The sequence below is a fragment of the Larus michahellis genome, chromosome 2 (assembly GCF_964199755.1).
Source record: "Larus michahellis chromosome 2, bLarMic1.1, whole genome shotgun sequence".
Lineage (NCBI taxonomy): Eukaryota > Metazoa > Chordata > Aves > Charadriiformes > Laridae > Larus > Larus michahellis.
The window spans coordinates 156327284-156443372 of record NC_133897.1 but is presented as its reverse complement, the minus strand read 5'-3'; the positions used below and the strand labels follow the sequence as shown (position 1 = coordinate 156443372).

At 47.3% G+C, this 116089-nt stretch overlaps 1 protein-coding gene across 6 annotated transcripts; it reads right to left on the bottom strand.

Annotated features, from left to right (window-relative positions):
* Nucleotides 1–15989: 15989 nt before the first annotated feature.
* Nucleotides 15990–92553, bottom strand: ZHX2 (zinc fingers and homeoboxes 2). Of its 6 annotated transcripts, XM_074577756.1 has the most exons (6): nt 92037–92158; nt 67710–67804; nt 59448–59519; nt 58246–58359; nt 22580–25271; nt 15990–17288 (listed from the first exon to the last, which is right to left on the bottom strand). In XM_074577756.1, exon 5 carries the CDS (start codon nt 25080–25082, stop codon nt 22584–22586), a length of 2499 nt encoding a protein of 832 aa, XP_074433857.1. In that variant the 5' UTR covers nt 25083–25271; nt 58246–58359; nt 59448–59519; nt 67710–67804; nt 92037–92158; the 3' UTR covers nt 15990–17288; nt 22580–22583. The 6 variants fall into 6 exon arrangements, with proteins under 6 accessions (XP_074433857.1, XP_074433852.1, XP_074433853.1 ...); XM_074577751.1 differs by lacking the exon at nt 58246–58359 and having other exon boundaries at nt 92037–92173; XM_074577752.1 differs by lacking the exon at nt 67710–67804 and having other exon boundaries at nt 92037–92173.
* Between the last annotated feature and the right edge of the window lie 23536 nt (nt 92554–116089).

Below are 116089 nucleotides of genomic sequence, written 5' to 3'. Positions count from 1 at the left end.
TACTTGCCGTAGTATGGCAGAGTGCTACTTTTGGTGAAGATGTTCTTAGCATTGCCATCGCCTGTGGTAGTAAATGGCTTTTCTTGTTTTGTGTGTGCCTAGATTCTTATTTTGCCATGGATGATAGTAACTGTGACTTGAAATTCAGAGTTGAGTCTGTTGTCATGATTTTATTAATTTAGGTTAAATATGTGTTCTGCATATCTGCATATTAAGCAGAAGTACTTACATCTAAAAGGTGATGATGTGCTGTTTTCTGTGATTGAAAAGATGAAAAGACTTCAGCTGCTTGTGTTTTTCAAGCGCACTTTTTTGGTGATGAAAGGAGTTCTGTTCGCAGCAGTGGCTCACCCTTTTATCATCTGAAACGTGATCTAGGAGGAGTGATTACACCACTTGTGAGCAGAAGTTGCATGAAAGGAGCTGTAACTGTGGGGTGCTGGCAAGGCCTCTGCAGAATCCTGTTGATGTTGAGGGGGGGGGGGGGAAGTGATGATTAAATCTTAATTCTGGTGCCTGAAGGTAGTTTAGATTTTAGTTTTGTTCCCCCACACCCTTCCCACAACCCCCAAAGGGCAAAGTCCTTGCAAAATGCCATTAGAGCTCAGATCAGCTCTTAAGGCCAAATTTCTCTGGACTGGTAACCAGCCATAAGTCTCCCGCGACGGAGATCATGGCAACTGGAGGCAATGTTTAAAATCAAAATGACCACAAGCAGTCTTCTTGCATCTGAATGTTTACATTTATTTCTTAAAAGGGATGTGTGTATTTAGTCCCTGGACTGGCCATGGATTAACGGACAGCAGGTGGATCCCTGTATTAATGGTTTCATTGACTTACTGTAACCGGAGATGTGGGGATACTGCCTGCACCGACCCTTGGGCTTGCCAAACTGCTTGGTAAATCTCTTCACACTTCTTTGCTGTAATATTTCCTGTTGTTTTCAAGAGTATTGGTTAGCTGTAGTTAACCCAAACAGACCCCTCAGCCTGTTTAAAAATCGTTAACACCCTCAGGTACTCTGCTACGGCACATTTAGTCATACGGTTTAGTTTTAGGTATTCCTGCAAGGAGCAGGGAGTTGGACTCGATGATCCGTATTGGGTCCCTTCCAGCTTGAGATACTCTATGATACTCCAACTGGAAAGGCTTTTCGTAGCACTTGCCTTCATTAAGACTTACTTTTCTGGCACCGCTCAGTGCTGGTGCTGTAAAAACTCTGGCAGGCAATCGGGTCAAAAGCTCATTTCACAATCATAAGAGGGGAGAAGATTAAGACGTCTTCCCGTTGCCCATCCCTCCCCGTGCAGAGGGGCTTTTCCTCCTGGATTAGGCTGAAGGGGCTCTTGTCTTCTTGCGGTCCATATAGAGCCCCTCCTGCGTAGTGCTGCTCCTATACACAGGAGAAGGTCTCACATCAGTGCAACCAAAGCTGTTCAGGTTGCCTGATGCTCAGCAGGGGTGTGTGCCAGGCTGTGAGGAGTGGATACTGCGACAGAGGAATGCGACTCAGGTTCTGTCATTGCTGCCTTTTTTTTTTTTTCTTTAAATGAAAATACTGTATGTGTATGGTGTTGGTGGACGCGTGAGGTAGAGAAGCCTAAGGTACTGATTTTTGGAATAAAAAAATATTTTAAATTGGTCAGGAAGGCATCTAATGATGCTGATAAATTGGTTTTTAACTGGGATCAAGAATGGGGAAAAAGGATTCTATTCATTGTCTGATCAAAGAATGGTTTTCAAAGTGCTTTTTCCCCAATGTGGGCTCACAACCGGCAATTTCTGCTCAGGGTGCAAAGAAAAGCAACTCCTGCCTCTGTCCTCATCTACTGAGTCCTTGACCCCACAGTGGGGCCTGGGGGCAAGATGAGACGCTATTTAGTATTTGTACTTGCAACTGGACTCAGCGGATAAACCTTTCACCAGAAGGAAGCCTTGAGCCTGTAACGCTGCTTTACCTGTCTTTTTAAACAGTTATTTGTTCATTCTGAACTACCTGTGCTTGTTGCTCTTTGGAATTTAAGCAATTGCAAAAAACCAAAAACGCAATGTGTGTGCCTTGGGCATTGGCCTTGTTCGTTTTAGGGGCTCGGGCGAAGGAGTTAACTTGTAACTGATGTTAAAGTTTCAGTATTTTTGCTCAGGAGCTTTTACATACAGATTCATAGAATCATAGGATTGTTCGGGTTGGAAGGGACCTTAAAGATCATCTAGTTCCAACCCCCCTGCCATGGGCAGGGACACCTCCCACTAGACCAGGCTGCTCAAAGCCCCATCCAGCCTGGCCTTGAACACTTCCAGGGATGGGGCATCCACAGCTTCTCTGGGCAACCTGTTCCAGTGTCTCACCACCCTCATGGTCAAGAACTTCTTCCTAACGTCCAATCTGAATTGACCCATCTCTACTTTTAATCCATTCCCTCTAGTCCTACGTCCTAAAAAGTCCCTCACCAGCTTTCTTGTAGGCCCCCTTAAGATACTGGTAGGCCACTATAAGGTCTCCTTGGAGCCTTCTTTTCTCCAGACTGAACAACCCCAACTCTCTTAGTCTGTCCTCATAGGAGAGGTGCTCCAGCCCTCTGATCATCCTCGTGGCCCTTCTCTGGACATGTTCCAGCACGTCCATATCTTTCTTGCAGTAGGGGCTCCAGAACTGGACGCAGTACTCCAGGTGGGGTCTCACGAGAGTGGAGTAGAGGGGGAGAGTCACCTCCCTCGACCTGCTGGCCATGCCTCTGATGCAGCCTAGGATATGATTGGCTTTCTGGGCTGCTAGTGCACACTGACGGCTCATGTTGAGCCTCTCGTCTACCAGCACCCCCAAGTCCTTTTCTTCAGGGCTGCTCTCAAGCCAGTCACTGCCCAGCCTATATCGGTGCTTGGGATTGCCCCGACCCAGATGGAGGACCTTGCACTTGGTCTTGTTGAACTTCATGAGGTTGGCATGGGCCCACCTCTCCAGCCTGTCAAGGTCCCTCTGGATGGTATCTCTTCCTTCCAGCCTGTCAGCCTCCCCACACAGCTTGGTGTTGTCGGCAAACTTGCTGAGGGTGCACTCTATGCCACTGTCCATGTCGCTGACGAAGATGTTAAACAAGACCGGTCCTAGTACTGATCCTTGAGGGACTCCACTCATCACTGGCCTCCACTTGGACATGGACCTATTGACAGCCACTCTTTGGGTGCAGCCGTCAAGCCAGTTCTTTATCCACTGAATTGTCAGTCCCTCAAAGCCATATTTTATCAGCTTGGAGACCAGGATGTCATGCGGGACAGTGTCAAAGGCTTTGCTCAGGTCCAGGTAAATGATATCAGCTGCTCTCCCCTTGTCTATTGATGTTGTGACCTTCTCATAGAAGGCTACCAGGTTTGTTTTCATTTTCTTGGAAGCTGATTCAAAGCCCAGATGATAGAAGGTTTGGGTTTTTTAATGTATGAACGCGTAGGAAAGTTAGTCTTGTCCTGTTCTCTGCTCTGTCTCACCCTTCTTCCCCGAGGTATGTAATTTAAGATAAAAATCCAATTAATGTTAAAAAAGTACAGTAAAGATTCTGGGGCAACATTAAGAAACTTGAACATCCCAAAGCTTTACGCAACGGATGGCATAAAGAGCTTTTATTGGTCTTTCATCCCTTGTGTTGTGTAAATTCAGAAAACAGATTAAATCATGCAGGAATTCATATTCTTAGAAGATCCTGGACAAGATCTACAAGCAGGAGCACAAGAATTTTGGAAGAGTTCAAAATTTTGCTGAAATTCAATTAAAGAAGCACTTTGTATCATGTGGTACGGCTATATTTACTTTTTTTTTTTTTACTATCCTGCAGCTCTGCATTCTTCAAATGGAAGCACAGTCTTCACTTGTTCGTGGGGAAACGCATGTTCCTCTCTAGGTGTATTAAGGTCTGGTTTGGCTTTAGTAGTCCGAGGTGCATGTAGCCAGGGGCTCCCCAGGGGGACCAACACACCTAAACACACACAAAAATAATAAAGCTGTGGGAAGCGAGTTGAGAGGAAGGAGAGGAGTGTCAGGGGTGACCTGGCAGTCAACTTTCTCAATTTGACTTTCCTCGGTTGGTTGTGTTGGGCTGCTGGGGTTGCACAACCCAGAAGGGAGTGGGAGAGACAAGGACGAAGAAGTGGCCGGGCTGTTTCAGGGCGGCCCTGGTTGGGCACTCCTTGGGCATGGCCTTTCCCAGAGAGTTTCAGGGAAGTCTCCTGGGACCTAAACTGCTGCTCCTGAAGGGTGGGGAAGGGAAAGGCAGCCCCTAACATGAAAATAAAGGGGGAAAACCCCGGTGTGTGCGGAGGGAAGGTTCCTAGCTGGAGAGCAGAGCTGCATGTGGTTGCAGCGTGTGCTGGTTTCACTGGAATTGTATCGGAAAGAAACTGCGTGTGTGGTGGAAGCAGATTTCGTAATGTGAGAATATTTCATTTGGATGACATTGATGAGGATGAAGCGCTTCAGGTTTTCTTTTCCAGAATGACTTTTCAGGTAGGTTAGAAGATACAATGGGTTTATTCGAAGATACAATGAACTTCTAGAGCTCAAGTCAACCCTTGTAAGCTGAAATCGGAGCCTACTGTTTTGACTGGGGAAAAACACTTCTGCAGCCGTTATTTCCAGAAGTGATGTGGTCGTGGCTTGTCATTGCAATAAGCCAAAAAAATCATAGATTTGTGGCTCTTGCCTGAGACAGGGCTTGCATGTTGGAAAAAGGTCTAACTTGGATCATTGCGATCAAGCTTCTGTCTCCTTTTCTTTGTGAGCAGGGCGTACCTGGGGAGGTTTAAAAACTTACAGCTTCTGGGTGGAGGGTTTCTGCGTTCCTGGTGAAAGCTTCCTAGCATGCCTGCTGCTCCCATTGGGGTAGTTTTTTATTTTTCCTGTATATTTTGGTTAGAGCAGTATTATTTCATTTAAATCTCCCTTCCCTCTTTTTGATCTGAAACTGCACACAAGGAATTAGGTCCAAATTTAAGGTTTCGCAATAGCACGGGAGGAAGAAGGAGGATATTCATTCTCAGCTCTACTGCGTCGTACCTGCCCCCGCTGCCTGTGTTCTGCAGAGGCAGGGAAGACGTACAGGAATCGTCAGATGCACCTGCAAAATGTAAATCCTCCTCACTTTAGAGAGCCTGAGCAGGCTGTAACAGGGACTCCTCATCCGTTGCCTGCCATGACAGCCGTCGTATATAAAGATCTCCAAACCGTTTTCAGAAATTGAGTCTTGATACTTAAAATCATGTCCCCAGTAGCAATATTGGTTTTATAGCAATTTCTAGTCTTTTCTTGCCTCCTCTGTTGGCTGTCATGCAGACAGTAAATTACCAATATATCACTTTTTTTCTTTTTTCTCCCCTGTAGGTGATAACCAGTTTAATACCTCTTCCCTTGCTTACATCCATCTCTCTTCTCCAGGTATCAGCTACTTGTTCTCCCAGATGGTTTGATGAATGTAACTAGTTAAACTCAGAGTAATTCTCCTCAAATGCCGTACATGCTTTTGGAGCCTGCTGCAGCTATTTCAGAAGAAGAGCTTTTGTGCTTGCAGTCTTACCTATTTTTTTTTTCCAGCTGTGTTAACTGTCTAATGAATTCTTCAAACCTTCTTGTTTCTGTTCCTCATAGTCATCCCGTGAAGAGGTGTGTAGGCTGTTTTGGGAGCAGAGGGGAGGGTGAGGGGCCACGGCAATGGCGTGTCATTGCAGATGTACCAGTCTTCCCAAGCAGAGGGGATGCTGTCGTTAACCGGTGAGCTCCATCTGCTTCTGGACTGTCTGGTGCTGGAAGGTCTCAGCAGGCTGTGGAGTCCTTGGGCGGGCTTTGCCTTTGGGTGGAAGGATTGCCTTCACAAGAGATGGATTTTGGGGGTTCATGGAGCCACCCATTAAGGAACTGCTTTTCTCCTCTCTAACAATGTGTTTATCCCTCTCTTGCACCACCTACTTTGTCCTCTTCAAATAATGGCTTCTTTTGTATAATACGTTTTTTAAAAAAAGAAGAAAAAGAGCAACTGATACCAGTTGATGCCATTTCACCTTCCTGGGCAAGGTGACAGTAGCATCGAAGGGAAAAAATCCCCTATCAGCGGTGGACATGGTGTGGTGATATTGCACTTGAAGGTCTAGTAAATCTCTAAGAACTGTATCAAGTCTAATTTCGTGACAGCAGACAGATAACAACAGGCCCTACAGCTGCATGATTTGGTTGAGTAGGTAAGTGGATAGGGGGATGTTTTAGCTGGATGCAATCCCTCTGCTGAAGGATCTCCGATAGCTCTGTAGCCGCTATTAGAGCGCAGCTCACTGGGACCAAATAATTACTGTATAATTTAATGCCAATGCAAACAACATAAGCTAATGCCTTCGTCCCCCTGTAGAAATGCTTTGTCCTCTAAATCTGCTCTTTCCAGTTCCTCAAAGTCATCCTGCATCTTAAATGAGATGAGGAACTTCCTCGGCTGGCTCTGGTGGAGTGGCTTGCTCCACAGAGCTGCTCTCTGAAGCCGAAAGCAATGCAATCCCGGGGAAATCCTGCTGAGTAAGGAGAGTTTCTGTTAATGTGTAATCGAGTCGTGATAAGACCAGCTAATAAAGATAAGGTTCTCAACAAGTGGCACAGGATGATGAGCAAGGAAATGGAGCATGGAAAACTCTGTGAGAAATCATGACCCCCGGCTGCATTGTTCAAAGAAAAAAAAAACAGGCTGAAGAGGGTGCATGGGCATGTTACAGGACGGGAGGGAGAGCAGGAGGAATCCAGGGAAAAGAGCAGCAGGAAAGCGATTGTACCTCTGTGACCAGGAAGGCGGCACCTTGACCCCGGGGGAGGCTGACTAAGAATAGTTCAGTCTCGATGTCCCCATGGCCGACAGGACAGAGGGAATTAAATCCCACTCGTATGGGTCAGTTTGGCTTTGGAGCAGGGGGATGGGCTTGTTCCTGCTCGCTCTCTGGGGGGGGCTTCGGTGGAACGTGAGGTGCCGGGCAGTGGAGGAGCTCGGGAGGAGCACCCTGCACAGGACAGCCCACCCCACCTCTGTTTTTGGTGATCTTTAACTCAGTGTTACAGCCACCTCCAAGGTCACTCACGCTGTATATGCTGCTATTTATTTTTTGTTTTGACCCAAACTACATTCCCTAGGTCCCTTCCAACCTAGGCGATTCTATGACTCTGCATTTATCTGTGGGCAAACCAGTAGGGCCAGCGCTCCCTATTCACTCGCTATCTGCTCTGTAAAGCTTTAATCTTTTTCCCTTTCGGAGGAGTATCTTAAACTTGCCAGCTGTGCTTTACTTTATAAAGCATAGAATCATAGAATCATTTAGGTTGGAAAAGACCCTTGGGATCATCAAGTCCAACCATCATCTCCACTCTACAAAGTTCTCCCCTACACCATATCCACTAACACCACATCTAAACAACTCTTAAACACATCCAGGGATGGTGACTCCACCACCTCCCTGGGCAGCCTATCCCAGTGTCTGACCACTCTTTCTGTGAAAAATTTTTTCCTAATGTCCAGCCTAAACCTACCCTGTTGCAGCTTGAAGCCATTCCTTCTTGTTCTATCGCTAATTACCTGTGAGAAGAGACCAGCACCAACCTCTCTACGATGTCCTTTCAAGTAGTTGTAGAGAGTGATGAGGTCTCCCCTCAGCCTCCTCTTCCTCAAACTAAACAGTCCCAGCTCCTTCAATCGCTCCTCATAAGACTTATTCTGCAGGCCCTTCACCAGCTTCGTTGCCCTCCTCTGCACTCGCTCCAGCACCTCGATATCTCTCTCGTATTGGGGTGCCCAGAGCTGGACACAAGACTCAAGGTGTGGCCTCACCAGTGCTGAGTACAGGGGGACAATCACCTCCCTCCTTCTGCTGGTCACACTATTTCTAATACAAGCCAGGATGGCATTGGCTTTCTTGGCCACCTGGGCACACTGCTGGCTCATGTTCAGCCGCTTGTCCATTAGAACCCCCAGGTCCTTTTCTGCCAGGCAGCCCTCCAGCCACACTTCCCCAAGCCTGGAGCGATGCATGGGGTTGTTGTGGCCCAAGTGCAGGACGTGGCACTTGGCCTTGTTGAAGCTCATTCCGTTAGCGTTGGCCCATCGGTACAATCTATCCAAGTCTCTCTGTAGAGCCTCCCTATCCTCATGCAGGGCTTATTTACCCTTGGATGTTCCCTGCTGGGCAGGGTGCAATGGTAAACTCTGTTGCTGTTATGGTTTGAGGAACCCACAGCAATTTATTGTCATTCAGACAATCATTCTAATCACCCCAATGATCCCTCCCCATCTGGGAAGGGGAATCGGGGAAAAAACAAGGAAAGCTGAGGGCTGAAATATAAACAGACCTAATAGAATAAGACTAGATAGTTAACATTAATAACACTAAAGAACCAGTATCGATCTCGATACAAAATATACAAGGATTATAGTGGGACAATTCTCTCAGCAGGGAGCTGTACACTCGCCGCAGGGACAGCCAATGTGGGATGCTGTGAGTGCTGCGGCTCCAGGGGGAAGGGAAGGGCTCAGGGCTCCGGCAGCGGGGCAGGGAGTTCTCAGGATGGCAGCCATTGTAGAAGAGAGAGAACTTCTCAGCAAACTTTCTAATTTACATTGAATGTGACGCTCATGGTATGAAATAACCCTGTTGGCCAGTTTGGGGGTGCCCGGGTCTCGCTCCTCCTCATCCCCGCACCCGGCAAGGCTTGAAAGCACCGAGACCTTGAAACACACATACCCTAGCTGGCAATAAAGTGAATATTTTCACAAATTCAGACACTAGTGTCTTCTAAAAGTGCAGTTTTCCCAGCCATTAGAAGAGAAATGAGTCCTGTATCACTCAAACCAGGACAGTTGCCCAAGTGAGGGCAATTCTGCGGACTTGCATTTATTTCTGGCTGTGCCACTGTGTGTCAGGCTTCAGCTTTGCCTTGTGTTTGCCAGCAAAGAGCCGGGGTCCGGTACTGCAACCCCAGGAAAGAGCTGGGGAACACGGGGTGGCAGGGGGAAAAGACTGGAAGAAAGAAGTATATTGGTGCCCTGACCTGCAAGCCCTCTTTCTGAACAGCAGCAGCAACAGATAGGATGCAGCCATAATTTTTTTTTTCCTCCACCCCCTTATATCCGTCTTCCCACCCGAATGGTGATGGTTTTAAGAAGCTGGTAGTCTGGACTGCGTTTGAAGCATCGATCTAGTGTTGACCAAGCATAAGTGTCAATTAAGAAATTGCTCTCTGCACATGCTAATTCAGGAAGAACGTAATTCCAAAGAAATGCTGATCTTTCTTGTCCCTGAGTTTGTTTCTTGGCTTGCTTAGGTGCTGGTGGCTGTGGTTCAGGAGCAGCAAATTAAAATCAGTTACGTGAGGCGTGGGAAGTTGGGCAGTTCTAGCTCATGTCAAGAAATGGCTGGTAAAAGCCTGATGAGCTCTGAGTAGCTCTTACATTTAATCCTATGCTTGTTACATTAAAAAAAAATAAAAATGCGGTGACTATGAATTAAGAACGTCACTGTGTAGGATGCTGAGGAGACATTGATTTTGGCTCTCCCAGCAGAGAACTGGGATGAGGTTCCCTGAGCGTTGCCGAAAGCATCTGTTACAACAGGCCCGCAGGAGCTTTCATGTCAAAACTGCCCTGTGCCCGCCTCCCTCAGCTCTTTTGCAACTGTTTAGGCAAAGCAGCAGCTTTTGTCAAAACGTGGGGGTTAGGAGGAGAGCCGGGAGTTATGACTCTGGCAGGCTGAGGCTGCAGGTGGCCACGCACGGTGGCTCTGGGAGAGCTGGGAATCGCTCTTTTTCAGAGAGGGTGTCCATGCTACAGTGAAAATTTAAACACCGTGTGATTTTTTTGGTTGCTTGTTGAAGGTCAGGGCAGCAGCATCTGCAGCTACCCCGAATTGGTGGGTGGTGCTTTTACTGCGTGAAACCATTTCTCTCCTGCCAAGGGCCACCTGGAAGTTATTTGTGAGCAGAGGAGGAAAGCTTCAGCGACCTGTAAGGCTGCAGGTCCCCAGTCACTTGCATATAAAAAAAATAATCTCCTTCTAAACGAATAAGGGGGAGGTGAGAGACCGAAGAAAACAATTCAGCCCCCTGAAAGGCCAAACACATCATCAGTAAGCCCGTTCCGAGGCACGACATGCTGCTGCCTGGGTGAGGACAACGCGCTGAAGACATCCTTCAGTGCCACCACCCCGCCGGCCTGCTCGCTCCGAGGGGCGTACTTCCTCTTTGTTCGGATGCTGAAATGCCCTTGAAAGCAAAATCCCCCGGGGAGGGAGGTGGTTTGGAGATAAATTTGCGTTTGGCAAACCCCCGTCCATGCTGCGGGGCCATGAGGTGCCGCGGGGCCTGCAGCCGCTGCTCCGGGACGGTGCTTAATGCAATTCCACCATGGCCTTTCCTGGCCAGCGGCTGATGCTCGCTCCAGTCTCCTTCCCTCTGCTCCTCACTCCAGTCTCCTTCCCTTGGACAGCATAAAACCAGTGTCTGTGAGTCCGAAAAGAGAGCGGCGCTGCCCAGGCTCGAGCATAGGCCAAGTATGAAGAAAACCAAACAAAACCTCAGCAGCCTCCTGTGATTTAAACGGGCAAAACTCCTGTGCCGGAGGACAAAACCGTGCTCTTCGGATAAGCGCTTATCGTTCTCGAAGCTGGCACAGCAGACCTGAGCAGCCCATGCTTCAAAAAGCAAAGTAATTAATTCTCCTTGCTCCCAGCCGCAGCAGTCTCCGTTGCGCAATGCTGCATCACAACTGGGCATGGAGAAACTTTCTTTCCAATCAAAAGAAGTATTCTGTTTTTTTTTTTTTTTCTCTGTCACAGCAGGGTTGGTCTTCCTTTAAATATTACTGAAGACAATGTCTGCCTTGCCTTTCCATGACCTTCAGCGTGTGGCTTCGTGTTAAAATTTCCATCCCCCCCACATTCAAATGCTGGCATTAAAAAGAAAAAAAAAAAAGAAGAAGAAGAAAAAAAAAAAGATTAAAATTCCTTTTGTTTAAATCCCTACCAGGGAGCCTTAGAGCCTGCTGCCCTTCAGAGGCGGGGATGGGGCTTGGCTCGTGCTCCTGGCTCTGGGCTCTTCACCTGGGCTTTGTGGGCTTCCTGGAGAGCAGGTCAAACCCACAGACCCTCCCCACCCCAACCCAGGTCCTCTTTGCCCATTGTTTGCCCTGGTGGGAGCTGAATCTGGGCTGGAGGACAGATCTGGAGCTGTGCTTCCCAGCCTGGGGTTCTTCTGCTCGCCCACTGTATAATGGTGCCAAAACCACTGGCATCCTATTTCTGTCGCAGCTGCTCCAGATGTGTCCCCTCGCACTCAGCGTGGGCAGTGCCTACCTCTCTGTCTCCAAATGTGTCACAAGTAATAATTAATAACGATATCTGTTGATTAAATTTAGTGCTAATTTGAATTCCAGGAGCCTCCCTGGCTTTTCAGGGCCAGGTCCCCTGCTCAGCATCCTCGGGGGACACACATGGCCCTGCAGGTGAGGCACAGATGGGGCTCAACGACTGAGGCTACGGCCAACACAGATGAAGCCAAATGTTCCAAAGTGCCTTGGGAGAACCTGGAGCAGTGTTGAAGGCAACAGAGGAGCCAAACAAGCTTGAATCTGTGGGAAACCCTGGCTGCAACGAAGAGGTTTAGCGGCGGGGGGGATGAGACGTGGCGCTGCTGTTGAATGGGCGCATTGGGAGCGCGGCGAGGCAGGAGCAGAGTCACGTATTTCCACCTCGATGGGGAACTGCGTTGTCCTTTGTCAGCATTAGCCGACGGCACCAGCGCCGGGACGAGAGGGGCTGCGGGGTTAGAGGGTGACAAAAAAAGCAAAACCCAGATTCAAGCATTTAGGTACAGATGTCTTTTAAATGCTAACATGGGGCAAAATGCCTTTCGGTATTAGTGACCTTGTGTGGGTGGCTCGGGGAGGCTGAAGAGGTGGAACGGTTCCGTTGTTCTCAGACTGAGGAGACAGCAATGCTCTTAATACCCAGAGGGATTTAATCGCGCATGCATGCTAACGTGTTATAAAGCACCCCGGGGCACGCCGTCAGCTCCTGCTTTAAAGGGAGGAGAAATCCCCCCTTGGTGGGGGCCGGCAGGTCACTGGAAATGAGAGATGGAGGAAAGATGTTCAGGGAGAGACTTAACGGTGGAGGGAATTAAGGCAGGAAGCTGACAGCTTCGCCTGGAAAGCTGTGCTGGGGAAGATGGATGTCCCCGTGGGATTTGCGGGATGGGGGTCCGTGAGGAGCCCCAGTCCCGGCCCACTCCTTTCTGCCCTTGTGTCTTTGCCTCTTGGAAAGGGAAAGGCTTTGGGTGAAAGAATAAGAAATGCCAACGAAACGGCAATGATTTGATGATACAAATATAAACCGAAGCTTCCTGGCTGAGAAGTCAAGACAAGGCCAAGCTGAACTCCAGCTCTTGCCTTTAGCACATTTATTCTGCGGTCTTCTGAATAACTACATACATCTCTCTGTTTCTCTGTCCATAAACTCGGGTTAATGGCATTATTCCTTTAGCTATCTCATAGATGTGTGGCAAAACCAATGATTTTTTAGATGAAGATTGCTGCACATTAAGTTTTACATGATATATTGCACTGGGATGATTAGACTTTTAAGAAAGAGGAGAAAAAAAAGAGCAAGGAGAGGGTGAGTTTGTGTCTGAAGAAGCTTCATAGATGTCCCATTTACTGTGCCTGAGCCAATTTGCTGGCTGTGTGCTTTTCACAGTATGCTTAAGCTATGATAATTAGATGATTAGGTAATTAGAACTACCATTTTGGAGCATCATGTCTGATGGAATTAAGAAAACAATGGAAAACCCCTGCTTTTGCTTTACTGCTCAAGACGTGTGCGGTGTGATTAGGTCTGACAATTACCCGGTCACTGGGCTCTTACCTCCGTCCTCGCCAGAGCTTGCAATAATCTGATTGGGATATGGTTCAACTGCATAACGCTCGGGTTTTATGCTGCTTTTTCATACCTTCGCCACGTACCTCACATTCTCTTGCTCTCACTACATCCCCTTTTCCTGCTGTACAATGAATATTTTCAGAATTATGCTCAAGAGCCACAGGCCCCATTCATAACCGCTTTCCATTAGTTACTGATCATATGAACGCAGCAGTCCTCCCTTTTGCTGATCTAAATGGTCTCAGGTCTCCCTTTTTTTCTCAGGAGATGATTTAAAAAGTTCTTTTCCATCACTGGTGTGCTCTTTCCTTGCCATCAAGATGCCAAACGGACTTCCTACAATGTTGCCTTATGTATCTTCGAAATTAATTCTTAATAAGCTTTTAGGATGTGTTTTTTTTTGCTACCTATCAATATCTGAAGGCTACAGGAAGATGACAGGGAAACTTTCAGTGCTTAAATTTCTGCTAATCGTGAATATAATGCATAAATGTTATTTATCTTGGTTGCTGGTTTACCTAGATTTTAAGTTATCACCACCTAATCATCATTATGCTCATAATCACTCAGATTTCTTGCATAACCCAGCGCCTCCCCCAGCCTGTGATGGTCTGTGTGGTGGTGTGACTCCCCTTCTTCCAAGAGTGATCCCTCTGCAGCGATGTGGCTGAAAAGCAAAGAACTTTTCTTAAAAAAAAAAAAGAAAAAAAAAGCGCTCTTTGCTTTTCAGCTTTTTTTCTTAAAAAAAAAAAAAAGAGAAAAAAAGGATTTATGAAAAATGAAACATTTGGACTACAGAGAGGTTTGTACACGCTGAAGTTTCTGCTGCCAAACTTCCCAAGGCCAGGCTGGATGGGGCTTTGAGCAGCCTGGTCTAGTGAGAGGTGTCCCTGCCCATGGCAGAGTGTTGGAACTAGATGATCTTTGAAGGTCCCTTCCAACCCAAACCATTCCGTGATGCTGCTATTCTCTGCTGGCCAAGCGGTCTCTCACCATGATCACATTTAATAAAGCTTTTGTCTGACAGGTCCTAAATTGTACCTGTGTTACTCCGTGCTCGGAGTCCCCGGCTCTCTGACTGCAGTAAGGAGCTAAGGGCAGCTCATTTACCGAGAGCAGCCTTCCAGCGTCGTATGGACCAGGCAGAAGTGAACTGTGTATATAATGAAAACCCATCCTCTTGTCAGCATACAAGCAGCCTAAATCACGAAAGCAGAGGTCACCTAATTCAAGTTGTTCCTGGCTTCTGTGATGGGTATTTTTATTTCTACAAACCACACTAAAAAAAAAGTGTTGCGCAAGTGCAAAAATTTCATTTTTTAAATTTTTTTTTTTGTGTGTGTTAACTAGATTTCTTCTGATTAGGACATTTCAAGAGACTTGGGTTAAAACACATTGTGAGATGTCAATCAGAGCCTGAGGGCCAAGGACTGCTGGTGCCGGGGGTCCTGCCCGGGAGGGGTTGTCCCAAGCCATCTCCTCACCGTGGGGCTTTGCCCAGCCATGCACCGCGGTGCAAACGCCAGGCTCCTGCCCCGGGAGGCAAGGAATTGCGGTGTCGGCAGCCTGTTCTCGTCCGTCTGCAACCAAACCCCATGGCCAGGGCCGTCCCGAATGGCCGCCGTGAACAAACAATGTCCTGATTGTGCCTCCCCGCTTGCGCTCTCTGAGAAACGCAGTCACTGCGTCGGTATTAATTAAAAACAAAGCCTGCTTGCAATGCCCAGTTTGTGAACCCGGTCCAGCAGCCACACTGAAGCAATCTTTGTGGGGACCTGGGTTGATTTAAGCCAAAAAACCAAGGGGCCACCGGATCGGCTTTCCCTGATGAAAGCTGGTGCCTGAAGGTTCTGTATCACACCACAACCTGCCTGCACAACTCTGCCTGGTGCTGCCGGGGCCGGCAAAGGCCGTGCCGGTCTTTTCCCAGTTTGTTTGTTTGCTGCGGGAGAGCTTCAGCTTCTTTATCTGCGTGATGACAGACTCCAGGGCCGCTGCTATTGTTTTATTTGAATTGCAGAGATGTTAAAAGTGCCCCAGTCCCGGCCCTTAATCCCGCCGTGTCTGGGGCTGCACCAACACAGAAAACCCAGGTGGGTCTTGTTCTTCCGAAACCTCCTGCTGAGCTCCCTGGGAGCGCTGCTGGTGAAGCAAAGTAGGTCAGGGCTCCAGACACACAGCCGTGTGCGCACAGCAGACAGGGGAGACGCAAACTGGAATATTAAGCCGCCAAGTGGCTGTTAAAAACTGTGCACAAGGGCAATTAAAATATTAGCATCCTTTCATGTAAGCAAAGCAGACAGAAGTGGCAATTAGTTTCAGTTACAACTCGGGAGTCCTGGGGGAGCCTCCTCGGAGGCATTTTCCTTTTGGCCACCTGACGCTTGCATCCATCGGTTTGACAACCCACGTGGGGGGTACAGACGCAACTGTGCGGTCACCCGGAGGAGCGCGATGCACAGCACCACGTGCGATGGGACACGAGCACACACCCTGTCCGGCTGCCGTCGCCCACGGAGGAGCCGAGGTTGCTCCCCAGCGCTTGCCCTTGGCCCCTGACACGCAAACGCAGCGAGCGCGAGTGCTGCCCCATCCATTCACGCCTCTTCATCGATGAACCAGACAGCTTCATTGTGAGCAAAGTCACCAAGCGCTCGCCGCCGCCCACTGCAGACCTCCCTCCACACTTAGACGTTGTGCTGATGATTAACAAAAATAATTCCATAGGGGTGAGTCATGGGGATGGTTTCATTCATTCGTTCGTTAGGTTGTGACTGCAACTGAAGTAAAGGCGCCTCCCAAATCCCCGGTCCCAGGTGGTATCCGACCTCCTCGCGCAGGGAAGAGCCATTCAACACCAGGGGAATAAACATCAGTAGTTCACCCAGTTCACCTTAATCTGGTTAGTGTTTGCCAAGCCGATTACTGCAAAACCAGCTAAAACCCTAATCGTGGCTCTAAAGACACTGAGCTCTTGTGCAGCAAGGAGAGCTGGTGGGGGCTGAGGTTGGGTTTTAAAGGGAATAAAATAATAATAAAAAAAGAGATGAGAAAAAGGTTACCAAAATGTTTAGCCTTTGTTTTATTTAGTTACAACAAATGAGCAACAAGTTAGAAAAGTTGGATTTATTCAAACTCCCTAGCATTGTATTTGTGCAGCGTACTGAAAGGTGGGTAAGTTTTCCGAACCCAGCTCGTCAGAGGAACGCACCGGACGGCTCTTGCACCTGCTCGTCTACGTACCCACGCTCCGCTCTCCCTCCTCCTCCTCCTCACACGTGCACGGACAGACACCCCCACACAAATCCAAATTAGCAGTATTTGAAAAAAAGTGCACTCGGGAACCTAAGATTGATCTGAAAATTTAGTGGCAAGGGTTAATCAGAAATTTCTGTTGTGCACTACAACATCTAAAGCTGGAGGGCAGACTGTCGATTACGGTGTCCATCGTTGTACCAGCTGAAGAAACACAAACAAGTTCGGATTATGAAGCATTTTAATTTCCTCTCTACAACCCCTCTGGGGGTTGTACTGCATGTTTAAACAAAAAGTGCTAAAAAAAATACCCAACAAAAAAAAAAAAAGGCGTTCTAGCCAGATCTTCAGAGACCCACGGCCGGGGCTGACTTGTGAAAAGTGAAGAACAGGAGCTGGAGAAGACTCGCTTTGTAGGAGCACGGAAAAGCAGAGATTTAAATACTTCAACCAGTAGCAGGTGGCCATAAAACAAAACAAAAAAGTCAAAACAACAAGAAAAAACCCCAACAAACCCCAACCACTCCAGAACGACCCTCCCCGACCCCATAACTCATTTAAGTGGGCTGAAATGTAAACCGGGATGGGGACCTGGGCTCAGGTGTTGATCTGCACCAACAAGACTCCAAAAGATTACAAATCTCTCTTAAAACGCATCAGAAAAAATTCTCCTCTCCCTCCCCTCCCCCAAACCAACCCCCAAATTTTGCAATGGCATTATATGCAAGAATAACTTGCACCTATTAAAAAGTTAACAAAATTTCCACGTTGTACAAATCTGTTCCAGTAGAGGAAGAGCCTGGGCAGGAAAGTGGGTGGGAGAGAAGCTAAGGAGAAACCTATGTACAAGGACCCTTTTTTCTTCCTTCCTTTCTTCCTTCCTTCTTTTTCTTTTTTAATGCAGTAGTAGGACTTTGGCACTATAAACGATCCCATGATGATGCTCCACAAGAGTATTTCTCGCTGTGCCTCCGCAAGTGCGGTTGGAGACTTGGAGTCGCAACACGCTATCTCACCCCAGGCAGGAAAATAGTTTTCTTCTATTTTCAGACAGCATTTCTCCTTCGACGTCAGGACAGTGCAGCTGAGGAGTACCCCTGGAAAAAAAATTATAAAAGCAGCATATGATTTTTGAAGGCACTGCGAACAACTATTTGAGCCGCCAACTAACACAGTGTCCAGCTTATACCCTTGCACACACGGCAGCACTGTATTTTGTATTAGCCATACCCTGAAGCCTATCCCTATCGCAGCCCGACGCTGCGGTAGGGTGCCGGATTTTTGTTGTATGTAACACCCAGCCAACAACCCCCTGTAGATTTCTACCAGGGACATACAGCCCAACTTCACTCTCCTGATCCCTCATCACTATACACCTCAGGCAGACCCTCCGGCTGGCTCAAAGATGATGTGCACACGGGTTAGGGACAGAGGACATTAAAGGCAAGAAGACTTCAGGTCTTTCTTCTCCTGTAAATCCTCTCATTAAACACTTTTTTGGCATGATTTAAAAAAATAACTACACAAACTACAAGAGAATGGAAAAAAATTTGCATGTGCCTGTGCTCTGCAGAGCAGCTCCCTGACTACGCTACGACTCCTGCACCTACATAAAGGCTGCACCATGGACCAGTGATTAGAAAATAACCCCAAAAAACCCCAACCTTCAAATACTCACCCACCTACGCATATCCCCAGTTCCCAGCACAGAGCAAGGGCTCTAAGATAAGATTATGTTCAATGTGTTTTTCCCCACTGAAGTGTAAACATGCAAGCACCTACTCAGGCTGGAGCTGCACACAGCAGCACGAGGTGGCTTTCCCATACCCTCCTCCTCACCCATCCTGCACCAGTGCTTATCGAAAACCTGAGCTAACCGTTATTTCACACCTTTTATGAATGTTGCTACCAGGTCTGTTATTTCCCACAAAAGCAGCGAGCTCTGTCTGGCATCTGCAATGCAGAAACCAATACGGTCCAGGCCACTAAAATGGCATGGGCTTGCACCAACTCCAAAGGCAAAAGTCCTCCTCGTCCTTGTGACCTTTCCTCAGACAACCCCCTGCTCCTCCTAATTCACTGGAAAATTTTAATTGCTGCGTCGTGTAGGAGGACTTCCCCCTCCGAAGTCCTTCATTGCGTTACAGCTTGGGTCTGCGACACACCTCACTGGTTTCAGGGGAAATGGCAACTCCTCCGTACTTCGGCCTCACTCCCTTAAATGCTTTAGGCTGACCCAAGTTCTACAAAAACCACTGGTCAATCCAACACTGACTTCAGGATGGCGCCTTGGAGCCCAACACCAGTAATGGGCTCTATAGCTAAGCTTTATGGATGAAACCCTAACCACACGAAAAATAAGAATTTGGAGAGAAAGGGAAGGAAACACCAGTACTGTTCACGTTTACCGGTTTCCAACACCGAGGAATGCAGTGGGCCACCAGCAACTGAGTGTTCTCAGCTCCCGGAGTGGTGCAAGAGGGGTTGGAGGCACCAAGAGGACCCTGACCACCTCTGATGCCCAGTACGATGCATACAGCAGAAGTAAGGGGTGACTTCCTTTGGACTCTTTTTTTTTTCCTGGTGTGCAACTCCCAGACATGGTTTTCCTTTGACACATCTCCACACAGCAGTGGTCACAGCCATCAAGAGCCAGGGCATGCATCTTCTGAGGTGTCTACCTACCTTGCTCCCACTATAAGCCATAGACTTTGTGCCTACATCTTGCAGGGCTTGGGCTTAAAATGGAGTTCATGAAATAACTCTAAAAAAGAGAGTTTATGGCAGTGAAGGTGGTGGTGGTGAGAAAAAAAAGTATGCTTCTGAGAAAAAAACAAAAGCTCTGGGCTGAGGAAATACTGATCTTGGGAAAACCCCACGGGGAGACAATGCTGTGAAGAAAGCCAACGGCAGCTGCCAACCACTCTGGCACACTCTGGTCCCGCTCTCATGGCTGAGCTGCAATTTGCTGTATTTAATTTAGGACCAGTTTCTGTTTGTCAGGCTTGCGCAAATGGGGACAACAGACCTAATTTTGACCCGTGCTGTTGGAAGGCGGGAATATCGCTATTGACGGAAAAGGAACTAAAGCACTCTCTTGACAGAGCAGTTGGGTCTCACTGCAAGAGGGACGTGAGGCTTCATTACGCAGCATCTGGAGCACTTCCAGTGATGGCTTTTGTGCACCCTACAGCGCCCACTCAACATCTTGAAGGCCCCAGTACCCTATGGGGACAGGCCTCCCAGCCTCACTGTTCAGAGCCTTTTCTTAGCCCAGGGATGGTACTTCAGGGCCTGGCGTGAATCCTGCTCTCAACCACAGCCAGGCACTCATGAAGCTCCCGCTAGCTGCAGCAGCAGAACCTGCCGAACACAGATCAGTTTTGAAAAACTCGATTCTCTAAGGCATAAGGTCTGTCTAAACTGCAGCACAAATACTCCCTAATAGTTTCAGAAACTCCTAAAGCTAAACACTGGAGCAGAGAGTGACCAAGATGGTCTTGGAGTGACCAAGATGGTCAGGTTTTAAAGAAGCCACACACAAATTCAACCAGCAACAGGGGCATGGAGACTGATCACTGAAAAATGTCCACTTTAAACTACGCATATCAAGCTGAGAAAACAGCAACACCACGAATATCAAACGAGCGCGTTTCTACCCGATGTAGGGTTCAGCAGTGAAAGTTTCACATAATGACTGTGGCTGTGTGAGAGTCAAGAGTAGAAGTCCCTTGTCAGCTCTTCAGTCTACCTCTTGCGTGCAGCCAGGACAGTGGCACGACCCCTCTACGGTACCGAGGGGTATGACGTTAGGAAAAATCAGACTTTTATATGACAACAGGCAGAAACCAGCTCTCCATCAGGTCTTACACAGTCTTTGCTTTTGAGCCATACTCTGGATCTTACCTAAGATAATACCTTGTTAATTTAACACCAAACTTTTAGTTAAAAATTGTAAGAGATAGGCTTCCCAAAGATAAGAGCAAAAGCTTATCCTGAAGGAAAAAGGAGCCAGCAGCTGGGAGTTTTCCACGGGTCCCATCAGTGTGGGGTATGAAGCTTCCAACGCCTGTAACAATGCCTCCACGCGGGCACCGGAGAGCAGGCACTTCCATTTCTGGGCTGAGACGTACAGGGAGAATAAAGGAAAATGAAAAAGACTTTGGGCTTTTGTCAAGTCCTCAGGCCAGCATGCTGAGATGTGGGCAAAGAGCAGAGGACGAAATGGTTCTCTGATCTCACTGCATGGTCTTCGCAGCAGAAGCCCTGTTCCAGTGCACCTCTTCTCAGTAAGTGTTTTACCACCAGCCACCAGAAAGGTCCTCATCAAAAAGATAACCCAGGGGAAATTTAAGTGAGATCAAAGTTCTTATTAAAATTCTTCTCTGATAACACTTGAGCACCTCCACAGCCCTGGAGCTTTATGGTCAGCATCTGTGCCAGCGCACAAAGGCGGGAGGTTCACCCCAACGTACCTTACGCTGCTCGCAAGCACAAAAATGCAGGCACCAAACCTACGCTGCTGGAAGAGGGTTGTTGCAGAGCTCGTGTTCATGGTGCAAGAGGTTTGTAAGAAATAGTGGTTTCAGGCAATGTCGCCCCCTCTCCTGCCCTCCTCCCCATTCCCTCTCCTAGCCCCTGGTCTGCTCCCTCTCCTCAGTATGAACGTTGATAGCCGGAAGGGGGAAATGATCTGGAATAACAATCCTGAAAAAAAAAAAAAAAATAATCCCACAACGCATTTATTCATCGCATATTTGATTTTAAAAGGAAGATCAGATCCTGGCTCTCCTTTCTTATGTGGCTGCACAGCACTGGCACCCCAGCGTGCCTTTGGCTGATGTTCCCGTGTCCTTCCTCCTTTAATCGCTGCCCTTGCCACACAGGTAACAGAGCCTGCTCCTCACATCCCTACATCCCTAATTACCAACTTCCGCAGGCGTAACGCGGGACAGTGCCTTGCATTGCAGTCTGGAGCTTTAAGATGCTTTGCGACACAGATGCCATGATAACATTTCTCAAAATTAGCCGACACAATTCGTAGTTCAAAATAAAACCACTGCAGGGTTTCCCTTTTCAACTCACGAGAAAATGTCCAGGAGCCTTCTGGACAAGTTTTGCACAAGGAGAAAGTGGAGGGCCCTAGGCTCGCCAGCAGGGCTTGCTAAGAAAAACCGCACCTCTGCCACAAAGAGTAGTTCAATTCAAGTACTGCCAGCTGCAATAGTAAGTCTTCAGTGCAAGCGTGGAGGGACTTTCTGGCTTTTGTATTTCCTTTTTTTATTTTTATTTTGAATATTTTTTATATATATGTTTAAAGAAACGCCGAAGTATATTATACCTATTAGATATCGGAAAACTACTAACTCTTTCTAGAATAGGTGTTCTCCCACTCTGGTTGTTAATGCAAGGGGCTGAGCTTTCTGTGGGATAAGTTCTAGCTTAAGGAGACTCCAGTTTGGAAGAGACAGACTGGGTTTTCACACAGCACAAAATGTTACAGGCTCCAGTGAACTCAAGAAATGCAAGTCAAGGAACGCTGACGGTGCTTGCTCCAGATTTATACCCGTGCAACTGTAATGAGAAACAGGCTTCGGCTCTCCACGTAAGGTCCTTTCTCACTGTGAAAGATTGTATAAAACCACCTTAGATAAAGGCCCTGCAGCTTGCTTTTAAATTCAAGATCCTGTGAAGAAGAGCTGCGAAAACACCCACACAGCTTAGTCTGGGGCATTTCCTAAGCCTCTAGAGTGAGCAAGCGGAACAAAGGGAGGTTGGAGACCGTTCTCACCTGCAAGAGGAAGAGAGCACATTTGCATGAGCCACTTCAGTCCCCACAACATTTTTTTTGCTTGCCGTTGCATAAAGAAGCATCTTTGTCCTGGGCCCTTCCCCCAGTGACCTTTTATTCTGAGCAGGGCAGGATGCTGCAAAGGAAGGACCCGAGGTGCAAAACCAGGCACAGCCTCTATTCCCGGGAGATAAATGACCTGTTAGCAAGGGGGGTATTAGCAACTCGTGTTACTTACTATTTCTTTGCGTGGCTCAGCTGGTGTGTTTTACATCGAGTGCTGCAGAGGTTACATAGGTCATTTAAAGGCAGAAAGTTTAATCACTTATTGCCAAAAAAAAAAAAAAAAATCTCCCTTATCCAGGACTTGACCCGCAAGCAGACAAGAAACAAGGCAAACGGCACTAACCCCTCCCCTACCATGCAGTTGCTTTAATTTACAAGCAGGATGGGTCTCCCTTTTGTTCAGGCATCCAGCAGGCACAAGGATCCGTCACGGATGGTCTCCAGGGATTTATACTGAAGAGGGGCTACAGGATGCTGGAAGCACACCCAGACAGAGGCAGGCTCAGAAAAACAGGGCACCATCAGCATTACCTGTCTATACGTGGGAATTGTCTCCAGATATACTTTCAGAGTCAAAGTCCGCCAGCTCTGCCTGGCCTTCAGGTGCCGTTTGGCTCCAGCTGTCTGTACAGTCCGATGCAGCGTCATCCTCGCCCACCGTCACCTCCACCCAGTTGACCTCCGCCGGCTCCTCGTTCTCCTCACTGCCGTGGCCGTCGTGGCTGTTGCACTCCAACCTGTCCGTACCCTCCGCTTGATTCCCCAACAAAGAGTCTTTCAATGGTTCGCAGTCTCTTTTTGCTCTCACCACCGGTTTCCCCCCGTTCTCTTCATTCAGTTTTTTATGCTCCTGGTAATGCTGCCGAGACACCTCATTACCATTCTTTGGATTCTCATTGTGTTTTGATCCCTTTTTCTGGCTTTGCTCGTTATGACCATCAACAACATACTGCTGCTGGTACTGGTCAATCCATTTAAGTGACCCCGATCTTAGTGAAGACCGGTTTTCCTTGAACCAGCGAACTATTTCAGTTCTTGTGAGCCCAGTCTGAGAAGCTAACTGGTCATACTCCTGGGGCGTTGGCCACTGGGTCCTTGCAAATGTGCTTTTCAGTAGATGAATCTGCTCTTGGGTTTTCTTAAACGTGGTGGAGGACCCAGATAAAGCACCGGGGAGCTGAGAGCTACTCAGCAGTTCTGCCTGGCTTATTGCACCATTGGGAGTTCCTTGTTCTTTAATTTTTCTGTATGATCCCATTGAGTCCAACACGGCTTGCTCCATGCTGTCCCTTATCTTTCTCCGCTCAGAGAACCATGAATCTATTTCCCTCCTACTCAGCTTAGTCTCCACTCGAAGTCTGTCCAATTCTCCTTGGGTAGGAAAGGAGCATCTTAGGAAACTCTCCTCAAGGGCCCTAAGCTGCTCTTGGGTTTTCTCTTTGAATCTCTGGGGAGTAAAATCTGTGTATGGGTGAAACGAACGTCCGTGTCGACCAGCTGAAGGTGCTATTTGATCTTTCCCTAAAGCATCCCCAGGGATGTGCACAATGCCCCTTTGACTTCTGTACCTGTGGTCACTGAACCACTTCTTGATCTCGCTCCTGGAGAGACCCGTTGTCTCGATCAGCCGGTAGACTTCTGCATCATCAGGAAACTGGCTTGCCATGAAACTGGCCTTCAGCTCTGCTATCTGCTCCTTCGTCTTTTTTCGCTCACTGGCTGGTGTCAGTGGTACAGCAGTCAACTTGGCAGGGATCTCAGGCACCTGAACTACATGAGGACGCTTGGCCTCTGGAGCATTTGATAAGGTCTGTATTGTCCTCTTTTGCCCCTGGTTTGGGGCAACAGCAAGCGTAATTGGTGAACAGGAAACGGTTGAACCATTTGACACTGGAGTCAAAACCAGACCAGTCTGGCCCAGTATCTGACAAGGCAATGCTGTCTGGATGATGGGCTGGGGCATTTTTGCAGTTGTCAAAGGAGCTGGCAGGACGGTGATGGTCTGGGGAACTGCCTGGATAGTACCGTTGAACATCTTTTTCCTTGCCTCCTCCACTTCTTCAGGAGACCAACTTATACCGTGCTTCAAACGTTGTGTAGCAAACCAGATTCGGATTTGTTCTTCTGGATGTTTTGATGCTGCTGTCAACCACGACAACTCTGCTTGCGTTGGATAAGGAAATTTATTGAAGGAGTTGATCATGGTTGCATTAGTGTCCAGTGCAGAGTTGTATTTGGTACTGTTCAGAGGTACTGGGACCTTGGGGACAAGATTAATATTTGGTGGCAGCTGTACAGAGGGCATAACATGGGCTAACACATCATGGAGAAGGTCTCCATTTATACAAGCAATAGCTTCAGTGGCTTCAGTTATGATGCGGGGTAGTGCGCCATCCACGTGGTTTTCCGTAACTCCCTCTTCTGGCTTTTTGGGACCCTTCCTGGTTTCCCCTTTAGGCTTTCCCAGTTTCATCATTGGTGTTTTACTCGCACTAATTCCCCCATGAAGTGAATCATCACACTCTGCATTTTCTAGCCCACCGCTGGTGACAGTGGCATCGTTAGCAGTGGTCTCAATGGACTGCTCTAAAACAGTCTGATTATTGCGTTTAATTAATTTCAGTTTAAAGTTAGTCTCTCCCGGGTGGTATTTTGTGTTGTGGTCAGATAAAGAATCGTATTTTTTGGTTGTGAAGTTGCATTCAGCACAGACATACAGGGGGTTAAGAATGACATTTGGATGCTGAGTGTCAACATGCTCTGTAAATTCATTTAAGTTTTGTGTTGAGTAAGGGCAGTATTTGCACTCGTAACCACCCTGGGGTTTCTTAGACTGGTTTTCAGCTGCGGGCTTTGCCTCAACCACTTCGCAGTCTTTGACTGAGCTTTCTGAAGGCCGATTTTTTTTAGAGTCCTGCTGTGGTGTGCCAGCCCCCTTCTCTTTAGGAGCCTCTACGGCCTCAGCGCCTTCCTGCTCCATGACTTCAGAAGTTCGTACCATACAGGGAGTCGTTGACTTTCTTTTGCTAGCCATGGCAGCTGCTGGCAGCGGGCTGTTGTCCCAAACGATGACTTTTTTTAGACAGGGTGAGCAATCAACTCGACAAATCTTGCAAGCAGCTCCAACCTTCCTTGATTATTTTACTCTGTTCTGTTTAATGAAGAATTTCCAGCCCGGCTATGACCATCAGCTCCGCCAGCAGACCTGTCAGCTGCATGACACCTGTGAGACAAAGCACGCATCGTTAGGCACTGATCTATGAAACACAGATTTAGCAGAAAGCGACAGCTCAAGATATGTGCATTTAAAAGGCCGGTTTGGACAATGCTGAACTCTTCCTCCTCTCCGTCATCAACTCGAAGAGTAAAAATCTCCTCACAAAGAACAAAAGCAGTGGATAATTCGCAGTGAAGTGTGCCACAGGTAGACAATGGCTTTGAAATAAATAAAAGGAAGAGACAGGGGATTTTAATCTCCGCTAGACTCAATGCATTTAGCTGGAAAAGAAAGAAGATACTGCTATAAATACTGCATCTTTTTATAGAAGCTGCAGTTTCTATTAATTATTATTTTGAAGCCTGCAGATTTGAAATTGAGTGCGATTTATATTAAACTTAATTACTTCCCACTGTCACTTACCTTGTAAATATGTCTACTAAATGATTGTGGTTACTAATGATGGGTGATTTCTAAATAAAGCTATAGGGCTTGCCTAGGTTGTAAAAGTAAAGGCAGAAAGAAGAGTTAATATAAATCAATGTTTTCAAAGGTCTGTGTCTTGAGAGGTGGGTTCAAAGAAACTGCAGCAGATCTATGGAGGCCTATCAAGTCATTTCTGGAACAGAAGTTTCCTTAAAACACCATTTTTCACTCAATATTGACAGAGGTAGCCAGCAAAGGTCACAGAAGCCCTTAGATACCCTTTAAACAGGGTCCCTTCCCAAGACCCTGCGGATATTCTCATCAAGCGCTGATTTGTGCACTTCACTCCCTACAGAATTTAAAAAAAGCCATTTTTAAGCACGATTCATATGTCAAAGTGGTTTTGGAAGTTCCCAAATGCAAGAATTCTGCAAAACATATTTTTAAAAGGATCTGAGGTCAACATCAGTCAGAGCAACCACAAAGAAACACGACACCAGCTGTTTTAGGATCTACCCACACTCATCAGGAGTGGGTGGAGGGAAGGAGGGAAATTTAGTTGTCAAAACAGTTTCACTAATTGAAAATAAAACAATTAAAAAAATCGCTTTCCTATTTGACAAGATGCCTTTTCTAATCAATCCTTGACTCCAGTTTGTAACTCCTCCTGATCAGATGGGCTCTGGATTTGTAGTACTTCCAGTCCTCATGGAAAACTCATCTTTTACAATCAAGGAGTCCTTGGGATGGGGTGGGGGAGGCACTGGACTCCACAAACTGGAGGAGGATGGAAAGTGGAGATTTGCAGAGTGGGTAAGACCTGCATTGACTTTGTAGAAGCATATTAAATGGAGAATCTGAACTAGAGATCTAATGAAAGATGTGCCGTGGCAGTGGGGATGGACTACATGATCTTTAAAGGTTCCTTCCAACCCAAACCATTCTGTGATTCTACGATCTCATGTCTAACCAAAGGCAGATATTCTCATTGTGAAGCCTGTAAATAGTAAGATGCCTCCAGTGCCCATGAAGATCAAACGAGATAAAAATCCCACTGCAGTTACATCTGGACAGATCCAACATCAGCAGACAGTTTATAACCACCTCAGTGCTGTCCCTGAACCTGCTCCTCTCCCTTGCGCATTGGCACGAGAACCAGGAATAGTTGCTCCAAAAGTAGACGCTAACTTCTCAGTTCTGTTTGCCGCTGATGTATACTTTGCAGGTCTCTAGAGAATATTTCTGCTACTCTGCCCATCACAGATCATACCACTCCTGTACATATGGAAACTCAAAATGACATACTGCCAGAGGAAGCAGCTCCAGCTGCGTGTAAGAGCAGGGATGGCAGCTTCCAGCTCTATGTACTTTAAACCCAGCACAAAGCAATTCTCCATACACGAAGCGCTTCATATGCAAATTCTCCATGAAGCACCTTTCCAGATAAGGCAGTTGCGAAACACAAGCTGTGAAACACTAAACACGCACCAGAGAAAAGACGCTGCGCAGAGACACTAGTTGTTGTATTGCAGATGCCCCAGAATAACGACACGGTGCTCTGCGTTCCCAGCCACCGCTGCCTCTGAACCTCCCAGCCCTGACAGATCGGGGGTGCTCCTGCACACTCGCTCCACTTCAGTGAAGCACTGGACCATCTGGTTGACTTTCACCGGTGCACTTAAGCTCTGGATGCTTCCCTGGGAAACGGAGCATCTTTGCTCAGCCACATGAAACAGGGATGGGCTGCCCGCAGGCTTACGGCTCTGCCTCGGTCAGGATGACACAGTGCCGTTTCCCTCTAACCTGGGATCACCAATGTTGTCACCGTCACTCCCCAAAGTATTAGTACCTCTGAGCCAACCTCTTCTCTTCTGTTTCCTTTTTTCCTTCTCCCTTTTAGTAATAAACAAGCAGATGAACCATGGAAGAAGTGATGCCTGGTCTTCTACAGATTTGTGCCGACTGATCTTTAAACTGGATTACACTGAATAGTCTCTATTATTTCCACATATTCCTTCAAAATTCCTTTCTACTTCCCCTCACAATCATCCTCCCACAGAGTATTTTGGCTGTGATCTGTGGCTTGCTGCATCCCACTGCAGGCTGGATCAGAAGCTAGAGACAAACATGCAACTATCCGAACGTCCATCTTCCTGGCCACCCATTTTTAATGATGCTTCCAAAAAATTAGTTACCTTTGATGCTTCTTCCCTCGTATGCAATTTGGCTGAAACAGGCCAAAAAGTGAGACAAGGGGGCAGAATGGCCTCTGTAAGCCCGACTGCTGCCGGAAACAGGGTGAAGGTGATCAGGTCACCTCACTTTGCCCTGCAGATCCCACCGTGCTCGTGATGTTGACTTTCATAGATGAGGGAAGGGAGGCACAAGGCAGTGCCCTGGGATGGTGGCGGAGATGAGGATGGAGCCACAGCTCCTGGGATGCTCCTCCGCGACTCGCTCTCCCTCACAGGCCTCACAGCTGCACCTAATGGTCTCCTCCTTTTCTGATGTATGACCTTCTGCAAAATTCATGTGGCAACATCAGCAAAAGGAAGAAAATTCAAAAGACATCAAAGACAGAGCAAGGCTTATTTATATTTCACTGAATATCCCACCCCCACAAAGGAAGAAAGAGGTAAGAACAAAAAGATAAAGGAATGTAACGGAAGAGAGAGTGGAGAATGAGAAACATCTAGGTTACAACTTTGAATCAATCAAAGGTTTCTTAAAAGTCAGACTAAATGTTTTGAATTCTCCACTCTCTGGAAGCTCAGCAAGCTGCCTTGAGTTGCTGTGCTGAGCTCCCGTCTCTCATGAAAACGTGAGGATTTGCCCCAAGCAAGGATGCTCTGATATGGAGGAAGGGCCAAGGTCCCTCCAAAACATATATAAATGGGTGGACGGATGAAAAATTCCGTCTGCTACAGTTTCACTAGAAAATTGTAGAGATTGTTGCTTCTCTTCTATTCCACAGAGTGGTTTTCTGCATGTCCAATTGCTGGTTTGCTACTCTACACTTCGAATAGTTTTTCTGCCACTTGAGAATCACTATTCGCCACAGAAATCAAGCCCAAGTCAAACGCTTCTTTTTGGAGGTCAGTAACAAAACCAATGAGTTTCCATCTAAGATGTGCAGTTTGGGGGGCTCACGACCAGCCAGAGACTGTCTCTGTCCCTTCAACCTGCATCCTGAAAGAGGGGAGGGGAACGAGGCCAAACACCTGCATGAGCGAGGTGGGACCTCCAAGGCATGGCCCCTCCAGGACCTCACTAAGGATGTCATTTGGGATAAATCAACTCACAGTTGCTAAGGAGGACAGACCCCTGCCACGGCACATCTCCGGGAGCTGCATCACATACGTTTACAGGGGCTGCCACGTCTCATCCGAGGACATCAGAGGAAACACCAGGAGCATCTCACAGCTTTCAAACACGAGCTGCTTGCCAGAACATCAAAGCCACAGCGGACAGCTTTAAATACACGGTGTTGCTCCTGACAAAGCTGCTAAATGACCATGCTTTAGCTCCTCCAACTTAGAGGGAAGAGAAGACACCCCTCAGCAACAGTCAGGGCTCAGTAACCAGCGCATCAGGATGGGAACACAAGCCACGCTTCATCCATCACCTGCCCAGGGCATATGTGTCACTTCGAGGAACAAAATTCACATCCAGCACTTGAGGAATGGGGCTGCACCAGGGACAGGACAACCTCTATCCCTGAAGCTGGTCTGGCTGACTCTTTGTGCTTCATTACGGATGGGACCCTGAAGGGACCCCGACCTCCTTTTTGGGCTGCTGCCGTGGTGGGGTGGCCATAGGTATGGGGTGCAGGGGTGCTGCTGGTGGCTGCCCCATGAGCAGTCCCCAGGTACGGGGAGGGAAGGCAGCCCTCACCCCTCCAGCTCACCTGGCCCATCTCCCGCTTGTCTTCCATGCTGTAGGAGGTTGGGGAAAAAAAAAAAGCCACCTAATTTTTTTCTTTTTTTTTTTTTTTCTTTTTTTTTTAAACAAGTAAACACACAAAGCGGCAAAAGGCAAACAGGTAAAAAACAAAAGCGCTCGGCTCTGAGCAGGCAGCTGCCATTGTGAACGAGGTCCAAACCAAACCACAAAAGGCCCGTGTGCAGGAACAAGAGCTTTCGATTTCCTTTGCTTCAGCAAAGCCATCTGGGACCAGAGCACACAAGAAGCAACATATTCTTTTAAACATGTCACTCCAAAAGCGTGTCACAGCAGTTACAAGAGAGGCCCTAGTCTGGTTTTGTTTAATTTCTGAAATTTGTTTCATTTGTTTAATTAATGAAGTAACTCAGTCACACTCCTCTGATCTTTCAAACCCCTGTTAAAATGGCTCTGGAGCATCCAACGTGAGAATGACTTTGGCGACTCTGTGCACAATTGAGGAAGTGCCACATTTCCCACCCGGTCACCTGGCCCAGAGCAGGGAAACTGCGGAGAACCGCACAGGGAAAACAAACCATGCTTTTAGGCCTGGCTGGCAGTGGAAAACGTTTGCCTGTGTAGCAATGCCACCTTCCAGCAGCAAAAGATAACTGTACAGCGCAAGCAAAGGGATGGGAAAAGGAAATCAAAAACACTGAAGTCTTTTCACACTCTCCTGTCTTTTCCCTTGTGCACATAGCTAGTTTTATACCCCCTCCTCAAAAAATCCAAATATTTGGGAAGAGACTGAACTCCTCTTCTGCAGTGGTGTTCCCACACCGGCTCCTGTGAGGTGGTGGTAGAGTGGGAATTTTCCATGGCAGCTGGGACAGCCCAATCGCACAAAGCATTAGCCAAAACGCTGTGAGCCGTGGCTGGGGAAGTGGTAGGGCAGTGGAGAGACAGGACGAGATGCTGTCTGTCTTCTCTCGTACCCTAAAAATATAAGTCTTAAAAAGGCTGTCCAAAGACAACCAAATTAGAAGGGACATCAAATTAAAAAGCAGGGAAAACCTTAACTTTAGCAGAAAGGGAGAAGCGTATCAGAAATATCAGCACTTTGTGCTGCATTTTGCTTCCAGCCAAGGGCTGGAAGAAAGTAATACAACAGATGCTGAAACAGGTTGAACCCCCCATCCAGTGCAAATGGATCTTTACTTTTCACAGGTATACCTTGCTTTTTTTTTTTTTTATTAAAAAAACCCAACAAACTCAACCAAAAAACCACAAATGAAAACACTTCAGTGAAGCTTGTGTGATTTGCCAATAAAATCTTTTCTTATTTTTCATCTCACTGCATTGGTTTCCTCTGCTCTGTGCTAGCAGAGAGTTCCCAGCACCTGGCCTCATTCGAAAATGAACAGCGGGAAAACCACCACCGTGAGGATACCTGCAAATAAGCGGGAAGCTTCAGGGGCTTCATTTGCAAGGGCCAGCTGATGTTTAAAGAGGGTAGGAGCATTTTATTGCTTTACTGCTTAGGAGCTTGTTCCCCATGGACAGCATCCTCTCTGCTACATAGGACAATCAACAGTAAATCATGCCCTTGTAATTTAACATGCTCCCCGCCAAAAAAAAAACCCAAACCCCACAAAACACCAAAAGCAAAACCCCCTCCCTCATGTTTGAACATGATGTTTAATATCGCAAAGGTACAAACTTCTCCTTCCAGCTTTCCCATGCCTCGTCCCCAGCTGGGGGATGCAGTAGGAATAAACAGAGGAGGTGCGCAGCGTCAACCACAGCTCATTAGCAAGGACTTGTCGGACACAAGTCTTTCAGTCCCTGGGTTTTTTTTGGGATACTATCCTACTTTGTCATGCAGTAAATGGATCTCAGCGAACCTCAACACGGATGCCATGCTCTGCCCTCAGATACCAGCCAGGCCCTGCTGCCCACCGCCTTGCAAACACCACAGGCTGCTTTTAAAGCAGAGACACCACCTGCACCACTTTTTTCCTGAGCTGAAGAATTTGCCACCCTTTCCAGGACGTGTGACCAGCCACACCGCAATGGACCTTCGTGGGTCTGCTCATTTCTGACTAGCTTCAATGATAGTCCTCTCCCTCTTGTAACCTTCCAAGCTTGCGGGTCCCTGGCTCCCCCAGGATTCAAAAGCACATGTCCCTGTGAGCATCTCTGCTTTTAACACTTGACTCCAACCTGCGTGGCTGCCCAGAAGTCATGCCCATAGAGTTTAGAGCAGAGCAGAAACTAATTGATAGTCCTTGACAGCATCATAACCCTCCCAAGACCAGCTACTCTTCCCCCACGAAGGCTGTGGCAATGCCAACCATGCAGCACAGGGCAGAGCTATCATCCTGCTCCATATCAGAGATACTGAACTCTCATTCATTAATGTTGTGGTAAAGTTATTCTCCTACAAATCCAAGGATGAGAGGTGAGATGCACATTTCATGGTGCTAAAGAGGAACATGCCTAGGGTGATGTTCTTCCTTCCTCACAACTGTTTTTAGCAGGCAGCTGCTACAGTAATATCAAAAAGCACATCAGCTAGCACAGCAAAAAAAATGCTGTTGCTCTCCAGTGTGATAAAACACTTAAAAACATTGCTTAATTATATGCAGGAGAATAAGCAGAAGCAAACCAGGGAAAATAATTCCTGCATGATGGATCAGGACCGTAATGATTCGCAAAAGAAAACCACAGAAAGGCAGGCAGGTTTTGTGAACTAGAGCAGAGCTTTTAAAAAAGCAAGTCAGAGCAGCCTAGAGCTCCGACACTTCTGCAGTTCTCTGTAAGCTGAATTAACCAGGGGAGGTATACAGACTGTTACAGCAATAATTTTTGCAGACATGCGAAAAGATAAATTTGAAAGTGCTATACATTTTCAATTCGCTTATGTCGGTGTAGACATTTCTAATTAGAAAAAAAAATCACCATTTAGATGTTTGTAGCAGGGCGCTGTGGCAATGAATTTTTGTCTACAGAAAAGCAGCAATTGATAATTTTTCTGTCTTTTAAGGACGAGAGGCCGACACCTTTCAAAGGCGATCAGCAAACCAAACTGCCTCCATGACTCCCGACTTCCCCAGCAATGCGTCCTGTGAAACTGGATATCAACACGTCTGTTAACGAGGGCGGAAGCAAACCCAGCGCATATCCCGTCTCTGCCTCACACCCCTACAGCACCGTCATTGAGAGACTCTGTAAAAATACACAGATAAAACAAAAGTGAGGGGTTTTGGTGGAGATGGGCTGAGGGTTGGATAAAACAGGATTTCAAAAGGCACCAGCAGTAGTAGAAAACCCTGGAGAACTGTGTGCCTGAGCCAATCCACATGAAAGCTGCCTCTTTACATTAACAGCTCAGCTGCGATGTGACCACTGTATAGACATAAAGAAACTTATTCTGGAAAACATAGATATTCTAGAAAAAAAAACCACACCTCTGTAGGTTTTACCAGAATAGATTGTGTCAGGCAGTACCGTGCAACAGGCATATTTCAGAGTACACTGCTCACAGGCTATTCCTTTGAACTAAAATGTTCTCATTCACGCTGCTGCAAAGCCAAAGAGATGGGGAAAATGGTGGGGTTTCCGTGCTGCACGTTGTACAAACACAAGTGGCCAACCCCTTCCCAGAAAAGGGGAAGTTGAACATCGTGTGCTGTGAATTTTCTATTTTAAAGTACTAATCTGCAATTGCTAGCTTATTCCCCCTCCCCCCTTCCTTTTTTAAATGCATGCTTAAGTTTAGTTGCTAAAATATGGATTAGGCCTGATTTTGCCTTTTTTTTTTTCTCTCTGGAAAATAACAGAATTATCTACCCAGGATGAAAAGCATCACCCCATGGACTAGTTCATGCCCTGAGCCAATATTTATACTGTAGCAATGGTCACTTGTCCCACCCAAGACAGTGGCCCACCCAAGACAGGGTCCCTCTCCAGGAGGGCATGCACCCAAGTTGACAGGGTAAGCAATGAGCAGGAAGGAGAGCACCATCACAATGGGATGCGGACAAAATCCAGGTTTTCTTGCTTCCCAGCCACTGCTTTCTTCTCTGGAAAAAGGGCTGGCAACCCATAGCTTACACACTAAACAGGGTGCGTGGACAACTGCAATCGGCCCAAAAGGACTGCAGCTCCCATTGGTTTCTGAAGTTGGCGCAGTTTGGGAAAAGCTTTTTTCCTTGTAGTGTGGGCTTCTGCCAAAGGTACCTGCTTTGGTGTCCTGCTGAACACCCGATTTAGCTGGTGCCCTCCACCAGAGTCGCAGATGCTCAGGGGCAGAAAGAGACCCAAAGTCCCAGTGGCACCTATGGCTATGCCCACTCAAAACTCAAAGTGGTGTGCTCCTGGGGCCTCGCTCTTTCCTTTGGGAAGGAAAAATATAAACTGACCTCTTCCAAGCAAGGAGATGTATGAACCACCCATACAAGATACAGCCGGGTACACCAGCAGATGTTCTCAACACCCGCAGGGGGGCTGAACCTCTGTCCAACGCCCTCCATCAATGGCTTCCAGGGGCAGCAAGCTCCAAAGATTAGTCACGTACCCTGTCAAAATGATCTCCTTTAATCAGTGGTGTGTTTACTTCTAGGGTGGGTACTTGCATGTTCATAAGAGAGAAATAAAGACCAACAGATTTCTTAAGAGAGGAATAGAAACACTATAAAAACATTCATTCTAATTAGTTTAATTACTTGTCTGTGCAGCTCACTGAATCCTCATCATTGGACTGGATTAAAGTCACTGGATTTAACTAATTCTTCATATTGAGTTTTCATCCTGCACCATGTGATGGGAGGACAAGAGACTCACAGACACAAACCACAAATTATCTGTAGACACTATCTTCAGCTATGTGGGTAAAACCTGGATGTTTCCACCTTTGATTTTACGCAGGGAAAAAAATAGTTTATTCTGTTTGAATGTTCAGCTTCTTTTCTTGCTTTTAAAGAGTGATTTTTTTTTTTTTCTGGGAAAGGTGGAGGTGTTAAAATAAGTATTTTTTTGTCTGATGAACTTTTAGTAATCATTTCCCATTTGTTAAGATCAAGCATCGTAACGGGAACATCTGGCCCCCTTTCTCCTTCGTGTCATCATTCCATGACACCACCACCTAGACAGGGTACAGCTGTATACATTTCCTATGTTACTACCTATTTTTTATACTATTACATATACTCTCTATTCAGATTTATTGTTATTATAGGGACACTATCAGTTAAATGCCTCCAAAGCAGAAAGAAGATGGGCTATGACAGAAATAAGACGTTTGATTTCTTTATGTGCTTACAAAACTTAAGCAACAGTACAGAAGTTTTCTTGCTTCGGTACTTCTTACACCTCTTGTCTCCCTTGGCAAACTTTTCTGCTCTGGGAACCACAGCACCCTGCCTTTAGTCAGCTGAGGGTCTTTTTTTTTTTTTCCCCTCAAGTAAAATTATCAAAGCACTCACAAACACTTTTGTGGGTGAACTGTAAAGGGGAAAACAAAATAAAAATCACATGCACATTCTGGGAGTCCCTCTTGCATGGCTGCAGGGTAGAAATAAACTCTACATTTCTCAGAAGCAGCTTTCACTTCTCAAGAAGTAGGCCCCAAAACTCCGCATCTCTTGGCTCAGGCAGCACGTGGCCCACATCACAGCACGAAACAGAGAGAAAAGCGCCCAGAGGACCTGATGGAGGGGAAGAAGCGAAGGCTGAGGCCAGGAGGCGATTTGGTGACCGCTTCTCAGATGGGTTTAGATTTGAGGGAAAGAGAAAGGAGAAGAAATCAATGTCATTAGGATGTCAGGTCTGAACGAGATAAGGAATACGTGCAGACGTATGGGGATGCCTGGCCATCACTTTTTGTCTGAGATGGGGAGCATCCCTTGCATCAGCCTCATCCAACACAACAGCAGCACTGAAGGAGTCTACGGAGTTCCCAAAAGAGACGAAGGAGTTCAATAATTAACACAAAACATTAGTAACCTGTGTGTGTCTATAGCTGTACACCTCCCCCTTTGACTCATTCACGACGAGTTAGAAAAACGCAGATGGTTTGTGATTTATAAAGCTGATGAGTCACTGTACCACTTTCCTTCCCCCCCCCAAGGGCTTCTCTGTGTATCTCCACATTCCCCGATAAGGAGTACAGATGAGAGGATAAAACACTACAAGCAGACTAGCGTAACGTCTCCCACCCACAGGATGGTTTTAACCGTGCCCCCCAAACACTGCTGTTCTTCTCTCCTGCCCCCGTTTCCCTCTCCACTCGTCTGTGCTCCAGTGAACACAAAGGCTATCGCTTCAAGTCATCCAGACTGACACTGCTTACACAGTCTGAACCTTTGCACCACCAGGAAAAGCTTCAGTACACAATAATTTCCCCTTTTAAAACATTAGATCTGACTTATAACTGCAACACCTAAGAATATTCACTTCCTGAACGGAAAGTCTTGAGCCATGGTGCCAGATGCTATTGAAGGAAGCCGAAAAGCAGCGTCTGGGGTACAAAAATGCATCTTAGAGCCCACCACGCTGAATACCTGCACAGCGATGCAACGGAAACATAAACCTCATTTCCAGAAGCAGGAATTTCAACACACCTCCTTCGAAACCAAACCACCCCTGTAAACTGCCAGATGGGTTTTCACAGGACCTGAACACACACCTCCAAACTCAACCAGAGGATAGCAAACAAATCTGATGTCCAAGGCACTTCAGGACAGCTCCAATTTTAAGCACATGAACAGTCAGCCGTTGGCCTAACTCACACGCTTCAATACCCTGATGAACCAAGGAGGCAAACCTCAGGCGTCCCACAACAAAATGCCATGTTTCTGTCTGGGGGTGCAAACAGACCTCCATGCACGTACTGCTGCCGGCTTGGGGGAGCACGCTGCAGACATCCAGGCTGCCTGTGCCCATTGCCAGGTCAGGTCTCCTGCTCACTAGCCAAATTCAGATGAATGACCTTAAACTGCTGGCAGATGATGCACATTGTTTCCTAACCTGGATGCCTATTTAGGAGACTTCTATGATACAGATGAACGCCTGTATTGCTGGGAAAATACATCCCTTCCTCAAACCTGACACAATTTCTTCCCAACCATAGCTGGTGCCCACTCTCCAAACCAAGACAGAGACAAAAAGCAGGTGTCTAAGGTCACCAGGCCACATCTCCGCTGTGCCAGCATGCAGCAAAGGTGGCTGTTGCTGGTTAAGAGGAATGAGGTGCTTGGAAGAGTACGTACCCATGCAGTGCTTCGCATCAGTCTGACCTCCTCCTCTCCCTCTGGCCCTGGTGACGAGCAGATTTGGTTCTGCTGAGGGCCTTTGCAAGTATCTTGGTGTAAATAACATTCACTCTCACCTTGTCACGTTTTACATTAAATTTTGTTGTGCTCTACTTGCTTAAATTAAAGACTGTTTCAAAAGTAGCTTTGTATCAGACCATGAAAAACATACTTCAACATTTGGAGGCTTTTTGTCTCTAAAACCAGTGATGTGACTTCCACCGACTATGTAAACCAGGTAACTTTTCTAAGTCCTTTCCCCTCATGGAAGAGTCTGCCTTAGATAGTTAATGACCTATGGTGATCAGAGGATCCTGCTGGCCCGGTATTCGGACGTTTTACAGCTATTAAGACACCTATCCTCACAGCAGGCCTGTGAATTAAGGCACTTGCGATTATTCCCATTGCTCAGACGGGCAATTAAGACACGAAGAGAGCGTGGCTGAGGCTTCATTAAATGGACAAGCCAATTTACAGCTTGCTGCCACCAAAGGGATGGGGTAGCCACAGTGCAAAAATCATGCCTTACCCAAGGTCTTCAGCAGGGCTGGAAACAGCATCCAGGTTTTCTGTGCTACAGGCTACTGCTCCATCCTCCAGTAAATTCAGGTTATTCTCCTAGCTCACAGGTTGAAAAATATTTAAAAGCCCCTGCAAAAGGAGCTGGTACACTTTGATTAGGTCCCAGCAAACAAGCACCAAAGTCGCGAAACCACCACAACTCTCACTCACCAGCAGGCTCATGGCAGGAAGCAAAAGTTTGAAGATCAAAGGTCTGAACTATCTGCCTTCCCTCAGAAATCGCTCATCAGGCCAGGTGCATGTACACAACAGAGAAGCCCGTCTGCTCCTGATGATGCCAAACCTCCCTCTGCCCTTACACACGCTAAAAGTTACTTTCCTCCGCAGCTGCAGCAAACGCATTGCTAGCAAAGCCGCGCCAATTCCTCCTGGTCTTCTTTGCCTCAGTGCTACAGTTCAAGAACTCTCTGCTTTCCATTTTTTTTGGCCTAAATTCTGGAAAAAATGTAGTACTGTAAAGAGCATTTTCATGTGATGAAGACCTTCTCATAACAACCTTATCTCATCCAAAGTCTGTGGGCACCATCAATATACTTGTTCTTTTCTTTCTTCCTGGCTCTGGAAGAGTTGACCCTCACCTCTCAGTCAAGGGCATATTTTTTCCTGTTGCTGGTAATAGAAACTGAGTGTTCCTAGCATGCATCACATTGCCCCTTCATCAGTTCCTTGGTCAGCTCTGAGGTCAAATACTGAAAAAGTGACCCCCTGAAAGATGCTTAGCTACTCTGTTTTCCATCACATGCTGTGTCTGCTGAAGTTGTTTTATTACATCTGCTGTACTTCATCTCCTGCAATTCCCACTTAGATCACCTCTGCACATCATTTCCCCCTTACTGGCTTCAAATTTTATCTCAGCACTTTGTTTCCGAAGTGTGTTTAATTATCTATCCTTTTCCTAGTAAGCGCCTAGACCTCATACCCATGCGAACCACCCTGTTTATTACAATCCTGTAGACTGTGTGACAGAGGACCTATGTTCAGCAGAAGAGGCAAAGAGACAACAAATAGCAAGGCCAGCAAGATCCTTCAAAACACCTGCATGCTTTCCCTTCACTGCAGGTCACAAAACACTTTCCCCAGCATACTGGGCATTCAAGGCATCTAATGTAAGACCAAAGGCCACCAACTATTGTCTGTCAATGGGAAAATAGAAGCCAGCTGAAGCATCACTGATGTTCCCAGTGTCTACACCATCTGAAGCTCAAAATTAATAGTTGTTTGGACCTGAAGTTATTCACAAAATAACCCTGTTCTAATATCGTCTGTCATCCAACAAATATGCTCCCAGTCAAATACTTAGCTTCCTTTGGAAAAATCACAGATTATACACACAATTTTTAAATTTAAAAGAAAAAAAAAAAAAGGAAGAAAGAAATAGAAAGCCTTTCAAAACTGTGCTTGCTTGTGGGGAAAAGGCCTGTCTAGCCATGCGGTAGGCTGAGATTTCAGGTGGATGTGTACAGTTCATTAAGTGTCCCTACAGGCGCATGTTAGGCAGGAAAATGAATGCATTTTGCCCCTGGGGATCACAGGACTGAACGTGCTTCCTCTTCCTCCCTGCAGCACCCGCTGCTGCGATTTGTCACAGGGCAGAGGCACTGCCCTCTGTGCACAGTAACAGTTTTGCTGTTGGGAGAAATTTGGCACGGCCACAAAGGACCTTTGTTCGTGCCAGAAGTTGGGCACACAATGCAATCCTTCCCCCTTGTCACACAGAGTTGGGTTTCCATAGCCGGGTTAGAAACACTCCCCGACGACTGCAACCCACAAACCCAAACACCGTCCCCCTCCCCAACACGAGATCCTTCTTCCCTGCAGTACGTGACATGGGAAGAGAAGACAGGGGAGCAATCACCACTCTTTGGGGCATTAATTCCTGCAAACCCTAACCTGACTTGCAGCAAAGATGGGTCTGAGGGACTCCCGGAGCTCTGCCCTCAGTGTCTCTGCAGGACTCTTGCGACCTGGATACTACAAGACCACCTGAACAGAAGGCTCTCCAATTTCCAGGTATATTCTTGTCCTCAAGAGGCCAGAAACTTGGCAGATAGATCTAACAACATGTGATTCCTTTGTGCCACACTTCCCCGTCTGCATTTTATCTGCCAGCCTCTGTGTGTGTGTGTGTATATATATATTTATTTTTATTTCAGCACAGCAGCTCTGGGGCACTGCTCTGTAACCAGTCTGTCCCACCTTTCCCTCAACTGGCCCTTGCAATGAGGGTCCCCAGGCCAGGACAGGAGCTGCCAGCACCCAGAAGCTCCAGGAAAGGATGCCAATATCGGGGGCAGGGGACAGAGGGTGAGCACACGCTGACACGATGCTGCTGGAAAAGAGTGGGGTTTAGAGGGATGCCCATGTCTCTGCATTTTCATTTCACCCAGGAAACAGAAGGGGAGACAATTACCAGATCATTCACAAATTATTTAATATCCCAGTTCAAAAGAACCGGTGCTTCTTTTGGAAACACACAGTGAAAGAGAGTGAAGAGGATCTTTGGAAGTAAATGAAGTTTCATGAGACCTGATTATGTATTAAAAAAAAATAATAATAATTGACACACTCATAAATAAAATGAAATTAGCACAATCCATGCCTTTGCAGACTTTTACAACGGAGCACACCACAAACGAGGACACATTTTGTTTCTTCCACTTCTCATTTTAAACATCAAGGGATGCAGAACAAACCAGTTGCTACTTCCAAAACTGAGCTTGATCTGGACCATCCAAAGCTTGGATGCTTTGGCATCCGCCTGGAATGCCCCCTATGCTCCCAAACCACAGAGGGACCGTGTTTCACCCAGACAGATTATTACTATGCTGAAGAATAAACTGCCAACAACAACAACAAAAAGAATTGGAAAAACCTCCCATTCATTTATTTCTTACCAGTGGAAGCGTTTGCCACCAGAACACCTTAAAGCGTGACAAAGTACTCTTGTCCATCGCCTCCTCCCGTCTCCTCCCACACTTTTAATCTGGGCATACTCACTATTCCCGTGCAGGGCCGGAGTCATTGCAGGCACCAGCCTCTTTGTCTCCCTGGTGCCTGGATTCCCCCCGGGGGCTACTTCATAGCGTGTCCAGATGAACAAACTGTAACAATGATGCTTGAGCAATACTTGAGAAATGCAGAAAAGGAGGAGAACTGCTCCTTAAAACAGTTTCTCACTGAAGGGTATTCGTCTAAATCCTTTTTTTTTTTTTTTTTTTTAAAAACTGTATTTCTTCTCCCGTTTCTGGTGAGTAGGAGGGATCTCGCTTGAAAAAGCAAAGGCTGGTTTATACACACGAAAAACATCTCCCTGGGGGAATGTGTCTTCATTGCCTCTCACGAGGTCAATCAATTATTTCATGTCGCCTTTTGGTATGTCAGAAATTGTTGAGCAATCCTGCTCCATTAAAAATTATCGGGAGAAATTACGTTTGAAGAGTTTCTTATACATAATTTATTCCCCCCCAAAAAGTAAAAAAAAATGAATAGCTACTATCCAAAAAGATTACATCCAAATGAGTGAAACATAACACCGCAAAGAAGCCACGGCAAGCCAAAAGCACAAAACTAGAAGTCAATGCAGAAGGTGGACACTCTCTCCACCATCTAGGTCAACAGAAGGAAAGCAAGACTCAAGCTTAAGTTTGTAACATCCCGTAAGCCTCATTAGTTCAGTTTTCCTCTTATTTCATATGATTCATGTTCCCTTCCGAACCTGCCTCCTCCTCCTGCTTTAAACCCCAGAGCTCTGCTGGTCTCATGGATGATCTTCTTGCTAAATTATGGAAAAGGCCAAAGGGAAAGTGGAAGGAAAGCGTTAACCTGTTTCTACCCATGCCTGTCACCGGTGCGGGCTCCAGCCCCGCTCATCTGCCAGCACGGCCCGGCGAGGTCCGCAGAGGGAAGGTGTTACAGAAGTGTTAAATCTCACTGCTTCCGAAAAAATCCTGTCATCCGGGCGGCCTGTGCTGCCTCTCCAGCCAAACGGAGCTGGAAATCCTGCAAAGCCCCGAGCGTAACCACCACAGAAAGCATTCAGGAGCGGCTCATGATATGTTAGTGCCAGGAGAACCCCCAAATTTGGGATCAACTGTATGGCGTGGGCTCAGAAATCACCTCCATGCAGCCCATGTGCTCTTAGACCCAAGTTTTACGTGAAGTTCCAAGGCCCACCTCCTCCGACACAGTATGTTAATAACCCATAACACTGCCTGCCAGGGCCACGGAGCACGAGAGGCACAGAAAGAGCCAGGACCAGGCCTGCAGCAGCGCGGCCAGGGTGGACGCTCGCTCCCACCCGCTCCAGCAAACCCTCCTCCTCCTCCCTCTCTCCTCTGTGCTGCAAAACAGGCTCCAACCAACCAGTCATCGACATCCAGCACAACACTAATATTCAGTATTTGTTTGCCAAAACACGTGTGCTCCTTCCAAGGGAAGGAGAAAAAGAAAGGAAAAAAAAAAAAAAATATCCTTAATGATATAATTTCAAGAGCCACTGATTTTGTGATCAGCTTGTGTTAATTTAGCTTGTCTCCTGATTTTATAATGTTTGTGAAAATTTCTCTCTTGAAAAGAAATAACCAAACACCCCACTATGAACTCAGTGCAATGTGGCAGCTCTTCCCATGGCAACCCACCAGCACCGAGCCTGCTTTTCTGCACGGACCTCGCTGCATGAGGAAGGAGGGCAGGGAGAGAGCCTGCTGAAAAGCTCCGGCTGTTGACTCCAGCCTGGCAATCCTGCCACTCCGGGGAACCGAATACACCGGGGAAAGGCAGCGCTTCCACAGCCTCACTGCTGAAACGCGTCTCAGCTCCAACTGTTAACCAGCTGCTCGGTTGGTTGGTTTGCTTGCTTTGTAAAGCACAGTCAAGGCATTTTGTTTCCTCAACTGCACGGAAAATTACCTTTGTAGTCCCAAAATCACTCTCCACACCAGAAGGGAATGGAATTAAGGCAACTGGGCCATGCTCTCAGATGGTCTCCACATGCATCAGCAGGATGCTTGCTGCAGGTATCTCCTTTTGGAGGACAGACAGAACGTGCGTCGCTCCCAGAACTGGCAGGACAACCACGCTGGGCACACCACTGCCACGGGCAGCCCGGCCCGTGTGGAGGGCAGGCAGCAGGGTGCTCGCGAGCTCCCTCGCTACCTCTGATAGCCATCGCTGGATGTTGCACCTGATGTTCTGCTAGGACCAACCTGCCATTGCTGCAGCACCAACTAGACACAGGCTAGACTCTCAAGCTTGTCCCTACAACCACAAATTTTCCTCCAAAACACCCCCCTGCCATGCTCTTTGACGAGTACTTTAGAAATTCAGCATCCCCAGACATGTGGGAGCCAAGACCTCCAGGCACATCTCGTCTTTGGCTATTCTTCAACCTAGCCATGTATCCAAACCCTTTGTGCAACTGCTAGGGGAGCCAAAGCTGACAACAAGCCAGCTCCCAAGGATTTCCCCCCCATCCTCCCTTCCCAGCAGCATTCCCTCTCTGTCTTATCACCTGCAAGACTCTGCCTTAAGCACTACAATTACCCTGACTGGAGCAGTCCAGGGTTATTTCTCTTGAGGCTTTATGTGAAAGTTTAGTTGCACAACAGTTTCTGAGGTTTAGGAAAAACCACGTTCCACAGCTAGAGCTGAGGTTATTATTTGAAGTCACCCGACCCCAAAATCCAAATAAGAAGGGGGGAAGGGGAGAGACAATAGTCCCACGGGTAAGGCTGGGGATGGCAGAGACCTGAAACCACATCTCAGAGGAACCGTGAGCTCAGAGGAGCTACCAGCTATCACCTCTCTCAAATCCAGCCTGGGCTTCAGGCCTCTTTCCTGACAAAAGCATTGGCAAAACACACATTTGTGTGAAGAGCTTCAGTTCCAGCAGATTGGCTGCCTTCTGACAGGGAAATGTTTGCTCATGAACGCTTCCTGAAGCAACTCCTTTCTCAAGACTTTTGTGATATTCAGTGAACTAGATCAAGACTTACTGCATGTTCCTCACCTGAAAGAGGAACCCAAGAAGAAAAACTGAATTCTTTAATTACTTCTGTCTTTTCTCCCCAAAGTTCCTCTTCTCTTCCTGATTCCTCTGTCTTGTGGAAGTGATCCGATTCCATTGGGATGCCTTTTGGCTTCTCCACCCCCACCAAAATGTTCAGGGGGTGAAGGAAGCTCGGGCACAAGAAACCAGACAAACTGTTCACATAGCTCCTGATCCGTGCGGCCTCTAGAAATGCTCCTGAGAGGCAGTCCCTGTGGAGAAGGGCTGCTTCTGGCACAATATGACCCAATGCACTCAATTCCCCTGGAACCTCCTGTGGCCTCGCAACAGTAAATTAAAGGGTAACAATCAGAGGGGAGAAAGAGGGAACAAACAAGAAACCCTTAAAATCCCATCCCGCTCATGCGGGCCATGGGCCTCCACTCTCCTTTTGAAAAATTAATTTCTAAAGCAAAGTTATCCTGTGCGAGGTACTGCAAGAGAGGAAAGACAGCCAGGGAGCGTGAAAAGGCTGCAGAGCCTGTAATGGAAAATCCTCACTCAGTCACCGAGCAGTCCTCTCGTAACACTTATTAAAATAAAGCAAATATGATGAAACACAGCCCAATTGCACAAAAGGCTGCTGAGAAATTGGATCAGGCTGCTGAAATAGTCTCCCAAACCCCTCCTTTCCAAATACTGGCGGTTCACATCAGTTAACTGCATCCAAACCACCCCCAGGGCAAGAAGGGAGAGATGAGACAGGATGGGGTCACCCCACGTTTGATTCATCTGCAGAATGGAGCGGTGTCTAAATCTTTGCTGGTCTCTTTTGTCACTTGCCAAGGTTCAAATGTGGCATCTCTAGCTGTTTCCTAATGATGAAAGGTGGCACTGAATAAAATAGTTCAAGGGTGATGACGTCCATGGGACTTGGTCTTAGCTGTTGCGTTAGCAAGTGAGAAAAGGAGCCTTAATATTAGGTCTAAGAAAGCAAGTTAAAAAAAGGCCTCTCTCTTTTCTTCTCATCATTTGTTTTTAATTCTAGATCTTGCTCGTTCAAAACTGAATTCAAACAAGAATAGACAGATTTTACTCCTTTTGTGGAATAAATCAGCCTAACTGCTGAGGTCAGTGTTTTCAGACCAATGCATAAAAGCAGAAGACCTGGCTGAGGAAATTCAGTGCTGGCTGATTCATCCTTTAGGACGAACATCTTTAGGAAGAATAGCCATCCTGGCATGTCAAGTTTATTCCTTTGAAGGTGAAACAACCTAGTGTTGGTATCAGATGGCAGGAACTGAAAAAAAAGGACAAAAACCCCACCCAAACCCTTTCCACACTGCCCTGAGAGATCTTTTCAGGGCTTCAATGCTGAACAATGGGACAGACCCCGTGGTTCATCAAGCTCGCAGTGAACTGAAGTGATGTGAAAAGCATCTTTCCCTGTTCACTTCTTGGCACGGTGGCTCAGCACCGCTGCTCAGCCCGTGTCTCCTGCCCCAGACATGCAGAGAGAGACTGTGGCACCAAAGTGGGAGGAGAACCACAAATTCTTTAACCCAGAGAAAGGGTCTTCAGATGGGATCTATGCTTCACGTTTCAGAGGAACCAAAGCACTGCCCGAGGCTTGCATAAACACAAACACCATCACCAGCCCCAAAACCACAAAGTAAACACCCACCAAAAGCATACTATGAGAGAAAGAGTGGGGAAAACTGTGTAATGAGATTTCATTCAGATCTGAAGTAAGAAATCAAGAGGGTATTAGTGGGAAAAAAGAAAGTCTCTCCTCCTCGGACAAGCGCATTTCAAGATGCAGGTGCATACACACACGATGTATATCAAGCTATACAAAACCAGCACACACCATCTCTGTTTCCTTAGGGTGTAAATAGCACCAGGAAAGAAACACCTTTGAACTGAGCCCTCTATTTGCTTCCAGTCCCGAGTGACTCAAAAGAAGGGCTGTCTGAAGATGCTCAGTAGCGGGTCAATCTTTCCCAGCAGGTAATAGAGCTATAAATCAATCGCTTTAAAATAAAAAAAAAAAAACAACAACAAAAAAACCCCAACAAAACCCCCTGAGGCTTACTGGGAAGAAGTAAAATTGGGGGGAAAAAAAAGGTAAAGATGAAAAGCACCTGTAATCTCTTTAATGCAGCACTGAAGTTCTTATGAAGAGAAAGCACAGAAATGATAAGAAAGAGAAAGAAAGGAAAAGAAGAAAGCGGCCCATTGACACCAGCTACAGATATATTTTTTTAATGGGGATTAGGTCAGCAGGGCATTTTCCATCTGTCCAGCTTAAACCAGAGCTTTGATGATGTTACATGTGTGATTTTAATACAACATTTATCCTGGTGGGCCCAGAAGTTTATTTTGTGTGTGTGCGTGGATGATAGCACAGGGTTTTCCTGAGGGGAAAGAAAAGAAGGACGGCGATTTGTAGGTAAATGACAAAACCAGCAGGTGCTGGGTTGCACCTCGACTGGTTTTAGGGTGGCTGACAAGGGGAAGGGGGAGAGGAAGGAAGAGGCAGCAGCAAAGAGCTACAAGAGCTCGGAGAGAAGGGAAGAGGTGAACACATAAGAAACAGCTTTGCCCTCAGCCTCCTACAGTCCTCCTGAATTCAGCTCAAAGGCCAGCCTTGCTCCTGCCAAATCCCGACCCCCAGGGGCACCTTCCCTCTACCAGCAGAGCCCTGGTGAGGGGCTCCAGGCTTTCCTCTGCCATGCCAAATTCACAGGAGCTGCAATGTACCCCTCACTCCCCCCCAGTTTTTAGCCCAACCTACAGGCACGGCCATCTCAACTCTGAAGGCTCAGCACGTTGACCAAGGCAGCAATGATAAAACACACTTTTTTGCTGTATTTTTGCTAGCGATTTGTATCTCACACATAGACGAAGACACCCCAGGCTTCCTCCTTCAAAAAGACTACAAAAAAGGAAAGATCATGAATCCACATTCTGCTTTTCTTTCAAATTCCACAGTGCTTTTCCAATCTAATTCAATAAGGACTGTGTAAACAGACTGGAGCCCAGACGAGTTCCCAGTGAATTAGCTGCTTGACTAACATGGTGGAAGTTAAAGAAGGTTAGCTAGAAGCTGAAGTCAACATTTAAAACACAGACTAGGGACAGACCGAGCAGATTTGCAAGCTGGCTTTCAGAAAACCCTACCCTACAACCTTAACGATCTCTTAAGTTTAATTGCCTTGGTTTTAGGACAGGTTACCACAATTGGACTAGACTATACTTTCTCCTAAAGTGCAAAAGATCCCTGGAAAACACCACCATTTGTGCCGGCACTGTTTTGCTATACACTTAACTGCACGCAATACACTTAACTATGCGCAATGTCTTTTAGTTGAATATATCCTACAAATCAAACAAGCCCAGAGAATCTTTGTCCATTACGGTACATGCAGCAGCGGTGTTACCCAAAACAGCCATTGTTTCAGGAGACCTGAGGACTTGAAGAACAGCTGCCAGACATGAAGAACAAAGAAGACGACATCCGTATCTCTATGGGGAACCTCCATCACAGACAGCACAGGTGTAGTGATGCTACAGATGGATGGTGCACAGATTCATTTTGCCCTTGGGCAGGTGAGCTGGGGTAGGAAAAAGGTACTCGAGACCCAACAAGAAGTTTAACATTCACAAGGTGCTGTAAGAACAACCAAAGGGTTAAAAATTTCCAGTGGTTTTACTTTACAAGGGGCAAGATAAAAATGGGAATACATTTTCAAATTTAATTTTACATTCCCTGAGGATTATATTCCAGGAAATTACTCTGTTATGTGAATATTGTTACTCCATGACATTTTGGTCCCATTATCTCAGACTCTTTCTGGCATGTATGTCAGATGTGAGTCACCATATGTTTAATGACATGCAACACACTGGTTCAAATATATCCTACTAATGCAACAAGCCAAGAGAACCTTTATTTTCTTATGCTTCAAGTTACAACTTAACTCAGAAATGTCTCAGTCAGTCACACAGTCCTCATCCAATTTTAAGATCTCCCATGTAGATTTATGGAACTTTAAACAACAAAAGAAAACCTCCCGAGACAGACAAAGCTGCTTTTCATAAATTTGAGAAGTACGGGATACAGTTTAACTGTAGAAACGTCCCAATCCCAATAACTTCTCCAGCATTTTTGAGCAATCCATGTAAAGCGGTTTCTCTCTATGGTTACTGAGCAGGAATTTTACAGCAAGAAGGTTTTCCCAGATGAACAGTTCTTCCCCAATCACAACGTCAGTGCTACAAACCCAAACAAGCCCCAATCCCTGTCCCGAAGAGCTCACACACTATTTCCTCCCCTCGAAGGGGAGTTAGGAGGATTATTTGCTGTGAATTGATCTGAAGGTAAAAAAAAAAAAAGTGCTAAATATTGCTGTCTCTGTAAGTTAACACATACTCTTCAAAACTCTCTACTAACCATTTATACTGTGATAAAAATAGCCTTTTTGAGCAACAAACTCTACAATCAGTGGCTCAGGAACAAGAAACACCAAGCATTACTGTCTCTGACAATAGCCCCTTGCAGGCAAATATGTTTTAAGGTTAAACTGAACAAATTTCAACTCAGAGTCAGACAAATTTTGTTCAGTCCCTTCAGTCCAACGGAAGCAAAGAGCTGAGTGTGCATCTACCCTGCAGAGGGCAAAGAGTAAGTGGTGTCCACCAGAATGACATCAACCTTTGCGAAGAGGGGACCACCCTCCTGGCCTTCCTATGAAACACGGCTCACCGCGAGTTAACTGCTGCTGCGCTGAAGGTGCACAAAGCAATTTGGCACCCAACTTCTGCCAAAGAGGGTCTTGGATAAGGAGCAGCAGAGGAACGCCAGGCACCTCCAGTAACCCAAATGGGAAAGGATGCATAGGCTGGCAGTGTGTATGGATCCAGCCACGCTACCAGTCATCCTTTTGACCAAGTAAGAAAAAAATCCACCAAATTCACTCACAGGAATACAAAGACCCACCCCCCTGAGCTTTCAACTGCCTGGAATAAAACCCAGCCTTTGTAAAGCAGCCACAGACTAGTTTTCAGATGTGTCCAGTACCCAAATCTCTAAGCAATTTAATGGGACCCCCAGGAGTTGTGTGTCCTGGAGAAAAAAACATGGAAGCCCTACACATTTCATACAAGTATCTGACACAGCACTGGCACTTAAACCCTGGCAAATACACCCACTATGATGTTACTTGCGTCTGTGCTGCCGTCCCCAGCCAAGGCTCCCACCGCAGAAGATCCAGGGGAAGAGCCAGGGAAAGCTCCAGGACACACACTGAGGTCTTTACATAATGCCCCAGCTAGACTTGCTGAAGCAAACAGGTGGTATCTAAAAAGGACAGCACAGCTAATTACATGAAGTTTTTGAATGTCAATATTTCCTGAGAGGTGACACTGGGGATCATCCCTCCTTTTAGAGATCTGAAGACTGAGCGTTTGAGGAAGAGCAGAGACGCAGAGCAGCATTGGACGGTGCCAGCAAGGCTAATCCTGCTAGAGCCTCCTGAAAAGCAAACTGAGTTGATTGATAGCAATCGATGGGGCTCCACAAGAGGGTGGTTTCTGCCCCAAAGCAGACCTGATGCTGGACAGTCGTGGTGATGACACAAAATGTGAGCATGTAGTAACACCCCTGAGCGGATGCTACACTGGGACCAGGTGAGGCCAGAGATGCGCACTGCAGGAGGCAAGAACTGATGCATTTTGAAATTGTCATTTATTGCAAAATTCTGGGGTTTGAAAACAGCCTTTCAGGCACACATAGGCTGCTTCTCACCTACTCGCCAGTGCTTTCTCCAAGTGCCTTGGCAGTATTTTTAGAGGGGCTGATCCTGGCTCACTGAAGTCCTCCGAAATTTTGCTACTGACTCTGGCAGAAGTAAGATCAAAGAAGCAAGCTGCTCCTTCTCTGCACTCCTCCAGTATCAGAGGGATAGCCTGCCCATGGGCACTCAGCAGGCTCTTTTACTTAAGAGAAAACCATCAGAGAGCAAGGTCACACCAGGATGGGGATCCACTGAATGCTTTACAGCAGAGCTAAAAAAATTGCAGTTCGTCTTTGTATTTATATAGTATATAATAATTAGTTATTATTAAATATATACTTACTATATAAAAATAATATAAAATATATTCATATACAACATTAATAACAATAAATGCAAGGCCATTCCCCGTCCTGCCGGAGCTTGAGTCTTCTCCTGTAGTAGATTCCAAGCACCTCACTCGTCCTTGCCCTTCCTACACACGCGGCAGCATATGAAACCCAGCCGCCCCGAGCGCTGCAGGGTTTGATTCATCTGTAGCAACCCTGGCTGGATTTCAGAGCGCGGCAAACGCAGTTACAGTTTGGTTTGAGGCGTGCAAGCAGAAGACTGTGCTTGGAGAAGTGCAGACAGGAAACATGCCAGATTGTTTATACCTGAGTCATGACTAATGTTGACAGAGAAAACGGAGACAACTCAGAGACCACTACTGTGCTCAGTGCACATGTGATGCTCTACCCTAACTTTACCAACAGCAAAATCAGGACTAAGCACACATTACCCGTGCAGATATCACAGTTGCATTGTGCAAAACTATTCCCAATGCAAAGCGTGGGACACTCGCCCCCGTTGCATTTGCCAGGTTGGGAGACAGGAGTGTCTTCTCCAACACACAAGCAGACTCGCAGGTTCAAGTGCTTGTGCTTTCAGGATATCAACCCTCCCTGATTTCCAACAGACGCCCTAGTGAGAGGGCAGCCACTCACAAGACAACACTACCAAAAATGACTGACAACAGCAGAAGATAAGAAAAGGTCTGGGACAGGTGGAGATGAGAAGCTCCAGGAAAGTTCACTGCAATTTCTGTAACTTCCCATCTCTCTCCTTTCAATTCACCCAACTCTGTATTTCATCCCTTGATGTTCTTGCTTACCAGGGAGACACAGAAGTAGAGACACAGAAGTAGCAGCATACGTTTTAAATCAACTGGGACTAGTGAAGAGGAAAGCAAGCAAAGCCTGGGTTAGCTTTAAGCATAGGGAGGGGGTGAGGGTGAGGGGAAGAGATTACATGCTCGGTTACGTGGGGATTTGGGACAGATCACCGACTTGCAATAGAAGGTGTGCGTACAGATCCTAAACCACCATAAAAAAAAAAAAAAAAGGCAGGCCCTCAGGCTTCATTTTGGGGAGTCCTTGTTACTGCAATATCTCTGAGCACTCGCTCGGGAGAGATGTGCCCTTCACTCCCACGCAGGGCTTTCTGCCAGCTTGGATCCACCCTTATCCTCAGGGGAGGGAAAGTCAGACCTGCCAGACAGCCCGTCGTGCCAGTCCCAAATTACTGAAAATTTAAAATCTATATAGCATATTACACCCATACGGAGAGGCTGAGTAGCTGAGGCTGAGCTGGGGACCCAACAGGTATAGTCTGTGTAACGGAGCATTTATTTCCCCTTGCAAATCTCGTTTCAGCTTTTCGAAGTACGACTCCAGCGTACATCTTCCCAAACAAAAATATAGGGGTCTTGTCTTCTACCTTTTTCCCCCTCCTGACTAACCTGATTTCTCCCCTTGGGAACTGTTTTCCATGGCAGATCTGACTGGCCAGACCTGCCACCCATCATGGCACTCGGGAGCAATATGCATCAGGGATTCCCCAAATTGCTCACAGCCGGGTCTGCTCCACCCCATGGGCTCCTGGCACGGCCATCCCTCCTCAACAGCCTGCTGCTCACTACCGTGCCACCTCCTCTGGGGACGGCGGTGCTCCTGACCTTCCCTGCTCCCCCATCTGCTCTACTGCCTGTATTTTGGGTATCTCATGTTCTCTCACCCGCAACCTGGGGGCATTTCTCTTACACTCCAGCATGTAGCCCAAGCAAGATCGTTATCCTGCAGCATTTTTCTCTGTATCCTCAAAATTTTGCTGCAGAATGAAAATTCCAGGTAGAAATGTTATTTCTCTGCCTTCTCACCACTATTCCCATTTCAGCTGCATAACCCTTCACCCTATAATAGTCAAAAGCATCGCTTCTCAGATCCCTACCTGTACTAGTCACCATCACCATACCCTTCCCACCTCTTCCCAGAGCGCATCTCCGCAGGCTCCCCTTGGTCAGGATACTTGGTTCAAACCTCTCAGCCCCCCGTGCCCCTCTGTGGTTGCCTGATCATGTTCATTAACGTAGCAGCGCTCGCCTCCTCCGCTCCAGCAGCAATGCCAGCTCCATCCATCTGCTTGTCAGCTTCCCCCACAACACTCACCGCCTGTCCCTCCACGCTGCCCCTCCGGCATGGCAGGACCTCCTGCCACCCATCTGCAAAGCCTGTCCTGGCTGTGCCTTGCAAGCCACGCGGAGACCCATGTTTGCTATGAAGCCAGGCAAATTTTTGCACTACATTTCAGTTCCTTATTGGTACTAAATAGAAAAGATTCCTTCCTAGACCTCTCAGGAATCAGCAGTTGACCCAGGTGGGCGCGAGCGTGTGCTCCTCTGTGTTTGTCATTATCCACCCAGACACCCTGTTCCTGTCACAGCTCCCAACACATCCTGAGATCACCTTTGGACTCCTTGAGGTTGCCATAAGCTAGAAGAGAGGTTTAAATAGAGATCAAAAAAACTTAGCATACCAAGAACTATGGTATGCAACTCAGAAGGATGCTTTAAAGAACCACGTAACACACCCGTATGGTTTGCAATATTCTAGCAGCAATAATATTATCACTGTAATTTTCATTGCAACAGTACACCTCCAGCACAAACAGAAATCCTTTCTCTCTTCCCGGCTTGCTAGAAGAGTTCAGCAAAATCTTTTGCACCTCAGTTTACACGCCTGGGTACTGGTTTGCATCTCTCCGAGCTGTTCAATCCTGGATGCCCACCTGTGAGCAGTGTGCAGCAGAGATTAGCTGTGCTGCTTTGGAAAGGCGTCCTGACACCACTGTGACCAGAACAGTGTTAACAAGTAAGGACATCCTCCAGCTGGGGACACCATTAGGGATCTCCTATAGAAATGAGTATAGAAGATCTTCGGTGCAGGGTGGCACCTCTCTCACTTCATTTTCCCCATTTAATTTATGGCTCAAAGTGACTGGGGAGAGACCAGCAACTCTGAGGGCTATACCTGCAACACAAAATCACAGAATGGTTTGGAAGGGACCTTAAACATCACCTAGTTCCAACCCCCCTGCCATGGGCAGGGACACCTCCCACTAGACCAGGCTGCTCAGAGCCCCATCCAGCCTGGCCTTGAACACTGCCAGGGATGGGGCAGCCACAGCTTCTCTGGGCAACCTGTGCCAGTGCCTCACCACCCTCACAATAAAGAATTTCTACCTGATATCTAATCTAAATCTCCCCTCTTTCAAGTTTAAAACCATTACCCCTCGTCCTAACGCTGCACTCTCTGGTAAAGAGTCCTTCCCTGTCCTTCCTGTAGGTCCCCTTTAGGAAGGGGCAATAAGGTCTCCCCGGAGCCTTCTCTTCTCCAGGCTGAACAACCCCAACTCTCTCAGCCTGCAACATGCCTCAAACATCTGTCATAAAGCAGGGTGAAACACCTCTGCAAACAGTGCGGTCCCTCAGCTGATCCCAGAAGCGGTTAGACAGCTACCATAGAATAACTGTGTAACCTACAGGCAGCTGGGGTGAAACACAACCTAGTCCATCTCTTTAGGTCTACCTTTCTCCATGTATAAGCTGGGATAACAGCACCATCCCAGTCTTCTGGGAGAGCAAGAGGCTGAGTGCATCAATCCCAGGGACCTAGCGAGACACTACGGTGATATGTGATGGAGGCACATTTAGTCTCAGATGCCTCAGCATGAGTCAAAACACTCAACAACCTTCCCATCCCTTCAGGAAATAAAGGTGTTACTTTCCAAATAAGGTTTCCGTACAATATTAAGGGATGCAATGTGAACAGAGACAAAGCATGCGATACTGAAGTTAATCACAGAAAATAGGGGCTGGGAGGGAATCCCATGAGAGCGACACATTTATTTCATTATTATATCACAGATGACATTAAGTATCCAGCAAGTCCCTCAAGGCAGGATTCTTGCATAAGAAGCATCCCCTTTTACCAAGCACGATAGAACCTGCAACTGTTCTATAAATAAAGGGTATTTACAAAGAGAGCTGTTAAATATTTATTTTTCTCTGGAGACCGAGTTCTCTGTTCATTTGTCTCCGTTGCAGAATCAGTCGGTATCAGGGAGCAGCAGAGCTCACCTAAAAAAAGACTAGGAACCAGTCCAGAGCCTGATCCGGACACAGCACCAGCCTCCTCTACAAGCTGGCGAGGGAAAAGCATCCAACCTGACACAGAGGGAACATGAAGCAAACAAAACGGGAATGATCTCATCCGGCAGGCAAAGGTAGAAGAAGGAACGCCAGTGACAAAGCAGCAATTAATGAACGCTATCATACCACTCTGTCCTTACAGAGCTGGCTTGGCACTATACCTTTCAGAAGTGACAACCTTCAATTGCGAAGGGTAACTGCAGATTTGCATCACATTTGCTTTGTGTCTTGGGAACAAGCACCCGTTTCTCACAACTAATGAATTAGTGATTTATTTTTTTTTCCTTTTTCTTTTTTTGTTTTTTTTGGAAGCTGACAGTTCTGGTGGGGGGGAAACCCAACCAAAAAACCGTGGCTCTGAAATACACTTTGCTGCTAACCCTTTGTAGTAGCAATTGTAATAGTTCTTACTCCAGCTTGCCAAAAGCTGAGTTTTAATTAAATATTAAAAAGCTATTTGTTAAAATAACGTTGCCATAGCAACTGGAGAAAGCTAAAATACCCTGGCGTTTCTGACTCACAGCATATTAATCAACCACCAGCTCTTATATAATGAGTCCGTTCCCCCCACCCCAGCGCCAGTGGCAGCCGTGGCACCCAGTGCCCAAAGCCACAGCCCCCAGCCGGACTCTGCCCTCTGGGTGCTCACTGCCTGCCCCGGCTTAGGCACGGCTGCGTAGTTATCCAGGCTCAGTGCCCAAATATTTTGGGGAAGCCAGGCTGGAGCACTCGCGGTCAGTACGGCCTTGTAGGGGCACGAAGGGGGATGGCATTGTGCAAGGGGAGGTTTTGGCGAGGGGTGTGGGGATGGTGGCTCCCCGCATGTCCATGGCGGCGAGGGGTTTGTGTGGCTCCTTCCCGTCGAGCCCTGACCAACCACCTCCAGTGCCTGTCTCGCAAATGCGGCACTTGCACAAGATCTATTTCTGTAAAAAATTTTTTTAATTTATTGGAATTATTTCTTGCAGCAGGTGCCTTCCTACCATCAGGCCAACTGTGCGAAACACCGAAGGAGCGGAGATTAAACCTTGCAAAGGCAAGCCAGCTCTGCCACTCACCCAGAAGAGCTTATTTTACAGATTTTAAAAAAACAGAAAAAACACCCAACAAAAAAATCCCCATCACACCTCATCCCCAACCAAGCTGAAAACACCCTTCTACACCCTCCATTCATGCACTGCAAGGACGGCAACCGCAGCCGTCCAGCAGTTGAAGCCGGTTGACCCACGGCTACTGCTGGCACTTGCTGCCAGCCCTTGGGAGGCTTTTCCCTGGGGGCACAGCTTGTGTTAGAGGCGGTGGGAATTCTGCCATTGCCTTCGTCCATGCTGTGGCATCACCATGTGGTCTGCAGCGATGGGAACGGCTGCAGGAGGGAGTCCAGCAGTTGAGGTCCAGAGCAATGTTGGTGTGGAGGAGGAGGAGGACGACTGGGAGGGAGAAGCACAGTTGCATCGCTCAGGCGGAGTTGGGGACAAACTTCCTACCCCTCAACAACTCAAGTTTGTGCTTTTAACACCCCCTCCTCTTTTATTCAAATGGAAAATAAATACCTAACTATGCAGTTATTAACTGAAAGGAATGCGATGAATATTACAGCATTTGTATGCCAGCTTCAGTTTCCTGCTGCTTTGTTTGGGTGTCACAGGCTGTGACTATGACAACCGCAAGCAGTTATTGGACTGATGTAATTTGTGACATCATGCTTAATGGAAAAGAAAAGGAAGAAGAGACACTACCAAAAATAAGAATAATGGAACAAAACCCGCTTTTGCCTCTTCAAGTGCCATCAGCTCCTGTCTACGAAGTAAGGTCCCGAAGGACAACCACGCTGGGGCTGCTGGAGAGCCAGGCAGCAGCAACTCCATCTTTACTGAATCCCGGGCAACACTAGGCACTTGCGAAAACCTGTCCTCCTCCCTCCCCTCAGTGGCAGGACGAACGGCAAGTTAGCAGTCACACGGAAGAAATCTCCTCACCCCTTCCCGGCTGGGAACCATCGGCATGATCCAAAGCCTAAGCCTGGCTTCCAGGTCTGAGACGATGGCAGCAATGGAGGCTTTTGGCTAAGCCTCACCTCTCCTGGCTAAGTGTCTCCTGCTCTCCAAACAGCTTCTCCTTCCCGTCTCTATTCTTCAGTTATAGCAAAATTTTCCCCCCTTTTTAAAAATAAAACAGAGTCTGCCCAACATTTCCAGACGGTTGCCTGACCAAGCACGGGGGAAATAAGCATTGATTTTGTGAGGAGCGCACTGCTTAGGGAGATGGCTTTTCTGGTGACAAGTATAAGTGATGGTTCAGCCTTTGAGAGCTGCCCCAGCTGGAGCCAGATGTCTCGCCCCATATAAGAGCAAGGAGGCAGCACCACTGCTGCATTTCGCAAAGCCATTACCGTACGTAGCGCTGGCAGTCATGGGACACACTGCTGTCAGAGCCTTCCTTTGCTTTCACAGAAAACGTTTGCAAATTCACTGCTCCAAGTAACAACAACAAGAAAAAAAACCCCAAATCCTGAAGCCCCCAAACCCAACTAAATCTTACCTGGTAGAGAACAGTCCACTGCAACAAGCATCTCACTTATCGTTACACATCCAGAAGCCTTGACATAAAGCAGTTCATTTTTCCAAGTTACTTTTTCCCTAAGTTTTCCCCAATACATGAAAGGTGCTTCTCTGCCTTCCGTGCTCTCCTGCTGGACCTGACATGCCTCCGCAGCCCAAGGCCGCAGCCCGCCCCGGGGCACCCCCGAGGCCCCACCTGATCTGCAGCCAACCCACCAACCTGTCCCCACACACAGCATCCTGGGGTGGGACGCAGCCACACCACTGTGATACAGCTGAAGATGCTTCTCCTCAAGCACGTACAACCTGAAGGAAACCCTCCCCCTGCATCCTCCCAGGGCTTAGTCCCCACAAAGAGGCGGCTCTGCCTTGTACTGCCCAGACAACAAAAACCCCATGAGGGGAAATCTTGCCCATAAAAAAAAAAAAAAAGAGGGTATTGCTGTTAAATAACAGAAGAGAGATGCCACTTTACAAAGGGGTGGTGGATTAAAGCCTAACAGGTGAAGCAACTGCTTGCAGCTCCCTGCTCTGCCTCTGCTCATCAGTGTCCCCAAACCCACTGGAAGCAGCAGGAGGTCCCCAAACCAATACCACCCCTGACCACTTATAACACAGCACACTAGCTCTTGGTTTAGCTTCCCTCTGCATGGGCATCAGTTGGAGCCACCCCAAACCGCTCCTGCACCCCATGCTGCCACCCCTCGCAAGGGAGAACACCTCTGGGAGCAGCTGTGGGCCTCCTTTCCCCCTCTCTCCATCGAATCTCTTCACAATGAACACCAGGTACTGAAACATTTTGCAGGACAATACCAGAAGGGGACGCAGAGAGCCGGTGTACAGGAATTGAGCTTTTTCAGCTCTGGTTTCTCCCTGAGTTTCTTAGTAGGACACAGTTTCTTGGTTGGCATCACCCCCCTGCAGCCATCTCGCGCTCCCCAGTTCCTCATTCAGGCTTCTGCCACGCAGCCGCACATACACCACAGCGGCAGGAGGCGGGTAAATGGGAATTTACATTCTCCTTTCACCGCTGAGCAACAACTGCATCTCCCTGCAATAATTTCAGGGCCATCTGAGACCATACATGAGTTACCTGGGGCAGCTTCCATGCAGCCTGCTCTTGTTTTCTCTCTCACCCTCTTACCACAGCTCTGATATATCAGAGGCACCTGTGTACCGCGTGCCACCCTCAGCATCACTGCTTTGCTTTGACTTAACAGCACAGATAACATCTACCTGGGACTAGCAGTCCACCTTTAAAGAGCAGGAACAGGTCCCCTTCTTTATTCCTTTTGTGGAAACAACCACCACAGTGGTGCATTAGGACACAGATTCATTAGGACCTCAGAAACACTTGCCAAATTTCAACGCTGCCTACTTATCAGCAAAAAACCCAAGCAAACTTTGCTTTTGAGATGACCAAAGAGCTTTTCTAGCTTATCGATATACTTTGAGAGACGTAGTATGGACACGTGGCATCTTCCTGCTGAATTTTCTAATTTTCTTCACCTAAATCTACTCGTCATTTCACTCCAGAGCCAATATGGCTTTAAAAAAAAAAAAAAAAAAGAGGGCAGAACCCATCCTGTGCAACGCTTTGTAAGCGATTGACAAAAGCTAAACCCCTCAGCTCAATTAGCAGTTCTTGTGTGGCAGTTTAAACACAAAGGAGTTAGGAGAAAATGTTTGTGATTCAAAGGGAGAATATGAGCTATGGACCCTACTGAGGGAGGATCAATGCAAAACATTGTCATAATTTCACATACTTTTTCTCCCAGTAACCACACTCATTGCTGCTATTCTTCACAAAAGGCTAAAAGGAGGATTCCCTATTCATCCTTTATGCTTACTAGTTTCTGAAAGATTTTTAGGTATTTATTAAGGAATTTTTAGCATGTCCTTACCAAACACTGATGGACTTGGTTTCCCTCCTGTTAACAAAACATAACCCTTTCTTTCTTCCAGGCTGATTTCAATTCGGGGCTTTGTTCTGCTCTAGCCCAAATAGGTTTGTGTTGCTGTAACAGAACACAGGCTGTAAGCCACTGAAATAAAAATGGAAACAAAACTCTGCTGATATCCAAGTAACCATAGATTTCCATCACTGCAGAACAGTGTAAAACCGGGACAGGAGTTTGGCTGATTTAAACACAACCCCCCAACCCCTCTGCTAAGAAAATTTACTTACAGAAAAGCAGCAAAGCCCAAAGCAATGGCATCTGAACCCACAGTTGAAATTTTAGCTCTGTTATGCCCCCCAGCACCAGTCCAGAGGAGCTGCCCCAGGAGCACACGCTGTGCCAGGCACACGGCCCAGCGGTTCCAGCCAGGGTTGCTGAGGTCGGTCTAGTGCAGCCCTGGCTGGTCCACCTGGAGAGCTGCAAACCAGCCACAGCTGATGGGAAATCACAGCCCAGACCCTTTAGCAATGCACAGGAAAAGGCCACAGTGCAGCTGCTCGTTAAATGTATTTTTACATATATATATATATACACACACACATATACATATAAAAGCTCCTGGCTGAGCTGCTTTGAAGCAACGGAGGGAGCCAAGCATGTGGGCATCTCCTGTAGTGTAAAAGCTTTTCCAAAGCTATTTTACCAGATCAGGGAAGAGCTCAATATTGGATAGTTTTCCAATAGGGCTGGGGTGCTCTGCACACACACAAAAACAACCTCACAGCAAATCTGTGCCCTTCTCCCCTTTCGGAAGAGGCAGGCTCTCTTCCTGAGGAACGCCTCGCCTCAACTCTTCGGCAAGATTTTGTCTTTCAATGGCTGGTAGGGCTTGGAAACAACAAATAAGCTTCAGATGGTGCTAATGGTCCATTCTGCTGACCATATTCTCAGTTAAATGCATTCATGTGGTTCATATCTGCAGCGAGATAATTATTCAGCCTATGAGGTAATACAATGCTGACTTTATTTTGTGGGTTGCGAAGAGGTGCCAAAGGCACACAACCGGTTCCAAAAGACTGGATTTGCTTGCTGTAAATGTTTCTTAAAGTGTCTTTTTAAAAGAAAAACTGAAAAATCTTCCTTCTGTTTGAGCAAGCTTGGGTTTCTCATTTAAAGGAAAATAGGAAAAAAAAACCCCTACTCACAGCACTGCATTTCTTACATCCTGGGAATCACAGTACTTATGCCTCTTCGAAGGCGAGCAGGACTTCTAATACCTACAAAAGAGGGAAAAGCCACGTAAGTCAGGGAAAAAAAAGAGGAGAAAATAGTAGTCATCTCTTCCACTCTCTGACTGGCAATTCAGTTTTTTTTGCCAGCACCCGGGAATGCCGACTGACAGGAATTGCAGCAATTCCCTTTTCCACTGACCACCACTGACAGATGCAGAATTTGAAAGATTTGGTGCTCCAGCCCTGTTACAGTAACACGACGAATGTGGGGGACCTCTTGGGGGGAAAAAAATTCCACATTTCTAAGGCCGAGCAGGCAGTGGAGAGCACTCACACGCTGATGTCCTAAGATACCACCACTGCGGTTTGGACCAGAAATACCCACAAAACATCTGCTGCAGCAGACATATACCAGAACAAGTTCTGTTTGGCTACTGGCAACTTCAACAAAATGCCATCAAAATTGCCTTTCTCCTCCCTAAAGGGACTCACCTGCTGTGTCCCAAAGCTAAAGTTGCCTTTCCTCATTTTTGCCTTTTTGTTTCTCCCCTAAAGAAATGGGAGAGGAAGGTTTAGCTTCAGTAACTGCAACAGCAGAACTGATATAAAAAATTTCCCCTTTGGCAGCGGCTGTATACACACCTGAGAAACACTGTGCCTGCAGGCCTGCAAAGAACAGGTAAAGCGAAATAATAATCGGTCATGGGACCGCTCTCAGTAAAAGAAATACATGCAACAAAACACCCTGCTTCTCCCTCAAGAAAAGAGGCAGAAGCTTATCGATTGCTTTAGCAGCGCCAAGAGCACAACCTGTATTTTCAGCTCAAGCTGAAGAATTTGAGTGTGAAACTCCATGCTCTTGTTATCTGGCCAGAGGAAGGTCAGCTGGCAAACCCGAACGAAATCACCTAGAGTCTTTTGCTCCTTCCCAGCAGGTTAGGAAGGTATTTTTTTGGCTCTTTTCAAAGGAAGATATGACTTGATTTCCTGAAGGAGCATCACGGCTACTGGAGGAGCTGGGAGGCCAGGTGCTGTTACACAAGCAAACCCATTTTTTAAGAGCTTAGAACAGAAAAAGCTGCATGTTTATTCATAGATAAAAAGGAAGCTGCTTCCCGCTTTGCTCCCTCTCTGAGTACGGCAAAAAAATTCTAGTTGCACTGAATTGTAAAAGAGAAATAAACACATGGGATGGCTGCAGATTTTGTGCTCTTTACAACTTCACCCCGTTTTGGACCCAGCAGGCTGCCTTCTGCTGCCCTTCCTCCCTCTTTTGGGTCAGATCCCCCATTCTCCCATCACAGGCTGCAAGCTCAGGGCCTAGCAGTTTCTTTATTTAATGGGCTTAGTCCAGTTATCTTACACCAAATCCACTACCTGAAATCCTGCCTTTTCAGTGCTGTGTCCAACGTGCAAAAGTGATCCTACATCTTGCCAACAAGGACCAAAACCACACCTATGAATAAAACGCTTTTAAAGAACAACAAAATTGCCTATAGTGCAACACAGCTTAGAAAGTTAATTAAAATAAATACGTATGTATGGTGCCGCTCCTTCTTAGGACTGTATAACGAGTCTCGTAATTTTTGGTGCTTTTCCTAAAGACTCAGCTGCTGAAGTTTCTGTAAGGATCTATCTCTGCTTTCAGAAACATAAAGTAGGAAGAAATCTCCAGGGTTATTAAATCCAGTCCCTTGCTGTTGTACTCGTACCGCACAATCCTCTTCAGAAAGTATGCAAAAAGTTTTTACCCCTTGTGGCTATGAGAATATGATTTGGTTTAACATAACAGCTCAGAAACAAGTTGGTAATATATGTATACACATATATATACATACATATTTCAGATCTTTTAAACAATTTCATGGTTCTGGGAGATCTGCTACTGCTTTTGAAAGCCTGGAGTTAGGCAATAGTGAAATGAAGGTGCCACAAACACGTTTCATACAGAAACATCAATTTTTTTGCAACATGTAGGTAATTACGAATGAAAAGAAAACTCTTGCCTGAGTTTGTTCGTCCTGAGCATCCCTGCATGGGCAGCTCTTGAGCAGCCTCCCATGGGGGCATGCTTACTCCAACCCAGCATCGCTTCCCTGAAACGCATCACACGTCTGGGATCAGGCGTATTCAGACCAGACCTCCCCACTCCACAGGAGGGCATTCATGCAGGCGTCGCGTCCTCACCTGCACCAGCCGTGCCACGGAAACACCAGCACACTCAGCACCAAGAGCCAGGGAGATCCGTATCTACTGGCTCCCGTGCAGTGTCCCGGTGAGGACATGTGCAAAACAGGGTGACGGTGGTTTATGAGTTACCACACGCCACCTGGTTCACAGGAATTGCCCACGTGTGTGTGCGTACGCAACCCGCAGCACACAGAGGATAACTCCTGCTACCCCAGCCATCCTTCATTCTCCACGCACCGAGCAGGAGACTCAGCCACCAGCTGCTTCGTTATTCTGGATGCTTTCCAAAAAAAGTAACATCTTGTGGCAAAACAAAAACCAAAATAAACAAAACGATTTAAAAAATACTTCTCTAAAGTATGTAACTTGATAAACACCAGCACTCTGTACAGTTCCTGCAACCCAAACACTACAGCACTAACCACCTGAAAATGGGATTAGTTTGCTTTATTCGCCATGAAATTTCTTTCAAAAAACAGATTGTCGAGGTATCTTTAGTGAACTAAAATGTAAATCTCGAGCTGCTGTTAGGGCAGGGAAGAGAAATAACGGTACTTTTTAGGCGCTTGACAGAAAAGTTCCTTTGAGACTCTCTCAACCTACAGAAATGATCAATTTTGCACAAGAACATTTTACAGAGAGAAATAGAGTTGGGAGTCCTGAAAGCACTTGCTTTCCCCAGCTGTGCTCTAGCCAAAGAAAAATAACCTCCGAACTCCCCCAGACCTCTTTTCCTGAAAGCTGCCCACTCGGTGGCTTACACCCTGCTGCCAGTCTGACGAAAGCATTGCTTTGGAGCGGGTTGTGCCCGTAATGTGAACCCTCCGCAGCCCCACGAGGCTTTAGCGCTTCCCACTGGCACTGCTGGTGACCCGTTCCCATCACCCGCTTGCCCCAACGCCCAAAATTTCGTGGGACAGGCAATAGGTTGGGGTCACTTTTCCTTCATCAACCTAATGAGCCCTGGTATGCTGCTGCCTCAGCGAGGCAGGAATACAGCAAGGCTGGGGTGCAGGCTCATCCCCGCTCCTCACCCCCCGGCGCTTGTAAGGTACTAGGCATTTATTAACATTTCAGTCTAGCTCATACCTAGATTTCCCTAAAAACTACCATGATCAAAATTACTACCGTAGCGACCTGAATTACTTCTAACACTAGACTAGAAATGCCTTCTATTGAATTAAATACGCACAGCTGTGTCGGAAATGGGGGGTTTGCAGCCCGTGGATTGCAGACTGTTATTACAGCATGATTAGCAGATACAAGCGTTCCTGAAAGTCGTCTGCATCCACACGCTGAAAATCCCAGTTATCCCGGCGGATCCCGAGTACACCAACAGTTCCCAGCTGCTGGGCTGGTCCTTGTTAAACATTCACCAAACATGGCAGATGTCAGCGCAAGGGAGCAACGTGGTCATGAGCATCCTTCACCAACACCTTTTAATAAAGCTAATAACATTAACCCATCCCTGCCTCCATCCCTAAGACAAATGCATAAAACACAAATGCAGAGTTTCCATTAAATACCTATATAAGTGGTGAAAAAGCCAATAAAAAGCCCAGAAGTGCTCTGATATCTCTGTGTACACACACACCCCCCGTGTGGACGGTGATGCTCGGAGAGGCTCAGGAATATCCCCTGCAGCTTTCCATCCCCAGCGGTCTTACCCCTGCCCCACTCAACTGTTAGCCACCTTTCTCCAGCCTTTTGAACGAAGCTGAAATGGAGACGGGTATTTCCACCCCACAGCAGCTGCTGACGGCAGCCCTGGTGGTTCCCCTGGAATGCCACCAGTGCTGACCTGGAAAACAAAGGGTAGGAGGCTTCTGCCAAGGGTCATCTTCCCCACCTCAGCAGTGTGACACCTACGTGCACAAGGCCTTAATCAACGCTGCACCATTTGCAGGTACCTGTGAGCAGAAGCTGCCCCAGGGAGTCACTCCAAGGCTGCAGCATGCTGCAGCTCTCCAGCCTTTGCTTCCCCCAGGAAAACTTCTATAAACTACAGGAATGGACAAAACCCCTTTTTGCAGTGCCTTCTTAATGTTACCAGCTGCTTTTGGAAATATTTGGAAGCATAAAAATAAGCAAAGAGCAGATAACAGCAAAGTAAGAGTAAATAAGAGCAGAAAGCAAATAATCTGTCTCGAAAAAAAAAAATTAAAGGAAAAAGTTTTGTAGGTTTAGGCAGATTTCACTGTCACAGAAACTATTCCCCCTCTCTCAGAGCTTTAAAAGCTTTGAGAACACAGGCTCTCTATCAGGATGAAACCGATCTTCCTACATCCCACCAGGGAGAAGCACGAGAGCGATGCTCCAGGGTGGTGGACATCTGAGCCAGGCAGCCTGGGCAGCCACCAAGGCCGCCTTGGCCCAACCAGTGCTCCCAGGGGACTGCTCCGAGCCCTCGGCCACAGGCTGCTCGGGGCGGGGGCTGAGATGTGTCTATCCATAGTTTTACTTGAAGGCAGCACCTTCCTGTAAGAAGATGTGGTTTGGCTGCTGGCAGCAGCCGTGGTTGGCCTTGGCTGCAAGGCAAGGCAGGGCCTGGTGAGGGTCCTGGCATGGCTTCCCCGGCACTGGATGGACAGACGGACCGCTTCTCATCTCAGCGCTTTCTTTAAAAATGTGCAAACAAACAACAACATTAACCCCTGCGGCCCCAGCATGGGTGGATGTATTCCCCCGCATCTCTGCTCGGGTCATACAGCCTTTCCACACCTCGCTTTCTGTCGTTAAGTCTAGTTCGTCGAGAACCAGAGAACTAAACAAAAATGAAAGAGAATGGGAAAGCACTGCTCAAAGCAGATTGTATTTACTTTTCAACACATCCCCCAGCTGTGGATGTCAGCGCAGAGAAAGGTATATTACTTACTTTTCTATCTCCTTAACTGTTCCTAGTTTCCTTCAACAAATCAAAGTGTTTTCTTGAAGGGTGAGAAATCTCAGTCTCGTATACTATTTTAAATTGGCAGCAAGAGCTTTAAAGCAAGAAGACTTGTTTGATCACATAAGAAAATTCAACCAGAGAGAGCGCGATGTCCTGTAGGGTTCTGGCCAACAGAAAGTTCATCATTAATTCATTTGGCTTTTAGTAGAGTTAAACTATTTCACATTATTCCTCTTAAACCCTGCATTTCAGACTGTCACCCTCCAGTTAGTTACCTACGAGACAGGGCACTAAAGGCTTGCCCATAGTAATAAAAGTGTTGGAAAACAGTTGTCAGACCCTCCTCTGCCAGAACCATGATTGATAACTGTTTTCCAACACAGTGGTTGCTACAGTAGCACTGCTGTAGGATGCTTTTGCTGCCCAACATATGTACAGCAATAACTTTTATTTTATTTTTAAACAACCTAGCTGCCGACTGTTCATCCACTAATTAATTTTCAACACCATGGGATGTCCAGTCCCTGTGTTCAGATCCATCTAGGTGTCACTGTACGAGTTTGCTCAAGAGACACAGCGTATGGTGTACACAGGGGACCCAGCCAAGAGTCACACACTCCTTCCTCACCCCCCCAAATACTCAGTCTCATAACAACAGCAGTGCTAGGGAGGAAAAGACCAACGAGAGAGAGAACTGAAGTGAACACAACACAAAAGCACACTAACTCATACCAGTCCCCAGGGTCTAAATGCATCTGCCAATTTGGAAAGGATGGGGGTCATCATTTGAGAGCACCTACAAGAGGTATCAAGCAGGCAGGTGGGGCAAGTGACGTGAGCAGCAGCCCATCGGCATCCCTTCATGTGTGCACAACACTCTTTAACCTAGACTGCAGCCACAAACATCACTGGCTATTTTTGCTGCTCAGATCCGCTGTCAGAGTGACACAATTTGAGGCCTCCCAGTACCGCTGTTAGGTTTGGCCCGGTCTCTCCAGTTTCAGCCTGATTTCCTCACCACATGACACAGCCCAACAGCAGACACTCTTTTCTCCTGCTCTTAATTCATTCTCTCTTTTGTTTCCCTCAACCCCCAAGCTGAAAAGAAAAAAAAACCAACAAAACAACTTTAAAGGCAAAAAAAAAAAAAGACTGATCAAGGCCAGCCAGCAACTACATTTTGCTATTATAAAAATAAATACAAGAGGAAGGGGTTTCCCTTTTCCGGCTGTTTAGACCATTCCTACTTTTGGCTGTAAGCACCAGCGTGTTTGCAAATTCCTGCCAAACATAGCAGCCGTCAGCGCAAAAGTAGTACAAGAAACGAAATGAGCACGGGGTGTAAATATAAAGCAAGAAATCACTGCACTCTGTTCAAATAATGGTGCTAGTGCTCCATTCGCTCTTGAAGACCAGTGTTGTTAAGTGTTATTGAGTCTCTTATTTTCAGCAAGAGTGTCCATGTGTCTATATTTGGAAAGTTAAGTGAGATGCACCTGGGTCAGCAGCCCCTATATTCATGCAAGGTGACCTACTTGCAGCTACTAGTAATCAAGGAGCAACAAAGAGACGGTAGGAAAGGTTGCCCGGAGTCCCCTACACATTGATATACGGTCCCGCTTGGTGCTGAGCTTCACCCGCTCTCCTCACTGCAAACTCCCGGAGCAGCCTGTCTGCGGCGAGCATCTCCCGGAGCATCTCCCTGCCCTGCTGCACTTGCGCCCCGGACACACAGCGCCGGCTCACGCAGCCTTTCGAAAAGGGACAATCTGCATACACCGAGCACTGAAAAACAGCATCCAACCCCAAGAACTGGAAAGGCATGTGGAAATCCCCACGAAGCAGTTGCTTTTGTGGCCTTTTCTCCCTATCCTGGGGAGAGCCAGCACAGCCTGGGCACTGCGTCTGCTTATTCTGTTAAGAATCAGTAACTTCAGGCCCACCCTTCCCCTCCAGCTAGAGTTTAACATTTTTTTTAAGGCCGCGAATACAAAGGGCTGGAATGAAACTTTCTCCTCACAGCCTGCCAGTCTCGTGGTTCCACAAATCTGTCCTATCAATTTATCACCTTCACTGTGGCGACGCCTGTACTGAATGCTGATTTGTTACGCCTTCGGGTCCACAGCCCTAAACAGCCTGGGACGTTCCTGGGAGCCAAGGCAATACAGGTTCAGACACTGAAAGTCTGATTCCCGCAGATCTAAGTGCTGTATTTGAATCAAATTAAGATTTGGATCCTAGTTATATTGGAATACATCTGTTGCAGCCGATGCTTTTTACAGCTTTCTACGTGAATCAGGATCCAGGGCATCATTACAATTCTGAGAGTGAATCCTGCTACTACTTGGATACACCTTTGCCGCTTACTCCAGTAGGAGCAGGTTTGAACCAAGGAAGATAAAGTGCAATTCACATCCTACTGTGAAGAGCTCTTCAGGAGAAATGCACTTTCACCCTTTAAAAATCAGACAAAACCAGATTTCATAGAAAATTGATCCTATCCTTCCACATAACCAGCAACATGACATTAATTTCTTCCATCTCACGATATATTTAATGAGGGGGAAAAAAAAAAGTACACGTGCACACCCCTTTCTCTGGTGCTCCTTGTTATTCTTCCAGAACAATTCTTCAAAGCTGCTGAGATCACTGTATGTTACCTCCTTTTTGAAGGATCAGATACATTGCATCAAAAAGCATGCAGGAAAAGTTCTAGGGCATGAAACCAATTTTTGCGCACTTTTATCTGGGTCAGCTTTTCTATTGATTCTGCAAATACCATATCATTTTTTTAAAGCTAAGGTTTTTTTAGTTTAAAAAGAAGAAAAAGAGAACATCAGAACTTAAGTCAAACATCCGTCTGAGCCAAGGATTAGTTTTGTTGGGTGACTCCAAATCAAAAAGGTATTTTTTTTTATATAATAAAGTCTAACGAACAGTGAACAAGCATCTGGATTGATTTCTAAATTCAGTAAATGCCCTCTTCCCATACTGCTTCTGTTTTTATTAAACACTATTTAACATCTTTGCTATTAGGTGCACAAAACTTAAGACAGCTGACAACATCTAGGAAAGCTAACATGATGAGACAAACACGTTAGACATACTCACACACAAGTGTTACCACTAATTCACCCCTCCCTTTCTCTGCCCACCTGCCAAGTTTTGCTCCATGGTTATGAACTATTTGGCACAGCCTCCAGCTTCGCTTTATGTCGTTTCATCAACCTGATGTGTGTCTTGAGGCGCTCTGAAATAGAAATAATAAATAAGAACTGGCCTCGTGTGACAAAATGCTGGATCCCGTGTTAGGAGGAGGTCACTTGCTGCAGGCATCTTGAAGGTCTCGTATCAACTTCATCTGCACACATGGGTGGGAAATGGAAAGAGGACACTACCAGAGGATGCCTACCAACGGGTGACAGTTTGTAACAGGAGTCACTCAGAAAATTTGCTTCCATCTCCAAATGACAGCAGAAAAAACATATAAATAAAGTAGTTGGGAAGTCTAATTAACTCTTGGTGAAAACAAAGCACTAATGAACTGCCTCTTAAGTGCTTTTCAAGGATGGAGTCCTTTTACTTCTGAGAGATGCTTTTTGCATATTTTGGTGGTGGTGTGATGCTGGGAATAACAACACATTGCCCAAGAGCCTGAATAGCAAGTGTGCTACTGCTGGAACCTGGGTGCCCGCTTTGGCAAGACCTCGTTTCCCAGGGACCGGGGTAGATGACCAATGGGGCCATTTGCACGCATGCTCCCACGTCAGAGCTCAAGAGGGGTCTGGCTAAGCCACGCACTTCTTTCCTGGCTCTAGGACGCCCGCCTGGCACGCTCAAGATCCAGAGGATTGTCAGGACGGATCCCTCAGCCTTTTTATATTCCGTTTTCCCCGTCTGCAGAGCCGAGATGGAAAGATGAGTAATCGTTTCCACCACATCAGTTGTGTAACACAAACAAAACCCCCAGCCTAACAGCTTAACGGTTTCTGATATGCAAATGATTAAACCCCAACATGTTCTCGCCACGATTTTACCCAATTAAGCCTTGTCTTCATTAGGGAAGCTGTGCCAGTTCCAGACTAGGCTGCTGGATGCTGCCTTCAGTGTTGCACAACTGCAACCAATGATCCACAGAGGACCAAGCTGCCATCACAGAGCGACCCTTCTCCCACCTCCCTCCCAGACAGCACATTCCAGCACTTCCCTGAAAGACGGACTGATGTTATGGCATTAAGGAATTCACCGGTAAATTCTATACTTATTTTTCATAGGCCGCAGGTCCCCTCGCCCAGGGGTGACCCTCCCGCACCCCACCACTCCATACTCCATCCACGGCTGAAGTCCAGTTCTTAATATACTTCTAACTGCAGGAATTATTGCTATATTACACCCTGACTTCTCTCTTCTCCCATGCATGAACAGGTGGCTTGGAGCTTTGCAACCTTTCAAAGAAAACCCCTTGAAAAATAAGACCGGGGAAGTGCACGTTAAATAGGGAAATGAAAACGACATTGCTCGCTGCCCCGAAAAACTAGGCCAGGCTTCTCTCGGCCAAATCTCCAGGTACCTCTGAGGCAGTAACAGTTGGCACAATTCTTAAAATACGCACAGGCTGATTAAAGGCTGGCTTACGGCACTTGCTACACTTAAAGCATTAGCGGTGAATTTTAAAACCGAACAGACATGATGATTTTTGAAAGAAACCTTCTCCAAACGCAGGGCTGCTCACTGAACCCCCTCCCTGCCTTGCTCTCCCACCTCAAAACAGACCGAGTGGTCACCTAGAGAAAACCAGAGGTACCAAAACTTGGTACCTACAGAGGTACCAACACCTTGGATGTTGGTCCAAATTCAAACCAGTGGCTGTCTTAGTGTCGAAGCACGGTTGCAAACCCCAGCTTTCTGGAGCTGGTGCCCATCAGCCGCCATACTGCCCTCCCCAGGGAGGTGCCGGCCAGGCTGGGAGATGTGGTGTGGAGGGCAGAGGGGAAAGGGGAGGGCTGATGGACTTCCATGGTGGTAGACACAAATACATATCCCATCCTGACAGGACACCTTCCCTGGGGGGCATTTTTTTTCTCCCTGTGCGCTACATCCCAGGCCCTCTCCTTCATCTGCTCCCATCACGTTGAAAAAGCTTCATTAGCGGAGAGGATCCAAGCTCTGCCCGCACTCCTCGCCTCAGTTAGTGACCATAAAAAGCAGGACTGAGTAACCAGCAAGTACCGTCCCCTCCTCTCCCTCACACCCAGGGAAATGAGGGCTGCTTTCCTTCAGCTGCCCTCCCCGCCGCCCCATCGAGCCTCAGAGCACCCCCCCGCTGCCATAATGAACTTAATAGGGGAAGTGTTTTCATCCTCCTATTACGGATGAGGTAAAGCAAGACTGATAGCTTGGATTTATTTATGTTACTTTGGTTTAAATTAGGGCTGTGGCTTCGCAAGACTGCAGATCTGGCTTTGTCGCGTCCATTATCCGACTGAGACCACCAGGTCCCAGCAGAGCAAAGCTGGTCAGACCCCAGCTGCTGGCGGAGGGTGTCCCCGGCAGCCCATCGCCCCTGCAATCGCTGCTGGCTGCGATTTCTGTACCGGGCCGAGGGCTGTGGTGCTGCAGTGCCCCTGGGAGTGGGGTGGGCTCGACTCCTATCGCCATCGGGTCACCCCAAACCACCCTCCCCAGTCCCACTCACCCCAACTCCCAGACACGCCTTTCAACCTGCGTACTGCTGGCGTTAACGCCTCTGGATTTAAATATTCAGGCCACTTTGCAACAAACATAGATGCTTTTGTGCTTGTGCTCTTGCATGTGGACTTCAATAAACAGGTTTTGGCTACCCATCCCATGGCAGGCTGTAATACGTAGGGCGGTTTATCCTCTTCAACAGAGCTGTCAGGCCAACAGGTTAATGTATGAATATGCTGAACCTGTATGGACTCTCTCAAGCTGGATTCAGAAATGACTATGGGCAAATATAGTCAGAGGTCACCAGAGGAAGTGACTGGTAATGCTCAGATTTATATACCACCTCTCAGTGACGGAAACAGCGGCTTTGAAGTATCTCATATAGAGCTAAGTAAGTAAACACCTTCAAATAAAGCTCAGCAATCCTCCAAACCCATGCAGAGTAGTTATGGCTCTCTTTAGCCTGTCCTTCGTGTATCTTCAAAGCGGTCTGTGAAATCGGTCACAACTTTGCCACTCGATTTCTTTCCTTTGCAACACTTCATGGCAACTTTCAAATAACTGGGAAGCAGCCCACAGCATCGACCAGAACATCCTCCACTGTACAAAGGTAAACTGCACGGCTTGGATTTAATTGGTATTTATATGCTTGCATTTTCCAGATTAAATGTGTGGTCTAAGCAAAAACGTCAGCCAGCCTCCACTGCCTTCATCCAAACTCAGCCATGAGCTCTCACGTGTCCCACTGAAACAACCAGGACCCCACTTGGGCCCTGAAATCCATTTTATTTACAGCACTTTGCCCTATAAGGAGCCCTGTAACGCTCTCTTCAAAGATCAACAGTGCTCAGAAATTTTATTCTTGATGGAAGCTGTATTTAAAATGTTTTTCTACTGTCCTCAGTGGGGTTTCACATTTTGCATGCGTGACAAAGCAGACATTGTCTTCAAGAAGCTGTAAACCCTGACTGCACAAAACTACCCGAAACCTAGAGCATCCACGGAGCAAATCTGACCCCTAGAATCAAGATGCTCAAATCTCCTCTGCTGCTAAAATGAAGGTAGAATTTGGTCCTGGAACCTTAAGGTCACTCCTCCGTTTGCAGCAGAGCCTAACTAGAAATCTGTCAAGTTTCTAGTCCACACCTCAAATAGCCTTGTCGAGTCATATAATCGGCAAGAAACAGCCAAGGCAGGGTTTTATTGTCAGGGAATGTAAACAAATAGCAGGCAGTGCTGCTCATCTATCTCAGGTTGGTGCATATAATTTTAATTAAAGCATTTATGTAAATACAGATGCAAATTAGGTTCAGTATAGCATCTGGCAAATTACTATCAGAGCCTTGAGGCTACTGGCAAATTATCAGCATGAGCTTGCATGATGTGAAGGTACCAAATACAGTCTTGGTCCAGACGCTATGTATTTTATTTGGCTTAAATTGGCAGTAAACCACCATATTGGTACATACATAAGAAGTTAAACAGTCTTCCATTTGAAAAAGAGCTCTTAGGAAGTAAACCAACATCATCAAAATCCGTCCTTTAGACAGCCTATGTCTAGCAAGAAAAAAAACCCCTCTTGCATTTCTGCAACACCTATCAAAGGAACTCAAAGCGCCTCTGAAATGTTAATTAATCCATACTCTCCCCAAGGGAGATCTATTTTAAAGATGGTTATATGGAGTCTGCATTCATCTCTCATTTGCCAAAGGCTCACAGGAGGGAAAGCCACAGAGATCGAATCTGGACCCAGGAGCCTTGATTCTCTGCTCCTCCACGTTCTCATCACAAGACCTCCCTCCTCAAAAATCACAAGAACTCACTCACACCAAAGAGGTGCGAACCTCTTTGGCCTAGATATCACTGCCTCAAAGTGGTGTTAACTTCAAAACCTTGTTAAAACTGCAAAGGCGATTACATGACAAGAAAAATAAGGGAAAACAAATCACAAGGGGAGAAAAAAAACCCAGCCAACTTTTGAAAACTGAAGGAATCTTTAGATCATGCCGAACAGATCTTATCTTTGGAAAATGAAAAGGTATGACCAAGATAATGTTCACAGCAATATCAGCATCAACTTCTGCTGATTATTCCTTCCCTCAAGGTACACTTCCATCTTTAGGGCCTTGCAAGTGGAGATCAATTCCCCTTCTTTCAGAACCCTCCATTAAGATCAATGCTTGGAAAGAGGCAACAGCTCCTAAGGCTTAAGAGTACACTTAACTAGATCAACATCAGTGATGCTTAAGCACATGCTTAACATTTTCCCTGCAATACCCTTGCAAATTTCCCAGGGTATGAACTTCCCATCGTCTCTGAATGAAGTGAAATCACATTTCCAATTTATTCAGAATGGGTGCAGAAGTTGACTAGAAACAATCGTTATTGCTGGTGACAAAGAACAGGAGAAAGAAATGCAGTAAGGTTTGGAGTCACATGGATGCATTCACAGTGTGACAAAATGTGACACATACGTGACATATCATTACTATGACAACATTGTTTGGAAGATGTGTGTAACCAGCATTTTGTAAGCATATGGTCATACACTGGCCCCTTCCTGTGCTCAAAATTAAAAACAAAACAGAGGGACAGGAGCTAAAGGCATCCAGCCACAGACTGGCCTGTTTGCATTCCTTTGCCCTGATACCAGTTATAATGACTGCACATTCATTTAAATGCTTTGCTTATTTACTTGTTTATTTTATTTGTGTTTAGCATTTTGCTTCTAAAAAAAAACCCCAATAAACAGGTAAAATAGCAAGTGTTGCTTTTGAACACTGGGATGCTGGCGTAAATTCCTACAATAACAGTGAGTTCCCGGCTGCAGGGAGAGTGTGGAAGAGGGGGAACGAGGAATGGAGATATAATTAAGGAGATTACACTGAGGTCCCGTCTCCTGTGATGTATTGGGACAGGCTAAACATGAAAGCTTCGTGCCCTGGGAAGCCGGGCATCCCTGCTCTCCATGGCTATGAAGAGAGCTCTCTCTCTATATATATAAACACACACACACAGACACACATATAAGAGCTATATATACATAGGAGACTTGCTAGAGAGCAGTAACATTTCAGTCTCAGCTCCCCCATAATGTGTTTGTATCTTGACCGGACCCTGGTCTAGCAAAATCATTTTTCTGGGTCCCCTTTTCAGGAAGAAAAAATGCCAAGTTTCACTGGAAGGGGGAAGGAAGACTTCTACAAAAGATGAGACACTTCCCGTTCTTATTTTGGGAGAAAAGCAAGCCAAAATCACAACCTTGCCACATATTTGTTTCAAGTCAGAACCCACATTCTTCATGGAGGCCAAGTTGGAGATCTTGATGCTTTCTTGCTGATAATCACATCCCAATAGACTTTTATCTGATCAGAGACTTAATTGGGCAATTCCAATAGACTGAATGATTGCATTAGTTTTGCCAAAGGCAGTAAGTAAGTTTAAACGTACGAGCAAACAGAGAAGTAAGAGACCTGCAGGTCTGACGTGGCCTTTGCCATCTGTGGCACTCAGCTGGTACATCCTTAGGGACCTGTTCGGAAATCGGTGTGTCCTATACTGTACTGAGAAGCTGAGCTATTCAGGTAGCAACTCATAAACCAGGGACATGAGTGCACCAGATGAAAAGTACAGGCAAGAGGGTATGGTCCCAGCCAGGCTGTGGGAGAGGAGGTTTTAATCTTCCACCTGAACTTGTGTAAACCATTTTTATTCCTCAGTGCTTCTACACCTAATTCTTGTAACAAAACTTTTCTGTAGCACAAATACTGGGATGGAAAATATGCAAGCAGGTAACCGGTGCTTGTATTTTAAGAGACATGGGATTAAATAAGCACCAATAAACCGCTCTCTTCTCTGCTTCTCCAATGAAGCTGGGGATGACGACCATGAGGTGTTTTTCTTGAGCGAAGAAATGCGTAACTCTAAAAGGCTGGGGAGGAAGAGAGGAACAGTATTTTACCAAAGGACCTGTAGTAGCGGTGTAACAACATAAGCTCTTGGAGAGAGACAAGGAACAAAACTCATTGTAGAAAGACAGAGTAGGTGGTAAAAACCCAACAAAGTTATCTGTCTTTTGAGACTCGGGGGGTGAAGCTGTGGTAGGAAGAGGGAAGGGGGTTGCTCTGCCCAAGAGGTAAAGTTGGGCCTTGTTTCCTCTGTCTGCCTAATTTTTCACTTTTTATTTTTGGATCTTGCAACATTATCCAGCATTAGATGGCACATAACTAGAATAACAGCCGCCGTGCCCTGCTCTGGAGCGTGGAGGGAACACCAGAACCACCCCACAAAGAAGGATGATGAGAGAGGACCTGCAACATTAAAACATGCCTTTCACCTCTGTTTTTCTGAGGAGGATCTAAAAACACCCCTTTAAAAATTTCCAGGAACTAAGATCCCAGAAGCACTCCAGCAGCAGATGAACACCCATGTAACCTTGTCAAAACACTACATCGGGCTATTGCAGAAAAGCCCTGGTCTACAAGAACCCAACACAAGTCCCTCACAGGCCGGCAAAAGGGCGGCTTCCCCAGCGTAGGCACGCCATGCCTCAGGGCTGTGCCAGCGCGGCCGTGTCACTCAGGAATCACACCTCTCCACAATTGTTGGCCAGGACAGCTTTGCTAGCAGAAGTCTGTAGTGTAGGCACAGCTTAACCCCAAGCCACCTTCAGAAGGCATCAAGATGCCAGCTGAGTTCCCAGCATAAATTACAACCTGTGTTGTAATACAAAATTCAGCCTTTGTGTCCTTCCACACAGAGCTGCTCAGGCCATTGGAGGTGGGGACCATTAGATGCCGTCAAGTAAGAGTCAAGGTGACGATGCCATGAAATAAATGGTTTTATAAAAAGCCTGACAGGACAGTTTTTATTGATACGCAAACTCTAGCTGAGCGCTGTTCTGGGCCCCATCACATCACATTAGTGCAGAAGGACTCAACTACATGAGTATAGCAGTCGCAAGGCGACTTTGTACTCCTTAAGCCAAGGCAAGCACAAGACATAAACAGCATCAGTGGCAAAAATAAGAAATCAACACATCTCAAAGGACGATTACACTCTTTTGAAAAGGCCAAGTTTAGCAGGTCTTGTAGGACAGCTTCATCCCAGACTCAACCAGAAGCCATTTTATTTGGCTGGCTGACCTGTTCCCCCATTTCTACCCATGAACTGTAAGCCTGGTTTTGCCCTTTCTTCCTCTTAATTTTAGGCTTAGATAACTTTTTCCTGAGTCAGAATTTACCATGAACCAAAGCGGCTGCTGGTTGGAGTACCCAGCAATCTAAATGCATGTGAAAATTTAAGCTAACACTTACAAATCCGAAGACACAAGGCAAACACATGTATAGCTAATGAATAGCTGGGTTCTACCAAAAATGCTGGAGACTCACAAGATCCAACGAACTACTGGTACCCCGTTGATCACTTAGATGCCACGACACCTCTTTAAAGGCTAAACTTTAAAGTCTAGCCTTTAGAAACCACTATTCGTAAGTGTGCGCAATCATTTTTATCTTGACAAGACAGGCAGAAAAGGAAAATCAGTAATGAGTTGCAGCATCCTCTGAAGCACAGTCCAGTCCTCAGTCCGAAACTGCTGAAATCAGGGATCTGCCCAAGAGTGCAAACAGACACGTTTTTTCCTTGGGAATGTAACCCGCAGCTGAGCAGCACGCAGAAGACACATCTGGAATTTCTCTGCTGCCAGCAGCTCTTTTAGTTCACGTTATGACACCAAGAGCTGAATGTTGATATTTCTACAGAGAACCCCTCCCTCTTCCAGTTATTTCATAGGATACAACAAGTTTGTACTTACTGAAAGTGTTACTTATCGCTGTATTTTCTCACATCATTGATTCTTGATCATTGATGCCTTTGGCAGAGATAAGACACAGTCCCCAACATTTTGAATTACACTGGTCTTCCCTGTGCTCAGGAACAGAGATTTTGCAACATCCCTCACCTGTGATTCAACCTGTGATTCAACCTTCCTCAGAGAGGAGGAACAGGGTCTGTTTTGGGCAGACTCGTCCTAACTAGCAAGGAGGAAGCAAGGAAAGGGCCCTCAAAACTTAGGTGGAGCTTCCTGTCCTTGCTGGGATGAGGGGGCAGATCTTCCACGAGGAAGAGAGCAGCTCTACAGATGGAGACATAAAGGCACCATTGGTAACTAAAAAAATAATGACAATCTGCTCTGCAGCCTCCATTGCCGCTGTCTCTGGAAGAGCTGCACCAGCCAAAGGACAGGGACTCGATTCCTGCATCTACCCATTTTCTAGCTTTTGGAGGAATTGCTTCAATAAAGAGTGACAAGAGTCACTCAAGATCTGGATGGTATTCTTGTAGCAGCAGAGTCACAGAAGTCTTCCCCAGAGACACTTCTGCTAGTCTTGAGGGCAAAGCCAGATGGCATTCAGCACACTGCTGGGATATTCCTAAAGATCAGTGTGACAATGGAGGCCCACCAGGGTCTGCTGTGGTGATACAGGGCACATGACCGTGTTCTACCACTAAGTTGTGGCTACCACCAGGGTACCAGACCTGGCTTTTCACCTTGTCTTAGCAGTATGAAATTAAGCTGTTAAGACAGACCCTTAAACACTACTGTGGTGAAGGACAGGGCTTTGAAACTCTACCCTGAATCCAACACAACTTTGCTCCATCAACTAAAAGGAATGGCTCCAGGAGAGAAACCAAGCATGCCTTGTAATTTGATATAATGTGGGATAAAATATTCACACTCTGTAAGAAATAATAATGAGAAAGCTGTACCAGGGAATGCTTCTGATATGGATCTATTTTTCTGCCTGGCTCCACTCCGGCGCTACCCGCAAGCCCAGAAGCTCAAACAGTATTAAAGGCTGGTCATTCCTGACACACCCAGCATCTTCCAAACACACAGGAGCCTTTTTACTCTAAAGGCCAGCTGCATATGGAAAAGATGTTAAACTTTGTACAGACCAGTTCTCACTCCTGGACTCATACCTGTTCTCTTTAAAGCATATTTCCTTACTTCACCAAAAAAAGCCTCCCACGTGTATTTACACTGATGTTTGCTCTGCAGATGGCTGTGGGAAAGAAATATAGATTTTAATCTGCCTGGCGCACCACCAGCCGAGCTGCAATTGGGATTTAGTGGACAGACTCTTTATTGCCGGTAGATGTAAGCGACGGGAAGAACACAATTTTATCTCCAAAATCTGGATGGAGGGGAAAAATAGCTTCCCGGCTGCTTCTCGGTACTGGAGGGAGCTACAACAACTGGCACCTTCCCAGGGAAAGCACTACCCCATGCTCCTCTCTGCGATCACGTAGGGTATCTGTTTAGAATGGGACGGGAATGACTTGTAGCAATGGCTTCAGAGGAGGCTTGGTGAGCGTCCCCCTCTTTCACACTAACCAGATTTAATCAAAAGTAACACAGTTTTGGGCAAAACCATTTCCATCCTCTACTGCCTTCCCATTACTCAGCTCCAGGCACATTGTTCAACTTTGGTGCCTCAGTTTCCCCATCTGTTAAACAAGGATAATAAAACCTCCCCTGCAGGTGTCATTTACAACTTGGTGCTCGCAGGACACTGTGCAAAGGAAAGCACTACAGCAACTACAGATCCTAAGCAAAGCAGCCAAAACTCTGCTAAGAAGGCAGAAGACCAGACACTAGACTAGGTTAGTCTGGTTATGAATCTTCTGTGTTACAGCAGGTTGTCTGGAGTAATGGCTCACCAAGGGACCATCTGAGCCGCCGATGCACCAGCGAACCACCAGCCCATTCGACCCCTACAGCCAGACGTGCAGCACAAGCTCAGAAAGCCAAAAAAAAAAAAAAGAGAGAAGCTGCCAGCTTCTTCATATTCATGAGCTCTTTAATAATGCTCAACAAAACTTGGAGGCATGTTCTCTGCTGTTGCTCTTGCCCTTTTGCACAGCGAGCAAGTCATAAATATTTCAGGGGAAGAGTCCAGAAAATTTGCAAGATTGGTCCTAGCCTTTTACAGCATTAATGAGCAGGCCATTAATAGTTAATGAAGCAGCTGCTGGTGATCTCAGAGGTAAAGACAAGACGAGAACAGCAGTGTTTGCCCATTCACTACAATGCCATAATGCAAAGGAACGGCTTGATCCTTTTATCAAATCTTCCCCATCACGGCACGACCCAGGAACTGATCACAGGACCTCCAGTAGAACCGCACCTGACCCCCCTGCCCCACTGCTGTCACCCAGCAGGGACAGAGACCACAGCAAAGGGTCTGAACCGACCATCCTGATGCACTGGGAATGTCCGTGGGAGGGAAAAGGCCTCAGTGCTGCACCTCACTTCAACACAAGTGCAATGACCTAAACACTTACCCAGGTAGGACCACACAATGCATGTGTGCAGGTGCATGTGTGCACCCTGTAGTTGGACTTATGTAAAAATGCCAATAAAAAGAGTGGGGGTTTGGGCCTTTTAAAGGTCTCAGCTGCTTTTTCAAAGTGGTACCCTGAAAGCCAAATTCACAATACAATTAGGCAGCCAACTTCAAAGAACAGCTCTTGTGATTTCAGCCTCAAATGCAGTGAGGACTCTAGTGAAAAGATATTTTTGCTGTACATACTCTTTCATACCTCTGAACTGGCATCCCCTTGTCTGTACATTTGCAGCCAGGAAAGCACGTCGCCTTTTGGTAACTCCACTTGCCTGGGGCTTTACCGAGGAAAGGCTTTCGACATGGTCTCCCACAGCATTCTCATAGGTATGCTGAGGAAGCGTGGGTTAGATGAATGGACAGTGGGGTGGATAGAAAACTGGCTGAAAGACAGAGCTTAGTGGGTCATGATTAGGGGCACAGAGTCTAGTTGGAGGTCAGTGATAAGTGGTGTTCCCCAGGGGTCAGTACTGGGTCCAGTCCTGTTCAATATATTCATCAGTGACCTGGATGAAGGGATGGAGTGCACCCTCAGCAAGTCTGCTGATGATGCAAAATTGGGAGAGGTGGGTGACACATCAGAAGGCTGTGCCGCCATACAGAGAGACCTGGACAGGCTGGAGAGTTGGGCAGAGAGCAACCTTATGAAATTCAACAAGGGCAACTGTAGGGTGCTGCACCTGGGGAGGAATAACCCCCTGCACCAGTACAGGTTGGGGGCTGACCTGCTGGAGAGCAGCTCAGCTGAAAGAGACCTGGGAGTCCTGGAGGACAACAGGATGACCATGAGTCAGCAATGTGCCCTTGTGGCCAAGAAGGCCAATGGCATCCTGGGGTGCATTAAGAAGAATGTGGCCAGCAGGTGGAGGGAGGTCATCCTCCCCCTCTACTCTGCCCTGGTGAGGCCACACCTGGAGTACTGTGTCCAGTCCTGGGCTCCCCAGTTCAAGGACAGGGAACTGCTGGAGAGGGTGCAGCAGAGAGCTACCAAGATGATTAGGGGACTGGAACATCTCGCTTATGAAGAAAGGCTGAGGGATTTGGGTCTTTTCAGTCTGGAAAAAAGATGGCTGAGGGGGGATCTTATCAACACTTATAAATACTTAAAGGGTGGGTGTCAGGAGGATGGGGCCACGCTCTTTTCAGTGGTGCCCAGGGACAGAACAAGAGGTAATGGACACAAACTTCAGCATAGGAAATTCCACCTAAACATGAGGAGGAACTTCTTTCCTTTGAGGGTGGCAGAGCACTGGAACAGGCTGCCCAGAGAGGAGGTGGAGTCTCTGGAGACATTCAAAACCCACCTGGACACGTTCCTGTGCAACCTGCTGTAGGGGAACCTGCTCTGGCAGGGGGTTGGACTAGATGATCTCCAGAGGTCCCTTCCAACCCCTGTGATTCTGTGAAAGGCACCACAGGGCTGCTGAGAGATACTCCAGCCCTACAGCCCAGGTAGGGGCAAAATGAAAGGGGGATGGCAAGTAGAATTGGGTAAAAGTTTGGACATTCCTAAACTCCATTTCCTTCTTTTTATCCCTGCTGGTAGCACTGATTTTTAAGGGATTTGTGAGGTTGGTTTCCGGCTGCCTCCACGTTCATGTGTATGTGGGTCTATCAATCCCAGCACATCCCCTAACGACTGTCACACTTGACAGAGGTGAAAATCTTGAAGACAGTAACTTCCTACCGGTCTCATGAAAACAGACACGCTGTGAAGGAGAGGCCCCATCACTGGTGCCATCGAGTGGAGAGGGGTTAGTCTGGCCCTTCTCCCAGTGCATGCAGGAATTCAATCTCGTGAGCGAACGCGCTGGAAAGCGGTTTGCATCGGTCCTGCTGGCCCCAGGAATAATTAGTCTCCTGGATTTCAGCTCACATCACATCTGGCTTGTCACGGATTAAGCTTTTTCTGCTCAACGACTGATAGGGGTCTGCACAAAAAGCAAGGACTGGTATCAGAGAGACTCTCTGAAGACCCCCAGGTGGACAGGGACAGCGCAGACCCATCTTCTTCAACAGCAAGCCCATAAACTGAGTGGGGTTTGGATGCAATCTGAATATCTCCCTTTTATGTAAATGTCCTTAGCACAGAGTGCAAAAGTCTGCACGTCATCTGTTTGGGCTGTAATGCTCAGAGCTGGCAGTCAAGAGCCTTGAATTCACTGGGAAGAAGAAAAGGCAAAGAAAAGCTTAATTTCAAAGTTGTAGTCTTAAATTCCACCCTCCAAACCAGAGCTGTCAAGTAGCGCAAGAGTCAAAGGCAACTCCAGCATTGGGCCCTTTGTTAAATAATTAACTACAATTCCCCTAATCTATCTGCATGTATTCACCGAAGAGACAAAAAATTTCTCTGTCAACACCCTACTCTCACCTAAACCGTGGGCTTCTGAACAAGCACCTCCTGGGATGATCGTCTTCTAGTTTTTAACACAACTGGCTTTGCTTGCCTTCACACAAGACTCTGCCTGCCTGCTTTCAGTGCAGATCAAAGGTGATCTTAATAGCTCCTCACTGTATTAAGACCTATAAAATAAGTTTATTATGTTAAATTTCAAGTAATTATTTTATTCTGTAATTTGATTAAAAACTATCAGTTGCCAAACATGCCTTGGAAAAAAAAATTACTACTTGGACTTAATAATAAAGAACACAATTAGCAACGAATGTACAATGTTTCCCTTTAAAAGCCATAGCATATAACATTCCTTCATGCTTTAAATGGGGAGCATCTTAAAGTCATTATAAACCTTGATTTAAAGACTTTACTACCTTGAACTACTTAAATCACATTAAGGATGAAACTTCACATATGAAGAACCCTGCCAAACCGAGACGTGCATTGGGCTGTTCCTCACCCCCACACCATCTATTTTACATAATTTAAGAATGGATATTTTAAAACCGCAGACAAGTAAAAAAAAAGTTTAATGATAAAAAAACCCACCCAACTTCAAATGTTTCTTAATCAGCTTCCTATTAGCTGCCTGCTTCATTTAAAAAAAAGAAGAAAAAACCAAGTAATAAGATTCTTGATACTTTTCCTTCTCCTCTAGCTACAGTGTAAAAGTTTCAGTACCAAGTGTGTGTTAAACTTGCTGTTTTGAACTTTTTGAGCACTTATTTTTTACTGATTTTAAAAGACCGCAAAGGGACAAGGGCCTCACACACTAGCCAAAAATTAATCAAGCTGCAACCCCAACCAAGCCAAGTGGCCACAGCAAAAGGTGAAGAGTGTTTCAAGACGAGTAGGTTGTAAAAGGCCAATAATAAAGGGTGGCAAATCACAGTCTTTCTATGCTGCTATGCAGACCAGCAATCAGGAATTTGAGCGGAAGAAGGGTCTCCTGGCTGATCTATGCCAGAAGTCTGGCACGGGAACTCTTCTGCAGGATGCTACGGCAGTGCCTTACATGCACAAACCAAACCCAACCTGACGGGAACCTCAGGACACATGGTAGCAGCCTCCACCCAGAGATTCAATAAAAAGGTCAGGATGAGAGTGAGAAGAAAGAAAGAAGAAAGGAAAAAAAAAACCCATCTACACAGGCGTGAACAAAATACAGGCAGATTAAAAAAATAAAATAACAAAAGCACGTCAGATAAAAACGCGAGCCAGTCTGAGCGGTCCCGTGGGAGCTGCACTAACCACAAGGCACCTCTGTCAGGGAGAGGCAAATACGAAAGGCTGCGTCAAGTCCAAGGCAGCTAACAGAAAAATGTGATCAAATTCCAACCTTGGCTGCAGAAATCAATACAGTGAGGAGGCTCGGGTAAGAATTCAGCTTTCCTGTGCAAATACACCATTTCCAAAATGCAGCAAACTGGACCTCACACCATCGCACACAAAACATCGAAAAAAAAAAAGCTAAAATCTTGGCAGAGGCTGGGCGGTAATCCCCATCCCCTCTTGCTGCCCAATACCTTCTGGAAGTAAAGCTGCCCGAAAACAGACAACAATCGTTTGCCATACAGTACCGCATACTGTTTACACCACCACCAATTTTGTGACGCAGCAGTGCTAACATTAAATACCCAAATATCATCCTTGCAAAGCACCTCGCATATTTTTCAGGGGGTGCTTCACATGTAATAGCACATTTCAAAGCGGGTCCCTCCCTCCATCAAGCCACCATAAAAACTTTTTCCCTGCGGATGGAAAGGAGCCTTCCTTGCCCGGCGAGCACCCTGCCGCGGCAGGCTCCCTGCTGGGATGCGGATGTGGACGGAGCCCTCTGAAGCGATGGCAGGGTGGGAACAGGCTTGGGGAGGAAGAAGGGAAGGAAGAGGGTAGAGGGTACCACAAAGCAATCAAAAACGCAAAACATGCTGTCAATAACATACTTCCTCCTAAACTGGGGACAGGGTGCAGATAGGGGTTTGTGGCTTTTTTTTAAAACACATATTTAAGTCCCCTAGAGAGGTGCAGAGAGGTGCAGAGGGCTCAGCAGGGCATTGGGGCCAGCCAACGAAGGGTGTGCGGGTTCCCGGTCGCCCACCCGCACCCCAGAAGTGCTGCCTGGAGCTTGCAGACTCCGAGGCTGAAAGCACCCGCTCTCCAGCACTTGGCGGGGAGAACAAGACCATCCACCGCTCGCCAAGAGGCACGAGCGGAGCAAACAAAAAGGAGTTCCGATTTCAGGAGATTCACTTTAAATCCACCGACCTGGCTCTCTGATCTGCCGCTGGAGAAGAGACGGGGCTGGAGCTAAGATCATCCCTACGTACGAGCTCTTTTCGGCATAAGTAATATCTTGTGACACTCCTCTCCTGGCTCGGATACTCCCCGAGTGTTCACACGCTCTCCCGGATGATCGCACAGAGGGTAAACACGTAAAAATAAGGTAAAACATGAAAATAAGGTACTTCTAGATAAAGGCTAAGATCTGGGGTAACAGGACAAGCAAAGAGAATTTAAGGCATTTCAAGTATATTTAGGTTTGAAAGCGAAATACTTTAGACTGCTAACATTTTTTTTCCTGTATCTGATTAACTGTGGATTTTGAAACTTGTGTTTGCCTTGAGCAATATTTCCCAAACCACCTCATCCCCTCGACATAACCGCAAGGCACGCAGACGAGATGCCAGCAGATACGCAGAGGGGCGTCCTGGAAAAACTGTTTTGGCAACAGCAAAATTACAAGGATGCTCTAACTTTAAAGGAAGAGAAGATGCCAGGTTAAAAGCGGTGAAGAAAACAGCACCCTCCAAACACATCGCTCTTCCTCGTCACTCCAACTGCTCTAAAACACACGTGGAGCCTATTCCTTTCTTATGCCAGAGGATCCCAGACAGACAGAGGGAAGTAAAAGCTTCCTAAGGCAGCAGTTTCCTCTGAATTTATTCATCACCATTTGTCCCTGGAAACCTCCTACCCACAGCAGTTGGGCAAAATCCTGCAGGTTCTCAGCGGCCACCAGTCCCTGCACCCAGCAGCCTGGCACGGCCGACTCTGCCGTGCAGCATCCCCAGGCACTTTCCTTGGTTCAAAACCCCCACATGAGGCTTTCTGAGCATCTTACCGCTGCTGGCTTCCCAAAGAAAATTAAATCTAACCCTCAAAACGGCAGCACAGCGGAGCTGGCACCTTCCTGGCAAGATGCTTGTACCTGAGCACAGGCTGGGGAAACTTGTGCCTTAGGTTAAAGCCCAGGTAAAAGGGCTTCTGGCTCTCAGAGCCTGAAAAAAACCCTGGCTGCCCAGTCCCGAGGGACGAGGAGCAAATCCCAAAAATTTGCAACCACGAGGTCACAACTCCTCCCAGTACCGAGCACTACAGGACAGTAATGGAAAGTGTCATCATAAAAGTGACAGGCTGCAAGAGATGCCATGGGGATGGCAAGGGTGACAAGGAAATAAATGAGTAATAAAGGACTCCGAAACAACCTTTGGCTGAGCAAAAGGAGGGTGCTGGTGCAGTGGTCCCACAGGTGGGAGCAGTGACAGCTGTGTGGACACCCAGCCAGGCCACCCAGCGCTCTCCCCAGGAGGGAGCCAAGCGTTCAAACAACGTCCTCGCCTTTCAGTCACGTGGAAAAAAATAGGTCCGACCCAACGCCGCTTTTCTCAGAAGACCGAGAAGGGGAATCTTTTTGGAAAAATGCAGAAAAAACTCAGCTTCAGGAGGCACCATGATCCTCTGGGATAACCCCATCTCCCACAATTTTCATGGAATCTGTACCGAAGCCCGGAAGACGACAAGCACCAAAGCCTGTAACAGCAGTGTGCTCCCAGCATATCATTTAAATAAATCAGTTTCTGGAGAGACAAAAGACAAGGAAAAACTCCCTGTGGTGCCTGACAGTTTGTGCTTAAGAGGATGCTGAAAAAAAAAACCCCACAACAAAACATATTTGCTTTAGAGGTGGGAGGCGGGAAGAGGGGCGGGGAAGGCATCTCCTCAAAAACACTTCAGGCCAGAACCATCAGGACTTTTCTTTTATTTTGTGCGAGAGTGAATCAGCAGCCCAGCAGCAAAGCTCGGAGATGCCGGCGCTGTCTGCTTCGTACCGGCTTCCCCCGGCAGGAGAGGACGGAAAACCTCCCCGCATCGCTTCCCCAGGGCCTCCGTCCTGGCACTCTTGGAAATCCAACAAAACTTCCTACCTCCAACTGTTTACTCTTGGATTTGCTTCTTGCAAATAAGATTTTTAAAAAGAACAAGTATTTTCCCACTTCTGCTATCTGAGTGAAGTGTAACATGAAGTAACTGAAACTAATAAGCATGAAATTAGGTTGAGGGAGATAAAAAAAAAAAATGTCCAAAGCTTGGAGAGTGAGAAAAAGGAACAGGGAAGGGGCACAGAGTTCTTGAGAAATACTGAGATTTTATTAAACCCCTCTGAGACTGCCTTTAGCAGCAGCTCAGAACCTGCTTTTTAGGGTGCTATTTAAAATAACCCACAAACAACTAGATTCTGTTAAAAAGAAAGGAAACGCATTTCTCCCTAGACAGCTTTGCTCACAGGACTTCTTCCTTCACTCACCAGACTGGACAAGAGGTTAAATAACCCTGAACTTGAGGCTTGCTTAGTTACGGTCACTGACTCAAAACAAGCGAGAAAATCTCTTTCCATTTGGTTATTTTTTTTTTTTTTTGGTTTTAAGCTCCAGCAAGTGAAATATGAAGTTTTAACACTTACTAGAGAATCGCGGGAACAGAAAATTAACAACAAAAGAAAAGCCAAAATTGACAGGTAATTTGAGGTTGCAAGTTTAAAAATATATTTAGTATTTAAGAGGGGAAATAAGGTCAGGACAGGAAGAATGGGAAAAAAAGAGAGAAGGAAAACTAAGATTTCAGGCCTGTGATGGAGCACGGAAACCAGCGCGAGAAGTTCCCATTCCGCCCCTCTCACTGCTCACACAAAGTTCATCGTCCCCTGCATTGGTGCCAGCTGGGACCACGCTGTAAATCACATTGCCAAACTGCTGCAAGTAAAAAATAATACTTATAGATATCTATATCTATATCTATATCTATCTCACTTAAGAAAGGGGGGAGTGAAGCAAGGGTTGCTTCTCACCAAGATTGTTTCTGTGCAAACCCACAGCTAAGAGGACCGTAACACAAGGGAAATAATTTTGTTTTTCAGCTTTGCCACATTTTTCCAGGACAGAAGATGAATTTCAGGCTGTGGAGGAGTCTCCCAAGTGAACTAAACTATGCCGTGGTCAGACAACACCGGTCTGGAGGAAACTCCCGTGACGTGCACAGAGTCCCTTGTGTTTGGGCCAGGATGCGCCCGCTCCTGTGGCCTGGAGCCTCCAACGCCCGCTCCTGCTGGGAGGACTGGGCTTAACTCGGGCTTAACTCAAGCAGCAAAAAGGTTTCCCAAAGAGGAGCGTTGCTGTGCACACAGCAAGGGATGAACAAGCACACGGCAGCAGACAGCTCTGCATGGGAATGTCTTATGTCAGGTCCGTACCACAAACGCTTTCCAGGTGGCTGTATCAGCCCAGGGCAGGACATGTCACTGATGTCGCTGTGCTGGCAAAACCCAGGAGCAGAAAGGCTGTTACACCAGCCAAGGGGTGATTTTTGCTGATGCCGCTTATCAAACTCATCGTGTGGGGTTAGGAGGATAAACCCACGACCAGCAAATTCACCCAAGGAGCAAGTTCTTGGTGTGTTCGTGGGATGCTCACCCCACCAAAGCGCTCACACACTCCTAGGCTCTGGGAGTGTAATGAGATATCAAGTAGCCTGAAATGTATGCGTACTTGCTTTTTGCCAAGGCCTGCAGTGACAGGACAAGGGGCAATGGTTTTAAACTGAAAGAGGGTAGGTTTAAATTGGACATAAGGAAGAAATTCTTTATGATGAGGGTGGTGAGGCACTGGAACAGGTTGCCCAGAGAAGCTGTCGGTGCCTCATCACTGGCAGTGTTCAAGGTCAGGCTGGATGGGGCTCTGAGCAACATAACCTAGGGCTAGACGTCCCTGCTCATGGCAGGAGGTTTGGACTAGATGATCTTTAAAGGTCCCTTTCAACCTGAACCGTTCTATGGTTCTATGATCCTACGGATGCTGGGGCTGCCCTTCGAGCCAGAGCCCCAGGAGGTGCACAGCCCGTGGGCTTCCCCCCGGCTGCCAGATGAAGGGCCGCAAGAGAGAGAGGAGACCCGCATCACTTCAGAGCTTGTCAACGGTGTAGATGGCAACTGACGGGGGCTCAGGGGGCGTGTGGAAATCTGCCAGTTGCTCCCAAAATATCTGCAAAAGTCAATTTGAGAGATAAGCCAGTGGTGAGCAGGCTTGGCTTTGCTAGATCAGGTCCCCGCTGGAAAAGTCTGCCCAGGGGCCACAGCCTGGAGAAGATATAAACTGTAGATGTAGCCGGGGCAGCTCGCTGCTGGAGAGACATTGAATTCCTCTCACGCACCCTGCTTTCACCACCCAGCATGTACCCCGTGCACCGGGACGACTCGCAAAAGGTTGTCAAAACTCGCTGAAATCACGCCCCCCCCCAAAAACCGCTCCCAACGTGCGATTTCTAACCACGCAGGCGTTACAGATCACCTTCCTCCCCATTTGCTTCCCAACCCTTCCTCCCTCCTCCGTCAGCCCTCCAGATGGCCAACTCTCCCCTCTGCCAAGCGCCGACATAAGTCTTCCCACCACCAGCCCTGCTCGGGGCATCGCAAATTCACGGGGATGTGGCACCATAACCCACGTCCTCAGGACCAGAATAAAGCCCCACAGGAGGACCTTTTTTTAAGTCACCAATGCCAAATCCTCCTCTGCTTGCCTGTGCCATTCTCCCTCCACTCACTAACAAAACACAGACTTTTAAAGGTTTTTCAGTGCTAAATACAAAAAAATCATTTCACACGTCTCCCTGAAAAACCCTGTATCCCTCAATTTGACCGGATCTCCCAGTCGCACCAGCAGACTCACAATACTGGCCGTTCTATGTAAACTCGTTTTACAGAAAACTCAGTTTTTTCACTTTAGAAACAGGTTTTGGGTCTCAGGGTTCTGAGGAAAGCTTGCCAAGTGCATTGTCTTATATCCAAACCCACAGCGTTTCTTGAAACAACCCCGTGTGCATCTTTTTTTTAAAACAAAACAATCAGTCCAACAAACCCTCCTGCCTCGCAAAGGCACGGCTGTTTGGGGGGGGGGGGGCACTGTGTTGGTGATTTCTGAACTGCCTGCGGACCGCAAGCCTGGAAGTGAGCTCTCTTCCCTTCCTCTTCCCAAGGGCCCGATTCACTTCATCCCCATTTCGCTACACCTTCGCAAACCAAACTCTCAAATACCACCCTGTATGAAAAGTATTTGTAACATTCTGGAAATCAACATTTTTTTGCAGATAAAACCCAAACTTATTGCTACCCTGGGACTGAACCGTATCATGGCACCCAGTAAACTTCAGACCTACCTATTTTTGAAGGGTTGAGAAAATAAACTAACACCACAAATGTTAGTTCCAGCTGAAGTGACATGTGTAAACACAACTTGACAGCAATTACTTTAAATGGCTTTAAGTTAAAGCCTTTAATAGATTATCATAATGCCTACTTCCGTTTATTACTTATTTTCAATATGAACAAATACCGTCATGCGGATGTTACCACCTTCAGTTTGCAGTAACTTTTAGGGAAAGAACACACTTGCTGAATTATCCGCACGCTTCAAACAAAGTCAAAACTACAACTCCACACGAAAAGCAAACGCAGCTTTGCTGCAACCTCACTGCCATGCTAAAATCTCCAGGAATTCAGTTGTGATGCTGTTCATTTCTAAACAAATCCTAATCAAAATACTATTTTGATTTATTTTCGGTGGATGTTTTCATTCCTTAAGTTAAGTGGACATGCAGGAAAACAATTCAGATGTAGGCCAAAACACCCTAACCAAAAATAGGCTCCAAACAGTATCTCTGAGGATCATCCTAGTTAAAGCAAAAAGAAAGAAAAAAAAACCCGAAGATGTCGCACATGCAGATACAGTGATGTCATGCCTGGCATTAAAATCTTCATCTTGTACGAGGATGAGCAAAACCTGCTGTGTTCTCAGTCCAGCCTGCAGTGGTTTGAAACTGGTTTGAAAATGTAAAAAGAAGCAAATAACTTTTCTATATTTAATGTTAGCTTCTTTTTTTTTTTTACTTTTAATAAAAACCCAATAAAACGCCACCCCTAACAAAAAAAGAACCAAAACATCAGGCTGACAACTTGGGCTGTCTCATACAACGGATCACTGATTTTACAGGAATTATAACTAGGGTCAAAAGGGGGGAAAAAAAAGTATTACTTTGAGAGAAAGCAGCCGATGGCAGAGATGTCCTGTGGGACGTAACTCTGACAGGAGAATTTTTGGGGTGGTCAGGCAGGAAAAACCTCATTTTGGGAAGGTGAGTAATCGCACGGGCTTTGGGTTGGAAACTGAGCTACGCACATCTGTAAGTGCTTTCCGGCACCGAGTTCATCACTGGCACAAGGAGAGAGAACCAACGCGGGACAACTCTTGGCCGTTCATTTCTGCAGATACGCAGCAGAAACCCGCACACGGGTGCAGAGGTACAATAAGGACCAGACAACAACTTTAAAAATGCATGGGCTTTTTAGCATTTATACTCTCCCCCACTGCTGGCCAGTACCTTGCTTTCCCTGACCCGGAGATCAATTTGCAATTCTGGGTTTCAAAGAGCTGCTGAGTTCATACAACAGACCGAAGTCACATCTACATTAGAAAGGCTTCACCGGGACAGGAATATATTACACTGGCAAAGCGCTTCTGTCACAGATACCTCTAAAACAACAAAATTATTCCTCTACTGGTCTAACAAAACACGGCAGCACACAAGCCCTGTTATTTCACATGGCATTTCCCAGGAAGTTTACATGCGAGGTGTTTCTGCCAGAGACTTCGGACCCCTGTGCCAGTCACACCTGCGCCTGCACGACTACCCCAGCCCCGGCCGGGAGGGACAAACCCCGAACAAAGTTTGATCTGTAGCTTTTTTAAAAACAAAGACAACTCACTGACCAACCACACGTGGGTTACTTGTAGGTGAGCTGGATGACGAAGCAGAGAGCGGCAATGATTTATCATCATTTGCTGTAGAAGAATTACATTGAGGCATCTGACATTTTAGTTCTCAGCCCCAATCTGAAAAGGGTTTTTTTTGGGGGGATGTCTCTCACTGCTCCGCTAAAGGACATGCTAAAATCCCTTCCTGGACTGGAATCTTGACACCTGTGGGACAAAAAAAACCCAACCAGGAAAGACCAGTTTTGCCAAGCTGACAGCCTTACGCTGTGACCCCAGCACTGCTGAGGGAGATCCCCGGTGCTGCCGGGGGTGCAGCGTCACAAGGCACCGCAGGCTCCGTCACCCTGTCCTGCTGCTCCCCACGCTGCCACCTCGGGACCCGGCTGGCAGGAGGTGCTGATGCCCAGCAATCCTCGGCATCCTCTCACCTTCCCACCCAGCCAGCGTCCTCCTCTTCCCTCCCATTCCTACCTCTTCAGATGCTTTTCCCCCTTCTGCTCTCCACCTTCAGATACAAAACTTTTGCTGAGTTCTCCTGCATGGCAGGGCCCTTGCAGCCTCCCGGGGTTTAAGAGGAGCACCTGCCCCGAGAGGATGGGGAGCCTCCATCGGAGAGGTTCCCTGGGGATCCCGAGGGAACTACCGGGGCCGTGTCCCCTCACCAGGCTCACTCCCTAAGGAAGGATTCCCAGGCGCAAAGTGAACAAAAGGGCTCAGGAAAGAGGCGGGCAGAGGGATCCCCCAAAGTCAGGCAGGCACATCCCAACTCCACTTCCAAGTTTTATTCCTAGCAAAAAGGGGGAAAAAAAATCTGTGGTGAGAGAGAAGGGGAAAAAAACCCACGACAGCTCTGTGATGGCTTTGGAAACCCGCTAAAACAAAAGGGAAAGTCACCTCTCCTTAAAAAAAAAAAAGTGGGTGAAACGTGCCAAAGGCCGAATTTCCCCAAATCTCCCCATCCCGGGAAAAATTAAATGCCAGAGGAAAGGCAGCGACTTTGGCAAAGGCTGGAGGAGGGATGGAGCGGGGCTCCCGGGCTGCCCCGCCGCGCTCCGCGGGTACCGGCAGCGGCGGGGCGGGAGGGGGCGAGCCCCGGGGGAGCAGACGGGGGCGGGGGGGAGAGGGGGGTGAAGAGCTAAAAAAAAAAAAATTTTGATAAAAAAATTAAATCCGAAGAACCGCTGCCAAGTCCGGCCGCGGAGCCACGCGTGGCGGCGGCGGTGCCCGGGGCCCCTCCTGCGCCCGCAGCACCCCCGGGGCGGCTTCTGTCCCCCCCCCGCCCCGTCCTTCCCCCTCCCGGGAAGCCAGCGGCTGCTTTTTAAAGACCGCACTGACAAAATCGCCCTGCTCGCCTCTACGTAACGCCCTGTCGAAAGCGGACGCCATATTTTGTGTTGCTGATGTCGACATAGACAAACGTAGACATGTTTTTTCCTGCCCCCCCACCCCCCTCCGCCTGCCTTCCCCCCCTTCACCCAAACTTGCGGTCGGGAGGCGGCGGGGAGCGGGGAGGAGGACGGGGGGCACGCAGGCTGCGTGGCAAAAATTATATCTAAAAAATATAATTAAGAGCTCACCCCGAATAACCCTCCCGGCTCACACCCCCCCCGCCGGTCTCTTCCCCCCCCCCCCCAACCCCCTCCCTTTTCTCCCGGCCCCCGCCGGAATCCCGGGAACCGGACAGTTTTTTGCGGCAGGAAAAGTTGGGTGCGAGCGGCCGGGGCAGCGCCGGCGAGTGCATGTGTGCGGGGAGAAGGGGGGGGGGGGAGGCGGTGCGGAGGGGTGCGCAGCGCCGCGCAGCTCCGCGCCCGCCGGGGGTGAGGTGGGGTGCCGGGGGGGGTGATATGGGGGGGGGGGGAGGGAAGCCCCGCCTGGGAAGTTTCCTACCTGCGCCCAGGGCGGCGGCACCGACTGTCCCGCTGCGGAGCGGCACCGAGGGCTCCGCGCACCGCTCCGCGCCGCTCCGCGCGCCGCCGCGGCAGCCCGCGGCCGCGGGACCCCGCGCAACGGACACCCCCCCCCCCGCCCCCCTCCCCCCCCCAACCCCCGCCCCCGCCCGCGCCCGTCCGCGGGGAAACACGCGCGCACCGCCACGCGCGCACGCACGCACACGCCGCGGTGCAAAAAATAAAATGGGGAGGGGAAAAAAAAAAAGGAAAAAAAAAAAAGAAAAGGAAAAAAAAATGGGGAAAAAAAAAAAAGAGCCCTCGATCGGTGGGGATCTACGCCAAAACCCACATGATCTCTGACGTCAGCGTGCGTATTTGCATACGATACCACCGCCGGCGCGGCCGCCGGGGTCCCTCGGCGCGGCGGAAAGTTGGGAGTGGGGCTGTGCCCCCCCCATCCCGCCCGGCCCCCGCCGCTCCTCCTCCGGCTCAGCCCCGCGGATCTTCCACGCATCCCCCCCGCCGTGCCCCGAGCTGTCCACGCGTGGGCTCCGCCGTGTGGTGTCACCGCCGGCCCCTCCGCCCGTCCCCGCCGCGTCCCCCGTCCCGCTCCGCGGCAGGAACGGCGCGGAACCCCCGATCCCCCGGGCGGAGCCGGGGCTCGCCCCCCGCTCTCCCCCCCGGGGGAAAGATGGACCCTCGGTTCAGGGGCTGGGGGTGGGGACCCCTCAGTCCAGGACCCCGTGGGCTGGACGTCCCCGCGTGGGGATGGCAGCGGGTAGTTGTAGAACGTGGGGACGGGACCCCCGCCTTAGCATCGCGGGGATGGGCCCCCCGGTATAGGGACGGCGGGGTTAGATCCCCGCTGCAAGGACGGAGTGGGGGCTGGACCCCCGCTATAGCGGCGGCGGTGGGATGCTGAGGGGCTGGATGAAGTTCCCTGAGGCTGCCCCCCCACCCCCCCACCCCCACCCCCCCCCGAAGCGGGACAGGTTACCTGGGGAGGTGGGAGGCATTTCTTCATCCTTGGCTTGGGATGGAGGTTTTTTCCAAGCCACCCCAGCTCGGGTGGGCTTCAGGCGGCGGTTGGTTGTTGCTTTGAAGAAGGTGGTGTGTATTTCCCAGGGATGCTGCAATCTCCGCTCCTCCGCTGCACCGCAGGAATCCTTTCCCCCACTTAAAACTGTCGTTGAACTCTTATGCCTCTTTGCCTTTCTTCCAAAGAGATGTAGACAGATAGGACCCAGGCTATTTTCTGTTTACTTCAATGAGATAATTAAAAGAAATAATTTACCGATTGTATCTTGCTACCAGATAGCAGATCTTCCAACAAGTCCAACAAGGCTAATAGGACTTACGAGTAGCATAATCTCTCGGTGACTTCAGGGGTGTGCTATCTACGATGCGGTATCTTTGATTAGATGGCATTAAATCGATATTTTAATTGTATACTTAAAGCTCCAGAGGTTTTGAATCTCCCCTCGCTTCGGCCGGCCCCCTGCCCCGTGTCACCGGCGTTGCGGCACGGCGAGCCGGCGCCGGGCTGCAGCCCTTAACCCCCCTCAACAAGTTCGGTGGGCAGCGTTTTCATTCCCCTTCCCCGTGCAGGTTTGGGACCGGCTTGTGTGAGAGTGTCAGAAGAGGAGCTCGAAGTTATTGCAACTGAATAATCGTGGAAGAACGTAAATATGTCAAAGCAGTGTCAAGAGATTTCTTTGCAGGGATACCCTTATCTGAGTAGGCGTGTTTTTGACTGCCTGATTGAGTACAGTCTCTGCAAGTATTTGATAACAGAATGGATTCTTTCCTCTCTGCCACCAGCTTCGAGATTTGTGCTAACTTTTCCTCTTCTTTCTGGATTTCAGCTGTTAGGAAGGGGCAGGCGTGGGCATCCTCTCCGTGATCGCTGGAGACACGGAAGGTGACCGTTAGAGCTTGCTGATGCTCATTGAACTTTGGTTTTCCTTCCTAGCGTTTTGTTTTCTTTTGTTTTTAATGGAAATTCCTCTTTCTGATAAATACTACTGAACATATAGTTTGTTTAACTCTTCAGTAGCTGATCAGCCCTGTAAATGTTTCTGAGTTTTGAACGCCTGGGGAAAAAAAAAATAAAAAAAAGAGCTATTTCTATTTTAGGGGGCAAAAATATTTCCCCCCAGGATATACTTTTTCTTTTCCTACTGTCTTAAATTCCTTTTCTATGATTCGGAAAAAAAAGAAAAGCCAAAGTGTTTTAATAAGACTTCTATGCTTCTGGATATAAAATATTCTTGAAAGGGCAGATCAATGGAAAAGCAGGTGAAAAAATCGTCTGCTTGCTCTTGTCCTAATTAACACTTACTTTAAGGCCTCTTTAACGTTTTTTGCCTTGCCAAATGCAAAAGGCTCTTTGATTGATTGGGTGATGCGGCGGCGGCTAATTCTGCCTTTCAAGTGCAAAAAAGGGCCGTCAACGGGAGCCGGGTCCGGGGTTTCAGACTTTAGACCCGGGTTGTAACAAAGAGAGTTCTAACCTCAGGTCAGAGCGGTGCCCGCACCGAGTAAGGCCCCCAGTGAGGCTCATCTGCCTTCCCCAAAACCCTGGATGATGTCACACAAATTAGAAGCTGAGGGGTCGTTAAAAATGGGGCATAATTCACTGTATTTAAGGGGAGGAGGGTGTGGGTTTAAAACTGTAGCAGCTGCTATTGCCGTCCTAAAAGAACAAACTAGGGACAACTTTCTGAGCACTGTGTGTTCAATGCTACGCCAGAGAAACTGCTCAGACCACGTAGGTACGTCTAAGGATACCCGCCTGCGTGTGACTTTGCATTTTCCCACATCAAAGTGCAAAATATAGTGCATGGCGATCTGTTTTGTGGATGTTTTTCAACTTGGTCATCGAATTCTTCCTCTGAAGCTTGAGCAGTGGGACCGGCAGGCTGTGTGGCTTCTCCGCCCAGATGCTGTCTTTTAGGAAACTTGTGGTTAGTCAGTTAGCTCCGATTCTGTCAAATTTAATTGAAGTTAACTGAAGGGATCAAAAGTTTACTGAGGGATGGGAGAGAAGTGTTTATGATTAGAGTTTATAATTACAAAAGCCTTGATTCCTTGGGAAATCAGGCAAAAAAGAAAAAAAAAAAAGAAGTAGCAGTGATGAATGCAATATGAGTACTCGCGCTAGCTCTCGGTATGTAACTCATTGATAGAAACCTAACATTGGAATGATGCAGTGTAACACAACAAAATGGAAACGACTTTTACAGAAGATGCAAAAAGGAGATTTGCAATTTTAAATTTCTTTTGAATAAGGCCTCTCTTTTCAATTAATAACACAATGGAAGCCGCACTGGTTACAAAGTACATGTGTGCCCAATTTCCCAGGAAAGTGAGGGCAGAGCACTTGTGTGCTTTAAATCTAGTGCCATCTCCACTTCCTCTGTGCACTTTCTCTAGATTTAAAGTGACATCTGCTCCATAAAGCCCTCAGATGAAGTTGCAAGCTCGCCTGTGAAATAATACCTTGGTCAGAGATAATGAACTGTGTACTGATATGTATATATATATTTTTTACGGTGAGGAGATGAGCCTCTGACATATGTATTGTCACATACATTTCAGTCTTTTTTAGTTTAATGTTTTTTTTTCTGACTGTTTAATCCTGTGAAATTGCAGGCTGAGTTAGCATTACAGATCTAATTCCCTCTCTTGGAGGTGCAGCTCCGAATTTCGCTCTGAAGCGAGTGTGTAAATATCCTCGAAGGGAATGTGCATCATTTACGAGCCAAAACAGAGGCATGTAAATAAAAGAGAGTCATTTTCTGTTGAGTGCGTGGCTACGTGTTGCTCACTTTTATGTTGGCCTGACACTGTGAGATCAAGCGGAGCTTTGCCTACAGGGTGCAGCAGCAAATGGGTGGGCTGGGGGCTCCAGGACGTGTTGGCTCCTCCCAGGCGAGGTGAAGCAGCCCTGGGTTGGCGGGCCAAGCTGCTGCCTTAGACCTGGATTTGGGAAGAGCCAGGCTCAGCTTCAATTGCTCATTTTACACCTTGCTCCATTTCCACCCCGTTCTTACCACGCACAGGTACGGCGATTCCCCGGCTCCCATTTGGTCTGTTTGGTGATGGCCCAATAGTGGAGTTAGGCTTTCTGTGCCGTCAGCAGTAGAAATTAAGGTAAAATCAATTCAGAAAGAAGTCAGCAGAAAAATGCTGTTACTTTTCCCTCCTCCCTCTTGGGGAGATCTCGATCCCTGTGCTGAGGGCAGGAAGCGGTGCTTGGCTGGGGTCAGCGCATGTTGTGCAGACCAGTGGCCGAGAAACAAAGCTCTTCAGCGTCGTGTGTTTGTCACTCTCTCCCCAACGTGGGTGGTTTAGTTTCTATCACCCCAGCAAAACAACTCCCCAGATCAAGCTTTCCCCTTTGCTAAAATGCTTTGTCGATGCCATCAGTGCTCTCAATCGCTGGGGTGTGCAAACGCAAGCTGAGGTAGCGAGCACCGATCAGATGCGCTGTCTGCAAAATGAGATGTTAATATAAATGCACAGAAGAGCAAAGCAATATCAAGGTCTGATCCAATTATAAGGGCTGACCTTATGATTTGTAGTGCCCTTAAGCTGGGGGAAGCTGTCAGAAGGCAAGATGCCTCCCCTTCAGGACGCAGGGCTGACGGGGAAGATTAGTTGCTAAGCCTGGATGGAGAGAATCCCCTGAACGCAACCTCCCTAAGCATTTGCACTCATCGCCTGAGCTTAAGATGGGTCCTGGCAAGAGGCACGCAGGCATCTGTCTTTTCCTGTTTCAAAAACTCCAGGAGAGCTGATCACTTATCACGGGAACCATCTGGCTTATTCTTAGAGAGATCAACAGTTAGTCACTGAACGAACGAGGAGCATGCTGCATTGAAGTCTGCTCTCCCCATTAAATATGAGGACTCAGCCCAAGGTCCCTGAAACACCGTGTGCGTTGCCCGCTGCAGCTGGAGGGGAGAGAGATTTAATTCTGCCTTGAGGTTGGTGAGCTGCTGCGGTGTGGAAGAGAGCTGCTGCGGCAAGCTGGGGGATGCCAGCCTCTCTGCAACGAGCTGTGGTGGCCACGGGGACCTGAGGCTCTGCTTCCTCAAGGTCACCTCTGCCAGGGACGGAGAAGCCTGAGGGGTAGCAGGGCTGCACCGTGGCTATCTGGAAAGCTTGACGCCGTCTGCTCTGCCTCTGTTGCTTGCTGTCGATCTCAGTTCCCAAACGCAGGGGCAATAGGTGGGACTGGGTTATCGCTCCGCCATGAGGATGCTGAGGATGCAGGGCAAGGCCAGCGTAGGATGCTGTGTGGGTCAGTGCTGTTGCGCTGTGAGAATTAGGGGGGCCATGGGGTTGTACTCTCATCTCAAAGGGGTAACACTTCGAGATGCGAGGGCAAACACACCAGTGTGACTCTGGGCTCCTCACGTGCTGTATTAAAAAGGGCCATAGAAGTACCTAAGCCAGCTCCTTGCTAAAAACTTCTGAAGCCAGGACACTCCACCTGCCCTTCCATTGGGCTTTTCATGTTTTAATAAAGGCTGTGGCCACCTCCGCCTGCCCTCTGCCATTCCCACCAGGCCCTTGCGAAGGGCGGCTGGCCGGGCGCCAGCGTGCTTTGAAATGCACTGGTGCGCAGGGGGGCCTTCGCTCGCCCACCGCTGCTCTGGGCCTCCTGCAGCCGGGCAGGCTCCAGGCTTTTTTGGACCCACCAGTTGACCCCAAGAGCTGGGTGAACTCGGAGCAGCAGCTCGGCCATCCCCCCCTGCAGACGGCCTGCAGGTCCCACGTGAATCCCGCAGCCTTCACTGAGAGCGGCGGTTTGGGGATTTTTCTTTTCTTTTTAATGTCTTTTTCTATTGCTCTTGCTAATTACTAAAGCAATTTTTAAAATTTAAATGAGGGCTTCCTCCCTCACAGCCCATCTGCTGTGAAATCATAGCGCACATCCTTTGTGACAGTTCAAGCATCGCCATGGCAACGTGCTGTGATGTGATCAACCCTGAGTTATGACCTCACTGCGGGACCAGGCAGGCCAGGCTGCTTTGGCAGGAGAAATAAAAAAGCAGCTTCTCTATTAACAAAAGTGGGATTTCTGCTACAAGCCAATGGGATTTGTCCTGGAGCAGACGGACTAAAGCCCTCCCCAGAGCTTTTTACAGGACTTCAGTGCTAGGGCTGGGGAAGGGCATCCACTTGAGAAATCACGTATTTCTCTCCTTAGAGGAAGTTCCTTTCTTTGAGAAATCTTTTCCACCAATTTATGGTATTACTTCAGTAGAAATCCTTGGAATTTTTAAGACTTTTTTTTTCTTTTTTTTCCCCCCTGTGCATCCAAAGACTGAAAGTGCCGGAGACCAAACTCTCTTTTTCCTGTTTGGAGGCAGGTGCTGCATGGCCGGTGGCAATGCATACTTCACCTAGGCTCCCCCGTGGCTTTGCCCGGACCCCATCTAGAAGATAACAGGGCTGGGGGTGAGTGGTTTGGCTTTTCGAGGCATTCATCTCTCACCTCCCCGCTGAGCCTGGCGTGAAGGGTGACAACTGTCGCAAGCCTTTGCGGACAACTGGAGCGGATTAGTGACCAAAGAGCGCCCAGCAGGTGTCATACCCAGTGTTATCCATTTCCAATTAACCAAAGACCTTGTTCAGAGCCCCTGGTTCAAAGTAAGGGATTTTTTTCTTACCTTTTTTTTTTTTTTGTGATTCCTGTGGATTTTGGACCAGATTTTAACCATCAAACTGAGCCTGCTCTTCTAGGAAGCTATTTGCACATGTAACTAATTCACTGAGACAGCTTGTATATTTATCTGTACTTTAGTATGTATTTCAGAATGTGCCTTTATCTGTCCCTTAGATTAGAATATAGCATCTTTAGACTGCTGGTGCAAACAAAATTGATGGGGATATTTGGCAGTTCTGGAGAAATTGGTGGTACAATTTGCCACCTCTCTGGGGAGCTGGAAAGTTAACAGGCAGCCCAGTTTGTCTGTTTTATTTGTTGCTGAATAGACGTGGTGCTGTTTATGAGGACTTAAACGATATGTGCCTATTAAATGATATGTGTTAACAAAGCTGAGAGGTGTTTGGGGAAAAGGAGGTGAGAATCTGGGGAAAATGATGCGGTTCCTCAAGTGGTACATTGTACAGAGGAGAAGTATTAGACTTCCATAGCATTAGACTTTCAAATATTAAGACTTTGTGGCAACTTCTATATGACGGTCTAGGGGACCACAGTGGATCTGCTGTGCCACGGTCTGTATGGTGACAGAAGAGCACACAGCCCTGAGCTGCTATAGGTTCCACTGTCCCTTATGGTGGAGCTGGCGTAAAAGGTTTACAGTCCTCACGCATCTGTTCCTCCCCTGTCCCTTTTTGAACATACAGAATCAACATAGCCCCAGTGTATTACCAATCAGGCCACTTCATTTTGCACTGATGACTCTCTGCTTTACCCGTTGAGTGAGAAAGCTGGCAAATGGTTGCTGCAGATTTGTCTTTAGGTCATTTTGGAGAGACAACCTTGAAGACCTCCATAATTTTTTTAGGCTCCCAACCAAAACCAGGGGTGGGGGGGTAGAGGGGGAGGAAGGCATCATAGAATGGTTAGAGTTGGAAGGCACCTTAAAGATCATCTAGTTCCACGCCCCCTGCCATGGGCAGGGACACCTCCCACTAGACCACTAGATTGCTCAAAGCCCCATTCAACCTGGCTTTGAATCAAGTATAATGATTTTCTCCCTCCAAAACTGGCTTGTAAAATACTCCCTGACTCAGCCTCTTTATGCCATCTTACAGCCTCCAGCAAGTTTTTACAGCCGAGCTACTTCCCAACCCCAGAAAATGCAGCACAGCCCCCAAACTATTGAAGTGCAAATGGATTGACCGTAATCTAGGAAGATTCAAGAGAAACAGGTCAAATGTTACACTAAACACTTATGGCAACATATTTTAACAGCAGGAGGATAGAAGCATGTTTACCCTGGGCCGGTTTAACGTGAGAAGATTAAAATCTTCTCTTTTCTGAAGGTGAATTCAATCAGTTTACTGGTCTTTGGCTGTGCATGCTCAAAAATAACAATACTTCTGTAGCTCTGTCCATACCAGTGTCTCAAGGTGTTCAGAAGATTATAATCATAAGCTTTACAGCGCGCTCATGTTATCAGCCCCTATGGTTATCCCAATTTATCGGTGGGAAGCTGAGGCTTGGGGAAACTGGGGATGGAGCTCTCCAGTGGCTTTGGCTGCAGCCAAGCACTCATGAAAATCAATGCCGGCGCTGGGGAACTTGCGACTTTTGCTGACTCTACGCAAGGAACCCGTGGCACAGCCAGACCCCCTGAGTCTAAACCTGTTGGCTTAGCTACGTGCCCCATCGCTCGTCCCAACAGCTGACACCAGCAGAAGTGCTCAGTTCGGCTCGTTACGCGTTGCGGTAAATATTTATAGGACTGGCCTGGATCTCAGCAGTTGCAGTAGGAATTTTCCTGCTTTCGAAGAAAAGTGTGCCCATACCACTATCAGAAATATAAAAGTGGTATCACAGTGCTCACGGAAACAAATTGGAGTCTTTATCCTACCAGAGCTCAGCCAAGAGTTCGTATCATCGTCTTGGTAAGAGATCTGCCCTTAGGTCCTCAGCGCATAGATTTTCCCTGTGTGCTGGGGCAGCGAAACCTTTGTTGTGCTGCAAGGCCGTGCTAGTAATAACTCCTGTAAGTTTCGGAAAGCTGGATTTGCAAAGCTAGCTGCTGGAGAACATGCTAAATTACAGGCTAGGCTATGGATATTTACTACAACTGAAGGGAAATGTTTTTTTCCAATCCTGAAAATCCTGGAAAGGCAGCCCTATCAGTGCAAAATATTTTGTCACAGTAGCCACCTTAAATGTCACCCTGGTTCAGTGACAAATTTATGGTGACATTTTTCCACAGAGATGGTTAAACTCAACTCAAGTGCTGCCTGTAAAATGCTGATTTTCCTGCACTCTGAGAGTGTCTGGGGGAAAAAATGATACTGCACGTAAAATTTGATTTATAAAAAAACATGTTCCTGTTGCTTCAACCTCTGGGTGCATTTACATTACAAGACACAAATTAAATTTAACATCATGCCACCAACAGCTGTGTTTCATCCAGGAGTGAGCCGGCAGGATGGGAGCTAGGAGTTGCAATACATGGGCGACAATATGGGGTGCAACTTGGAAAAGGCAGGGAGGGGACGCACCAAGAGCGGGACTGATAAAGGCATATATACCTTTATAAAGGCACAGACATGCATCTTGCTGGCTATGAACTCTGTAGAGCCACCTGGTTTCAGAACTACTCTTTTCGATATTAAAAAATATGAAGATAAGGGATCCCCCTTCCCCTAACCCCTTGAATTGACTTGCAAGAGTTTTTGGAAGTTAGGAATAGAATGAAAAACAAGTGTAGAAATATCAGTGAATTCCTTAACGCCATAATGTCGGTGCAAGTCTTTCAGAGAAGTGCTGGGATCTACTGTCTGGGAGGGAGGTGGGAGAAGGGTTGCTCTGTGTCCAGGTCCTGCTCACCGCTTTTAGTTATGTCTTAACACTTTAATGAAATACATTGGAAAATAAATGCTATGCTAAGGATGGTGTGATGGATGTGGAATTTGATGGATAGTGATACAAATGCAGATTAATATTAATCATATGTGTATAATTTAATGAAGGATATAATGCCACCTGCTGTGTGGTAAAAACAAATTACTGCTGCTTTGGTTGTTTTTGACTAGTTCTGGAATGAAAATGAATTTGGACCGAACTAATTTCCCTTTAATGTCTTATATGTATAATTAAAGATTCACGTGTTGGAACTAAGCATAAATACTGTGTAAAATCACACACAGGGGAGGCCTGCAGCGTGAACCCACCACTTCCCAGATGGCACAGTACCCCAGCGTCTTCTATCTGAGTTCAGTAGTAGTTTCCTTTTCTTCACTGGGGAGCTGGAAGACATACTCATACACCTCCCTGATTTTTTTGCAGGTGCAAAAGAAATCCCCATGGAGGCAATAATGAACTTTTATTCATAGAGCAGTGCCAGATAGAAACGTATATTCATATGCTTAGTGTTGGAAGGGCATTTGACCGGACCGAGCTCAGGGGCATGCTGTGTTGGTACATCTGCTTGGGGATGCTGATCCAGTGGCTCTGAAGCCAGGGACGCACCAGGAACCCAACGAGGAAGGGATGATTCCTTGGACCAGGTGCCTCTGCTGGGTGGAGACCGCAAGTGGCACCAATAGAAGGTGTTAAAACCCGGGCAGTGTCTCGGACCTGTTGCTGCTGTGGACCTTTCTGAGGTCTCGGTGGGGTTTTTGGCTAATGGGTTATTTTGTGTCTCAGAACGCCCAGTCTAGCCAGAGCTCCCTGTGCCGGACTGTGCTGTGTCTCCTCGCCATCCCTAAAGGCTGAATGGCCTAGCTGCTGGATGGCATATTATGTAGGGCAGACTGACAAATGGCGGTAACAAAATAACTTTGTCCCCCAACAAAGTTAATTGAATGAGATTTAACGTTGCTAAGAGATTTGGACAGCATCCCTCAAACTTCAGGAGATTAGGCTGCCGAGCAGGAGGCACTGCAGAGGGGTTGGCACCGCGCCAGTAAACAAAGCTTTATCAGGATGATATGTTAATATTTGTGTGTATTGTAAAATTAAAAAAAAAAAAAAAAAAAAAAGAGGGCAGGGTGGTGGACTGCCTCATCTGCTTCTCTGGCATAGCAATTCCCATTGAAGCTGATGGTAAAACACTAATGCTTCAGCAATAAAGACAAGTGATTTCAAACCAGCTTGATTGCAATGGAAAACAGATGCCTAATGCAGACAGTCCACCTTCATCTGTGGTCCCAGCAGATCCTACACGCAGAAATGTTTGCCTTATGAGAAGGCCCAGACGCCCCAGCTGAAATCAGAGCTGAATTCAGCAAGGGTCTTCTTCAGGATGCAAGGATCCTGTCTCAGCGGGTTGTGGGTGGATACAAGCTCTCTCTGCCTGGACACCAAGCTGACCACACATGGGTTCACCATCGTTCAAAAACCGTGTAACCACATTACTGTGAGACTGCACATGAGGTAACAAACCATGATGAAAAACTCAAATTACAGAAAAAAACCCCAATGAACCATCTGGGAAGTGCAGGCAGTGGTGAGACTTGCTGTCCTTCATCTGACACAATACGGACAGGGGAAATGCTGAAAGTGGATCTTGCAGGCTGAGAAGGTGCTCCTGAATTTCATCTAAACTTCGGACAATTAACACATCAAAACTAATGTCAAAGTGTATTTTTGTGAGTTAATTGCTGGAATGAAGTTTACTGTAGAAGATGGTGGAGCAGATGCTGAAGATAAGAAACGACAGGATGGTTAAGAAGGAATTTGCTGTTGGTTTTGCTGGTGATGTGCCAGCAAGATTAGAAGAAATGTTTTCTGAGCGTGGACGTGTGTGAAAGGTTTGAGGAGGGCCCCTGGCAGCGCTCCTGACTTCCTCATCCCTTGTAGGTTCGCACCTCGGAGATTTGGGGAAGGTGGATCTGAGTGCACTTGGTGCTGGAAACACACACAGATGGGCGTAAAGGGTGTCACCACTCCAGCTACAGCTGACCTGAGCCCTACCAGAAACTCGAGCGGTATTTTCGTCTGCGGACCGCTACAAGCGTGGTCCATCTGGTGATCATATCAGCAAAGTGTTGCATGTAGTTTTCTCACCATACAAAACCTGCAGCACCCGCAGAGGGCATGGGAGAACGGGGGAAACCTCGAGCTTTTGTGAGATGGAGGACAGCACAGTTTCTACTCACAGACCTTTGTATTTTCAGCTGTGATTGTAACACAAGAGCTACGGCTCTCCTTTATTGCCAGTAAACAGGTAGGGGCTGGGCTGCCCAGACGACACATTTTTTTTCCTCTCTTCCAACCTACTGCCTGCTTTCATAAGCACTTTACCTGGAATCCTGGTCTCGGTAAAGCAAAATGGCAAATATCTCATTGACTCCAGTGGGACAGGCACTAATTCTCAGATAGAATGACGTACTAGCCCTACGCACTGGCTATGCTCTGAACTTACACACCCAGAAGTCACATAAAGACAACACCGAGGTCACGGGAAATCCACATTTTCTGTATAAAGCACGGGAGTACAATTTGTGGGCTAACGCAGCTTATCTTTAGATCACTGAGGGGATGGATAAGGCTGGGGAGCCTTGGGTAGTTCAGATACAGGTTCGAGCCTGATTAAAAGTTGTCTGTTGTCTCCACAACGTGGTTCAGATGTGTCTGCTTGCACTTTAGTAGACAAGTTTTACACCTACAAGATGGTCTTCGCCAAAGCACCCCCTGGCATTGGGGTGAGGTACAAGCGTGACATTTGCACTGTTTCTACAGCTGGGCCGCAAGCAAGCCAGTTGCTATTAATATTCCCTAAAAAAACCCCAGACTCCAGGAGATGGAGACAAGAAATGCATCGAGCATTTATTGGCTATGCTGCTGATAACTGGGTGAAGATAAATATTTGTGCAATGGTGTGTCCTTGTTATTTGGCTTTGAGAGTAAAGTTATGATTCAGTCCAAGTGCTTTATCACAGCTACACATCAGCGAGGAACTATACAGAAAGCTTATCTCAGGAGTGTCTTGGCTTTTGCAGATCTGAATAATTATGTGGATCTGATTAGTTATAAGTTTTATGTTCCTTTAATGAGGCTTTCCCACCTGAATAGTCAGTTCTTTGCACAGAAAAACTCCTCCCGCTTCACATTATTTTTTCTTGCCCTGGGCTGCATGAGTCTAATTCACTCTTGTATCCCAGAAATAGTCTCTCTGGTTATATTTTGGGGGGTTCATCTTGAGTTAGGACCTGCCTTCTTGAGTGCTGAGGAAACGTCCAGGTTTGCAGGAAGCACTCTGTGCTGCAAAACAACAAGAGTAACTAGGAAGGCTAATGCTAAACTCAAATTCATCCTTGTGGAAACTTTATTGTGGTGAATAAACCATACCACTGAAGAAAAAGCTGGGTTTACCTCCGAATGCCACAACTCCCAACTCCATAGGAGTTCAAATGAGCTAATCCTAGCAACTTTAAGTGATGTAAGGCGACCTTCACTCCAAACGCCTTTTCTCCTGTTGATTTTCTCCGTTCGGGTGTCTTTCTGTGCTCAACTGGCAGCATCAGCAGAGTGGGAGGAAAATAATAATCACAGCAATCACTGCCAGAGCGGAAAAGAAAGTGTGCAATCTTTTTTGTATTGTCCAGAGGGGGAAAGGCTATGAGCAGAGAAACCTGTGTGCTGAGTTTAATCTTAACGTTCCTTCTAATAAGCCCTGATGTTGTATTAAAAAAGAAAATGAAATGGTGGAAACAGGCCTAATACTAGGAGTATTGTCCCTGGTTTAAAAAACACTGGTGGAAAGTGCTTTTGTTCATATTTTTCTCTCTCTCTGACCTGCAAGGATTGGTTCGTCTGTTCGAGCATAGTGCAGGTAGCTGAGACCACCACAAGGGCTGACCCCTCGAAACCAAAGCTCTTCATTCCTTCCCCGTGTAATCAGCTGGGAAGAGGATTGTTGGCCCCGTGGGGAGCTTGGTCCACCACGAACAACCTCCTTCTGCTCCTCCTTCTGCCTCCTCCTCTGTCTGGTTTTAATGTCACTTACGAAGGAGCTATCGGAAGTTCTTAGTTTCACATTTTGATCTCATTTCCCATTCGGCAGCTTGGTACAGATGTGGATTTTCCAAGCCATCTGATCTGTTTGGATAATAAAAACCCGCTAGGTCTTTTGGGGAAAAGCTCATATACAGTTGCCAACATTTTTGTAGATGTTTTCCAAGCACAATTTTCCAACTGAACCCCAGAGGGTGGGCAGGCTGGGAGCTGCTGGAGGCCTGTGTGCTCATTTTCATCCATTTTTAATGTGCTTAAAAAAATAAAGAAAGAAAACAATGCCCTTTCCTAGTGACCAGCTTCTCTAAAATGATACAGTTTTGGGGTTTTCATACTGAAGAATTTATTTTCTAATAAAGTCTTGATTTATATCTTTTAATCTCGATTTCCATTTTCTGCCAAAACACTAAAAGAGCAGCAATCTCCTCCACATCCATGTAATGATGAGAGATCCTCACATGTTCTGAATCAGGAAAAGCATATTAAAATCCTATACCGTGTTCTTTAGAAAGCACTTAGAGCTGTCAGTTCCCTTTGAAATCTGGTGGTGGTGGTGGTAAACGTGTAGCACTTCTAGAAATAAGGTCATGGATGCTAATCCACAAGGTCCCAACATCACTTTCCTCTCCTGTGTTTTATGGGCTTCTCCCAACGAACCAAGCTGGTACTATGGCATACATCACCTTGATGAGCAGTCCTGGAGCATGTTACATTTGTCTTTTGGGACTTGAAGAGCTGAGAGGCTCTGACCTCTTTTCTGGCATGTCTGGATATATTTACAAGGTAGGAAAGAGTGAGTGTTGAGAATAAGTGTGTTGGCTCTGGACACCCTACTGCTGGGATGCTCCTGGGTCTGGTTCTCAGAAGGCCCAGCTGGTACCTCTGTGGAACACCTACGATGTGCTCCGCAGTGCACCGTATGCCACCTTGCGGACCTGTTGTGGGATGGGTATTGGGCCAAGGAGATGTACCCTGGTCCTCTGTGCTGCACGTCTGCTTCTCACTCCCTTCTGCTCTTCCGAGTACCTTTACTCTTTCTCTCAGAATTATCCTCTTCTTCTGGAATTGATCTTTTTCCTTTCAGGTTTCTTGTCTTCCTCTGTTTTCTGTAGTCCTACAAAATAAAATGAAGGAATGTGAATTCCTCCCTCATCTTCTCTCTCTTTTCTTACGATACCTTTTCCTGCTGAAAGCGTTAAGTGCAGTCTGCTGCCAGGTCTTCATGACTGCTGTGCATGAGCTGGAGAACTTGCATGCCAGGCTTTGCATGTGGATCTAGAAATCAGCGTGACAAAATGAACCCAGGGCTCGGCAATACAGATTTCCCAGAACTAAGACTGAGGGCACCATTGCTTTATAAAGCTGCGTGCAGTGAGAGCCAGCAGAGAGCTCTCATTGACCTCCGAAGGCAAATGCGACCCTCATCTCAGTAGGGCAAATGGCATAAAAGCAGGCGTCTGCTCTCCAAACCTGCTTTGTTTTCCTGCTACGTGTGAGCTGGAAAGCCTCCTGTGCACTACTGAAGAAGGAAGATTTATTTGTAAAAATTCTAAGATTTTTCTCTTAGAATTGAAAAACAGCAAAGAGACTTTAAACAGCAGGCAAGAGGACTGTTACAGGTGATCCAGCCGTAATTTACAGAGGCAGTTTAATCAGCACAATAATGTAGAGGATCATGATGCTCTGTCCTTTTTTTCTTCCCTGAACTGCTCAGTTAATGGTTGGGCTAATTGGTAGCTGTCAAGCTTGTGCTGAACGTACCAAAGGTTTCTGCGATACTGCTCTGGCCACTTGAAGGCAAGCCATATAGTTGGGGTTTCAGAAAGATGTCAATTAAAAAGCAATTTCCATGCATTCACAGCTTACTCTAAGTGTTGTAATTTCGCCTGACGCTTTCCATGCTGCTTGCCCTTCCAAAGCTGATCTATTTATTTCTGTTATCTGCTTTATCGTAAACTCCCAGAGAACAGACTGTCTCCTTTATTGTATGCGTGCAACGTGCCCGCCGGAGTCTGGCTCTCCTTGCTGAGACTCCAAGGTGCTGCCACAATTGGATGGAAAGTTTGAATAAGCTCCTTGTAGCTGCTCTGAGCGATGAATGTCTGTGAGGAAGTCTCCTAGGATTTTTTTTTCCTATAATAAAGTATTATTTTGCACATTAACGATTCCAAAATAGCCGAACTTTGACTTGGACTTTTCGGTGCATGTTTCCCAGAGTATGTGTTCACGAAGCTGTTCTGCTGCTGTGGGTGAAATTTTGGCCCCTGCGAGCTGTGCACAGTCCCAGGGAGCTGTGGCCAACCCACTTGTCTCTTGCTGCTTGATTTTGAGGAGCGGATCTTATATCATTTTGTCTGAGCCTCTATAAACTTTCAGATCACACTGTAGCTTGAGCACATCCCTCCAGGAAACGTTTAAAAAAACGTTTTTAAACCAGGTTTGAAAATACCTGGTTTTGAAGATGTATCTCAGAAATAGGTATTTTCAATTGGGTAAGGAAAAAGTGCTTATTAAAGGACAAACACTGTTTTTACAGGTATGTTGCAGTGGTGGCGGTTTAGAGATAGAGCTGGTTGAGGTTTGTGGCTTTTTAGCTTCTATTGCAGTTTTATGGTGAAGATAAGGCATTGGGATAGGACCTTGGAGAACCGGGCTCAGAAAATAACCTTACCCCATATTTTTTGGGAAAATCACTCATAGCCTCTTGCTACCTGAATTTCTTGTCTGTAAAGTGGGGACTGCAGTTGAGGGGGGTGCCATCCCAGACTGCTACTGCTGCTTCTGAAACTGCTGTTCCACCCTGCCCTGAAGCCAGGAGTTATACAGGTCCTACCTGTCTGGAGGAGTGAGGCGTTGTGAACATTTACCAGATATTTTCTAAGCCAGAGCTTGATAAATGGTGAACGGAGCTACATGGTATGCCTGGAGAGGGTGCTTGATGAAGGTCTCTGCTTACTTTGCAACTTGTCTTACCTGCACAGTGAAGCAACTGATTTCAGCAGGTTTTGATGCTTCGTTAAAACATCATCAGTGCAGCATCAAGGTGCAATACGTTGGGTGTCTCTTGCAACCATTATCCTCCCAGCGCTTCTTTCTGAAAGTATTCAACAGGGACAGGAGAGCACAGTGGAAATGTGGGGACATTTGAGAGCTGTGGTTGTCCATACAATTCGTTCTCAGCACCCATTTAAGTGTTCCCAAACTGTGCCTGGATCCCTCGGTAAGACCAGTGTAAGGGCTCCAGCTAATCATAGAATAGAATCATAGAATAGTTTGGGTTGGAAGGGACCTTTAAAGGCCATCTAGTCCAATCCCCTGCAATTGAGCAGGGACATCTTCCACTAGATCAGGTTGCTCAGAGCCTTATCCAACCTGACCTTGAATGTTTCCAGGGATGGGGCATCTACCACCTCTCTGGGCAACCTGTGCCAGTGTTTCACCACTCTCATTGTAAAAAATTTCTTCTTTATATCTACCAAAATCTTCCCTCTTTTAGTTTAAAGCCATTACCCCTTGTCCAATCGCAACAGGCCCTATTAAAAAGTTTGTCCCCATCTTTTCTGTAGACCCCTTTAAGTACTGGAAGGCTGCAATAAGGTCTCCCTGGAGCCTTCTCTTCTCCAGGATGAACAACCCCAACTCTCTCAGCCTGTCCTCATAGGAGAGGTGCTCCAGCCCTCTGATCATCTTTGTGGCCTTCCTCTGGACCTGCTCCAACAGGTCCATGTCCTTCTTGTGCTGAGGACTCCAGAACCGGATGCAGTACTCCAGGTGGGGTCTCACCAGAGCGGAGTAGAAGGGGAGAATCACCTCCCTAGACCCGCTGGCCACTCTTCTTTTCATGCAGTCCAGGGTATGGTTGGCTTTCTGGGCTGTGAGCACACATTGTCAGCTCATGTCCAGCTTTTCATCCACCAGTACCCCAAGTCCTTCTCGGTAGGGCTGCTCTCAATCCCTTCATTCCCCAGCCCATGCTGATGTTGGGGATTGCCCTGACCCATGTGGAGGACCCTGCACTTGGCCTTGTTGAACCTCATGAGCTTCACATGGGCCCACTCCTTGAGCCTGTCCAGGTCCCTCTGGATGGCATTCTGTCCCTCAGGCCTGTCAACTGCACCACTCAGCTTGGTGTCATCCGCAAACTTGCTGAGGCAAAAAAGTTTTTGACTACCTCAGCCTTCTCCTCAGCTCGCGTTACCAGTTTGCCAGTCTTGCTCATCAGGGGGACTACGCTTTCTTTGACCTTCCCTTTCCGGCTGACATACCTGTAGAAGCTCTTATTATTTTTTGCATTCCTTGCCAAGTTCAGCTCCAGCTGCACCTTGGCCTTCCTGACCCCATCCTTACACAACCGAGCAGCATTCCCATACTCTTTCCGGGATACCCATCCCTGCTTCCCTGGCAGTGGAAGCCATGGGTGGGGTTGAATGAAGCAACTTGAATGTCAAGTAGTACGTAAAGTTTGGAAAACCTTGGATTAGGTTATGCCACTAGGATATGGCTTAAATCACCAGATATGAGGAAAAACAAGTGATATGTAATGAGGACTTCCTTTGTGTTTGACTTACCCTGCAGGACTCTCAAAGCTGTGGGTGATCATGCAAACCATACATGATGCAGAGAGGACAAATCTGAGTTACTGGAGAGAGGGATTTGCTGTTCCTGGGCTCTGGGATCAGGGCTCTTCACCCACATTAGCCCAGAGAAATTTTTTTTCTTGGTATAGAATAAAGATATACTATAAAAGCCAACAGATGCTTAACTGTCATGTTATGAATGGCATCACTGTAATTAAATGCTTCAGCTTGTTGCCTTAAACAAGTAGTTTCTTTGAGAATTCATTACTGCAAAAAAAAAAAAAAAAAAAAGAATGCTGTATTTTGGAGACGGCAAAGGCAAGGGGGGAAACTTTACTTTCCTTCCTCTTAATCTTGATTCAGCACCTAAACCTCCCCCCTTCCTTTAGGAGGACCTGCTGCCTCATGTGCAGGGACAATGTGGGCAGCTTTGCCTGAACTCAAGCCCCATGTTCACTCCGGAGCTTTATGGAGGGGAATGCACACTGTGGTCCCCCTTTGCAGATGGATGCATCAAGACGGAAATCTTTGGGTTTGACACCACGACTCAAGTGCTGCATCGCAGTGTACCTGCGAGCCTTGTTTTTGGGTGACCTGCTGTCCTGTGAACTCACACCTCCCATTTGGGAATTCACGGCGGGCGTGGGAGCCTGAGGCTGGAACTCGCAGATGTTTGCCCAGGCGGTGGGAAATGCCGAGGTGTCGAGTTGTGCTCTTGTGGGAAGCCTCTTTCCTCTGGTAGCTCCTAGCTGTGAGTGAGGAAGGTCTCAGCCCTTTCTCTTGACATACACAGAGTGCTCCTCTGGTGCATGAAGACTCTGGTCCTTGTTTCTCCTGTCTGCCCCACCCCCTTCCCCAAGACAGGCACCGACCAGCGGGGCTGCAGGGCAGGCTCAGTGGTCACCTTGGTTTCCATGATGAAGCTGGATGGCTCCATGCCCTCCACCTGCCTGCACACGGCATTTCGTCTCCTGCCAAAACGCCCCTTGCAAATGCAAGAGGTGGGGGAAACTTCTGGTCTGGAAGTCTCCTATGAAGCTTCGTCCCCATTTGGGGGCTATTTAGGGGTTGAGTGCTTCAGCTGAGGCAAAGGATGAGTGAGTGCCAGGAATGCCTGAATCTTAGACATTGCCACTAGAAGAAGTAGGTGAGAAGCTTTCATTTCTTACAAATTTATACCCAAAATGACTTCCCCAGGTGAGGAAGAAAATAGCCAGGCTCAGGGTTGCTGGCAGGTGCAGAACAGCCTCTTGATTTTCCTCTTCCCAGCATTTTTTTACTCCTTTTTTTGTGTCACTGTTCAATGAGGGCCTGATCCTTCCATCTGCCCCGTGGTGGGCTGCCCTGAGTTCAGCTCTTGTGCTAGTTGAAATCAAGGGTTCTCAAGCCAAGGACCTCAGCTTGAGACCTTCGAAGTTATTTAGAGTCCCAGTGCCTGAGATGAAGGATGGTTCCTTATCAATGATGTGCTTGGGAAGGAAGGGCTTTGGCACACGAGAGAGTTAAAACTTTGGATGAGGGGTGGTGAAGCACTTGGGCAGGATCTTTGGGGATCATGTGAGAAAGTGCAATTTAGGGAAGGGCGCCTCGCCTGTAAGTCCCACAGCTGGTCAGTCCAATTTCCAGCCTCTCCAGGTCCCTTTGAAGAGCAGCCTGCTCTCCAGCGTATCCCACTCCATGGTTTGGTGTCTGCAGCCTTGCAGAGGCTGCACTCGGTCCTGCCATTAGGGGAGACAAGAAGCAGTACTGGTCCCAGGGCTGGTCTGAGGGACACGACCAATTCTTGGCTACCAGCTGGTCTTTGCACTGCTGGTCATACCTCCTTCAGCCTGGTGGCACACCCATTCACCGTATTGTCCTCTTATCCAGCCTATATCACACCAACCTGATGATAAGGACACTATGGGAGACTGTCAAAAGCCTTGCAAGAGTTAAGGTGTCCAACATCTACTGGGCTCTCCTTGACCAGAGCGCCAGTCACCTCATCACAGAAAGCAGATTTTGACTAGCTCAGGTATGGTTTAGTTTAGACGTAAGTTCAGCCAGTTTTGCACTGCACTCCCTCCACCCTCCAGGACGTGGTGTTAGTGGGGATCAAATGCATTCAGTCTCCCCTGGAGCTGACATACCTTTAACATACACTCATGCTGCTGCAAAAGCAATTGAACCCGGTACTGAGCGACCGAGTCCCAGATACTCCCTCCGATTATCCAAAGCACTTGTGCTCTGTGAGAAAGTACAGATGATGACATTCAAGACGGAATAATTATCTAGTGGAGTCTTGCAGTATTTATGTGAAGGGTTATTACGCCAGAGCTCCAAGTGTTAGCAAAATCACCCCAAGTAAACAGCGTGCAGGGTTTGCACGTCCATCTCCCACTCTCATAATGCTCGCTCATGTTTATGGGCAGGCTTATATGGGTTTTTATTGCTAACGTCTTTCTCATTAATAGCCCGCTTGAGTTTCATGGTATATCTTTTTGGCACAAAATCAATTGAGGGTTTGCAATTACGTTTCCGGATAGGAGGTGCTGTTTACATCATGTTGCTCTGTAGGTCTTGGACAAAGAGATCTATGTGGGAGCATCAGGCACGGTCCTGGGCCAAAGACACCAGAGGGTTATTTGCAGGACTTTTATGGCCAAGAGGACAGAGTTTGCTGCCAGAGTTACTGTGTCTTCCCTCAACTGGATGCAACAGCACGACCGGAGCTGCAGAAGGGAGGGGAATTTCGAACCGGGTTTACCCTGAGGCACTGCGGGCTGGGAAATGCACAAGCTCCGTGGGATTTCTGTATTTAGCTGAAGAAGGGCAGGAGCATTCCGGGCAGTGATGTTAATCCTGCCTGCCCTTGCAGAGGTGGGACCTGCCTTAGTGCAGGGCTCTTCCCGCGCACTTGCGAGGCCTCGTATGGGCACACTTTGTGCAATGTTAGGCAACATGCCACATGAATCACTTTGCAGAGGCTGGAAAAATGTAGCAACATATGGAGCCGAGTTTGGGGAAAGAATTGAAAACAAACCTCATAACTTGAGCGGTTTCCTCCCATGGCAGCTGTTCGCGTGTGCTCTTGATGCTTGATATGGGCCTCCCTGCTCACTGGGGAGATACCTGGAAGTCATCAGCGGAGCACTTGCTCTCCAGAAGCCTTTCACTTTCTGGAAAGCACTTGCTTTCCAAAAGCCGTTTGCAGCTGCTTGGGATGAGGAGTGAATTCTGTACTGACCTGAAGAAAACGCAGTATCTGCTTCCCTGCACAAGCTTTGTGAACTTCTCAGATGGCATCTCCACGGCCTCTGAGCTAGATTACATCTAAACGCATCAGCTATCAAATAATCTACACCAAGGGTGTTCAGCATCACTTGATGAAGAACCTTATAACCTGGCTGGGACATACTGGAAACCAGTTTCTAGTGGACACAGCATAGCCACAACCACATCTGATTAAAGTACCATAACTTTAGTTGCTTTAATGCAAGCCAAGTTACATCACAGCTCAACTGGCAACTTGCAGTCCAAGCTGGCATCACAGCTTCCACCAGGAGATTCAGCTCTTTCACCACAAAAGAGCTCAGCCACAAAACTTTGCAAGCCGAGTAGAAACCAAGTGGGTGGCAATCCTTGCTCTAGTTAGGATTCTGCGAGGATAAAGCATGGGAGGAATGGATTATGTCTGCTGCTTCAGACTTCACGTGTGACACTGGCTAGCTGGTCTCTTTGGATCTCAGCTCTCCAGCCATAAGAGGAGAGAGGAACAGTGCTCTCTGCCTTAGCTGTTTGCACTTTGACTTTTACAATGAGCGTGTTACCATCCCCAAGGAGATCCAAGTCTTACTCTGGGGACAGAAGCTGCAAGCAAGTGAAACCATCTTAGAATAAAACAACTTCAGTAGAGAAAGATAACACAAGAGTTACAACAGAATAAACTCATCTGAAATCAGGAACTCAGCGAAGGTTTGATGGACTAAACCCACCACATTGCCAATGTTAAAGATGTATCTGTTTAGGGCTGTCAAGCAATTCCCATTGGGGCATCTCCTTCAGCCAAGCTGCCACCCAAGATGTGGTATGCACATCTGGCTCACTTATCTCCAGCCTGGAGCCCTGGAAATCACAGAAGCAATCCCTGTGCTGTAGGAAAATCACAAACACTTCTTTTCTTTGCTGTGTTTTGCATCCTCTCTCAGGGCATTGGCATCGCACCAGGCGCTGCATCCCCACTAATGAATGGGGCTGGTGGGTGGTTCGTCGCCCTCTCTCGGGGGCTAGTATGACGTGTGGGTGTCCTCGGGAGTAAGTCACTAATTTCACTGTTACTGACTCAGTGCTCTCGGGATGTAGTTTCCCTTTTTCCTACGTGGGACCCCAGCACCTCCTCAGGTGGTGTCCTCAGGATGTGGACACCAAAATGCAGAGCTATGATACATGGTGACATCCCATATCGTTTCTCTATCAGACGGTACTAGGGAAGGAAGTTTCTGGGACTGCCACAGTGCCAAGGGATGGGAAAAGACGATGGGAAGGGCGTTCTCCATCTCAGCGCTGGGTGGCCAGTACAAGGGGACAGAGGTGTCTCCCAGGCTCTGCTGTTGTCTGGGGGCCCTCTTGTGGAGGAGTTGCCTTGCACATCCAGGGACAGGAATAGCTCCCATTTGGGACAGGGCTCGCTGGCTTCTCTTGAGCTTCAAATTGGCTTTTATTCAGAGACAGGGATTTTTGCTCAGGTTGCTCCCCAGAAAGAGGTTTGGCAGCTGCATTTTTAATAGTCCAGCACAGCGGTCTTCATTGACCCTCACAGCTGGGTTGGGTCTCAGCTCCTCTGTAAGGGCCTGGGGGGATGGACAGTCCCTGTCTTTTGCAGATAGGTGGAAGGATTCATCCCCTAAAGACAATTTGTCTGCTCTGAGCTGGCCCCTATACAGACAACTGAATACTACTCAATGGGTCCTATGATGAATCCCCCCACAGACCTCTAGAAGACATCAGATGAAGAGCAGTTCAAGAACACATTATTTTTCTCCACTTCCTATAAAAGGAGTTGAAGGTGATGAGCAGATGTCAACACCTGTATTGGAAGGATCTGCCATTTGGCGAAGTGAATGAATCCCACAGTTGTGCCTGAGACCTTGGTGAGGGCTGAGCAAACTCTGCTCCTGGCCTCACCCTGAACAAGAGGCCTTCACGCGAAGTACTTCATGATTAAGTACTGATTTTGTTGGCTACTGCTATATCCATGACTATTCTTACTCATTAGGGGCCCTGCTCCAGCAAAACTGTAGTGTTTGTTTAATGCCTAAATGGGAGGGGGATAAATATGGACTTCAAGTTATTTAGTAAATGCTCTGATGGAGCAAGGGGCGCACAAGAATTAGCTGCAAAGTTGGTTGTGGTAGATAGAAGCCAAAGTGGAATCTGGCCAGGGATTCTCTCACTCATTTCCTTATCCCAGAGCACTTCACTGAGCTTAATGGGCAAAATATGGCCAAGACTATTCTTTCCATAGCCTAAGTTTTCAACTAAAAATATCTGTACTCCAAGCACTTTTTCCGGTAACGCAGATAGGCTGTGCCTTCTGCCATCTGGGACATGCACCAACCTGGTAATTGTGATCATGGTTGTTACTTATTTTCCTTTGTTTGTCAATACAAATTTTTCCCCAGTCACATTCTGTGTCTGAGATGAAAGTTTGTGCAGGAAGATGTTTCTCCATGGCTTTTTGGGATAGGGCAGAGCTGGCCCTTTTGGTGTCCAGCTTATTTTCAAACAGCTGGAATGACTCCCACCGCTTTTTGC

What these genes read in the sequence shown, in the direction of transcription:
- ZHX2 (XM_074577754.1), bottom strand. Translation starts at nt 25,082, where the DNA reads ATGGCTAGCAAAAGAAAGTCAACGACTCCCTGTATGGTACGAACTTCT.